The sequence below is a fragment of the Meles meles genome, chromosome 4, assembly GCF_922984935.1.
Source record: "Meles meles chromosome 4, mMelMel3.1 paternal haplotype, whole genome shotgun sequence".
In the NCBI taxonomy this organism is placed as follows: domain Eukaryota; kingdom Metazoa; phylum Chordata; class Mammalia; order Carnivora; family Mustelidae; genus Meles; species Meles meles.
In genome coordinates this window covers 2,382,683-2,526,861 of record NC_060069.1, presented here as the reverse complement: position 1 = coordinate 2,526,861, position 144,179 = coordinate 2,382,683, and the positions used below count along the sequence as shown (strand labels likewise).

Genomic DNA, 144,179 nt, shown 5'->3' with positions numbered 1-144,179 from the left:
TATATAGGGGAAGTAAGAGGAGATATGGGCATGGGGGAGGAAATAGGGCCTCACTGCTGTAAGAGTGCTGAAGGCCAGAAATGTCACCTAATCCAGGAGATTCAGGTCGCCTCATGCATGGAGCCAGTGGGTCACTGAGATGGCTCAGGGCATGGCTTCATCTTTAGGGTTGTTTCCTAGAGGACTTCAAGGCATGTTGCTTAGAGAGTCTCCCTCTCCTGTGAGCCCCTCTCCTTGCCCCTCCCAGACTGAGAAAGGCTCCCAGTCAATCCTGATCTGAAATGTTGCCATCTCACCTGCATGGCAGTGCTGACAGGGCTGCTTTGGGGTTTTGGGCGGGGGGTGAAGGACAGAGAAGGGGAGGGTGGTCAGTGCACAGATGGAAGGCTCTGAGACCACTGCCCTTGAGAGACCCCTCCTGATTTGATACTGAGTCTAATGATTTTGACCTCTGAATAGTCCTGCTATGATAGCCAGGGACAGCGACTTTGTGCCAAGGACCAGAACTGGATTTCCACTTGAGCCATAAGTAGAAGTGACTTTAGTGTTCCACTGAAAAATGGTTAACAACCAGATTTCTAGGGTTGGAAGAAGTCCCAACTTGTAGCATTTGACAATTTCTGTGGTGCAAATATTCCCACCATGACTGATGTTAAGCTACCAGCATGATATCACTGAACATTAAGTTGGGAAGAGGTGTTGATGATTGGTTCTCATGAGCCCATACACCCGGGCCCCAGCACACTCGTGCAGATTCACCGTGAGGCAGATGAGCCTCTAGCTCAGTTGTAGGGATCCTTCTAAGGCCTGTATAATGTGTTCACATGGGCATAATGTTTTCGCACAGTTTGGAAAAGTCAGATATAATAACTGCATTGGTTAAGATTCTTGCTTCTTTCCACTTGTATTGAAGGACTTGGAGTAGCTTTGGGCACATTGTAATTTGTTGTGATTTCTTTTTTATTCTACACATGTTTTATTTTTGTACTTAATTTTGATTTGTAATTTTATTTTCTTTTTCTTAAAGAGGACTTCAAAACCTATATATACTTCCAGCTGTAAACTGTGGATCTATCCTGGGAGTAAATGAAATTGTGACTCACCCTTCAGAAAATTTTGGTTATTGTTATTCTATACCTTAGAGACACATTGGTGTAACTGTATGTTTTGATCCAGATTAAGTTCCTAGAACGTGACTTTCATAATGCCAGAGCTCTGCTCAAAAGTCTCATGGCTGCCCCTTGATCCTTTAAAGTGGCATTCAAAGATCCCCATAGATTCAGATCTCCTTCTCAAAATATCTTCTTTATTCCCTCTCTATCCCCCAAATAAAATGTTTTCCCTTGTGAATTTAATTAGGTTTTTTTCTCTGCCTGGAACACCTTTTCTGTCTCCTCTCTTTTGGGTTTGCCAAATGCTTTTTCTGTGTCTCTTGACATGATCGTGTGTGTGTGTCCTTTTTTATAATACTATGGTGTATTACATTGATTTTCATGTGTTAAACCAACCTTACATTCCTGGGGTAAATTCCACTTGGTCATAGTGTATCATCCTTTTTATATTATATTTTTCTGAATTCAGTTTGCTAGTATTTTGTTGAGGATTTTTGCATATATTTTCATAAGAATCATTGATCTTTAGCTTTCTTATGATGCCTTTGTCTGGTTTCAGTATCAAGGTAATTCTAGTCTCATATAATGAGTTGAGAAGTGTTCCCTTCTGTTTTTTAGAAGAGTTTGGGATGGTTTGATATTTTTCTTTAAATGTTTTGGTATAATTCAATGAAATCCTCTGGCACTAGGCTTTTATTTGTGGTAAGTTTTTAAATTATTAATTCTCTTTTCTTGTTATAGGTCCATTCAGATTTTCTATTTCTTCTTCAGTCAGTTTGGATAGTTTGCAACTTTCTGGGAATTTGTCCATTTCAATTAAGTTATCTAATTTGTTGGCATATAGTTGTTCGAAGTATTCTCTTGTACAGGCTTACCTGGGAGATGTTGTGAGTTTTGTTCCAGACTGCTGCAGTAATGTGAATATCACAACAAGGCGAGTCAAATGAATTTTTTCCCCAAGGTATATAGAAGTTAGGTTTACACTGTATATTACGTGTGCAGTAACATGTCTAAAAAACCAATGCATAGATAATAATAAAAAAACAGTTAAAAATGAGTAAATAAATACTTTATTACTAAAAAATGCTAACCATTATGTGAACTTTCAGGCACTTGTAATCACTGCTCCCAGGTCACCATAACAAATATAATAATAATGAAAAAGTTTGAAATATTACAAGAACTACCAAAATGTGACCAGATACAAAGTGAGCAAATGCCGTTAGAAAAATGGTGTCTATAGATGTAGTGTTGTCAAACATTTAATTTGTTAAAAAATGCAGTATCTATGAAGCTCAAAAAAATAAAGCCCAGTAAAATGAGGGTATGCCTGTAAGCCTTTTTGTTTCTATAAGATTGGTAGTGATGTCTTCTCTCTCATTTCTGATTTTAGTTATTTGAGACTTCTCTCTCTTTGTTTTCACCAGTCTAGCTCAAATTTAGTCAGTTTTGTTGATCTTTTCAAAGAATGACTTTTGGTTTTGTTGATTTTCTCTATTATTTTTCTAGTCTTTATTTCATTTTTTTTTATACTCTAGTCTTTATTTTCTTTCTTCTGCTTGTTCTTGGTTTAGTTTGCTCTTCTTTTTCTGGGAGAAAATACTGGGAAAGACCCTAAAAACTGTGTAACCCAAAATCGATGTTTTGGGAGATTGGCTGAAGCCCCAAGATTAAAAAAAAATACATTATAAAGACGCCGGCCACATCTATGCGGATTACTAACGGGTAGCAGAAGTGGTCCAGTGACTACTCACCCCCATCACCTATCTCTGGCTTACATAGGAGAAAATAGAGATTTGAGAGGAATTCAGTTGTCTTTGTGTCCCCTCCTTCTTGAGTAAGAAAGAGATGCTTCCCCCAAACATATTAATAGGGCTTCAGGAGTACCTGCAGAGATTGGGAGTGGGCTGTCTGAAGAGGAGTTTGGTACTGTCACCTGGTAGGACATTTGTTGGGCTTCAGAAACCCATGGCTGCCTTGCTCCATGAAGGGAGGGAAGGGCAGTGAGAGTGGTTATAGCATACATCACCTGGAGTTTGGGGGTGGTTGTCAACATGGACACTGCTGTCCGCTTCTTTCCAGGGACTTGGCGTCCTGGCTGGAGTGACCTGTGGTGGCAGGGGGAGGGGCAAGGGCCGGGGCAGTAGAGCAGCCTCAGGTGAGCATTCTTTCTATATCATGTGGACAGACTAGGGCTCAAGCTGTCTTGACAAGACCTGCCTACTGGGAAGAGGGGCCCTGGGCAGTAAAAAGCTATGAGGAGGACCACTTAGGAGGGTGCCATGAAAGGGGTCAAAGAGCCAGACAGTGCACGACCAGCAATAGGAAGCTGTAGTGTGCAGTGTGTAGGTGTCTGTAAGAGCCTACAAATTTGTTGCCCGTGGATGGGGAGAGTGATCAACATTTTGGCAACTGATGCTATAATGAGGGCAAACAGCCAGCCAGTAATTTCTTAGGGAACTATGATCAGGAGTTTCCTTCTCCCTTATCCTATACACACTGCCTTCAGTGTCAGATCAGGTCACTTGACCTGATCAGCAAGTCCTCTTAGGAGCTCTATGTGACAAAAGGCATCATACATATGGGGCTCGATTCCTGCCTGGCCTCTTTTGCTGGGCCCCTATGCACTGACCGGGAGACATAAATAGGGCCCGCCTCCCCTTGCACAGACAGGGTAAATAGGGCATTGAGGGGGAGAGGCCTTGCCCGAAATAATTCTTGCAGGCTGTGTGAGAGGCTCCTGAGCCCTCCAGCTCCTGAAGCTAGGGCCCTTCCCTATCCATTCAACATAGATAGCACTCACTGTAAAAGGACATGAGGTGGGGTGGGAGAAGCAGGGAGGGAGAAGATAAAATGCAGATTCTCTGGATTTTATTTTCGTCCTCAGAGGTTTCTCAGGGAAAATGATAGTTCCATCCTAGACAGGGCAGTGGAAATGTCCTGTGCTAACGTGTGTAAGTTGTGGAAAATGCTTTATTTTAACCCTATTCCCCTAGAAGTCATATTCATCTATTTGAAACTGCCAATCAACCTTCCAGCAAAGGAAAACACACACACACCTCTGCACAAATGGCTTTGATTAGGCTTAGCTGTAGGTTTAAGAAAATTTAATCATCTTGACCTGTTTAGTCTTTCCGCTGATGAAAATCATCAGTCAGATTCCAGCGCGAACCCCTTACAACTAAGCTGCTGTCAGCACCGTTGTTTATGTTGATACCTTATAGGCATGGAATGGAGGAGAGCAGAGTTATGAGAAGAAGTCCTGAGTGAATTAGGAGAGTAGGGGTCTGTGGCAGGCCCCCGAGGCTGACAGGCAAGGGGGAAAGGACTCGGAAAGGACTGTTTATTTATGGATCTCAAGCGACAGTCTCCTCTACCTGTTGGAAGGGATGTAGAGCAACTCTAAAGTGTATTTCTCTCTGCGGTTGGAACGGATGTTTAGCATAACTGCAGGTCTGGAACCCTGTAGATGCCATTTGCTAGTTGCATGACCCCAGGGAGGTTACTTACTTCTCAATGTCAGTTTCCTCATCTGAGAAATGGGGGTAACAGGAGTAGCTAGCCCACTGGATGGCTTTATAGATTACTGACACATTAGGCAAAGGCCTGGTACTTGTCAGCAAAGGCTCAGTCACGTGCTCCATGGCGTCAGCATTATCGCTCTTTCCTGTGCCAGCCAGCTACTTTATGTGCTCTCTCCTAGCACCCTGGACTCTGGGGACATTGGCCAGTGGGTGATTGCCACTCAGTGTGAACTAGTGTGCTGGTCACAGATTGAAAAGACCCAAAATCTAGAGCCTTGACCCATATCTGTTATGAGGACCTAGGTGAATTTAGGGAAATCACTGCTTCTTTGGATTTTGGTTTCTCGGTCCACCACATGAGACCTCTCTCTGTGCCCATCATCCACTCTCCCCTTCCTCCTAGAGAAAAATCCCCACCGCCACCCAACTAAAGGTTGCATTTCCGAGTTCCTCATAGCTAGATGTGACCAGGGGACTATTTTTGGCCGTTGAAATCCAAGAAGAAATGTTATATGGAACTTCTAGAAAGTCTTCTGAAAGAGGGAGAAGAAATAGGTGAATGTCTGCCAATATGCGAATAAGCAATGGCCCATCCATACTATAGAATATTACTCAACAGTAAAATTCTGTGGGTTCACATCACACAGGAATATCTCAGAAGTGTTAAGCTGAGTGACAGAGTCCAGAAGAGTAAATGATATATTATTGCACTTTATGTGAAGTTCTAGAATAGGAAAAGTAACCTGTGGTAATGTCGAAGGGGGCACTGACGACAAAGGAACATGAGCACTTTCTAGGGAGATTGAAAGGTGCTGTATCTCAAATGTGAGTACTTAACTTGTCAAAAATTCATCGAACTCTATGCTTAAAATGTGTATATTTTATTGTAGGTAAATTGTACCTCAACAAAACTTTTTTTAACTAAAAAGAGAGACATTTTATCTTGTTACAGCCATTGTTAGCCATTGCTGCTGCTGTCAATTATGTGCAGTTAAACCAAGTCCTGACAGAAGGACGATGACGGGAGGGCAACAGGAGGGCCAAGAAAGAATGATTAGAATAGTCCTGAGACTGTTATTACTCTTATGATTCTTAATTGTCTCTTCTTTGTTTCCTTGGTATGCTGCTGAGGAGCACACCAGCAGCTGGGAGATGAGGTGGGGATGTGGCGCTGGGACAGCTTTCCCTTGCGGCCGTCTGACAGACCCTGGGGCCAGGGCAGGCCCAGCTTGATTCCTTACCTCCCCACATTTTCTGCCTACTCCTTCTCCCTTCATCCCCCCACCCAACCACCTCCCACCCTCCTCTACCCCCCCACCCCCTCCAACGTCACAGATAAATGGACCAGAAACTAGAGTGGCTCTTTTTTTTTTTTTTTTTTAAAGATTTTATTTATTTATTTGACAGAGAGAGAGATCACAAGTAGGCAGAGAGGCAGGCAGAGAGAGAGTGGGTAGCAGGCTCCCTGCTGAGCAGAGAGCCCCATGCGGGGCTCGATCCCAGGACCCCGGGATCATGACCTGAGCCAAAAGCAGAGGCTTAACCCACTGAGCCACCCAGGTGCCCCACTAGAGTGGCTCTTAGAGAGCTTTATGCACTTATTGTCGGAGTGGGGCTGCCTGACTCACAGGGGGAGGGGTTCTCTTTCTCATAGGGTGGCTCTCCTTCTCACAGTGGAAAATTCTGAAGCCCAGAGATGGGCAGGGGCTGGTCCAGGCTGCATTGGGCAGTTCAGTCCCACTGGTTGCAGGGCCCCCGCCAGTGCCCTTCCCTCGGTGTTACACTGACCTTGGGTTATATGCAGGTCCGACAGAGGAGGTGGGAGGTCCCAAGGATGCCCAACAGGCCTGAGGTGGAAGTGGACTGACTTCCTAGAAGCTGGGCCTGGAGCCTGCCTCCTCTTTTCAGTGCTACACCAGTTATGGGCCATGCCTGCATGGGGAGGAAGTGGTGTGTGTCTGCTTCAGGCCAGAGTGCAAAAAGGAATGGGTCATGGGGTGTCCTTGAGAAGTGAGGCAGCAGGATTGGGGGTGCTGTTCCTCCCATCTCTGGATTCCGGCATAGGGACACTCCATCAGCTTAGGCTGGTGAAGGAGAGGAGGTCCTGGTGTTTCTGTAAACACACACGTGGCATGTACACACTCACATGTGCACGCACACATACAGACTTGCACATACTTCCAACAGGAACACACATGGTTGTACACACGTAGACACGTGCACACATACATGCATGCGGGCACACGCCACACTGAAGATCTAGAAGCCCACTTGCTTCTTCCCTTACATCTGCACAAACTCTTACTACAGGTTTCTGCTTAAATACCTCTTTTCCAGGGAGACTTTGTCACATCTGTCTGCCAGAAACCCTCCCCGCCCCATGCAGCCCTGCTCTGAGCCCTCACCACACTCTTTGTAATAATAGCTTTGATGTCTTTTCTGACAAACTGTGAACTTCATAAAGGCCGGGCCTGTCCAGCTTGGCTACCCTGTGCCCCAGCACTGGACCTGGCACTTACTAGGTGCTTAAATAATGTGTGTTGAATGGATAAATAAATATACACATTCATCCCTCTGCATCTGTTTCTACCATGTGACTGGGAGCTCCTTGAGAATGGGGTCTTGCCTTGAATGACTCTGTGAAGATGTTCATAAATGCTTGTTGAATGACTGAAGGAGTGGATAAATGACTGCCCAACACACACACACACACACACACACACACACACTGAAATTCTGAAACCTTCCTGTTCACTCAGACTCCTGCATGGTAAATTAAAGACGGCCCTACCTTCTATTTTACTATTCCAGCTGAGAGGGTCATCTGAACACATTTTCCTTGCATCTGGTTTGGGATTAGTGACGTAGAATGCAGCAGAAATGGGGCACCCAGCTGGCTCAGTCAGAAAAGCATGCGACTCTTGATGTTGAGCCCCATGTTGGGTATAGAGATTCCTTAAAAAATAAATAAACAAACTTTAGAATGTAGCAGATATGATATCCTGGACTCCTGAAACGAGACCATAAGAAGACTTGAAGCCTCTGCTTGGACACGTTGGAACATTTACTCTCGGGACCCAAGTGCCATGCTATGAGGAAGCCCAAGGTGACAGATGACGCCAGCTTTCTGGCCATGTGGGTTATCTTGGGATATTGCCTCAGTTGATAAGCAAATATGAGCTTCCCAGCCCATTAAGCACTACCCACCCTGCATATTCATAAACAAAATGATGATCGTTTCAAGCCCCTAAGTTTTGGGGTGGCTCATTATACATCAGTATCTGACTAGAACACCATCTAGTCGCATGTATGTGGACGAGGTCCTTCAAAGGATTGCTGGCAGTCTGTCCAGGTTCTATACCTGGAGCCCTTCTCAGGGGAAGGAGCAGATAGGGCCGCTGTGCAGGACTCTGAGTTTGCTAGGGATAGGCAGGGTGGAAGAGAGGGCAGCTCCCCAAAGGACAGGCAGAAGGTGTTTGGGGCTCTCATCACTGTCTGGGCCAGAGGCTGTGTGAGGGTCTTGTTCACTCTCTAGGATCTCACATACACACATGAACTTAAAGCATTACTCAGAAGCTAGGGTTAAAAGTTCTCTGTGTGAAGAACTTAGAACCCACCTTTCTTCCTGCATTCATCAGTGACTCCTCTTGTTCAAAGCCCCTCCCTGCCTGGAGCAAGAAGATAGGAGATGCTGGTGAGAGCTGGAGGGGAACAGTAAGCCATGGGACTTGTAAAAAGCCACCTGATGTGAGCTCAACACCCACCATACTGCAGTTTGGGTCAGATCTAATGTACTAATGTACAAGTCCATGGTGGGTCTGGTGGTGAGGGGTCTGAATCCACACATGTGGTGTGGCTGGCCAGCTCACAACTGAACTTACTAACTGCTTGGCCTGCCTTCTACTGCATGGTCTCTAGAGTCCAGAGAGGCTCTCACAAATGCATCAGCCTTTGGGCAATGGGGAGGGTCTCTGACTGGCCGGGATTCCTTGACTTTAAAGTGAAAGAGTCATGCCTTCACTCAAACTGTCATCTCTAGGATCCTTTCAGAATGTGCATTTTAAAATTTTTTATTAATTATTTTTATTAATATATAATGTATTATTTGCCCCAGCGGTACAGGGTTGTGCAGAATGTGCATTTTTAAGGAAGAGAAAATCTAAGGAATTTTAAGGAAGAGAAAATCTAAGAAGTTTCCTGATATGTATTATACTAAGTATGATGTGTAACTAAGTATGATGACTAAGCTGTTTTCAGTCATTAATACTTTAACATGAATTAGTTTACTCATTTCTTTGTATCGAGGGGAGAGTGTAACAGTGAGAATTTAGTACATTCAAGGATGGGGGAGAATTACTGAAAAGAAGGCAGGGAGGAAGAGTGGTATTCTAGAAGAATACTTACCAGCGTGCACAAAAATAAACTCAAAATGAATTAAGGACCTAAATGTGATACCTGAAGCCATTAAAATCCTAGAAGAGAGCACAGGCTATAATTAATGGAATTATTACTCAGCCATGAAAAAGAGTGAAATCTTGCCATTTGTAGCAACATGGGTGGAGCTAGACAGTATTATGCTGAGCAAAATAAGTCAGTCAGACAATACCATATGGTATCACTCATAAGTGGAATTTAAAAAACAAAATAAAGGAATAAAGAATAAAACAGACAAACCAAAAAAACAGACTCTTAACTGTAGAGAACAAACTGAAGGTTACCAGAGAGGAGGTGGGTGGAGGGATGGTGAAATAGGCGAAGGGGATCAAGAGCGCACCTGTCATGAGCACGGAATCACATGTAGAGTTGCTGAATATTGTACACCTGAAATGAATATAACGCTGCACTGGAATTAATTTTTTAATTCTTAATTAATTAATTAATTAAAAAACTGTCCTTTACTGTGCTCATATTATCAAATCTTTGAGGGGAAAACCTCTTCATTTTTTAAAATATTTTATTTATTTATTTGACACAGAGAGAGACAGAGATCACAAGTAGGCAGAGAGGCAGGCAGAGAGAGAGGAGGAAGCAGGCTCCCTGCGGAGCAGAGAGCCCGATGCGGGGCTCGATCCCAGGACCCTGGGATCATGACCTGAGCCGAAGGCAGCGGCTTAACCCACTGAGCCACCCAGGCGCCCCAAACCTCTTCATTTTTTACTATTGAGTATGATGTTTGCTGTGGGATTTTCATATATGGTCTTCATTATGTTTAGATATGTTCCCTCAAAACCTACTTTGTTGAGGTTTTTTTTTTATCATGAATGGATGTTGTATTCTGTCATATGCTTTTTCTGCATGTCTTCTGAGATGGTCATGTGTTTTTTATCTTTTATTAATGTGATGCATCATTTTGATTGATTTATAAATATTGAACCACCCTTGCAACCCAGGAATAAATCTCTCTTGATCATTGTGAGTGACTTTTTTCTAATGTATGGTTAGATTCAGTTTGCTATTTTTTGACGGTTTTTGCACCTATGTTCAGCAGAGATATTGGCCTTCTAGTTGTTCTTCTTCTTTGTAGTGTCTTTATCTGGTTTTATGATCAGGGTAATGGTGGCCTTGGAATAAATTTGGAAGTTTTCCTTCCTTTTCTATCTTTGGAATAGTTTGAGAAGAATAGGTAAATGTTTGGTAGAAGTCACCTGGGAAGCTGTCTGGTTCTGGACTTTTATTTCTTGGGAGTTTTTTGGTTACTGAATCAATTTCAATGCTTATAATTGGTCTGTTCAGATTTTCTGTTTCTTCCTGATCCAGTTTTGGGAGGTCATATGTCTGTAGGAATTTATCCATTTCTTCTAGGTTGTCTAGTTTGTTGGCATATAATTTTTCACAATATTCTCTTTCTTTAAAAGAATTTTTAAAAAATTTTAATAAACATATAATGTATTATTAGCCCCAGGGGTACAGGTTTACACACTTCACAGCACTTACCATAGCACATACCCTCCCGTCCATAATCCCACTACCCTCTCCCTACCCCCATCCCCCAGCAACCCTCAGTTTGTTTTGTGAGATTAAGAGTCTCTTATGGCTTCACAATATTCTCTTAACAATTGTTTATATTTCTGTGGTGCTGATTATTTCTCCTCTTTCTCTTCTAATTTTGTTTATTTGATTTCTCTCTTCTTTAAAATTTTTGGATGAGTCTGGCTAGAGGTTTTTCAATTTTATTGATCTTTTCAAAGAACCAACTCCTAATTTCATTGATCTGCTCTAGTGTGATTTTTAGTTTCTGTTTTGTTTATTTCTTCTCATATCTTTATTATTTCCTTCCTTCTCCTATTTTTGGGTTTATTTGTTCTTCTTTTTCTGGTTCCTTTAAGATTAAGTTTGGGCTGTTTATTTGTTATTTTTCTTGCTTCTTAAGGTAGGCCTGTTTTGCTATAAACTTCCCTCTTAGAACTGCTTTTGCTGCATTCCAGAGATTTTGGACTGTTGTGTTCTCATTTTCACTTGTCTCCTTGTATTTTTTGGTTTCTTCTTTGATCTCTTGATTGACCCATTCACTGTTTAATAGCACGTTATTTAACCTCCATGTATTATTTTCTTTCCAGATTTTTTCTTGCGGTTGCTTTCTAGTTTCACAGCATTGTGGTTGGAAAAGATGCATGGTATGACTTCGACCTTTGAATTTGTGGGGCTTGTTTTGTGGCCTAATATTTGATTCATTCTGGGGAACGTTTCATGTGCACTTGAAAAGAATGTGTATTCCACTGTTTTAGGATGGAATGTTCTGAATATATCTGTTAAGCCCATCTGGCCCAATGTGTCATTCAAAGCCACTGTGTCTTTGTTGATTTTCTGTTTGGGTGATCTATCCGTTGATGTAAGTGGAGTCTTGAAACACTCTACTGTTATTATGTTACTATTGATTACCTTCTTTATGTTGTTATTAGCTGCTTTATATATTTGGGTGCTCACATGTTGCGTGTATAAATATTTACAATTGTTATATCTTCTTATTGAATTGTCCCTTTTATGATTCTATAGTGTCCTTCTTTATCTCTTGTTACAGTCTTAGTTTTAAAGTCTATTTTGTCTGATATAAGTATTGCTACCCTGACTTTGTTTTGACATTCCCTTGCATAATGTTTCTCCATCTCCTCGCTTTCAATCTACATGTGTCTTTAGGTCTAAAATGAGTCTCTTATAGGCAGCACATATAAATGGATCTTGGTTTTTGTTTTATTAAAAATAAAACTCCCCTAAAAGGGAGAGAGAGTGTGTGTGTGAGGGGGGCGAGGCAGAGGGAAAGGAAGAGAGAGAATTCCAAGCAAGGTCCATGCCTAGCCCGGACCCTGTCATGGGGCTTGATCCCATTACCTTGATATTAGGACCTGAACCAAAATCGAGAGTCAGGTGCTTAATCGACTGAGCCACTCAGATGCCCCATGTATTTTTCTGGGTCTTTTTTTTTTTGTGTGTGTGTGTGTGTATATATATATATATATAGTTGTTTTTAATCCACTCTGTCACCTTATGTCTTTTGATTGGGGTGTTTAGTCCATTTATATTCAAATAATTATTGATAAATATAAATTTATTATTTTAATATATATTATATATTTTATGTATTGATTATATATATATATAAGAAGAAATATATATATAGCTATTTTGGTGCTTGTTTTGTGGTTGTTTTTGTAGTTTTTCTCTGATCCTTTCTTCTTTTGCTCTCTTTCATGGTTTTCTGGCTTTTGTTAGTGATATACTTGGATTTCTTTCCTTTATTCTTTGCTTATCTATTACTGGTTTTTGATTTATGGTTACCATTAGGTTTGTAGATAATATCTTATGCATATAACAGTTTATATTAAGTTGATGGTTACATAAGTTTGAACTCATCCTTTATTCCTCTTCCCATCATGTTTTAGGTATAGGGTGTCATACTTTACGTCCTCTTATTTTGTGAATCCCTTGACCGATTTCTGCCAGGCTTCAGGTTGTTTCTGGGTTATTTACACTGTAGGTTTCATCTTTTTGTATCCACAGGATGAGGGGAGCTAAGGGTCTTCCTATTCTACCATCTTCCTGGAAAGTCAGGACACTATTTTTTTACTTTTGTAAAAGAACCAGAAAGAACTTCTAGGAAAAAATATGTACTCATCGAAATGGAAAATTTATTAGATGAATTTGCAGTAGGTTAGATAAAAAATTAATGAACTGATAATCCTTTTTTTGTTTGGTTTTGGGTTGTGGGTTTTTTGTTTGTTTGTTTGTTTGTTTTTTGGGAGAGAAGATAATTCTTAAAAAAAAACTATCTAGTATCCAAAGATATGGACAACAAAAAAGGAAGGTTAAAAGATATGAAGAATAGGGCATGAAGGTCTAATATATATTTACTTGGAGTTCCAGAAGGGGATGATTGTAGAAATAATGCAGTAGAGGCAGTCTTCAAAAAAATAATAATAATGGCCAAAAATAAAATCTTTAAAAAAAAATAATGGCTGGCACTTACTAAGAATTTTTTAAAGACACCAAAACTCATGTTTAAGAAGTACAACAAATTTCTACTAAGATAAATAGAAATTCACAGCCACATATATATTTTGGTCAAACTATAGAACATCAAAGATACTTTACTTTGGGGGCACCTGGGTGGCTCGGTGGGTTAGGCCTCTGCCTTCAGCTCAGGTCATGATCTCAGGGTCCTGGGATCAAGCCCCACATCAGGCTCTCTGCTCAGTGGGGAGCCTGTTCCCCCTCTCTATCTGGCTACCTTTCTGCTTACTTGTGATCTCTGTCAAATTAAATAAAATCTTTAAAATATATATATATATTCTTTACTTTTAAGTGTATAATTATATATCTTATATATAATATATATATTTATATTTTTCCTTTTTGGTATATACTTATGTTAACACTTCTGTATGTTGAGTTGACTCTTGAACAGCACAGGTTCGAACTGCACAGGTCCCTATATACACAGATTTTTTTTTTTATTAATACAGACAGTACTATAAATGTTTTTTCTCTTTTTATGATTTTCTTTTTTTTTAATATTTTATTTATTTATTTGACAGAGAGAGAGATCACAAGTAGGCAGAGAGACTGGCAGCGAGAGATAGGAGGAAGCAGGCTTCATGCTGAGCAGAGAGCCTAATGCGGGGCTGGATCCCAGGACCCTGAGATCATGACCTGAGCTGAAGGCAGAGGCTTAACCCACTGAGACACCCAGGCGCCCCCTTTTTATGATTTTCTTAATAATATTTTCTTTAGCTTACTTTATTGTAAGATACAACATATTATATATGTAATATATGAAATAGTTTTTTTTTTGACTGTTTATGTTATTGGTAAGGCTTCTGGTAGGCTATTAGTCAAGTTTTCAGAGAGTCAAAAGGTAAATGCAGAGTTTTGACTGTGTGTGGGGTTGGTACCCATAATCCCGTTTTCCTTGTGATGGGAACTTTTAAGATTTACTCTCTTAATTTTCAAATATGTAATACAGTATTGTTAACTATAGTCACCATGCTGTAGATTAGATCCCCAGAACTTGTTAATTTTGTAACTGGAAGTTTGTGCCTTTTGACCACTGTCACCCATTTCCCCCACCCCTGCCTCCTGCCTCTGGCAACAACCTACCTCTGTTCTCTGTATCTATGAGGTATTTGTTTTGTTTTGACTTTTAGGTTCCACATCTAAATGAGATAATACAGTATTTGTCTTCCTCTATCGGACTTATTTCACTTACCACAATGCCCACAAAGTCCATCTATATTGCCACAAGTGACAGGATTTCCTCCTTCTTTTATGACTGAATAATATTCCATTGTATGTGTATAATACCACATCATCTTTATCCATTTGTCTGTTGATGGACGCTTAGGTTATTTCATTGTCTTGGTTAATGCTATAATGAACATGGGGGTGTAGGTCTTTGAGGTGGTGATTTCATTTCCTTCATGTATATACTTGGAAGTGGAATTTCTGGATCATATATGGTGTTTCTATTTTTAATTTTTTGAGGAACTGCCATACAGTTTTCCACAGTGACTGTACCAATTTACATTCCCACCAACAGTGCACAAGGGTCCCCTTATCTCCACACCCTCACCAACACTCATCCATTTCTTGTCTTTTTGACGGTAGCCATTCTAACAGGTGTGAGATGATATCTCATGGTGGGTTTGACTTTTATTTCACTAATGATTAGTGATGTTGAGCACCCTTTCATGTACCTGTTTGGCTATTGGAAATGTCCAGTGTCTTCTCTGGAGAAATGTCTACTCCGTTACTTTGACCATTTTTTTACAATATTTTTTTTGCTCTTGAGTTGAATGAATTCTTTCTATATTTGGGATACTAACATCTATTGAGATATAGAATTTGTGAATATTTTCTCATTTGGTAGATTACCTTTTCATTTTGTTGATGGTTTCCTTTACTGATCAGAAGCTTTTTAGTTTGATGTAGTCCTCTTGTTTATTTTTGTTTCTTGTTGCCTTTATTTAGTGTAAAAAAATGATTGTAAAGACTGATGTCAGGGAGCTTACCACCTGTGTTTTTTTCTAGGAATTTTATGGCTTCAGGTCTTTCGTTCATCTTTTTTTTTTTTAAAGATTTTATTTGTTTATTTGACAGAGATCACAAGTAGGCAGAGAGGCAGGCAGAGAGAGAAGGGGAAGCAGACTCCCTGCTGAGCAGAGAGCCCGATGTGGGGCTCGATCCCAGGACCCTGAGATCATGACCTGAGCCGGAGGCAGAGGCTTAACCCACTGAGCCACCCAGGTGCCCCTCTTATGTTCATCCTTAATCCATTTTGAATTTTTTCTTCTACATGGTGCGGGATAGAAACTATCCTTTTTCTATTGTATATTCTTGGCACCTTTGTCATATGTTAATCAATCATATAAGTGTGGGTTTATTTGTTGACTTTCAGTTCTGTTCCATTGAACTATGTGTCTCTTTTTATGCTGATACTATACTGTTTTTTTTAATTAAATTTATTTATTTATTTTCAGTATAACAGTACTCATTGTTTTTGCACCACACCCAGTTTTGATTACTGTAGATTTGTAATTTGGTTTGAAATTAGGAAATGTGATGCCTCTTGCTTTGTTCTTTTGCAAGATTGTTTTGGCTATTTGGGGTCTTTTATGGCTCCATACAAATCTAGGGATTTTTTTGTTCTATTTCTGTAAAATACCATTGGAATTTGAATTTCAGTGCCATTGAATCTATAGACTGCTTTTGGTAGTGTGGACATTTTAACTTTATTAATTCTTCCAGTGTATGAGCATGTAATATCTTTCCATTTATTTTTGTCTTCATCAATTTTTTCATCACTATCTTATAATTTTTAGTGTACAGGTATTTCATACCTTGGTTATATTTATTCCTAGGTACTTTTTTAGTGTAACTGACACACAGTGTCGTGTTAGTTTGAGGTGTGCAACTCAGTGATTTGACAAGTTTATCCCTTCCTAGGTATTTTTTGATGAAGTTATAAATGGGATTGTTTTTATAATTTTTCTTTTTGAAGTTCATTGTTAGTGGATAGAAATTCAACTGATTTTTTGTATATTCATTTTGTGTCATGCAACTTTACTGAATTTATTAGTTCTAACAGTTTTTTCTGGGGTCTTTAGGGGTTTTTATATATCATATCTGTTATCTATAATCAGAGACAGTTTTATTTTCCTTTCCAGTTTGGATGCCTTTTTTTCTTCTTGACTAATTACTCTGGCTAGGACTTCCAGACTATGTTGAATAAAAGTGGTAAGAGCAGACATCCTTGTGTTATTTCTGTTCTTAAAGGAAAATCTTTTAGGTTTTCATCACTGAGTATGATGTTAGCTGGGGCCTTGTCATATATGGTTCTTATTATGTTGGGGTACATTCCCTCTATAGTCAATTTGTTGAGAGTCTATCATGAATGGATGTTGAATTTTGTCAAATGCTTTTTCTGCATCAATTTAGACGATCTTGTGATTTTCATCCTTCATTTTGTCAGTGTGGTGTATACCATTGACTGATTTATAGATAGTGAACCTTCCTTGCATCTTTGAAGTAAATCCCGCTTGATCATGGTATAAGATACTTTCAATGTATCATTGAATCTAGTTTGCTAATATTTTGTTGAGGATTTTGCATCGATGTTCATCAAGGATATTGGCCTGCAATTTTCCTTTCTTGTAATGTCCTTGTTTCATTTTGGTATTAGGGTAATATTGGCCTCATAAAATGAGTTTGGAAGTATTTCCTCCTCTTCTTTTTTTGGGAAGAGTTTGAGAAAGGTTGATATTCTTCTTCAAATGTTTGGTAAAATCCACCAGTGAAGCCATATGGTTCTGCACTTTTGTTTGTTGGGAGTTCATTGATTACTGATTTGATCTCATTGCTAGTAGTCAGACTGTTGAGATTTTCTATTTCTTGGTAGGTTGTATGTTTCTGGGAATGTGTCCATTTCTCCTAGATTGCCCAGTTTATTGGTGTATTGTTCATAGTAGTCTCATGATCTTCTGTATGTCTGTGGTATTGGTTGTAATGTCTCCTCTTTCATTTCTGGTTTTATTTGAGTCCTCTTTTTTTCTTGGTGAATGTAGCTAAGGCTTGTCTATTTTGTTTATCCTTTCAAACGATAAGCTCTTAGTTTCATTGATATTTTCTCTTATATTTTTAGTCTCTATGCCATTTATCTCTGCTCTAATCTTTGTTATTTCCTTCCTTCTACTAACTTTGGTAAAACCTCCCACTTTTTAACCACTCCTCAAGCCCTCCCTTCTAACCAGGAGGTAGGAGGGAAGCTATTTATCAAAGACTGATTTCATTATCTTTAAGAAAAATCAGAAAGACTTCTTTTTTAAATTTAGAGAGAGTTTTCTGTGTTGATTATATAAACTTCAGAGAACCCCAGAAAGCATGAAGAATGTCACAGGAATGACGCTTGCTTCACTACATGGGAGCACAGCCTGGCTTAGGGGAAGCCTGACTGGGGACCTAGCCCTGGCAGGTTATAAGTGAGCTTACCATTAGGATAATTACATATAAGTGTGATTATCATTAGGGAACTTCCCAGCAGAGACCAGGCTCCATCAGTGTGAGACATAAGACATTTTCAGATGACTAAAGTCCTGTGCTTGATGCATTGTCCATGGGGCCTGCTGCTGGGGATGCTATAGAGAATAGACTTTCATTGGAGTAAACTTGGAGAGAGAATCTGAGGGATGAGGGTTGGCAGGGTAGTGAAGACTAAAGGGAAGAAATATTGGGCACGGGACACCAAAAACTTCCTGGTGTGGTGCAGGGGAGTGACTGTGAATTTGCTGGTTCCCATGGGTGTGAGTGAGAGGCTGAGAGCAGGGCAAGCAGATCCAGAGATGTCTTGCAGAATAGGAAGAACACTGAGTGACCACATACACTTGGTGAGCAGAGAATGGGAAGCAACAGCAGTCAGTGTGGCCAGAGACCAATGGACAAAGGCTAGATAAGGGGCATCCAAGACCAGTACTGGCAGTGGGCAGAGGCCACTAGAGGGAGAGGTAGGGATCCTTTCCTCTAATGCCTGCTGCTTCCATCTCTCCTCTGGGGACAAAGAAGGTGGAGAAAGGGAAGGAGTGCTGGATTGACTGGCAGTTGACTGAGAAGGTCTGATAGAGACTGGGTCTTCTATGAAATTAATGTCAGCAGTGGACACAGGGTTTAAGAGCTAACCAATGTGGGGAAATGAAGACACAAGTTTGTCCACTGGGGTCTGGGTGTGTAAATTCATACCTTCTCTGCAGTGGGTTTAGCTTTACTGTTCTGAGGTAGATCTCCTCCCTACTCCAGACAGGGAGCTGAGGCACAGGGGAAGTTGCTTGGGAAAGTTGCTTACCCAAGGCCACAGCAAGTGGCTGGGCTTGGACTTGAACTTACATCTCTGTGACTTCAAATTCCCTGTCCATTCCCTTGATCTCATTGTCTTTAGTCTGCTCTTTGGGGATCCTGGGACAGCATATCCACTGTATCCCCAGAAAAAGACTCCCAAACCCAGAGAAGCACCCCTGGCCATGCCTGAGGCCTGGTTCCGCAGCTGCTCAGCACCATGGCCTGTGGACAGAGCTGGATAACATGGCTACAGGCAGCAAGAGGGCCTGCGCCCTTTCCTTCCCTTTCAGCACAACACTGAGCACTGATTGGAGGATATTTCTGGAGGCTGCTCAAGGGCCAGGCTCCGTGCACAAAACACCCAAATGATTTGTCATCTGAAGACCTGAAAACATGGTGGAGAAATCTTGATGAGCCGATCACGGAAGATGATGCAAATCCCCCAGCCTTTGGTGTAGACATCTTGAACTGAAAGATACCACCTCCAGATGTGGTGCCCTCTAAAAATAGCAGGTAGAGTCATCTCCCCTGGCTAATTGTTCTAAGTGGTCCCTCAGTGCCATCTGGAACTGGGTCTTGTCAATGTACCAGGACGTCACCCCAATTATGTGTGCGACGGCTCTTCAACGCCGGCCCCACAACAGAGGGGCGGCAGCTGTCTCCACTCAGCCCCCTCTCCCGCCGGCACCCTCTGTGCCTCCGATGTGCACTGCACACCCTCGCCCCACAGGTCCTGTCAGAAGAAGCCATTCCCCCCGGAGGAAGATCCTAAGAGCCTCCAGGAGGAAAGATTCTGGCAGAATAAGGCAATTTCTCTCTCCCAGGCTGCAGGAAGGCAATTAGAGTGGGTGAGGATGGAGTCTGCTTTCTCTTTTCTTGACTCCCGGGGAAATGTGGGCCAGGTCACGCCACTGGCAGACGCTGCTGCTCTGAGTGCAGCATCCGCTCTGGATGGCTTTCCTGCCAACACCTCTGGCAGCCAGGATAGGAGATGTGTGTGTGGGCCCAGCTCTCCCATGGGTTGTAGGCCTCTTAAGGGCAATGCCCACTGCAGGCAGGTCTGGAAGAGGCACTTGGCTGGGTACCTAGGCCTAGCTGGTTTAGGACTTTGGACGGGTTCTCTCCCCACCTCGGCCTCTGAGCCAACTAGCTGGTCTCCTTGCCCTGTCCCCTGGTCAGAGGAAGGAAAGATGACAAAGTCCTCAGACGTTACCTGGCTCATGAGGAAGTGCTGGAGGTATAAGTGCATTCTTGGAAGGGACATGGTCAGAAGAGGTTGGATCCAAGTGATGACTTTGCGCAGCTTGGAAGAGAAAAGGGGAGAGGGAGCCCAGGCCCTGGCTTGGGGCCCTTTAGCTCTCTGCCTACCTGCCCCAGCAGGTAGGGAACGTGCAGTCTGGTGGGGTGGGTAGGAGCCGGGCTGACAGGGCCCCCAGATAGTGGCTGGTGACCATCACAGATGGTTCTAAATGTCAGAGCAGCCCAAGTAGGGAGAGCTGGTGGTGGCTCTTGGGCTTGTATTCCAGAGGAAGGGGCAGTAGTAGAGTTTCAGCAGGCTGATGAAAGGCAAGGGTAATCCAAGTGGAGGGAACAGCAAGGACAGAGGCAGAGAAGCAGGAGCCTGCAGGGCACATTAAGGTCAGCGAAGTTGTGTTTAGGAAAGCCCAGCCATATGGTTCCAGAGCCAGCTGAGTGGAGAAAGAGAAAGAGGGAAGCCTTGTAAGCAGGGTCCCTTGCATCCAGACTGTCCTCTGTGGAGGGGAGCGTGGGCCAGAGAGGCTAGCATGCCTGCCAGGAGCCTGGGCCAGACTGGTGGTGCTTTGAGTATCCTCATCCAACAAGCTTAAGCCCAACCCATGGACAGTAGGCACCTTCCTACAGGGCAGGAGTCCAGGCTGGACAAGCAGGAAAGCAGGTCCCCAGTGCAATTCCACCTCAAGCTGACATCTGTGAGTGAACTTACCACAGAACCTGGATCCTAGATCGCCTCTCCAGCCTTGAAAAAGAATTTTCTGGGAGCCTTATGTTCTGACATGGAACTCTTTCTAAGAAATGTTAAGTGAAAAAGGCAAGTCATAGAAGAACAACACATACAGCGTGAAACATTTCTGTAAAAAGCAACACACACAGAAACCAAGTGTAGAGGTTCTTGTAGGCATCTGTAAGTGCACAGAAAAGCTCTGGAAGGAGCCACAAGCCACCCAAAGACAGTGGTTACCTCCAGGGAGGGAGTGGAGTTGTGGGGGCCGGGGCTGGGGGCAGGAACGTGCCGTCTTATGCCATATGGTGCGCAATGAGGTTTGCAATGCATTTGGAATAATTTTGGCTAACACCCTTGGGACAAAAGCTTGCTTCCCACCCTACCTTCTCACATCGCCGCACATGCCGACCCAGGGCACTGGGCCAGCCAGCCCACTTGCCCATGGGGCCGAGCTCGGGAGGGCAGCTCCCTGAACCACCTTCTCCGTCTGGAAATGGGAGCAGTGGTGACGACAAGCTCTCCTCACTGGTTCATCTTGGCCGTGAGGTCACGTGTGAGCTTTGTGGGTGCCCAGAGATCTAGTGTCCCGTGTGACATGCCAAGGACAAAGAGCAGGCATGCTGCCGCCTGCAGAGGCTCTTCTGTTGCTGTGGGACCACAACAGAGGCTGGTGGGGACACTGAGGCATTGGGGTCAGATCTGGCTTCCCTTCCTGACCCTGTTGCTTCCCAGGCACAGCTTGTCGGGTCCCACAGCCTCATGTTCCTCTTTATGAATGGGGAGGGCAACACCTATCTCAACAGAAGGCTTTGTAGGGTAAGTACGATAATAAATGTAGGTGTGCTCAGCACACAGTGGCGTCAATGCATGGTGGTTGAGGGCGGCCTGCATCTCCTAACAGCCTGACTCAGCAGGCCCCCAGTCATCGTCACACGTGCTGGTCTGGGGAAGCACGAACATGTTCTCCCCCATGCCACCCTCTGTGCTCTGCTCCCACATAGAACGGAGCTCACCGACCTCATCACCACGCATGTGCTCCTGAGGAGCGCCCTGTGGCATAAATGGGAGGGGGCCTGGAGACGAGGCATGCTGTGACCACACAGGGGACTCGTGGAATGCTCAGGGAATGCAAATGCTGACCTCTCCTGAAGCCCAGGAGGGCGAGCAGTGGCACAGGCAGCCCCACGCTCTATGACGGACACCTGGGGCCCAGCTGGACTCTGTTCTACTCCCATCTAGCTGTGTTACCTCCCCCGAGTTGCCCATAGGTCAAAGTTAAACACTGGCCCAGCTCTGACTGCAGGTGACTCTTGAGGGGAAATGCAAGGGTTCAGACAGAACAGATGTAGAGCAAACTCTGCAGGGGTGGGATGAGATCTGAGGCCATAGCTTCCTCAGGTTGCCTAACCGAAGTATGGGGCTGAGCCATGGGAAGGGTGTGTCCAGAAATGTCTGCAGAAACAAGCTGCTGCCCCCTCTCCTCCCCTTGTGCTCCAAGCAGCCCCCCACCCCACATACACACACATTTTCTGTCCACATTGTTCCTTGGTTTATCTCTGACCTCCACTGCAAACCAGGCTTACTCTGACAAGGTTTTGAAGTCGAGTGCCTGATCTCTCCCTCTGAGGCTGGGCCTAGCCCAGCTGGACACAGGCTGAGCACAGGGCAGAGGTTGGGGTATACGTGGCTGGAAGCAGGAGCAGGGAGGCCCCAGGATTGGGCTGTGGAAGTGGGTGGGCAAGGGACGTTCTAGGAGAGAGCGGAACAGGGCTGGGGTCCACAGGATGGGGAAGACGTGGTGATGGGGTGGGGAAGTCAGATGGCTGCAGGTTGTGCAGACTGCGAGCTGGTGCTCAGGGCCCACCCCCAGAGCTGAGTGGTGGGTATTCCTAGGCAGCCATGATAAAAGGCCACCACAAGGCAAGTATTGGATTTATCCTGCCTAAGTGGCCTGTGCTGACCTTCCTCAGGGTTCTCAAACTCTGAGCCTGTTTCAGAACCTGAAAGGCCTGATAAGCACATAATTCTGAAACCCCTCCCCACCAAGTATCTGATTCAGTGGGGCCCAGGATTGACATTTCTAACAGTTCCCAGGTGACGCTGCTAGTCTCGGGACCATGTTCTAGAACCACTGCCTGAAGTCCTTGGCCTCCCCACTCTCTGGGGAAGAGGAAGAGCCAGAGCCAGGCTGCATACATGAAAGGAAGCAAAGGGGGCCTCGAGATTCATTTTATCCAAGTTAACCATAGGAGTAGTAGCGTTTGTTGAGATTTTATTGGGTCTCGGTCTGCCTGTATTATCTTATCGAATACTTACTAGGACCTTGCCAAATGGGATCAGCGCTCCCATTTTCGAGAAGGACAAACTGAGACAAAGTTGAGTCATCGCTGACCAGCAGCAGAATTAGACGTTGAAGACAGGCAGTCTGTCCCCAGAGGCCATGTGCTGTGTTACGACACTGCAGCCCCTCAAGACTGGTCAACAGCCAAGACCGGAGGATCCGTTCAGAGCCTAGAGAAACCCCTGTTCATGCAAGTGTCAGGGTAAGCCTGGGTATGCCCCGGGGCAGTGCTGCCTCTGCCCACTGATGCAGCTGACCCAGGCCGGGGGCCCTCCCTGAGGCCAGACAAACTGGCCTGAACTGGGGGTTAGACTAGTGCAGGGAAGAGGAAGGGTGAGCAGTGAGGAGGCTTGGATCACCCTCAGAGCTGCTCCTGGCCCGCTGGGCTCCACTGACAGGCCCGGCCCCTCTCTGGACCAGCCTCTGCATCTGTCTAGTGAGGGAACTGGAGAGGGCCCCATCTTGCGCTAACACCCAGGGGCTTCACACAGAGGGTAGCCACCTTACACCTGGCCAGGTTCCTGGTCCCCTATGGGTCTCCTTCTGAAGTCAGGTCCACTCCACTCATGCTCAGGGGACCCATGCCTTAAAGGAAGTGGGGACAGAGACCAGGCAGGCTCCAACTTTCACGGCAGGCCCCCTGCACCCCACATGGCTGGGCCCTGCTAGAGAAGAGGGCCAGTGTACCTCTGGAGAGAACAGCTCTCTGAGGAACAGGGCTGAGCCCCTTGTGAGCTCAGTCCTATCTGATAGCATCAGGAGTGCTAAGATGTTGGCTTAGCTCCTTCCTTTTTTTTTTTTTTCTTTTAAAGCTGTTTCAGAACCTCCTTAGCCTATATTTTATTTTTCAGTTGAAAGCAGTCCTTCCGCCTCCTCCAGTCCACTTGGCTGTATAATGCCTGGACTAAACACGTTTTCAATGATGCGGGAATACGTGTGCATATCTGGGTGTGTGTAGGGACCTGTGGACGCATGTGGGGGACTGTCACCGAAGGGGGAGGGTGCTGTCGTGGTGTCTGGGTGCACACGAATGAGGGTCTGAGTGCATGCCGCCCCCTCCCCCCCCCCGCGCTTCCCGGATGGGCACTGGCTCCTAACTGTGAACACATGTGCCTCGCAGGGCCAGGCAGGGATAGCAGCTGTTTGGCTGCCAGAAGACAGCTAGTTCTGGGGGCCTAGGAAGGAGCCTGGAGCACCTTGACCCAGCAGAGGAACACCTTACCCTTGGTGCTGCTGATGGCCAGGAGGCTTCCTCTCTCAGCCTGGGCTGCAGAGCATCGTGTGGGGGAGACAAGGCCGCCAAGCTATTTATCAACCCCTTTGAAATGGTTGGGGGCTGCCGGCCAGGCCAGCAGCTGGGCCTGGGGTTAGTAAAGCCCTGCTTTCTGGGCCTGCCTGTATGGTGACCTGGCCCCTTGCTCCTCATACTCTTCTCTGGCCATTCAGCTTTCTATCCCCGTGATGCAGTTGCCTGAGAAAGGGGCTTCCCTCCTCCCCTCTCATTCCCCTACCTCTGGGGGAAGGACTAGCTGCTGGAGGGTGGAGAGGGGGTAGGGAGGGCCTCTGTATCCCAGGGCAGGCGTGACAGGGAGGAAAGGATGGTCTTTCAAAGGCCTGGCTTTGTCTGCTCCTCTCTGTGGTTATGAGGCAGCCCCGACCTCCCTCTAAGTCCAAGAAAGACCCCTAAAGGAAGACAGAAAGAGTGGGAGATTCTAGTGGATACTAGAACACCCCCGTGTCTGCCCACCGTTCCATGCCCAGTACCTGGCATAGCCCTTGATACATAGCAGGCACTTACAAAATGTTTATGGACGATTTCATAGGTATTGCAGAATGAAGAGCTAGAAGCTTGGGGGTCAGGGCTGGTAGAGAAAAAGAAGATGAAGAAGCCACCAGAGAAATGCCAAAGAGAGAAGCAGAGAGCCCAGCTGGCTGTGAGGCGCCACCTAGGGAGGTCAGCAATGAGAAGAGAGAGAGGGAGAGGAGGGGAGAGGGGTGGAGGAAGCAGCCAGCAGTGAGGGCAGGGAGGGAAGATCGGCCCCCACGTTCCCCAGCTGCAAAGCCTGGGAAGCCGTGGCCCACCCCCACGCATGCCCAGGGGCCAGCGCCAGCAGGATCACCCCCGGCCAGCAGGCTTTATTTCTGCTTTCTCTCGGCACTGGGCAGCTTGAGAATGGGTGATGGGAACTTCAAGGCTGGTCTGGATTCTTTTTGGCACGGAGGAGGTGCAGCTTCCTCCTCTGTAGCTTCAGAGAACGGCATCAGAATCTGACCTGGCGGGGTGAGGTTGAGGTGGGACGTGGGGCAGAGCGACCTTCTGGACGTGAAGGCTGTGCCTGCTTTTAGAAGGGAAATGCTTTCTTTTTTTTTTTTTTTTTAAAGATTTTATTTATTTATTTGACAGACAGAGATCACAAGTAGGCAGACAGGCAGGCAGAGAGAGAGGAGGAAGCAGGCTCACCTGTGGAGCAGAGAACCTGATGCGGGGCTCGATCCCAGGACCCTGAGATCATGACCTGAGCCGAAGGCAGCGGCTTAATCCACTGAGCCACCCAGGCGGGTGCCTGTCACTCTGTCACCTCACCATTGTCACCACACGTCTGCTCGGGAGGATGCGTCCCTCCGTTCTGCAGCTGAAGAAACTAAGTCTCAGAGAGACTAAGAGGTCTGTGGTAGGGAAGAGCAAGCAGAGGTTGGGAAGGCGGGTACCCAGACGTGCCTGATGCCAGAGCCCAGGGGTCAGGACAGGGCAGGAAAGCTGCTCGGAAGAGGTGGAATTTGATCAGCTGAGACTTCAGCGACAGTAAATGGCATTATCTGTAAGAACCAGTTGGAGAGAAGAACCCCCTGTGTTTCCTCAGTCAGGAGAGATGTCCTGTCCTGGGCGGCCACGGCTGCCACCCTGCATTAGGCTGCCCCCGGGGGCCCCCCTGCTTGGAGTAGGGGAAATTAGAGCCAATCAAGGCGATTTCAAGGCAGCAGCTTCCTTCTCAGCGGCCCGTGGCCATGCCTGTTAACCAGCCTGCAGCCCCACTAGCCTGATACCACAAGCAAATGGCCCCTAATAGGGACCAGACCTCCTTGCCCTCCCACCTGCCTGCCAGTGTGCAGAGCTGAGAAAGTTGCCCTGGGGGAGGAATGGGAGAACCGTCCTGGCTGCAGGCCCTACTGGGCTAGCCTGGCAGGGCAAGGGGGGGCCAGGAGCCCTGCACGTGGCCCCTCCTCTGCAAGGTCAGGGCCACTCCAGCCTGTGGGGAGGGCGTGGCCTGGCTCAGCTCCCCCTCAGGCAGTTGTAATGGGGTCATCTGGCAAGCCAACCCCCAGGCCTTCCTCTGCCCAGCAGACAGTCCAGGAATACTATTCCCACTCTTTATTAAGGGGAACCCGGAGAGGCTGGTGCCAGAGCTGCTGGAGAGATTCTGTAGTATATGTTGCTTCCATCCATGTCCTCCTTGCAGACCCTGTCTCCCTAGACTTGGTTTGAGTCCTTATAAGCCCTGACCTGGGCTTCCTGGACTCACTCTTTATAGGTCTTCCTGCTTCTGATCCCTCTGCCTCCTGGCTCCCTTCCACCCCACTCTTGTTGGGAGATTTTATAAAATCTATTCAGTGGCATTACTTCCCTGCTTTACCATCCTCCATGGCTCCCTACTGCCTTCAGGGGGAGAGACAAAATTCTGAGCTGAGAGACCCACTCCTGGGGCCCCTGTCTTGCCGACTCCACAAGCCTCCCCTCTTGAATGAGTTGGGACTACGGTGAGGAGAGTGAGAAGCTCATCTTCAGTGCAAAATATGAGGGGCTGCCCCAAAGCTCAGTAATCGAGATAAATATGTTGTTTAAGTAAGTGTGGAGCCCTATGCAGGGCTTGAACTCACAACCCTGAGATTAAGACTTGAGCTGAGATCAAGAGTCGGATGTTTAACCGACTGAGCCACCCAGGCACCCCAAGATAAGTAATATTTTAATGCAGTCTGTTTTGGAATCAAAATTAATGCAAAAAAAATCCGTGATAAAATATCAAAATTTTGAACGAAGACCTGGACCAACGGGGCCAGGGTTAGTGAGGGAAGCAGGGAGTTGCACAAGACAGGGTCAGATGCTGCCTTTATGGGGGACTTGCGCTGGCCGTGCCTGGATGCACCCGCCTCATTCTCCACCATCCAGCTGGCCCGCGTAACGGCTCACCATCCCCCAAGAATCACTTTGCAGTGCTGTCCCCTCCTGGAATTCTCTCCCAGCTTCCTTCTCCATTCTTCTCCTGGATCCTTTAGAATGCCTCTGAAACTCAGCTCAGGCAGTTCCTCCCCTATCCCCCAGGCCAGGTGAGGAGAACTTCTGTGTCTCCCCAACCCGCCCTGCCTGTCCTTTGGCCTCTGCTCCTTCAGAGTGGAATGTTGACTTGTTCCTCTCTGCATTCTTAAAGCCCATGGTGGGGGCTGACGCAGATGAGGCTTTGATCGGCTCTGGCTGACCGATGAATGAATGGACAAATGAAAGAATAACAGGGCTATGGGTCATATGCCATTTCAACTAAAACTTTAATGACCAAAACCAACAAGAGCCCTGAAGTCCCTCTGACCCAGATGGGGCCACATCTATGCTGCCAGCACCATAGACCGCTGCAGTGCTTTGGCCCCATAAAGAGATTCTAGCAGTTTCTGAAACGTTTGCTCAGCGATGGAATATGACCTATACTTCTTAAAAACACTTTTTTTTTTTTTTTTGTGAATAAAGCTCTTCAGCTAAAAGATAACATAAGAAGAGGGAGACTGTGCTGGCCAATCCTCTCCAAATAAGGCAAAACCCAACTTTCCTTTATTTTTAGCAGTGATTTTCTCAGCTGCATGAAGGCACGGTTCCATGAACCAGCCTTGCATTTTGGTCCAACAAACCCACCGACTTCCAGAAAAGTTTCAACAACTCATAAAGATTTGAATGTCCACGATAACCTAATCACCTCTTTGAGAGATGGGACCCCCAGACAGAGCCTGAAAGATGAGCAGGGGCCCAGTCGCCCTGTCCGCAGGACAAGTCCCCGACCAGACTGGTTGGTGATGCCCCCTGAGCAAGCCTGCTCACACTCCTGCAGAAATTCCGTTGAAATGGCACGTGACCCATAGTTTTGCATTTCCCTGAAGTTTGGTGGAACTGACGGCAGAACACCCCTGGTGAGCCCTGGAGAGCCCAGCCCCCCGCAGAGGAGCTGGAGGTAGTTGAAACACCTCACGATTACTACCTATACCCTCATTGTCCTCATCTCCACAGACTGGTCTTGTCCCCTGTAACCCGAGCAGGGGACACCTAGCACCAGGATGGCCAGAGGGAGATGACTGGATCCTCCTCCGATCAAGCCAGGGGCACCCAGTCAGGGCCTGTGGACTCATCTGGAAAATGGGGATAACGTCAGGATGAGGTAATCGATGTGAAAGCCAGAAAGCCTGCTGTCTTGCCATTTCTGTTTCCAATATGATTTTTATGGCCTCCAAGATGGTGCCTCCTTGTATTCTTCCTCTGCCACGGGCTCCTTTTTCTCCTCAAATTCCTCCTCGTTTGGCTAAGAACAATGTGTTTTTCCTACATTTATCAAGTGGCTCGAAATTCCTAATTCTCATTCATGTTCTTCCCAAGGATTAGCAGAACACCCCTTGCTCATCTTTCACCACACTCCCGCCGCACGTGGGCTAGAAACTCTCCTTGAGTAGAAGCCTGGCTATCGATGCCCATAAAATGGAGGCTTTGGCGCGACTCACTTGCATGGGGCAAAGTGGAAATGAGGCTGAAAAGCAGGCCTGAGCATCTTTAATGATGTGCAGAAAGAGAGGGGCCCCTGCCTGCCCGGGCAGATGTGCACAGCTGTTAATGGAGAAGCCCTAATACTACGACCAGCGCAGAGTAACGGATACCCTCAAATGCTTCCTAGCGGAGTTAAGAATTTTTTGTTGATCGTGCCTTTGAACTAAGGTCATTTAAGTATACAACAGATGTTCCTCTGAGGGAAACAGACTTATAAAGTCAGGAACACAGAAGGGACCTAATGGTTTACTGGGGGTGGCGCATTAAGTTCATAGCAGTTTAACTCCTTTCAATGTTAAACAAAACAATGACGCAATTTTATGCACAATAAAAACCTGTCAAAACAATCATCCTGGGCAGTGGAGGTCCTTTCAGTCATTCTTCTTCTAAAGATGAACTGAGGGCACCAGTGATGGACGTTTCTGGCTTCTCTGTGTGGTGAAGGCGATCCATGTGGCAGCCTCAGCAATTCAAGGCTGAATCGTCGGGGATGGTCAGAGTCTGAAGCTTGGGGTGGAGGGAGGGAGGGGCCGGCATAGCATTCAAAGGCAGAAAATTCGTGGTCTGTGTGGTTTACTGGCCTTGCTAGCCTTCCACAGGTAGAATCCACAGTCGCCTGGGAGGCGAAGTTGGCGGGGAGCTGAGCAAATCCTGTTCCCGTAGCTGCCTCCATATGTCACTCTCCATCATTAGAGCTTTATCAGTCTGGCCCCAAATAGTTTTTTTTTTTTTTAAAGATTTTATTTATTTATTTGACAGAGAGAGATCACAAGTAGGCAGAGAGGTAAGCAGAGAGAGTGAGAGGGAAGCAGGCTCCCTGCCGAGCAGAGAGCCCGATGCGGGACTCGATCCCAGGACCCTGAGATCATGACCTGAGCCAAAGGCAGTGGCCTAAACCATTTTTTTTTTTTCCCAAATAGTTTTTGAGTGCTTGCTAAACATTAGGCACCAACACAGGGGTTCGGCATTGACCCTTCAGGGTCCTCAGTGGAAATGTGCTTTTCTCTGGGAGAGGTCCTAGAGCAGAGAAAGACGACTGGATTTGAATTCAGATCAGAGGCTAAAACCTAGTCCTGGCCTTTATTAGCTGTGTGACTTTGGGCAAGTTGGTTAACCTCTCTGAGCCTTTATATCCCATTTATGTAACGGAAGTGGTCATATGTCACAAGATTATTATCAGGCTTGAGTAAAAGAAATGGATGAAAATTCTCAGTATGGTTCCTGGAACAGAGTGGAGGTTTCACTTCCCTTCTCAAGGAAGAGCCAGGCAGCATCCTGTCTTTGGGGAGCTTAGAGTTTCGATGGGCAGACAAACTCCATGTGCAGAAGGCACTGATTCTGCTGGGCCTTAAGAAGCCTGGTGCTTTCAAAGCTGAGCAGAAGGCAGGGGGACCGGGGATGGGTCCCTGCAGGCATAGGCCTTGAGCTGGGGCTAGAAGACTGTGGAAAGGAGAAGAGTGGGCTTTTCAGTCAAGCAGAGCCCAGCGAGTACAGGTGCACTGGGAACCCCGAAGGCATGTTGGAGGCCCACGGTGAGGCGGCCGGTCTGGTGGGAGCATATGGTTCAGTGAATAACTGGTGGGAATTAGGGACGTGAGGTACAGATTGAGAAGGGCTTTGAATGCCAAGCTTGGCATTTTCTGAAGCAGCCCAGACCACTGTGGCTCTTTGAACTAATGGACACTAATAACATTTATATTCCAAGATGTGTCTAGTTCATGAATAGGTGAAACCTGGCACACTCTCCTCTCTCCTGTGTCCATAGCAGACATTGCTAATCAATCTCAGCCCAGAGGCCAGGAGACAATTTGGGAGCTGCTGTAATTGTCCGTGGCTGTGGGGATGGAGGTGTATGCTGGGTAGACTTGTTCAGTTCCTTGAGAACATGGGGAGAAAGGGCTCACTGTGAGTGGACCAGGATCTTCATCTCTGCTGCTCCTGGGACCGACTCCGCTCTGGAACTTTCTCCGCAGTTAACCGTGGCTGCACCTCGTTCACCGTGCTGAGCAGTCTCTGGTGCCCCCTGTTGGATCCCCAGCTCGGAGTCGGACAGCTGCCGCTGCCGCTGGCACCCCGCCGCAGCGCCGGCCACAGGGAGAGGGGCTGGGGCTGGCAGCCTGGCCCAGGCACCCCTGGGTCCGAGGTTCAGCAGTAAGCGGTGAGTTGTGGTTTCCCATCTGCGCCCTCTTTGGCAAAGACCCACATCTGAAATGTCTGACTGTTTGGGCACGAGCTTGGCAGGCTTGGCCCCACTTCGGAAGGGGGGTGGAATTTTCCCAATGACAAATAATTTAAATCTTTCAGGACTTTCTACAGTTACTGAGGTGCCAGAAATAGAAGGCAAGTCTGCTTCACATTGTTGTAATTTCCTTCTTGATTTGCATTTCAAGCCAATTTTGATCTACAGAGATGGCAGCTCCCAGAGCTGAGTCCTGTCTCGGCAGGAACGGGAGAAGTGTGGAGGCCGCTGGAGAGGAGAGGCCTCCCTTCAGCCAGCCAGCACGCCCCCGCCAACCGCCCCCAGCATCTGTGTGGGCCTGCTGCATTCCACCCGGCCCCTTCAGAAGGCAAGGGCAGCTGCCTTCCGCTACCTGGAGAAGCCTGAGCAGCCTGGGGAGTGGGAATGGCTGGGTTCACTCCTCCCTGAGCGGGGCAGCTCTGGCCACACTGCAGCCACTCTCTTCACCTCTGTGGGCACTGTCATGACTCCTGGAAGACGAGAATGGCCTCCTCCATGGTCTCTCTGCCTCCTCTCTCGGTCTCCTGTCTCCCTGTGCTGCCATTTCAGACAGCGGCCATGGTGATCTATCTAAGAGCAGTGCTAGTAAGATCAGTGCTAGTAAGAGCAGAGACTGATTGGATGGTCCTCTAGGTGCTTTGCACGCAGCAACCCGGGGGGGGGCGGGGGGTGTGGGCGGGTGGCATTATCACTTTCCTCATGCCCATTTCATAGAGAAGGAAACTGAGGCGTGGGTGTTTAATAGCTCCCTCGAGACTACACAGCAGTGGAAGAGCCAGGACTGAAACCCAGCGTCTCTGGTTCCGGAGTCCACGCACCGTGTCCTCCTGGCTCTGCTGATGCCTCAGCTCTGCTAAAAGCTGATCTCGGGCTTCCTGTTGCACGTAGAACAACAGCTGTCCCTTGCCAGGCCCTGCAGGGTCTGACCGGGGCCACCTTTGATCTCTCTCAGGCCATTTCATCTCGCTCCGTCCGCTCTAGTGAGCCTGGAAGAAGGTTCCTAGATAAACTAGAGAATGCCCAGCTAACTCTGGACTTCGGAGAAGCCATGAATACTTTTCCAGTAGCTGTATGTCTCGTGCTAGGTTTGGGATATGCTTACACTAAAGAAGTGTTTGTTGCTCTCTGAAATTCAGATTTTTTCGCGGGTGTGCGTGTGTGTGCGTGCATGCGCACATGCCTTAAATCGTGCGGCTCCGGCTTACTTTCCGTTTCTCCAGCTGCTGAGTGTGTGTCCCCTTAAGGCCTTGCTGCACTTTCCCTCCTGCCTGTAGGGCTCTGCCCTCTCTCTGCCCAGCTGGCTCCTCTGTGTCCTTCACGTGTCAGATGGGGTGTCACCTCCTCTAGGACGCCTTCCCTGACCACAGTCTAAAGCAGGACTCCCTCATCTTCCACAGCAGAGTATCTTCTCTCCCCACGATGCAGAGTTACATGGATAACCTGCATTAAGCCTGCCTTCCCACCTGAGCTGTGAGCTCCCCAGGGAAGGGCTGATGCCCCGTGCCACAGCAGTCAGGGCCACGACCCTTGCTATGCTAATAAATAGCTCTGCTTGTACCCATGCCAGTCCCTCCTCTGGAAACCCTCTCCCCTCTCCTCATCCCACTTTCTATGTATTCGTACTGTCCTTTTAACTTGGTTGATTCAGTGTTACTGATGCGCCTAGGTGTGTCTGGAGCCAAACTTGATAGGTCCTCGGGAGCTCAGTTCTTATCCACAGGGAGCTCTTTGAGTAAAGGGGACACGTGGGGACAGTGAGCCTGGTGCATTGTGCTAAGTGCAGAGCTGAAGGCCTGGGTGATGTGTCGTCAGGGGCGTGCCCTCCTGGCAGGCTCCTGTGCCGCCTGCCTTCACGCTCATGCTGGGAAGTGCCAGTCCTCCTGGCCCTGTCTCAGGAGAGCTTTGTATAGACCTCGGGGGGGGGGGGGGGGTGGAGGGCGTCCTGCTGACTCCCCTGGTGGAGTTCCTGCTCTCTCTGCTTCCTCCCTCCAACTCCTGGTAGTAGTCCAAACCACCACAAGTTGGTCTACAGGTTAGAATGCTTTGGGCTGCAAGTGACAGATGTATGACTCAGACTACTCAGGTCAACAGGAAAATGCCGTGTTTTACACTATGCGGAAGCCCAGAGGCAGGGCACACACACCCAATAGCTCGATGATGGCTGCAGGCACCCGGGTCTCCCTGTCCCTCGGCTCTGTTGTCCTCAGCATGGGTGCCACACTGGGGGCAGTTCCCTGAGATCAAGGTGGCTCTCGGGTCTGCGTGCCGCTCTGTGGTCAGCCAGCAGGAGAGTGAGACCGTCAACCAACCATGGCATGTCTGTGCCTAACCTCAGTTTCAGAGGGACAGTGCCACACTCGGGACCACGGACAGATATCAGGGAAGTTCCTTGTTCTTATTTGTTTAGGGTGGCGGTTTCCAAACTGCTTCAGTGAAGGCACCCTTAGTGCCTCAGGAATTTTCATGGCATCCTAGGCCAGAAGAAATATCGTAACAGTTCTCTTTATTAAGTACTTAGGTACAAACCAATTAGGGGCAAAATTCATAGTAGTTAAAAATAATGCACATAAATTGAAAAAAATCAGCTTTTTATAGCATTCTTAATTAACCGTCGTTCTTTACTAAAGGGATTCTCTGTCTTTGGGCCCTACACAACTTCTCCAACCTGGTAAACTGGACCCCATCCTTCTTTGTTCCTATTTCCATTGGTTTTTGGGCACTGCTTGATTTTCATGACGGCAACCCTGAAACCCGACTTTACTAAGATATGGGTCATTAATGTTAAAATCACGTAGTACCTTGAGCACGTGGTTTTTGTGATTCTGATAGATGCCACTGTGCTTCTCTCGAAAAACCCAAATATCACTTAGTGCTACAGTGAACTCAGGGATGCACCTTGGACACCTCACTGTGTGGTTTGGGAACCACAGGCTTAGGGTAATTATTGTGCCTCCCTGAAGCCGGCCTGAGGGAGATGAGTATCTGAACAAAATCAGGGTTGTGTTTTGAGAGAGACAGACAGGGAGTGGTGCCGGATGGGTAACAGAATCTGCTGAGGTGGACATTACGACTGTTCCCTGAATGTTGAATTTCAAGCCGTCGAGGAAAGGGAACTTCCTTCTGGCAGCTATGTCCTGCCACGTCCACGGCTGTTCCTTTATTCCTGTGACATGGCATCATTTCACCTGGTTTCGGTGGGTGACTGTGTTCAACACATCAGTAATGGGCTTGGGGATTCTTCATCTCTTTTGTGAGGGGCTGGGGAAGCCTCTGAGCCCTTCCCAGAAAAATGAGAAGGAGTAGACTTATGTTCACATGCTGCTTAACCCCTAACTCGCGTCGTCATTTTAGGCACATTTTCTGACCACTCTCAACCTCGATTTCTGGTTGACATCTATGAAATGCCGATGGGCTATCGCACGTGGTCTCCTCCAGGACACTATCCTTCCCTGGCATCAGGGGCTAGCCGGGGTGCTGAGGACACCTGTTCACTAGAGCTATGACCCCACCCTCCCGAGAGCTGAAGTGTCCCCTGTGCCAGCCACCCATTCATCCCGGGTGGTTCTGGCTTGGCCCAGTGGCTGGCGTCTGGTCACAGGGCCACATTTCTGATCATGGCCTCTTCTCTCCAACCTCGGCCCCGAGAGAGGATTCTGTCCTGATTTCACTGCCAGGCTCCACCACCTGGAGCCAGAGATTGGGCTCCGGGCTCACCAGCGCCCCGGAGGAAATGTCTGCACGCTGAGTCAGCGAGGCCCGCAGGTACAGTTTCTCTTGGCTGCTACACAGGCTTATCAGAGTGCAGTGTCCTTGTTCCCCAGCGAGTGAGTTCAGACAATCTCTTTCCGGAGATTATGTTCCCAAGCCTCCGTGCCGCCTGGGGCTTTGATAGCCACCTGGTGAAGTGGCCTTCAACTCCCCTCCTGGGGAAGCTTCGTGTCATGTTTCGGAGCTGCCTGCCTGAGGGGCGCTGCGGGGCCAGAGCTGGGGGTCAGATGTCAGATGAGCGAGGGATGGTTACCGCCTGGGCCAGACAGAGACAGGGTAAGGCTGTGGCCGGATGACTGGTACCCCCGCAGGCCGAGAGCATCTGCTCTCTCCTTGCGGTTGTGTCTGCCTTCTAGGCCGTCCTCTGCTTGTGATGGGGTTCATGCTCTACAGCAAGCAAAGCTGATCTTGTGTCAGGCAACCTTTTTCAAATGTTTCAATGTGTAACTCTATTTAATCCTCATCGTAACTTGATAGAGGTAACCTAATTTCCTTCTTTCCCAATTTGTAGATTACAGGATCGAGACGGGCCAGTTAGATAACTTCCCAGGAGCATATTGTTGGCAAGTGGGAAGGCTGGGATAGGTGCTGAGGTGATTGGACACCCTGGTCCCGATCCCTGCCTCCTGTACTGCCAGCCTCTGCCCCGGGCTGGGGGCCTTTGTATCCAGGCCCAGTGCCCTGCCTGACCAGTGGAGACCTGAGTTCACCCCGCTCGCTGACGGCAGAGATTCTGAGACCTGCACTTCTAATCTCCTGGGCCCAGAGCTCTTTCCAAAGATGTTTAAAGTTTTTTTTTTGTTGTTTTTTTCAATTTTGTGGGGAAGATGGCCTTTGAGGGGTGGGGGAGACAGGGGAATGTTTGGTGCTTGGAAACCCCAGAACTGATAGTGGTGGTGAGATAACTGCATTCAGAGCAGCGAGGTCTGTGGTCCAGGGCTCCTCTCTCACTCTCCCCGAGCACAGTGTGGTGAATTCTCTGTTTATCAAGTGCAAACTGGTTCAGTCCTCCCAGAGCAGATTGGGTAACAGAGACTAAGAACCCTAAAAATGTTCCTACACTTTACTCAACAGGGCCATTTCTAGGAATCTGTCCCAGGGAAGTCTTTTGAAATACAGGCAAAGCTTTTCAGGTCATTACTTTTGCAATACCACAAGACAAACAAACTCAGGGGAATGCTCACATAAACCCTGGTTCAGTAGAGGGAAGGAAGACCATGCAGCCTTAAAAAATGGTGTTTAGGAAGGATGGAAGGAGAGAAATCCTGCTGATCTGAGGTTAAGCGAAAGGTGGGGGCAGGGGAAGGTAGGCACAAAATGACAGTGTTAAATACTTTAGCATCTCAGTTATTTGGAAATAAAAAAAATGAACAAAGGGAAGCAAAACTGGAAGGACTTTGCCTGTTGCTTGGGGAGGGCCCAGGAAGGAGGAGGCCCACTGAGGGGAGCCCCAGATGGTTGGCCAAGAGTTGACCTGTAGTTCGGCTTCCTTTCATCCCTTCTGCAAAGCCGAACAAAATCTGTGTTGCCATGGAAAGTGCTGCACATTGAGTGGGTGGGAAGAAGCAGGGCCTCCAGGCCAGAAGCGGTCTGAATTCAGGTCTGGTTAAAAGTCCAGAGAGATGGCTAGAGAGTCAGGGGAAACCTCCTGCATGGTCCAGGATGCCCAGCAGAGTCCAAAGCTCTGGGCTGGGATGGGTCCACCCAAACCAAACCACAGCGCCCCCTGCACACCCACCTCCTGTGGAACTGAGGATCCAAATGGCTTGCCCCCCAGACAGGCCACTGGCTTGGGGAGTGAGTGCATAGAGCCTACACATAGGAGACTGTGGCCCTCAGCAGAATGTATTCCGAAAGATCCCGCTGCCTCAGTCATAACCCTGTCATCCATCTTTCGAGCACTTGTCTTGCCGCGGTGTGCCCTGCCCCGGCTACTCAGATGCGTGCCCAGGCGTCAGTTGGATGAAAGCTGGAGCAGCCTGGGACCTGCCCCAACCCTTGGTCTGCTGCCTTGGGGCATCAACCGTGAAGAGCGGGCCAGGGTAGGGAGGAGGAGGTGGTCTCCAGAAGAGCCACAGGGTGCTGAGGAAGGGCCCTACGAGGCCAGTGGAGCGACGCTCCGCGTGGCGGCGTTGACAGTGAGGCTCCCCGGGGGGAAGCCTGAGCTCTCCGTGGCTCTCCCCTGTTCATGTGATTCCCGGTTCTGCTCATTCCTGAGCCTCCTCTCCCCCCACCCACAGACTCGCCGCGGAGCGGTCAGATGCGCACACGGGCCCCACGCTGCCCCCTGCTGGCCCTGGCTGCCTCGGCCTCCACTCTGGAGTGTGACTGACCCCCACGCCCCACACCGCAGAAGTCGTCTCAGGTATCCTTTGCTGGATCTCGTCGGGACTTCTCTCTTCATGGTGGCTGGACTGGCCGCTCAGCTATGCCCCGCATGTGTGTGGTCACGGGACAGTCACGGAGAAACTTGGTGCTGGTTATTTTGGTTTTGTGTTTTGTTTGTTACTGTTTCTTAATACTGCTTAGAGGAGACAGAGATGTAGTTTTGTAAGAAGAGTGGGGACTTCTGGCTGTTGGTGGCAAGGAAACGCACAGTGCAGGGCTTCAGTCCTCCCACCTGCTTTGTCCTAGTGCTGCTGTTTATTGCTTACTGCGTACTCCGTACACCCGCATCGGCTTTCCCCTAATTCTCGAAACAGTCCTACAGAATGGATGTTTTGGGATCACTCATTCGCACCGCACACCTTGGACGAGTCTTCCCTAGGCGTTCTTACCACCCCTGCTGTAAGAGGCAGGGACTTAGGCTGAGCCTCTGGTTCAGTGACGCCCCGAAGCACTCAGGGCAGGGAATGAAGGGAGGTGAGGGAGGCCTGGTGGGAGTGGACCCAGATCTAGGGAGGCCTGTATGTGCATCCGACTGGTGAGTTTGGGGATTGCTGCTGAGAATGGGACCCTCAGGAGCATGACGTAAAACCAGCAGGGGTGTGTGTGTGTGTGTGTGTGTGTGTGTGTGTGTGACGAGAAGGGGTGTGGCTCCGGAAGACGACGCAAGCACTGATCGATGAGCCTGGGGTCTGCTGGAGATGAGCCCACTTTATCTTATAGGGTCCCCAGACTTTCACTGAACAGAACGAACACAAAAGGAAAAGCGGAGAACGCGGGAACAACTGAGACTGAATCTGAAGTCATGAAATTTGTTTTTATTAGATTTGACTTTCCTAAAAGCTCCCTGTAAGGCTCAGATGACTCCCAGCCCCCACTTCCATTCAAAGGCCGTAGTGGACACTTACCAGGTGCTTGGGCTTCCGCCTGCTGCTTTGGGGAGGGAGGGAGAGATCGAGCGAGCAAGTGTGGAGCCTGCACACCCCGGGTTACAGCTTAGGTGGAGGTGACAAAACCAGCGTGTGTTTCCATGCACACCCTGGGGCCACACACGGAGGGGCCGTGGGCTGGAGGGGCCATGGAGGAGGTGGCCCCTGAGTTGAGTCTTGAAAGTGGTGTAGGAGTGGGCACCTGGGTGGCTTAGTTGCTTGAGCGACTGCCTTCAGCTCAGGTCATGATCCTGGAGTCCCTGGATTGAGTCCCTCATCGGGCTCCCTGCTCAACAGGGGATCTGCTTCTCCCTCTGACCCTCCCCCTCTCATGCTTGCTCTCTCTCATTCTCTCTGTCTTTGAAATAAATAAACAAAATCTTAAAAAAAAAAAAAGGTAGGGCAGAAGGTAGATTGTTGAGACAGAGGTAATGGCACATGGGGAGAAACCACACCATGAGAAAGGAGGGGACCATTTTAAGCATGATTGCTGGGGGCCAGGGTCTAGCTTGAACAGAGTGGAGGAGGGTGTGTGCACTTTTTATCTTTCCAGTAATTCAGATGTAGTTGACATATAGCCCTGTGTAAGTTTAAGGTGTACAGTGTGATGACTTGACTTACAGATGTTGTGAAATTATTGCAGTAAATTTAATGTTCATTGTCTCATACAGATGCAAAAAAAAAAAGTAGAAGAAAAAAATTATTTTCTTTGTGACGAGAACTCTTAACAACTTTCCAGCACACCACACAGCATGTAGTCATCTGTAGTCATCTTGTGCGTTACCACCCTGGGACTTACTTATCTTCCAACTGGGAGTTTCTCCATTTTGCCCACCTTCCCGCAATGCCCCGCCCAGGGCTCCTGCCTCCTTCCAAGTCTGATCTCCTTTTCTATGACTTTGATTTTTCCTTTTTTGAGATCGCACATGTGAGATTGTCTAGTGTTTGTCTTTTTCTGTCTGTCTTATTTCAGTGAGCATAATGCCCTCAGAGCCCCTTCATGTCCTCATTTATGGCTGGATAATATTCCGTTGTATGTATCTACCTCAGCTTCGTCATCCATTTGTCATGGGCATCTAGTGGTTTCCACAGCTTAGCTGTTGTAAATAACCCTGCTGTGAGCATGGGGATGCAGATATCTCCTTGACAGAGTGATTTCCTTTCCTTCGGGTCTATTTCCAGAAGTGGAACTGCTCGATCCTGCGGTGGTTCTCTGTAAGTTTTTGAGGAGCCGCCATCCCGTTTCCCGTAGCGGCCGCACCAGTCTGCGCGCCATCGGCAGTGCCCAAGGGTTCCCTTTCCCCACATCCTCACCAGCACTTTTATCTCTTCTGTTTTTCGTGGAGCCGTTCTCACAGGCATGACGTTTTGATTTACATTTTCCTGATAATTAGTGGTGTTGAGCACCTTTTCATGTACCAGTTGACCATTCATATATCCTTTTGGGGGGGGGAATATCTACTTAGTTCTTTCTCCTTTAAAAAATTTGATTATTTGGGGGCGCCTGGGTGGCTCAGTGGGTTAAAGCCTCTGCCTTCGGCTCAGGTCATGATCCCAGGGTCCTGGGATCGAGCCCCGCATCGGGCTCTCTGTTCCGCAGGGAGCCTGCTTCCTCCTCTCTCTCTGCCTGCTTCTCTGCCTCGTTGTGATTTCTCTCTGTCAAATAAATAAAATCTTTTTAAAAAATTTGATTATTTGGGTTCTGTGTTCTTTGAAAGCTTTATTCTAAGATGTTCCCGCTGAGAAGGAAAAGTAGAGTCCTAGGTCTAATCCAAAGAGTAGAAAAAAAAAAACCTGTCTTGAATTTCCTGCCTCCCATCCCCACCTGGAAAATCAGAGCTGAAATCCTTTCTGGTGAACTGCCCCTGCTCTTCCAATTACCTACAAAGTTTAAGAGGCATTATGACAGGGGCGCCTGGGTGGCTCAGTGGTTTAACCGTCTGCCTTCAGCTCAGGTCATGATCTCAGGGTCTCCTGGGATCGAGCACCACATCGGGCTCCCTGCCCAGTGGGGCATTTGCTTCTCCCTCCGCCTCTGCCTGCTGCTCCCCCTGCTTGTGTTCTCTCTCTCAAATAAATTAATAAAATCTTTAAAACAAACAAGAAAGAGGTAGTATGACATAGTGGCTGTGAGGTCCGCCTGCAGAGCAGAGACACTTGGGCTCTAGTCCTGGCTGAGCTACTTCTCAGTGCTGTGCCTTAGGCATAAGATACTACATTGTTTAGCCTCTCTCCATCTTATTTTACTCAGCTGTTTAAAGGAGATGATGAGATTGTCTATTTCACCCAGGTGTGAGAATCAAATGAGATATCATGCTAGAAGTTTCAGTGTCTGTGGCTCAGACTGTGCAGAATCACATTAGAGGAAGCCCAGTCCGAGAGCCCAAAGTAACTTAAAAAGTGTTTCAGTGTTCATGCATGTCTTGAAGAACCTCATAGGGGAGCCATTCTGCAACTCTCCAGAGCAATTCCCAAAGTCACTCTCCTTTTCCCTCAATTTTCCCGCACCTGCCACAAAAATCCTCACTCACCAAAAGGGCTTTTCTGTTCTTTTCCTAGTGATTAGCTGAATTGCATCATGACATGGCAAGTGGAGGGAGCTTGTGAGTGCTCGTACATTGTTTTGGTTTTTGCATCATTACAGAAACAGTGCTTACAAAGCACTTAGCACAGAGCCTGGCTCTTTAAGACCTCAGTGCATTCTGTTATTAACGGGAAACACTGTGAGGGTGTGTGGGGGGTTCAGGTGGTTAAACTTCTGCCTCTGCTCAGATCATGATCCCAGAGTCCAGGGTTGGAGCCCCGGGTGGGGCTCACTGCTCAGCGGGGAGTCTGTTTCTCCCTCCCCCTCTGCCTGCTGCTCCCCCTGCTTGTGCGCTCCTTCTCTGCCCAATAAATAAATAAACAAATAAATAAATAAATTCTTTTTTAAAAAAAGGAAACAGTGTGAAAGCACATACTGGTGGTTCAAAATTTGGAGCTCAAAAATATAATCAGCTAATACAGATAGTACTTTTTCTCCTAAAAATATTAAATAACTGAAAACTGTTATGTAGACTTTGAAAAGTTCTTGAAAGTAATGCCCCTAATGCTTTAGTTCCATTGATGTGCTTCCTGAAATGGGGTCTGGATCAGTAAGGGAAATTCTCTCCCCCGGCCAGCTCCGGCAGCCTTTCCAGTTCCCTTTGCCACTCCTTGTCCCTGAAACCACAGTGGCACCACTGAAGCTCCAGGGCGAGTTCAGGGAGCTCTGAAGCTGGAAAGGATTTGGGGGCCTCTTGGCCCTCAGAACAGGAGGGACCACCAGAAAGGAACTCCAGGTGGGAGTGGGCAGGCAAGGAGGCCAAGTGATTTGCCGTTGTATTTTTGGAGTTGGTTGGAGTCTTACTGAGAAGAACTGTGTGAGGATGGGGAGAGATGGACAATACAGAACAAGAGCCATTCGCTCCTCTGTTCATTCACCAGCCCTTCTCTGAGTAGCTGCTCGTAACGGGTTGCGGCAGACCATCTTTTCCAAAGATAGTGACGCATCTATCTCTATCCCACCCTGCATGTTTTCCTTACAGTGTGACTGTCTCTCCTTCCACTGAGAAGTGGCCACCTGTTTATTCCCCTTCAGTTTGGGAGAGTGTGTTGGCTACCTTGATCAACAGAGTACAGCGGAGGTAATGTTTAATGTATGACTTACAATTTTAGGTCATAAAAATGATACATATTCCTCTTGTGTTTGTCTGTCTGACTCTCTGTCTCTTCTTGGATGCTTGCCCTTGGCACCCAACCACCCAGAGGAAGGCATGTGGAGGGGCCCAGCCAGTGCTTGGTCAGTAGGCAGCATCAACCCCCAGCCATGGCTGGTTCTATACGCCAGCAAAGGCACCAGATGCTATGGGTGCAATGTCCCTGTGTTGGTAAATTAGTGATGTCTGGATCTAGACATCCAATGGTTCGAGACTCCAGCGAAGGCACTAGATGCTATGGGTGCAATTATGTGCCTGCGTTGGTAAATTAGTGATGTCTGGAAATGTTGGACTCAAGAAACAACTGTTGCTGTTTTGAGTCCCTGATTTTCGGGACAGTTTGTTATGCGGCAATAGATTGCTAATACATAGGCTATGTAGGGAGGCTGGGCTCACAGAGTGGGAGCGCTGTCAGGGTCTCTGGGGAGATTGCTAAGTTAACAGACAGCGGTCCTCTTGCTTGATAAGGTAGGATAGAGAGACACGCTGGGGGTGTTTGTCAAACCCCACTGGGGCTGGGGGTCAGGGCTCAGAAAGGCTTTAAGGAAGAGGGGACACTTAGCTTCATCTGGAAAGGCAGGTAAGAGTTAGCCAGGGGGAGGATGAAAATGGGGGAAGAGTGTGGGGAGAAATTCCTGGGAAATGGCTGTCAGGGGGTTATCTGGCTTTTCTCAGTACATGCTTGACTGCTCTCTTGAAGAACTGACCATAGTGTGGGTCCTCGCACCGGGCACAGGGCCTGGCATCTGCCAGGGCCCATCAGGGCGGCGGCTCCAAAACCCTGTCCCCAGACAGGCTCTGCACCCTGGCAAGGTGCCATGCAGTGGTCCTGCTAACAACAGTGGGGACGCCTCCTGGATTCTGAAGGGCCAGCTTCTGAAGGGACTGGAAAGCAGCATCACGGGGGAGGGTCAACCACCACAGCCAATGCGGTGGGCTAGCATTGGGAAATTTCGAAATGGTGCCCTGCTCCTAGGTTGGGGAGGGGAATGTTTTTAATACGAATCACAGCAGGATGAATGACGGACATCCTTCAGATGTTCCGAGCCGTTCCTCGTGGTCCAGCCACACTGCATGAACTACCCTTCTCAGAACATCGCTTCTCCCCAATTTTCTTGGGTTTTGTCCCTCCTGCCATTTTCACCTCATGCTCACCTCAGGTGTCCCCTCCTCTGGGAGGACCTCGGAGATGCCCGCAGGCTCCTTAGGACTGCATGGCCCCCTCTGTTGCAGCCCTGAGATGTGATGCCCTGGCCTGCTTACTCGCGGGCCTCCCTGACCAGGCTTAGGATAGTGGGGTATTAGAGTAGGTGGGCCTGGTGTGTCTGTTAGTGTTCTGTGGTTTGGGTCCGTGTGTCCTGTCTAGGTATGGGTGCTGGGATATGTCTCTGAGTGTCCATGTGTGTCTGATCCTGGCCGCGTCTGTATGTATCTTCTGGGACTGCGTGCCTGTGTGTGTTGCGTGCCTGTGTGGGGATGCTCCCTCTGGGCTGAGCGCGGGGGGTAGAGACAGTCACCAGTCAGGAGCCAGCCAGCTATGTCTTCACGGAGTCTTTTGCCTGCCAGCCTCCCAGGACAGCCAGCCCAGCCCAGCGAGACACTGTGCCCTCTCTTCCAAGTTAGGAGGACATGTGACACAGACACAGCCTTGGCCCTGCCCACCCTCCAACCCCCCCTCACCCCCGCTGGGTGGTGTGCGTGTAGACAAGGCCAGCCAGCATCCCCCTGGTCTCCGTGCTGTTCAGTAAGGAACAGATTATAATTCCCGGGCAGGCTGCATCTGCAACCAACTTGAGGGAAATAATTGTTGAGCGAGTTGAAAGAAAAAAATCGTAGCGAGGAACTTCAATCCAGCCAGCCATCCGTGTCATTAAATTAGGCTAATCTAAATCCTCAGAGCCTAATTTAACAGCCTCCAAGGACAACTGAAGCCTTACCCTACATGGCTCTCTGGAGTTCCCACTGTAGTGTCCCCAGCAGAGGGGAGCTCCAGGGGATGGGTGGGAAGTGACCTCACGGCCCCAGGACATGCAAAGCCATGATGGACACCAGCTGCTCCTCGGGGACCTGCGGTGCAGGAGGAGGCCTGGGCTGGGGGGGTGGGGCGGGGTGCCTGTGCTGGCCCTGCCTCTGCACCAGTGTCCAGGCGCCCCAGGACTCATCTGCGCTTGCCCAGTTCACAGGGCCACTAGCAATATGAACAGGGAGGGGTTGGCGTGGGGCTGAGGCCAAATTCCCTCAAAGTTACCTTAGTGTTGCTTCTCTGAACTGAGAGCCGGGTCTTGTCAACACCACCCAGTGGCTGAATGGAAGAGAGAATACAAGATGAATCTGTGCTATCAGACACAGCTTTTGTAATAACTGCTGTAAATCATTAATTCCTTCGCCCATTCAGATAAGTGGGGACTCATTAATTCAACCATTGCTCCCCTCCATTATTCATTTTTTCCTAGACCCTCTCCCCTCCTCATTCTCTCTGGTGTACTCATTCATTCACTGACTCTTCCTGTCCTCCCCCACTCCCTCCGTCCTTCTCTCCCTGCCTCCTTCCCTTCTTTCTTCCCTCACTCCCTCCTTTTATTCCTACCTTTGAGGAATTGCCTGAGAGATGCTCATCCCAGTGGCTGGCCAGAAATGAAAAGCACTTGAGGCCTCTTGCCTCAAGGATCCATGTCTAGGCCAGGGTCCTGAACTTGCTCCTTTTCCTGGATCCTTGCCCATGGCTCCCCACTGCCCCCTTACTGGCATTTTGGGGGAGGGGAGTGGTGGGAGCTGATGGTGGGCTGTTGGGTGCGCCTTTGCCAGGGGCACTCAGGAGGAAAGGTGCCGAACTGACCTGATAAATGAACCAACAGGGATGTGTGGCCTGGCCCCCCTCACCCTTTGATCAAAAGCCTCTGAACCCCTGATGACATCCCATGGCGTATTCCTCTATTAATCAGAAAAGCCTTGACAGATGTAAGCAATTTGTCTTTGGAGAGGACTGGGGGGGGGGGGGGTGTGGGGAGGGAGCCCGCTCCAGCCCCGTAAGCGTGGAGAAGATGCTGAGGGTAAGTCTTGAAATGGGGGCTGAATTCATGCATACTAAGAAGGCAGGAGAAGCAAGAGCCAGGCAGATCAGAAAGAGAAGAGTTTTCATTTCAAAGCATATTTCTTCCTTGATTGAATAGGGCCCCCCCACTACTACCACCAAACCAGGATGCTGGAATGAGGCTGGGATCCAGGGGTTAATCCCACCCAGACCCCTTCAGGACTCAGATGCTTCCAGTGACAGGGACTGGCAGGTGGGGTTCAGGTGTGGATCTCCTGACAGAGCAGCAGTCAGCGTTTTCTTGGTGTCCCATGGTTGCTCCGGTTCCTGCCTGCCACTGCTGGTGAAGCGCGGCCCCAATCACCAGCAAACACCCACTGAAACCGCTGCGCGGCAGGTCCAGCGTTGGCGCTGGAGATGCAGAGAGAAGTAATGTCCACGCTCCAAAACACCCAGCCTAGACCACCAGACAGACACACAACCCAGGAAACGAGTCTTGAGATGCGGGTGGAGAAAGGAAGGAGTGAGTGCGCCTGGTACAGTGTGGACAGGGGGTCACCAGCTCGACAAGGTGGGGACACTTCCCAGGGGAGGAAACATAAGCTGGTCTTCAAGGATGAGGAGATGCGCTCACATAAGGGCTTTCCCTCCTTTGTCAGGTTGGAGAACTTCTCCTCACCCTTCAAGACCCAGCTGGGCCTCCAATTATCTTCTCCTCTTTTCCTAATTCTTGAGGTCGGAAACTATGTCTGACTTATCTCTGTGTCCTAGTGCCCAGCCCAGGGCCTGGCATAGAGTAACAACAAATGCTCTCTGAAGTGAGTGGAACAGAGTTGCAGACGGTGGGAACAGCATGTACCAAGGCTCAGAAGGCAGGCAGGAATCACCGTGGGGGTATAAGAGAACAACAGCCTGTGTTTAATTGGTGGGGCTGTGTCCACACAAGGTTCTGTATCAGTAGGAAACTAAACACTGATTTGCATTTCTCAGTTTTTATTTGGATGTCTGGCACCCTACAAAGGCAGCCCAGATATTCGGCTGCAACTGAGGAGTATATACAATCTTATTTTCATTGTGGTTTAAAAAAAAGAGTGTTCCATGAATCTGTTTAGATGCTTCAAACGTGGATTTTAAAACTCGCTCTTGCAAATTTCAGAGACCAGAGCCACAGCCAGTGCTCTGATCATTTGCCTCCTTCCCTTTCCAATAAACACCTAACATACTTTGCCAAGCTTTCTGTGGTCGGGATTTACAGATCTGTGACTCACCCAAGTGAGCCAGGGAACATGAAAAGATGTCGCTGGGGAGAAATATGCAGGAAGGATGGGAGAGGTCAGCGCCTCCACCAAGCAGGACAGACTCCCACAGCTTTTCCTAATAAACAAGTTTCCAGGGCCCTTTGAATTCTTCCGGAGAGGAGAGGAACGTTAGCATTCACAAAGAGGGGAGGAACATCACGGAGAGTGACCACGTGGGCCTGGATCCCAAGACAGGAGGTATAAGCTCGGGTCAGGCCAGAAACAGAATTGGGAGGTGGGCCGGTACCGGAGTCGTGGTTGCTGACAACCGTCATTGAGCACCTGCTGTTTGCCCATCCCACAGAGAAGGTGGATTGTCTTGTCTGAGATCTTGTGGCCTGTAAGCAGGGAGCTGGGATCAAACTTGGGTTTGTTGGTTCCAAAGACGCTGTTGTTCCATATTCCACTGTGATCTGGGCAGTGTCAGGCCTCTCAATAGGGCTGGGACCTGGAGTCTGGGCCTGAACTGCCTCACCAGCAGATTGCTGCTCATTGAAACAAGCCTGAAGACGCTCAGTGATACTGAGGCTCTCAAGTGAGTTCCAAGGGAGCTTGGGGTAAGAGGATTTTAGTTAGGATTCACCCCAGGCTTAGGGTGTCCTCTGAATGCCCTCCAACCTGCAGGACAGGCCCTCTGCCAACTGGAACTGCGCATGTGTACATTCTGTTCCCTGTGCCCACACTGTTCCCTCCAACAGCCTGACCCTCTCCGAGGCCAGGGCAGCATCCACCCCCTCCACGCACACAGCCCGCTTTGCCTCCTCTGGCCTCCATTTATGTCCTGGTCTCCAAGTACCTGACCGTGATTATAAAAAGCTGTCCTGCCCCTCTGGGTTAACTCCCCAACCCTGCCAAGAGGTAGGTCCCGCTGACTTCCTTTTTCTGATGAGATAGCAGAAACTCTGGGAGGTTAAGGAACTGGCCAGAGGCCATCCAGCTAGGTAGTGATAATAGCCATCGGAACGTCTCATCTGTGTGACTGGGGAGCCAGTCTCTTCTGTCTGTAGGTCGCCTCACACACAGTCACTGCCCTCGTCTGGGCTGTCCCCGGCTCAGGCCCATCTCATCAACCCTGGCTTCCCAGGTGAGGGGACTGGCCTCTTCCTCTCCTAGTGCCATTCAAACCCAGCTTTTCATTGTGTGTGTAAGGTGTCTTAGCATGGTCAGATGTTAGCACGTGGCTTCTGGAGGGTCATTCTTGGCATGGGTAGTTGTGCTCATGTGCATCTGTGCACGTGTATGAGACCACGTGCATGTGTGATTCTGTGTGTGAGCATATGTGTGCGTGTGAGTGTGTTGGTGGGTAGAGATGGGAGGTAAGAACAGAGAGGAGTGGGAAAGAACTTAGGACAGAACAGGTATCCAGGAGATGAGAGGGGCCTCGTCTTCCCAGGGCTCTCCGCTGCACGCTGCAGGGGACAAGAGCAGATTGAGTCTGGGGAGCCTAGCAGGGGTGCAGAGCCTGGAGCCCTGGGATGCACAGGGCCTCTGTGAGGCAGACACACTCCTCTATGATCCATGGCTTCCGGGCAGCCTGGCACAGACTTGTTTAGACCCATGGGGGAAATGACAAGCTTCCTACAAAAGAGGACCTGCCTTAATGATGAGGTGTGAAGAAACAGAGCAGTAACTGTCGCTAGCCGAGCGCGTCTTGTGTGCGAAGCGTGTTATGTGCATGAATGTATGTACCTCATATCCTTGCAAGGGTTTCATTATGAAAGAGGAAACTGGCCCGGAGAGGTAACGAGGCTTGCCAAGTCCACACAGCGGACTGATGAATATGGAAGCATGAATCAGGACAAGGATGGGTCTGACTTCTAGTGACTGAAGCTGAGAGCCCTCCTGCGGGGCTGCCAGGTCTAAGCTGGTGGGGGTGCCCGGTGATGGAGGAGGACCCATGAGTTTCCCACCGTTGGTGCAGAGCGCGTGTCAGCAGTATGGACAGAACTTCGGAGAGCTTTGTTAACTGCGTCTCAAAGGTCAAGTAAGGCTCACCAGGGGGACCCCAGGGCAAGCGCATGTTCTCACCAAGCTCATCCTGCCTCTGAGCCACTGAGCTGGCCTTCCCCTTCCTTTTCTCAGTCTGATTCTTATGTACTTACTGGGGCTGAGTTCCAGGCCCACCTCCTCCAGGAAGCCTGGCTTATCCCCAGGGCGGCCCCACCCTGGCCTGCGTGCAGGATGGCTATGAGCCAGGCTGGGTGCTCCAATGTGGTGGAAACACCACAGCCTGGAGACCCAGCAGAAGGCTGGCTGGCCGAAATGGAGAGGGAAGGGAGGCAATGAGCCATTGTCATCTGCTGAACAAACGCAGCGTTGGGGAGCTATCAATGGCCTCTTGTGTGGAAATAAATTCTAGTCAAAGAGCTGCGACTAAGAAGGTCCTTAAAGAGTATGCAGATGTGAATATAACCAGCATACTATTTTTAAAATGCCTCTGAACATACATTCTAAAATGAGTAAGCTGGCTTTTTTTCTCTGAAATCCCACCTACCCACTGAGGCAAAGTCATGGGGTTTCAGGGGAGGAGCCTAGAAGATGGTGCTCCCTAGGGCAGGGAAGGAGGAAATGCTGAGAGGAATCTTTCAAACTTCAAGGTGGGGGGGCTGGTGGAGGAAAACCTCTCATAGTCCTGGAAGGGAGAAGTAAAGAGAAAGAAGGCAAGGGATGTGGTCCCATGTCCTCCAGCTTTCCCTACAAGCCCTCCCCACCATGAAACCCGAGAAATGTGTTATAAGAAGATGCATAGAAGTCTGGGGGTATTTCTGATTTCAGGGCTTATTTTATGGTTCTCATGGAGGTAGACAGAACATTTTGGTTCCTGCATCTAACACGGTGCCGCTGCCCAGAGGACAGAGTCAGCAATGGCTGGACAGGGAACTATGCGAATAGTGGACGGTCTTCTTTGGTCTTCTAGAGGAATCTGGAGTTGTTCATACTCCCAGTTCCCACTGGGAGATATAGGAAGAAGGGAGCAGAACAGCTGGGTGACCGCCATGGTGAGGGTCAAGGGGTCCCAGAATAGAGACCAGGAGGGGGAGTCTGAGATACAGGACATGCAAGTGTCACTGAGGATGGGGTTGGGTGCTGAGGTGGGGAGCCCAGTGGGCACAGGCCGTGCTGAAGGAAAGACCATGCGTTCCCAGCCCAGAGCTCTGTCAGAGGACATCAGGAGTGGGTTGAGGGAATGATTCCAAGCCTCATCTCACTTTCCCGAGACCCCTCTCCCACCACAAAGGGCTGCATAATCTTCCCCTACTCTTAGAAGCTGTTTGGTAAGAAAAAGAGGAAAGCGGGAGAAAGAATATTTACCTGAAAGGGACTGGGATTCTTTCGTTGTTAAATTCAGTGACCGCTGGCTTGCCTCTGCTATTCTGATAGAGGAGATAATTTATAGAAAATAAAAGGAAGTCTCAGTTTGGGGCTTAGTCCAGTGTGTGAAATTTTTTTATGTTGAAAAAAGATGAATCTCAGGTTTGGCCATAACTTTATGCTGAGGGCACAGTATTTCACATGTGAGAAATCTTTTCTCTCTCTTAGATAATTTACCATTTATCATCTTGAGTACTCTTATCATTTATTATTTGAAATACATAGAACCAGAGGCCTTGGAAGACCATTATACCCCATTTCTTCCTCCTTTCAAATGGGAAAGTTCTTGCTGTACTCCCTTCCTCTTCCATCCCAGTTCCTGTGTACCCTCCAGGGTGCATCCCTTCTGTGGGGGAGATGAACAAGGATGGGTATGTGTTCTCCAGCTCCCTAGCTTCGCTGGTATCCCACAGGGAGGGGGCCTGGCCAGCTGGAGTGCATATTGCCAGAAGGAGTGACAGATCTAAACTTTGTAGCCTGAAACCGCCTTTACTATCAGCTTTTAGCTGCTAGTAGCAACTCAACTAAGAAAATACTTAGAAAATACAGACACTTAACAGAAAGACTGAAGAGAGGTGGCTCCAGAGTTAGTTCAGTGGCTTGAAGATGTCACCAAGTACCAAGGCTCTTTCCAGCTATTTTCCTATCCTTAGCACATCAGCATTTTGGCCCCCATGCATGTTGCCTCACAGTCACAATGTAGCTGCCATAACTCCAGACATCACATTCTCATTCAAGTATACTCAAGTTGAGCTTATATACCTGTATTTCTGGTCAGAGAACTTCCTGACCAGGGAAGGGAGCTCATGTGCCTACTCCTCAGACTAGGCTCTGTACCCATCTGCCCTAGATCAAGACGTCTATTATCAGACAGTCAAGGGTTTCTTAGCAGAAGAAAGGTTGGGATGTGTTTAGGTCGGAAAGCCAACCGTGTTTGCTGGTGGTTCAAGTAAGGCCAGGCAAGGGGCAGAGCCAGGGCAGGAAGCCTCATGAGGCAAAAGCTAAGAGGAGACAAAAAAGAGGATTTAGAGTGGGTCACGGCTGAGCTGCCGTGTAGATGATGCTGACTTGGTAGGGATGGAGCTACAAGTTCTAGAGCCCTTACCTTACCATGTATCACACTCGCTCTGCACTGTGCAGTCCATGCTTAATCCTCACAGCAATGCTGTTGTTCTACTCAGAAGGGAACTGGGGTCCCCTCTGCGTGCTAGTGGTTGGGGGGAGAAGTCATCACTGCACGCCACCATGGCTGCTGGTGTGGGATGCTGGGAGCATTTCAAAGCAGCAGCTGTGTGTACATTCCTTCTTCCCTCTCCTATCACGTATTTAAAAATGCCTCAAGAGCCTCCTCCATTGGGCTCTTCGAAGGTCCTCACATTCTGGGATACACTGGAGAACAAGACTGACAAGGTCCCTGCTGTCACGGAGCCACATTCCTGTGGGAAGCACGGGAGAGTGTCAATCAATCAGTCAACAAAAAAGATGCTGTGGTAAGGAAATTGCGACAAGTGGGTGCCTGAAGAGAGAGCCCTGTGTATACTGGTAGTTTAGGAAGGGCTTTCTGAGAGAGAGGAGGGGGTGGTTGGGTTGAAACTTCAGTGTGAGATAGTGCAGCCACCTGACAAGTCTGACAGTCTGGGGGAAGGGAATTCTAGGCAAAGGAACAGCAAGGGACCGGGCTTGGGCATTGTTGGTAGCATTTGAGGAACAAAAGCAAATCACCCTGGCTGGAGCCTGGCTGGGCAGGGACGGGAGTGGAGGGGAGTCTGGATTTTTTCCCCAGGTGATAGGGGACACAGTAGAGCATCATCAGCGGGGGAGTGCCTAATCTGAGTTACGCTTCTGGACATGTACTCCTGCGCACAGAGCTCTCCCTTTCCTGTGGGGCACACTGACCCTCCTTGTCCCGTGGGCATTGGCCATGTCTCCCTCAGGGGGCTGCAAGCTCTTGGAGATGAGGACAGACCGGTGCCACCTCCTGCACTCGCATGAAGCCATCAGCAGGGAACTAGTGACAGAGAAGCCGATGTTCCTGTCTTCATCTGAGGGGACCTGACGGCAGCTGTCCTGGGTGGAGAGTGAGCAAGAAGGTCTCTGCTTCTCCGAAGTGTTGGGGTCCCCCCATTTCACCCAGCACAACAGGCTTGGTTGGGAATCCCTTTCCTCCCTGGGGGATGTTTCTTTAGGGTGCTGGGGGTTCTCCTTGATCTGGCTTTCCAACACAAGCTTGGAAGCAGCCCTGGGTCTCATTAGGAGGAGGCTGTCAAATGATCTCAGCGTCCGGCAGATCATTCCCACAATGAGATCTGATAGGTAGCAGACATGTGTGCTGGGGGTGACCTGGTGAGCAGCTACCCCTCCGCCCCCACCCGCCAGCCGGGGGCCTCCCCGGCCCTCGCAAGGTGCTCTCAGAACTCGACTCTGAATACACGAAACATGAGGCCGTCCCCCTTAATCAGAGCTGACTTAGGGGAAAATTAAACACAGAAGGACACGCCAGCTCCAGGGAAGGTTTCTTCCCTCCCTTCCTGGAGGCTCAGCCTGACTCTGAGCACCTTCAGGGGGAAAGGCTGACCCTGCTGTCAGCCAGAGAGCTGTGACCCCATGGTGGCAGTTGCATTGAGATGATGTGTTCCTATCATGGGAACAGGGAAGCTAGTAACAAAAGATGAGTAAAAGGCAGAAATCTTTTGTTCGGAATGTTCTGTCTACTCTCTAAGTCCTCGTGGCTGGATATCATCGATCTGAACTGAAGTCTCATAAAGGCTTTCCAGGAGCGTCAGGTACAAATTATCTAACTCCTTCTGCAGCCATTAGAAGGAATGCAGGTTCTGTGTGAGGCAGTTCACAATAGAGGGACCAAGGGACCAGGGCAGAGGGACCGTCGGTGAGCCAGAACTGGGAAACCTGGAGAAATGGTTCAGGATGCTGAGCTCTGTGGAGGGGAGACGGACCTAGGCCATGACTAGACTTTACCATCACTGTTTGGATGGAAGGACAGGCTAAGAGTCCTCTCCTTGGAGCCATATTGAACTTGCACACGGGGCAGCAGGCGATCCAGAGCCAGGGGTCTTGTTCATGCACCCTAATTTGTCCAGAGCCCTTGGAAGGCTGCTGTGGGCTCCCTCCCCACTTAAAAAGACCCTTTCTCATGAGGATTTAAAGCATATGCTTGCTTGGCCAAGGCTGTCAAAATGCATCACAGAGATGGTCCCGAACCAACCGCTGAGCACCCCCCTGTCCTGATCAAAGCAGAAAAGGCAGACGTCCCGCTGCCCATGGATGCTGGAGCAGAGTGCGGGGAGAGCCAGCTGGGACTGCAGGCTGACAGCCCTGCTAATCATGGGTTTGGGAGTGGGGGGGTTGCTGTCCATGTGCTGCTGGCCGGTTAGGAAGCCGGACGGCCCCGGACCCAAGTATCTGAGATGGATCAGTGGCTACTCATGTCCAAAGCCAGATCAGGGCAGCTTGGGCTAGACCAGGGAATCAGAGTCTGGCAGGGCTGGATGGGGAGGGGCCAGCCCTACAGGAGCTGGTAGGAAAAAAAAAAAAATACAGATGGTGGTTGTTCCCTGGAGGTGGGCGGAGGACCAGAGGAGATGCCCCAAATCTGAAGCTAACTCTACAACAGACACTTTGCATGAGCACCCGCTGTGCGCCTGGCACCATGCCCGAGCTATCACACTAATCCTCGTGCAGTCCTCCTACCAGGCCTTGGGGGTGGGCATACTAGTGCCTCCCAGTTTGATAGATAACACAATGAAGGGCACAGAGACTCAGCGCTGCGACCAACTTCACCCAGCTAGCTTGTGGCAGTTAGGATTTGAACCAATGGCTGTGTGAGCCCAAAGTTGGAGCTCCTAATCCCCAGCTGTATCACTGCCCAGAGATCAGACAGGACATAGCCTCATCACAGAGGAAAGGTGATGGTCAGGGGCTGAGAGCTTGGGGGTACAAGGGCTTCTCAGTGGGAGGCTGGCACAGAGGAATTCCATGGGTGGAGAATCCCAACTCAGCAGTTGTACACCGGGGAAGATAGAGGAAGATAAGAGAAATTTTGGGGGGACCTAGATCTTTGGGGGTCCCAGCCTAGATCTGCCTGGGGATGGCCGGGATGCGGGGGTGGGGGTGGAAGGTTGCAGTGCCAGGTAAAAGCAGCCCATATTCTCCATCTCATCACTGTTCCTGACATCCTTGAGTCTGAGGTGTGGCCCCATTCTCTGCAAACTTCTGAGAAAAGGGAACTCAGAGGTGAAGTAAGCGGTGGCTGGTTTATGGTCATTACAACAAAGAGGCTAGTTCAGAAGAAAGCTGCAAATCACCTTGGGAATGAAACTTCTGGGATCCTAATGGCCTTGCCTTGGCAAGACTTTAGGTGAAGAATAGGAGATGTGTGTAGGAGAAAGACAAGACTACATGGCTTCCCAGACTCTGCTTTTCTGGTTCCCCAGCTCAGACAGCCCGGATGTCTCAGGACATCAGGCCACTCTGGTCCTGTATTTTCTCAAATGGTCTATTGAAACCATTTGCCTATTTGAAAGAACTGAATTGCTTTCTTACTGTTGAGTTGTAAGAGTTCTCTGCATATTCCTGCTGTGACTACCTCTGTGGTATCTCAGGGCTCCCTTTTGCCTTTCCAGTTCTATAATTCCTGGTTAACAGTGCTTCTGTGAAACAGGCTCTTCCAAAAAGAATCTTTCCCCCTCCTGATGGAGACACCTGTTAATACCTGCCGCCTCACCTGTCCGATGCGGAGAATGACTCCATGTCCAGGTCACTGCAAGCACTCGGTGAGGAGATGCCCGTGAAGAACGTTGTGGTCGGAGACCTGGCACCCAGGGAGGACTCGGGCAGGGGGGCCCCAGCCAGGGGCCCCCAGTGCAGTGCCTTGTGTCTGTTTTAAGCTGAGGGAGAAGCAGAGTGGTTGAGTTTCAGAGGACCTTAATGAGAAATCAAAAACTTCTGACCTCCCAAATGCGTTGTTAAGAAGCAGAAAGGTCGGGGCGCCTGGGTGGCTCAGTGGGTTAAGCCTCTGCCTTCAGCTCAGGTCATGATCCCAGGGTCCTGAGATGGAGCCCCACATCGGGCTCTCTGCTCAGCAGGGAGCCTGCTTCCCTCTCTCTCTCTCTCTGCCTCTCTGCCTGCTTGTGATCTCTCTCTCTCTCTGTCAAATAAATAAATAAAATCTTAATAAAAAAAAAAGAAGCAGAAAGGTGAACTGGGTGTTAGGGGCAACTAATGAATCATTGAAGACTACCTCAAAAACCAATGATGTGGGGCGCCTGGGTGGCTCAGTGGATTAAGCCTCTGCCTTCAGCTCAGGTCATGATCTCAGGGTCCTGGGATCGAGCCCCGCATCAGGCTCTCTGCTCCGCAGGTGAGCCTGCTTCCTCCTCTCTTTCTGCCTGCCTCTCTGCCTGCTTGTGATCTCTCTCTCTCTGCCAAATAAATAAATAAAATCTTTTAAAAAAACAAACAAACAAACACAAAAAAAACCAATGATGTGCTGTATGTTGGCTAATTGAACATATTAATAATGATAATATTAATTATCATTAATTAATTATTAACATATTAATAATGATAAAAAGAAGCAGAAAGGCGAGGCCTAGTCTGGCAGATACTATATTCAATAATAAGGATACTAACAACTAAAAAAGGGCAAAATATTTGAATAGCTACTTCACAAAAGAAGACATCCGAATGACCAGCAGGCACATGAAAAAATGCTGAGTGTCATTTGTCATAGAGGAATTCAAATTAAACCACAGAGAGTTATCACTACACCCCGCACTGGGATGGCTGAAGTTAAAAAGACTGACAATACCCAGTGTTGGTGAGGATATGGAGTAAGCAGAGCGCAGTGGCTTGGCTGGTGGGCTGCAAAAACACAGAGGCACTTTAGAAAACAGTTTGTCGGGTCCTTCTAAAGGGAAACAACACCTGCACAATGATCCAGCCATGCCACCCACCGCTGTTTACCCGAAACAAAGGAAGACAGGCATCTCCACAAAGACTTGTTTGCAAATCCTCATAGAAGCTTTATTCATCAGAGCACAGGCCTAAAAACAACCTCAATGCCCATCCGCAAGTGAAGGAAGGAATGCATTGTGACATTAGCACAGAGGGATACTAACCCAGCAGCGAAATCAGCAAACACCTGGTGTGCACAGTAGCACGGATAAAGGTCAAAATCGTGCAGAGGGAGAGAAATCAGGCACAAAAGAGTACCTACTGTATTTTTCCATGTATATGAATCTCTGGAAAAGCCAAGTGGAATATGTAATGATGGAGAACAGACTGGTGGTTGCTTAGAGCCAGAGGTGGGAGGGAGTCTCGACTAGGAAGGGGCCGGGAGTCCTTCAGAGAGATGAGAATCTTCTCTATGTTGATTGTGGCAGTGGTTACATGGGTATATACATTGTCAAGACTCATCAAAACACAGACTTAACACAGGTGTATTTTGCTGAGTGGTGTTATGCCTCAATAAAGTTGGCTTCAGGGATATCAGACATGAGGCAGAGAGTCTTGACAAGACCGACCCTCAGATATGAGGCAGGGACGCATCACCAGAGAGAACCCCCACGTGGAGCCCCCTTCAGATCATACCCCTTTCACAGCCCCCTGTGCTCTGTATCTGTGTTTGCTCCCCCACCCTCCATCCTGCTCTGTGTCCAAGGGCTGACTGGAGTGGACTGCGTGGAGGGCGCCCTGCCAGTGGTCTTCCTGCTAGATCCACCCGGAGCAGGCATCAGCAGCAGATCCAAGGGCAGAGGACCGGGAGTTGCTGCAGGCCGCCTGTGCCCCCGACTGAGGACATAGCCCCTCATCCATGTCTGGATGGCTCTCCCTTCTGGGTTCTGGTAACTTTCCCATGCTCCTACCCTTTCTGAGCCATCCATTGGTCAGACTGACTTCAAGTTCTCCTAATTCGAATGTGCCATCTCTTGCTTGAGGATGGACAATCCAACGGACAGAGCACATAATCTTTTTGGTAAAACAAAACGGAGGCTCCGACCCTGGCAGGAGAATTTGGGGTGCAGGTGGAGCCAAGGGGCCCCACATTTCCCATGAATGTGCAAGCTTTCGCGCCCTTGCCTATGGGAGCTGGCTGCGGGGACACTGTCCTCTTCCAAAGCCTTGGCCCAGGCCTGGACAGATTTTTTCCCTTGGTTCCCTACAGGGGTTAAGACTTTTTCAAATTAGCCCATTCCAAGGGACTGTAGCAGGCACAGAGACAGAGGGGAAGGTACAAGAGACCTGCAGCACGCAAGTGGCACAGAGGTCCCCACAGCCCCCTGCGTGTGGTGCCTTGCACAGCTGCGTGTGGCCCGGTGGGCGGGGCTGCCGTGCGGACCACCACTCAGTCGGTGCTACTGCACGCTCTGAGCGCGGCCGCCGTCCCCCCTAACTGCATGTTCTCATGCCAGCACCGTGCTGGAGACACGACCGCTTCCATTTTTGCACAAGATCAAACAGAGCTTCAACAAAACCAGTAATCCATCCAGGGTCTTACCAATTACAGCTGGGAAGTCCGGCTTCGAACTCAGGGCTCCCTCCTTGGTCTGACTCCTAGGCCACCTTGCTGCTGCCCTTCCTTACTCATTTTGGGGTGTAAAATCTCACAGCTTCTGTGGTGCTTCTCTCACCTGTAAACTCCAAGGACCAAAAGGATCAATATCCTGGCACCCTCCAACATGCCACAGCGAAGCCCAGGGCCCCAGGCCTTGCTGAGCAGAGAGGAGGGGAGACCCCCGCCCCATGCCAGGGCCCTGTCAGAACCCACAGTGGAACAGAGCCCAGGACTCACCTCACTGCACAGGGCCCTTGTCCTTGGCAGCGGGAGCTCCTGCATGTCCTGATGTCATGGAGGAGTGTTGATGGCATGTCTCTGAAATGCCTTGTGAGCCTGCCCCAGCCACTGCACTGGTCCCTGGGCTTTCTTTGTGGCTGGAGGCCAAGGCTGCCTCGTCTGGTGGGTCCCCCCCACTGAACCCCCAAACACCCAGCTGCACACTCTATGCTTATTTTTGGAGTGTATAACACATGTATTTAGAGTTTACAAGATAGATAGATAGCTAGAACACCCCTGTACATTCCCAAGATCTGAGAAGCCCTATGTGAGCAGCCACCCCTCCTCCCTGGGACGAGGGTGTCTTAAGAGCAGCACTAGGACCCTTGGGAAAGATAATTCCCAGGGAACGTGTTGGGGGCTGTCTTGTGCATTGTGGGATACTCAGCAGCATCGCTGGCCAGTAGCACATTCCTACCCCCCACATTTGTGACAATCAAATAGTTCTCCAGACATGTCAAATATCTTGGTGGGGGGCAAAATCACCCCAGTGGTGAAGCTCTCCCGTGGAGAAAACCATTGTGACTTGGTGACAGTTGGGACTTTGATTTTTAGAGTTGTAACACCCATGCACACATCCCTAAAGCAACATGGTTTTGTTTTGCTCGTTCTAAACTTTGTTGGAAATGGAGTCACACGTAGGTGCTCTGAGTCTGGCTGGGCCACTTTCTGCCACTTCGCGTAGGCGCCTGCCGTGCGTTTTCATCGCTGCGCAGTTTTGTCGTGTGAACATGCCACACTGCTCTTCTGCGTTCTAACTCTGCCAGCCCTGGGCCGCTCCGGTCTGGGGCTGTGCTGAGCGGGGCCCTGAGTGCGTGCACCTGCCGCTTTCCTGGTGCACACGTGTGTGCTTCTCCAGAGCACGCACCTGGGAGTGGAATTCCTCTGAGGGGTCACAGTGGGTGTTGTGTTTTGCGTAGTTGTAGTCAATCAGCCTCCCACTGGCAGGCTTTGAACATTCCTATTGTTTCACATCGCTGACAACAGTTGGGATGACCATTTTTTAAACATCCATTAACTGATGCACGCGTACATGTTATGTTCTTCTTTGCACCCCAATGGTCTGCACACCATTGGGAGCCTGCCCCTGCCCCTGCGTGCTGTCCCAAGTGATCAGAGCCTTCCTCTGACTTAGCTCTCCCTGCCTGCATTGTCACTGCCTCATTTCAATCCCGTTTCTCTTGCCTGGGAGCCCCACAAAAGCAGAGACGTGTTTCCCACACACACACCCCCCCAGCAGACTGTGTGTTGGATGAATGAATGAATAATTCTGTTGCAGGGGGACCCACATATGTGTTAGCCTCTCCTTCTGACAAGAGGGGAAACTGTAGCCCAGCCCCGTGGGGAGAGGCAGGGGCCCAGAGCTCCACGAGGAGGCAGGCAGAGGCTTTGGACTCTTAACCCCGTGTTTCCCAGTGGGACCCATGTCCCAACCCTCCACCATCCCCAACTGCTACTTGGGCTGAAGGAACAAAAAGACCCTAGAGTTGCCCTTCTTCTTATTGTTCTCTACCCACCCCCATTCCCAAATACACTTTGTCCTGAAAGCCTCTTGGGGTCCCAACAGGGAGGCAGCAGGCAGGTTGTGGCGAACTGCCCTGCTTCCCTGAGGTGGCTGGATTTCTGGAAGGTGTTGGTTGGGGGGGGAGGGCATATGCCCATGGTGTGACTGAGGCACAGCTGTAGGGCAGCCTGTGTTTGTTTCTCTACTGCATTTGGGGAACAGTGACATTGACTGTCATTTTCCATCCAGGAAGGCTCGGGAGAGGCAGACGGATGGACACTAGGGAGACAGAAGCTATTGAGGCCAGCAGCCTAAAATCCTGAGAGTGTGGGAACAAGGAGAGAGGCAGTGAGGAAGAGGCTTCCCGAAGACAGAATGCGGGAGTGATGGCCGGGGCGGGGGTGGGGGGGGCTGCCAGACCTGGTGGAGGGTGTGGCCGGCAGATGGTAGCAGTAACTAGCAGGTGCACTTACTCAGTACCTACTGTATGCCTGGCTCCCTATTAGGTACTTTACTGGCATCATCCTGTTTTCCTGTCTTAACGCTAGGGTTGGCATCGTATCCGTCACACGGATGAGGACCCTGAGGCTTGGAGACTAGGAGCAGCTTGTCTGCGGGCTCTGCTTCTGCGGCAGTTACACACTCCAGCCGGGGCTGTTGAGTGGACTTAAGACCCTCCCACTACAGCGTGTTCCTTGGAGGCAAAGCCACAGCAAACCTAAGCCACGTGAACCACAGAGGGCAGGACCCAGAGCAGAGAATGACTTCAGCGGCTTCCAAGAACCAAGCGAACCTCTCTAGAGTCTGGAGGTAGGTGGGTGGGGGGAGAAGGGCAGGTGTGACAGAAGGCAGAGGTGGGGGGTGGTTGGAAGAGCAGAGGAGCCCTTGAGAGATGAAGAGATCCCACTGGTGGGGGGGCATTCGGGAGTTCAAAGTGAAAGACCATTTTGGTTACTAAGGTTACTGTCTACCATCTTTCTAGAGTACCTCCCAGGGTGCATTTTCAAAGTGCGGACAGTTTTGAAGCCCTTTCACCCAGATGACCCCTCATAAAGTCTGAGGGAGTAGAGTTGCCAGATAAAACACAAGATGCCCAGTTAAATTTGAATTTCAGATAAACATCAAATAATGTTTTAGTAGAAGTAGGAAAAGATTATTTGTTGATTATCTGAAATTCAAATCAATCTGGACATCGTATATTTTCATTTTGCCAAATTCGGCAACCCTAAGAAGGAGGCCTGGACTGGTGTCCCCATTTTACCTGGAAAGGAATGGAGGCACAGATAAGTTGTGTGGGGCCTGGCTGGCACTGGCACCGTGCACCCCGATCCCAAGCCTGGGCCCTTTTCACTCCACACAGCTGCCACCTCTGAGAGCTAATTGATGCACAGAGTTGCAACCTGACATCTGGGGCTTGTGTCAGACCACAACAGAGCCTGTCTTCCCTTTCATCAGGCCCGGCCGGGGGAGCTGCCGGAGCCCTTGGAGGGAGGGAGAGCTGTAACTTCAAAGGCCGTGTCGCTGAGAATTCCAGCTACAGCCTTCCAGGTTTACTTTTGGCTTCATTTCTTGGACTCACTTGGCTCTGGGGACTGAGGTTTTACTTGTATGTACTGAGAAGATATTGTTCCCTTTTTTTCCACTGGGGGGAAAATACCACCTTCACTAAATGATGCATGGCCATTTTCCAAATTCTTTTACAGGGATCCATTCACTCTCACATCAACCCCATGAAATGCCTTCATGTACTGTTGTCCCCATATTGCAGATGGAATCATGGAACCTGAAGCACTCAGGGGGCTGTCCAGGGCACACAGAACAGGGCTGGCTCTGGTCTAAAGGTTTCCCCAGGCTGCCACAGTGAGGGAAAAATTATGTGATATGGGGAGATCTCAGAACATAAATCTCACCAAGCCAGAACCCCAACAAACCAAGTCATCCCAGATTCTGCCTTCTTCCTCTGCCTTTTCTGCGAAGGAGGCAGTTTCAGGAGGCATGGAAATAAACTAAGATTTGAACTTCTCTTCCAAAGAAGTGGTCCCCACATACGTCTTCAGGACAGGTCAACCCCTCCTGATGTCTTGCTCTTCTCCTCCTTCTGTGGCCTTTCTGTGGGGTTCGGAGTTAACATCCAAGCCACCAGCATTGATGCGAACTGTGTACACTGATACTTCAGAGAGATTATCAGTCATCTTTCAAAACTGAAAGCGATTTTGGGTGTGACTTTACTCCCTAACAGAAGAGCCCCTGCCCCAGCCCTCTGGCCAGCCCGTGTCCCAGCTGACAGTCTCAAGGCTTGGTGATAAGGTTGCCGTTGGGGTGGATGCCATGCTGCGTCGGACAGGCCTCCCAGCGGCAGCACCTTCTCTTCTGGTGGGCAGCAGAGGGGATCAACCCCACCAGCACACCACATGACCGGTTTGTACCACTTTCCTGCAGAGCAGAGGTGGTCCTGGCCTCCCCACATTTCATTTCTTAAGTGTATCTGCGTGTGTGTGTATGTGTTGGGAGATGGTGCTGCCATGGATGCCCTAACCAGCTTCTCTCCTGTAGGCAGCTCAGATGGGCCTCGGCCGGGCTCCCTGCCTTGCTGGGAAGCAGGAGGTGAAGCCTCAGAAACACAATTTGTGGTATCGGTGCAGATGGGAACACATCTGTGTGTGTGCGTGTGCGTGTACGCACCCACATGTGCTGTGACCAGGACAGTCCTGTCCTCCGGAGACAGAAAGGACAAGCGAATCTCCATTCTCAAGCCCATTTCAACAGGCAGGACAAGTCAGAGAAAGAGCAGCCTTCCACAGTCACGGTCAAGAACGGGGTGAACCGCCACAATGACAAGGCTACATGTAGGTGTGTTGATGGAAGGCTATGCCCAGCTGCCTGGCCATCACCTCCAAGGTTCCATCATGTAAGTAAAGTCATCTTGTGTCCATCAGACCCAACTTAAGCACCAGCTGAATACCACAAGGAATCTCAACTAATGCCATGCAGAATAGAAGGATCACCCAGCTGAACCCTACTTGAATTCCTAACTTACAAAATTGTGAGAAGCAATAAAATAGTTGCTGTTTAAACATCTTAAAAAGAAAAAAAAAAAAAACAGGCTAAAATGCACACTGATTATAGTAGCCTGCCGCTGGCTTCTCACTATTCCATTTTCACTGCTCTCAGAGGGATCTCTCCAAGGGCTGCCCCTTGTGAGTGGAAGTTCCCTAATGGCTGGGTCTGGATGCAGCAACCAGGCACTTGCGCGCTACCACTACCCTCCCTCCCCCCACCCAACCCCACCTTCCAGCCTGTGCCCCAGGCTCCACTCACCTCACACTTTCCAGTCCCTGTGCTCCTGTGAACCCACTCCCCCTCCACCCTTAACCCTGTTGGCCTGGCTCAAGGCCTGTCTCTCCCTTCCACGCTCCTCTGGGCTCCCTGGCCCTGCCCACACCCGCCATCTTGTAGATGTCCCAAGGCTGCCCAAGTTTGTTATCTTTTTGTGATAATCACATCTCACAGGTGCCTAAAACTTTCCAACAGACAAAGCACATTCACAAGATACACTCATGTATTCCTCATGGCATGTATTCCTGCAAAGAGGGGTCCCTCGGCCCCTTTCGCGATAAGCCTGGGAGAAGTTACCTGTGGATTCTGATTGTAAAGCCCCCTGTTCGTGAAAGCTGGGCTTGCTTTCCAGGTCCGACGTTGCCTGAGTCAGGCTCTCTTCTCTACCCACACTGGCAATTCCACAGCAAAGGCTTGCAAGCCAGGGTGGGTGTCCTAAGCAGCAGATGGGAGGGGGACTTGGCTTTCTGGCTCCGCTAAGCCCTTTTAGAAAAGCAAGTCTCCCCAAAGACAGGGTTGCAGAGCTTTATCATCAGTTCCAGAATTAGAAAGAGGGGTTTGCATGCCTGGATCTGCGCTGTTGGCTTTTAGGAGGCAGATGGGGTCTTTGCAGCAAGGTCACTCTCCCCCTGTTGTCTGCCGTCTGCTCCCATGCGTCCTGGGAGATCCCCTGCCTCTTTAGCTTTCTGTCCAAGGGGCGGGTGGGGGAGGAATCAAAGGCTGCATGAGAGGGACACGCTGTGCCTTTCCAGAGACGCTGACCACGGAAAGGTCGACGAGGGAGGGGAAAGGCACCCCCTGGGCTGAGTCGCCGGGCCGGACCGGACCTGCCGCGCTCTGCGTCCTGACGGCGGCCCCACAGCGCCATCGTGTGGCAGCAGGAAGAACACGCGTGCCTCCGCGCGGAGCGCGTCTGCGCTGGAACCCCGAGCGCCTCCTAAGGTGGTCCTTAGGGCCGGGAACTCTGCACCTTGAGTGGCTCACCTCGTCAGTCCTCCCACCAGCTCTGCCTGGCAGGACAAAGGGATCAGGCTCAGAGAGACTAGGTGGCCCTAGAAGAACTTGGTTCCCCGCTGGGACAAGTCAGAGCTGCTTCCAGCAGTGGCTCCTCATGTCCCTCTCCGGTGCCTTTAGCCCACAACCATCTGCCTGTGCCACTTGCCTCCTGGAAGATCTGCGCTCGTCTCCTGTCAAGTCATTTCAGGGACAAATATAAAATCCCTTATAAAAGCAATAAGTGTCACTCACTGGGTACCTGCTCTGTGCCTGAGGCTGCTCAGAACTCTTTGTGTATTCTCACTAAAACCACAGTAACACTGAAAGGCAGGGGTTATCAAGCCCATTTTATAGAAGAGAGACTGAGTCTCAAAGAGGTGGAGTAATGCATACAAATTCACCCTGGTGTACGAGACAGAACTGGGATTCACACCCTAAAGCCTCTAGGTCCCTGGTTTCCTGGGAGGACCTCTTGCTTTTAACGTCGTTGTCTTCGAGCAGCCTCTGCTGTGGTGGAAGAAAAAAAATATGCAACAAGAAAAAAGAAAACCAGTAAGTTTTCTACCAAATTCATAACCATTTTCTCTTCATGGCTTAAATGAAAATGGGCATCATTATTGTCACCATCATCAACATCACATATTCCACAAACATATCACGAACCCTGTCACTGTCACTACAGGAGTCGAGCATGAATCACGGCCCCATCTGCCCTCAAGGTCACCATCACGGCCATTCTCTGGCTCTGATTAGGGTGGACTCTTCTCATCTCTGCCTGGACATCTGGAGTCTTCTAATTCTGCTTATTATATGTACTCTTGCGTTTTTTCAATCACATGTTCATGGGTGTTTATTGAGCTCCTATTATGTGTCAGGCACTGTGGTGAATACTAAAGATACAGAGCCAAAAGGCCCTGCCCTCACAGAGCCTATGGTCTGGAAGAGAAATAGGTAATAACAAGTAAACTAACAACTACGTGATGACAGTCTTCATAAGCAACTCTGAAGGCAGGACTGAGATGCTACAGCAGCAAGTCATGGGATCCTGCCTTAGCCTGGCAGCTCCCCACCCTGCCTCACATCCTGCAGCCCACACTAATTGTGCCCTAGAGGAAATTATGCAGCCGCAGCGCCCTCCATCTTGGATACTCAGTGACAATTCCGGTTGCCTGGGATTTCACTTGTTTTTTTGTTTTGTTTTTTTTTTTAGGTTGCCTCATACTTTGTATTAATTTGTGAGTCTTCATGAACTATAGTTTTTAAATCAGAAGAAAAACAACCCTTGACAGTCTAGGTTCAGAAAACTCGTGTTCTACAATCTTGAATCACTCTCTCATGGTATCCTATAGGTGTTTGTGTCCTTCAGACTCCATTGAGAAGGACTCCTCTTCCACTCAAGATAGAGGAACAGGGACTAGATTTACCTGAAAGAAAGAAACAAAAAAAAAAATACAAGAATATACAAAAAATACACAAAATAAAAAAATATAATTTGTTTATATAAATAAAAATATATAAAGAATACAAAAAATATACAATATATACACAAAATATATAAAATGATGGTTTTCAAAATCCTAAACACAAGAAAAGGTGAGTCCTACAATTTTCACATCTTACTGACTTGAAAAGTTCTCCAGGCTATGATGTAGAGAAGGGGAACCCAGCAGGAGCCCACAAAACTCCCTGAGTTCAGGAGATGGACCTGAGAGGCTAGAGAGACCAAAGTGGCCAAAGTTTGCCAAATTTAGAACCAAAGATGCAGAGAACAGATAGAACTTTGAAGATCCACAAGCAGTTCCCTTCAAGTGTTCAGCAGAGTACTGGTATATGAAGTACATGTGTATGAAAATATTACCTGAAGTGGGGGCAGGCAGGGAGAGACATCAGAAAGGAGTAGAGAACAGTGGGTGTTGCACTCAAAGGGCTGGAAATAGTAACTGTTCTGACCAGCAAGAAAAAGTCACACATTTGGGGGCATTGGGTAGAATATTTGCAAAGGTCTTGTCTGAGTAATGTGAAATAATTAGCCCTATGTGGAGCACTGTTCTAGACCCACCTAACAAATCATAAAAGGATATTCAGGAATATCAGACGTTTTCAATTCATTTAATTGAATCCCAAACCAAGGTACAAGAATATGTATAGGAATACTGAAATATTCGGCTCCCAGCAAGATGAAGTTCACAAAGTGGGGCAATCAAGCGAATTACTGGGCATACAAAGAAGCATGAAAACATTATTAATAACAAGAATAATCAATCTGAACTGACCCAAATATTAGAACTGACACAAATATTAGAATTAGTAGAAAAAGACATTAACAGTGATTACATCTGTATTTCATCTATTCACAAAGTTAAGACATTGAAGATACCAAAAAAGGCCTAAATCAAACTTTTGGAGATGAAGACAATGTCTGAGATTAAAAGTACACTGGGTTAGTTTAAAAGCAGATTAGACTCAGCAGAAGAAAAAAAATTAGTGAACTTGAAGTCGTAGCAATAGGAATTATAATGAAACACACACATAGAAAAAAAAATTTTTTAAAGAATAGAGGATCAGTAAACTAAGGGACAACGTTAAGTGACCTTATATATATCTAATTGGAATCCCCGAAGGAGAATGAGGGGGGTGGTTAGGCAGTGGACAGAAAAACATTTGTAAAAGTAATGAACAAATATTTCCACGTTCACTGAAAACTATACACCTTCTGATCCAAGAAGCTCAGCAGATCTAAAGCACAAGACACATGAATAAAGCTATACCAAGGTACGTGATAATCAAAGTATTCAGAACCTAAGATAATGAGAAAAATCTTAGCTGCCAGAGAAAAAAGACACATTATGTTCAGAGGAACAACAACAAAAAAAAATGAGTACAACAGATTTCTTGTCATTAAAATGTAATCAAGAATACATATCTTTAAAGTACTAAAAGAAAAAATTGACAATTTAAGATTTTACACCTAGAAAAAAATTATGTTCCAAAAAATGAAGGTAAAATAAAGATTTGTTTTTCAGACAAACAAAAGATGTAAAAATTTGGTATCAGGGGAAATGAAGAATACCTTTGATGGGCTCCTTAGTAGTCTAGACATGACTGAGGAAAGATTTTTTGAGCATAGGAAGACACACATATATTAAAAGTAAATGGATGGAGGAAAACGCATCATGCTATCACTAATCAAAAGAAAGAGAGTCAGTATATTCTCCAGAAAGACATAACAATCCTTATGTGTATGTACATAACAAGCACATCAAACATGTGACGCAAAACCTCTTGGAACTACAGGAAGACTAGATGAATCCACAATTGCAGTTGGAGAATTCAGCAACCTTCTATCAGAAATGGACAGATATATGAGGCAAAAAATCAGTAAAGAGACAGTTGAACTCATTAGCACCACCATCAATCAACTGGATATCATTGACATCTGTCAACTACTTCATTCCACAACCTCAGGATTATGTTCTTCTGAAGCTCACATGGAACATTCACCAAGATAGACCACGCTCTGGGTCATAAAACACACCTTAGCAAATTTAAAAGAACAGAAATCATACAGTATCTGCACTCAGATCACAGTGGAATTAAGCTAGAAATCAATAACAGGAAGATGGCCAGGTACACACTGAACATTTACTAAGGTAGACTATATTTGGGGCCATAATACAGGTCGCAGTCAATTTTAAAAGCTTCAAGTCATACAAAATATATTCTCTGACTGCAATGGAATTAAATTAGAGATTTATAACAAAGATATCTGGGAAATCCTCAAATATGGAGAAACTAAATAAGCCATGGGTTAAAAAAGGAATAACAAAGAAAATGTAAAAGTATTTGATCTGAATGAAAATAAAAACAAAAACACAACATATAAAATATGTGGGATGCTGCTAAAACAATTTTAAGGGGAAATTTATAGCCTTAAACACCTATGTTGGAGGAAAAAAAGATCCCCAAACAATAACCTCCACTTCCACCTTAAGAAACTAGAAAAATAAACAGAATAAAGGGAATAAATAATAAAGATCAAACAGAAATCAATAGAAAACACAAAAAGCAAAATATGAAAACAAAAACTGGTCTTTGAGATGATCAATAGAATTGATAAGCCTCTATCTAGACTCATCAGAAAGAAAAAAGAATATACAAATTATTAATATCAGGAATAGGAGAAGTGCTATCTTTATAAAATCTACAGATTTAAAAGACTAATTAGTTAATACTATAAAAAGTACTCTGCCAATAAATTTGACAACTTAAATGAAATGGACAAATTCCTTCACAGATACAAACTACCAGAGCTCATTTTAAAAATAAAAGTGAAAAGGTAATAGAAAATTGAACTTTAATTTAAAACCTCCCCACAGGGATGCCTGGGTGGCTCAGTCGGTTAAGCATCTGCCTTTGGTTCAGGTCATGATCCCAGGGTCCTGGGATCAGTCCCACATCAGACTTCCTGCTCAGCAGGGAGCCTGCTTCTCTCTCTGCCTGCTCTGCTTGCTGCTCCCTCTCCTTGTCCTCTCTCTCTGACAAATAAATAAATAAAATCTTAAAAAATAAAAACCTTCCCACAGTGAAAACTCAAGGCTCAGATGGCTTGATGGGTGAATTCTTCCAAACATTTATGGGAGAAGCAATAGCAGTTCTACACAAACTCTTTCAGAAAATCGCAGAGGATGAAGATTTCCCAACGGACTCTATGTAGCCAGCAACACCTGATGCTAAAACCAGACAAAGATTTCAAGAAAAAGTAACTACCAGTCCTTCATGAAAATAGAGTAAAACTTCTAAAAGTGTTGTCAAATAAATCCAACAATATGTATTAAAAAGAGAGAGCTCCTTATCAAATGTGGTTTATTCCGGGACTGTGGGGTTGGTTTAACATATGAAAAGCAATCAGTGTAATCCCCCATATTAACGCGCTATTAAAAAAAATGCTATCATCATCTCAACAGATTCTAAAAAAAATTTGATGAGAATTAAACATCCATCCCTGAGAGAAACTCTCAGCAAACTAGGAATAAAATGAATTTCTGCAACCTGACAAAGGACAGCTATGAAAAACAGCATTACACGTAATGTGCACGACTGAATGCCTCTCCTCTAAGATCAGGAATAGACTAGGGTGTCTGTTCTCACCACTGCTCTCCAACATTGTCCTGGAGGTTCTAGCAAGTATAATTCAGCAAAAAAAAAGTTGGCGGGGGGTGGGGGGAAGTTATCCAGATTGAGGAAGTAAAAGCTATCTTTATTTATAATAGTATTTTATATATATATAGTAAAAGCTATATTTATTCATAAACAATATGATTGTTTATGTAAAACATCTGAGGGAATTTACAAAGAAGCTATTAGAACTAAAAAGTGAGTTTAGCAAGTTTTCAGGATAAAAGAGCAATAAAAAAAAAATCAGTTGTATCTCTAGACTAGCAATAATCACACATTGAAACTAAAATAACATTTACAATAGCATCGAACATATGAAACAGGGATAAATCGGACCAAAGGTATGATCTGTACATGGAAAACAACCAAACACTGTTTAGAGAGACTAAAGAGGACCTAAATAAATGGACAGATAAGCATCGGTAATGGGTCAGAAGACTCAGGATTGTTAAGATCTCAATTCTTTCCAAATGGATTTATTTGGAGAGAATACATTTGATTTTGCTGGAGATCTTAGATTTGATCTAAGATTTGCTATAATTTTAATCAAAACTGCAGCAGGATTTTTTTTTAAAGATTCATTTATTTGAGAGAGAGAGAGAGCGAGAGCATGCACACACCAGTGCAGGGAGGGGCAGAGGGAGAGAATCCCTGCTGAGTGGGGAGCCCAACACCAGGCGGGTGGGGCCTCCACGGGCTGATCCCACAACTCATGATATCATGACCTGAACCAAAAATCAAGAGTTTGATGATTGACTGAGCCACCCAGGCGCCCCTCCAGTAGGATTTTTGTAGAAACTGTAAACCGATTCTAAAATTTGTGTGGAAATATGAAGGACATAAAATAGCAAAAACAACTTGGGGGGGGAAGGAAAGGAGAACAAAATTGGAGAACTAACACTACCCAATTTCAAGATTTATTTTAAAACCACAGTATAGTAGAACCGTACAGTATTCACATGAATATATAAAAATAGGCCACTGGATGGGGCGTCTGGGTGGCTCAGTCAGTCAAGCATCTGCCTTTGGCTCAGATCATGATCCCAGGGTCCTGGGATTGAGTCCCACATTGGGGACTGGGATCAAGCCCAGAATTGGGCTCCCTGTTCCCTGGGAAGCCTGCTTTTCCCTCTCCCTCTGCCCCTCCCACCCACCTGTGTTCTCTCTCTCTCAAATAAATAAATAAAATCTTTAAAATAAATAAAATCCAGTGACCCAGTACCTGGGTGGCTCCCTGGGTTAAGCCTCTGCTTTCAGCTCAGGTCATGGTCAGGGTCCTGGGATTGAGCCCCGCATCAGGCTCTCTGCTTGGTGGGGAGCCTGCTTCCCCTTCTCTCTCTGCCCGCCTCTCTGCCTACTTGTGATCGCTCTCTCTCTCTCTCTCTCTCTCTCTGTCAAATAAATAAAATCTTAAAAAAAAAAACAGGTCACTGGAATAGAATAGAGACTTCAAAAGTATACCCACACAACACAGATAAAGATGGCTAATTTTTTTAAAAAGGTCCAAAGGCAATTCTGTGCAGAAAGGGTAGTCTTTTCAGGAAATGATTCGGAACAATTGGCATACATATGCAAAAATATACTTCAACCCATTCCTCACACTATATTTAACTATATATTATATCACACTATATATTATATCACACTTAAATGTGCAATGTAAAACCTTTGAACCTTCTAAAAGAGAACATAGGCAAAAGCTTTGTTATTTTGGATTAGGCAAAGCAAGCCCTATGAAAAAACACATCGATAATTTGAACTTCATCAAAATTAAAAACTTCTTTCTTAAAGATGTTGTTAGAAGAATACAAAGGCAAGCCAATTTTACAGAATAACAAGGAAACAACCTAACTCCAAAAATAAGCAAAAGTCAACTATCATATGGTTTTACTTACTTGTGGAGCATAAGGAATAACATGGAGGACATGGGGAGATGGAGAGGAGAAGGGAGTTGGGGGAAATCGGAGGGGGAGACGAACCATGAGAGACTGTGGACTCTGAGCAACAAACTGAGGGTTTTGGAGGGGAGGGGCGTGAGGGGTAGGGTAAGCCTGGTGGTGGGTATTGTGGAGGCACGTGTTGCATGGAGCACTGGGTGTGGTGCATAAACAATGAATGCTGGAACACTGAAAAAATTAAATAAATAAACAAAAAATATAGGCGAAAGATTTGAATAGACACATCACCAGAGAAGATCCAGGAATGGCAAGCAAGCACATGAAAAGATGTTCAATATCATGAGTCATTAAGCTAAGGAAATGAAGAACCACAATGAGATACACGACACATACTGGAATGACAAAAATTAAAAACACTGACCAGCATTAAGAAGATACTGAGGAAATAAGTCTCATATGCTGCTATGGGAGATTTAAAATGGCACCATGACTTTGGAAAACACTCTGGAAGTTTCTTGAAAAGTTCAATGGACCTGTCATGTGATTCAGCCATTCCACTCCTATTTTCCTGAGAGAAATGGAAACATAAGTTCAAAAACTTGTACGTAAATGCTAACTGGAGTTTTAATTTTAAGAACCAAGGACTGGAAACAACCCCAAAGTCCCTCAGCAGGTGAATGGGTAACAAATTTTGGTACATCCATATAATGGAATATTAGTCAGCAATAAAAAGGTGCAGGCTATTGATGCACATGACAATATGGGTGAACCTTAAAATAATTACGCTGAGTGGAAGAAGCCAGACAGGAAAAGAATATGTACTTAGGATGTTTTTTTGTCAGACTCTAGGATATGCAAGGTCATGTGTAGGGGAGGAGAACAGTGGTCTCACAGACTGAGTGGGAGGAAGGGAATCCCAAGGGGCATGAGGAAACTTTGGGGGTGATGGGCACATTTGTAATCTTTTTTTATAAAGTTTTTTAAAAATTTTATTTATTTATTTGACAGACAGAGATCACAGGTAGGCAGAGAGGCAGCCAGAGAGAGAGGAAGGGAAGCAGGGTCCCTGCTGAGCAGAGAGCCCAATGCGGGGCTCGATCCCAGGACCCTGAGATCATGACCTGAGCTGAAGGCAGAGGCTTTAACCCACTGAGCCACCCAGGCGCCCCACATTTGTAATCTTGATATGGTGATGGTTACATGGTGTGTACACACGTTAAAACTTATCATATTATATGCTTTCAATATGTGCCATTTATTGTGTGCCAATTATACCTGAATAAGCCTGTTTACTTGTTTATTTATTTAAAAAAATCAACTGGGGATGCAGAAGTTGTCCAGCCACCTTTGGATTACTTTCATTTCCACAAGACATACCAGCATAGAAAGAAAACTCATTGAGCAAAGCTGCTTACTGGCGTGATGTACCTGATGGGGAAATTGTGATTTACTGATGTAACAGAAGTCTGGGGTCAGGAGAGGATTCGGTCTGGTCAGTCATATCTCTGAACTGCTAGTTCAGGTTAGTTCATGTCCATCTGAAATGTTTGCCACCCTGGATGGGTTTTAAAGGAGACAGAAGGGGGTGCCTGAATGGCTCAGTGGGTTAAGCCTCTGCCTTCAGCTCAGGTCATGATCTCAGGGTCCTGGGATGGAAACCCCCTCCACCCTGCATTGGGGGGGGGGTGTCTCTGCTCAGCAGGGAGCCTGCTTCCCCCCCCCACACCCTGCCTGCCTCTCTGCCTACTTGTGATCTCTCTCTCTGTATCAAATAAATAAATAAAATCTTATAAAAAACTAAAGGAGACAGAAGGAATCCTGCACAGCCATGGAACGAGATGAGATGAGACCAGAATGATGCTGATCATTATCAGTAATGGTAATAATCCTCTCTGTCACTGGGTGGACACTGACTGTGAGCCAGAGCTCCAATTGCTTCATGTCTGTTAACCCTCACTCTCAACCTATGTTGAGCTGCTATCATGTCACCTTAGAGAGGAGGAACTGAAGGTGGGGAGTAGCAAGGGCTCAGACAGCTAATGAGTTGTGGAGCTAGAATTTTAACCCATATCTTTTCTGATCCCCAAACTCTTACCTTGAAAGTGCCCCCATTCCCAGGCCAATATACACATGTGAACACATGCGTGTTCAGCAGCACACAGATGAGACCACGTGCACACACGCATTCTCACTTTATATATACATGTGTGTACGTGCATACGTGGACTTACATGGCCGTACACATTTGAAACGGATGCACATTCACATGCATACGACATGACCACCTATGCATAAACATGCACGCATATATGTCCCCTGAAGCCACACACATATACACACACATTTGCACGACACATACATATAGGCACACACGCTTAGAATGCCCTAAATGTTTATATTCTGCCTTTTGGATCTAGCTTCCCGTCAGCAGCAACCACTACATCCTACTGCCAGCCTCTCCCAGTCCAGGCCCCAGGAATCTTCAGGATGACGCAGTCCTGAGTCTAAAGTGAAATTATGCTCAGGCCCCTCATCTGGGGACTGCAGGCAAGTCAGTCAATCAGACGTCTCTCATTTTCTCATGAATCAGATGCATCCCATTTTCTCATGAAAGAAATTTCTGACAGGCTTATTAACCTTTGAAAATACCAGCTCTTTGTCCAAAGGATTCCAGAGTCCAGATCGAACTGAAAAATAATCTTGTGACAGACCGGTTCTGAGCTGAACGGAATTACTTTCAACCCAGGCCAGCATGTCCCTCCGACAAAATGTTCCACATACCAAACCAGACAGCAGCCAGCTCTCGGAGAGCAAGGGAGCCAAGTGTCAGCTATTATAGCTCATATCCACGAAGCCTGTGGCATGGGGTGATCACTCTGGGCCTCCATCATTGTGGGGGCATCTGGGATAGCAGGAAGGAGCTGGTCTAAGTGCCTTTGACATTTATGTTCCTGTGCTATAGGACACAGTGTCTGCCTGTCATCACAGACAGATATAGCCTTGGTCTCTGGCAATCATTTTCTCTTTTGAGTGTTCAGTTTGGGGTAGAATTATAGTTCGGTGGGTGCTGTCAGAAGCATAGAGAAGTAAAGAGACAGAGTGTCATGTGGAAAATTGGAGATAAACGGATTAAAGTCAGGGTTGGAGGAAGTGACTCATCCATCCCCATTTTCTCATGGTGGAGGACAGTCTTCTGGCCTGCTCTTTTTGGGCCACCTTCTGGGCTCAGAAGACAGTCTGTCATTTTTGGAAACCTCAGTGTTTTTCCTTACCCATGAAGCACATATGAAACAGCTTTTGCACCATAATAGCTGCTAGGGACCCCAAAGTGTAGCTTTGTCTTTGCCTTAAATAAATTGGATGGCCTTGGGCAACACCCATAACTTTTGAGCTTCAGCTTACATGTATAGAAGATGCTCATATTGATGCCTGTCCTGTCTGCTTCACCAATTTGTCATGAAAACCAGCAGGACTGATGAAAAGAGTGCACTCCAGTGACAGGGACAGTGGCTGTGCTTTGTCACATTTTCAGCATCCTCATCATTGTTCAGGGTGTTTCTGCTCCAATGTAGACTTGCACAGGCTTCCAGGAAAAATGTTTTCCATCCTCCTCTAGAAGAATCTGGGGACCCTGGAGCTACCAACTTTTAAGACATTCCTGTGGCTTCCTGTGGCTTGGCTGTTCAGTTTTCCCTTGAACTTTGTGAGATATTCAACATCTTTTCCATCACTTCCATCTCTGTGTTAGACAAGAAAGATTTCTATCACTCATAACCAGATAATCTTAACTGATGAACATGTAACTCTCTAAAACTTTCCCTCTGAAGATCTTCAGAAAGACACTGACTTGCTGCAACCCAACTGTCTTGATCCCACCCCACTTATGAAATACCAGGCATCAAGTCCTGAAAGTCCTTTATCTTCAAGGTCTGAAAGATACCCATTTTGCAGGTGAGGAACTGAGACTCTGAAAGATGTGGACATCTGTCCAAGGTTACAGCTAGAACCAGGAATCTTGGTTGATACATGTCAGTAAAACTTAGTGTAGTCCCAAGTAAAGGTGATCAATGAAAAGAACAGGGGAGGAAATCTGGCCAAGAGAAAGGCCAACATTTCCCCATCTCTCTCTTTCTCAAAGCACATAGTAGGCCATCTCTGCTTCTGCTCCCTCTTCCTGTCTTTTTCTGTGGACTGGGGTTTCTCTGCTCAATCATCAGGGAGTATATGGCTGAGAAAGGGAGCTCCAAAACTAACTCTAAATAGTCATTAATTTCAAGGTTCTGCCTTCAACTATGGTTTTTGTGTTTCTTGGTTTGAATATTAAGAGAAAACCTGTTCGGTGCTTGAACAGCTGGGGTGGGCTGAAAAATAGCCTTCTTCCCCCAAAGATATCTACCTATTTCTTAGAACTTGTGCCTTACCTTATATAGAAACAGTCTTTACAGAAGTGATTAAAATATGGATTTTAAGATGGGGAGATTATCCTGGATTATCAGGGTAGGTTCTAAAGGGAATCATACGTATCTTTATCAGGGTGAGGCAAAGGGAGATTAAGCACAGACAGAAGAGGTTGTGTAATGACAGAGGCAGAGCTTGGAGTGATGCAGCCATAAACCAAGCACTGCTTGCAGTTACCAGAAGCTGGAAGCGACAAGTAACAGATTCTCCCCTAGAGCCTCTGAAGGGAGTACAGCTCCGCTGATACTCTGCTTTCGGCACAGTTATACTGATTTCAAATTCCTGGTACCCATGACTGTGAGAGAATAAATTCCTGTTGTTTTAAGACACAGATTATTGTGATTTGTTACAGTGGCTATGGGGGCGAATACAGCAGCCAGTGGATTCATTCTTCTGCATTAGGTGTCCACTCATTGTCCAAACAGTATGATCCAGGGGAATGTTAATATGAAAAACATAACCAGTGAAGCCTATCCTCTCAGCAGTGCCTATGGGAAAGAAGTAGGTGGCGATCCTTAGAGAAAGGACATGGGCTGGGAGACACTTGCATGCATCTCACTACCACTCCCTGACACCTGCTATCATGCTGAGGTGAGAAGTAGCAGCCATGCCTGAATGCAGCACCAAGACAAGGGCTCTCTCCTTCCCCACCCAAACAGGGTGTGTGTTCAGAGTCAACTCTTAATGGGCAGCGGTGGCAAGAGGAAAGGTTAGTGAGTCTACCTTCCAATTAATTCAAACGAGTGTTAACATCCTCCTTTAGCTAGGCCTTGCGATGAGTTCTTAGCATAGGCACCAAACTATAGGGAAGAGAAAGACCTACACATCCTGGACAGCTGGTACGAAAATAACAGGATCACTATATCATTCTTTTAGTCATTTATTCAACCAATGTTTCCGTGCATAGAGGTGTACCAGGTTAGGTGACACTACAGTAAAATATGTAGAGCGATCGTCTTCATGGGATAAGAAAAATAAGCAAAATAATCATAAATTGAGAAAAGGGCTATGAAGTAAAGGAGTAAGGTCCTGAGACAGAATGGGGTGTATGAGTGGGTGGGGATGAAGGTGGTTTTGATAATCAGGCTTTGGAATCAGGAGTTACGTCTGTAGTGCGGGAGGGTCTGCGGCAAGTTTCAATGGATAAGCCGAATAGGCCTTTGGATTTAAGCCTGGGGCTGGGAGAAAAGGTGTGGGCAGGAAATGGAAATTTGTTAGAGCCACGGAAACGAAGGAAAGGTCCAGGAAAAAGAGCATTTAAGGCAGATGATGTAAGTTTTACCCTTGTCTCTATGCATATAGAGGACACGAGCATCCTCCACGTGTAAAGAAGAGGTTTACCAAAAAAAAATTGTGACGTTTAGGAGCCCTGCCTCCTCCTCCCTCAACCAGACTACATTTCCCAGAATGCTGCGCGAACCTCGCGAGATCCGAAACACCTCAAGGCCGCTTCCGGCGCCGAAGGTCCCCGGGAAATCATGGCGACCGTCAGAGGGTGTGTGTCGCTGTGGAGCCTCCTGACAGGTTCCCGGAGCGCGGACCAGGTCTGTTTCCGGGCCCGAAATCGGCCCCAGTTCCGCGCCTTGCTCCAGCCACTGCCCGGGCCCTGCGGCGCGGGACTGCCATGCCGTCGACTTGCCTCTGAGGCGGGTAAGTGACCTGTCTGACGTCCACTGGTACGTTCTCCTAGGAGACCTAGAGCCTGCTTCTGGCTGGCGAGAACCACGAGGACCCCGTCCTGCACCACCGTCCCGCCGGCTCCCTTCTGTACCTTGTACCTGCGGGGTCAGTCATCGCCTGCCCTTGGCATTCCTTAGCTCAACGAACCAGCAGTGCCTGAGCTCGGTTCCTTGCAAAGGACAGTGCTACGTTTAGGGTAGGGGATACGGCCGGAACTCTCGGGGAGCTCAGGTCGCGATAGGGGAACACACAGAAGAGTGGCACTCAGACTTGGTGGGAAGGGCAGGGAAGGGCTCCTGGAAATTAGGACCAGATCTGAGACCTGGCTAACCATGCTAGAGGGAAAAACATTTAAAGCAAGGAGAAACATTTACGACAGAGGAAACAACATAAACAAAAGTTCAGCAATGAGACTGGACACATGTAGTTTGAAAACACATGTTTGAGATAGGATTGATAGGCTTGGTTATGCCTTTGGCTTTAAGTTTAAAAGCAGAAATCAGTGTTGCTTCTCAGGTTTCTGGCTTGAGCAGTTGAATGGAGGAGAGTAGTCCCATTTGTACCAAGACAGAGAAGATCAGTTGTAGGAACAGTTTGTTTTTGTTTGTTTGTTTGTTTGTTTGGGCGGGCGTGGAGGAGGGGAGGTGAGGGAAGAAAAGGCAGGAGTAGATGAGATTGGAAGGGAGGCAGAAGTAAACGCCTATTTGCACACATTAAATTTGAGTCCTTTTGAAATTTGAGTGTAGGTACCCAGTTCGCAGTCGTATCTGAGGTGAGAAACAGCTGGTAAAAGTGGTAACTCAACCTGGGTGCCTGGGATGAGTATAAGAAGTAGAAGACGAGTTCTGGCCTTTGGAGTAGCACAGTGTTTAGTGGGAGGCACGGTGAAGTAAGCAGACTGCCTTAGTTCCTTTTCTAAATGAAGTTGGAAGTCACTGGTGAATTTTAAGCATGACTCGATTACATTTAAACTTTTTTCAGTTTTATTGAGATATAATTAATACATGGTATTGAATAAGTTTAAGGTGTGCAGCACAACGATTTGACTTCATACGTCATGAGATTATTACTACAGTAAATTTAGTTTACATCTCTCCTCTCATGCAGGTACAAAGAAAGGAAAAGAAATTATTCCCTGTGATGAGAACTCTTAGGATTTACTTTCTTGACAACCTTCATATATGCTATTCATCAGTGTTATATTATCCTGTAGTATATTATATCCCTAGTTCTTTTAACTGGAAGTTTGTACCTTTTGACCACCTTCATCCAGTGCCCCTTCCTCTGGTAACCATAAGACCACAAGCCTGATCTCTTTTTCTGTGAGTTCTTGTTTGTTTTAAGGTTCCACATATAGTTGAGATCATACAGTATTTATCTTTCTCTGCTTGACTTATTTCACTTGACATAATGCCCTCATAGTCCATCCATGTTGTCCCAATGGCACAATTTCCTCCTTTTTTATTCCATTACACACATACACACACCCCACAACTGTATTATCCACTGATGGACACTTAGTTGTCTCCGTGTCTTGGCTGTTATAAATAATGCTGCTGAGTTCCTTTTCCTCTGCATCCCTGACAACACTTGTTTCTTGTCGTTTTGAGTCTTGCCATTCTGACAGGTGTAAGGTGTTATCTCTGTGTGGTTTTGATTTGCATTTCCCTGATGATTAGTGATTTGAGCACCTTATGTGTCTGTTTGCCATCTTTGGAAGAATGTCTGTTTAGGTCTTTGACCCATTTTTAATCAGACTGGCTTTTTGGCATTGATTTCTATTAAGTTCTTTATGTATTTGGATATTATCTGATACATCTGATACATCATATGATGTACCTTACTCGATACATCCTATGCAACATTTAGTAGGTTGCCTTTTTGTTTGTTGTTTGTTTGTTGATGGTTTTCTTTGCTGTGCAAAAGCTTTTTATTTTGATGTAGTTCCAATGGTTTATGTTTGCTTTTGTTTTTCTTTCTTGAGGAGATACATCTAGACAAATATTGCCATGACTGATGTCAGAGAAATTACTGCCTATTTTTTCCCCCTAGGAGTTTTATGGCTTCAGATCTCACATTTAGGTCTTCAGTCCATTTTGAGTTTATTTTTGTGTATTGTGTAAGAGTGGTCCACTTTCATTCTCTTGCCTGTAGGTGTCCAGTTTTCCCAGCACTATTTATTAAAGAGACTTTTTTTCTCTGTGGTATATTCCTGCCTCCTTTGTCTTAGATTAAGTGACCATGTGAATGTGGGTTCATCAGGGATACTGGCCTGTGGTTGGTTTGTTTTCTTTCTTCCTTTCTCTCTCTCTGTCTCTCTGTCTTTCTGGTTTTGGTATCAGGGTAATGCTGGCCTTACAGAATGTATTTGGAAGCTCTCCTACCTCTTCTATTTTTTTGGAATAGTTTGAGGAGAACAGGTATTAGCTCTTCTTTACATGTTTGGTGGAATTTATCTGTGAATTCATCTAGTCTTTTGTTTGTTGGAAGGTTTTTTGGTTTTCGTTTGGGGAGGGCAAGAAAAATGGCGCCACTATCACTTTTGTTCCCGAGGAGTTTCCTGCATATTCCTGTTCTCTGGCAAATGTCCTCAGGTTAATTATTAATCTCTTTAACATATGCCCAGGCACTTTTCCAACTGCTGTTTCTGTGCTGTGTCTGGGGTGAGTTATTTAGCATGCTGGGTCTTTATGGACAGTGTCTCAAGTTTTTCACCTCTGGCTCTCCCAGAGTCTAAAATCAGCTCTGTCCATTTTCAGAGCCAGACCTTATGGGAACTCCTTTTCCCAGTGTCGGTCCCAGGGCTGGAGGAATCTAGTCTCGGGGTCTGATTTTCTTGCTTCTTTCCGCTTGTGATGTCCTTCTTGTTTATGGTTAGTTGAGTCAAGGGTTTGGTTCCTGAATATGTTTCCGCCCAGCCAACTCTTTTTAATATGGCTTCCATTCTATGGCTAGCTGCGGAAGATCTGTTCAGCTACTTCATTTCATTTTCAGAGTTAGTAGCCATATTTGTAATTGTTGTCTCAGTGTGCCATGGGATGAGGTGAACTCAGAATCCTCCCACTCCACCATCCTCCCTTCATTCCTCTTCTTTGATTTCTTTCATCAGTGTGTTTTAGTTTTCAGTATAGGGATCTTTCACCTCTTTGACTAAATTTATTCCTAAGCATTTTACTGTTTTTGATGCTGTTTTCAGTGGGATTGCTTTCTTTCTTTTTCACATAATTTGCTAGTATAGAAATGCTACCAGTTTTTATTTTATTTATTTATTTTTAAAAAGATTTTATTTATTTATTTGACAGACAGAGATCACAAGTAAGCAGAGAAGCAGGCAGAGAGAAAGGAGGAAACAGGCTCCCCACTGAGCAGAGAGCCTGATGCAAGGCTCGATTCCAGGACCCCGGGATCATGACCTGAGCCGAAGGCAGAGGCTTTAACCCACTGAGCCACCCAGGAGCCCCAAAATGCTACCAGTTTTTAAAAGTTAATTTTGTATCCTGCAACTTTACTAAATTTGTTCATTAGATCTAATAGTTTTTTGATGGAGTTTTTAGGATTTTCTACATACAAAATCCTATGGTCTGCAACTAATCAGAAACAAGTTTACTTATTCCTTTCCAATTCTGGTACCTTCTTTTTCTTGCCTAATTGATTGGCTAGGACTTGCAGCATTATGTTGAATAGGAGACAACCTTGTCTTATTCCTGAACTTAGAGGGAAGTCTTTTAGTCTTTTATGGTAGCGTGGGTTTGGCATATATTATGTTGAAGTATGTTCCTTCCATACCTCATTTCTTAATAACTTTTATCATAATGTTGAACTTTGTTAAATGTTTCTTCTGCATCTATTGAAATGATTATATGATTTTTTTCTGTTAGTCTATTAATTGTGATGTATCACATTGATTTGTGTATGTCAAACAATCCTTGCATCCTAGGGATAAATTCCACTTGATCGTGGTGAATGATCTTTTAATGTGCGGCTGAATTTACTTGCAAGTGTTTTATTGAAATTTTTACATCTATAATTTTCAGGTATATTGGCCTGTAGTTTCCTGGCAGTGTCCTTTTCTAGCTTTGGTAAGGGACTAGATTGGGTGCATTCAGAATGGTATGGTTGTAGAGTCTGGCTTTGGTATTAGGAAATGCTGGTCTAGTAAAATGAGTTTGGGAGTGTTCTCTTCTGTTTCTTGGAGGAGTTTGAGAAGGATTGTTTGGTAAAATTCACCTGTGAAGCCATCTACTGCTGGGCTTTTCTTTGTTGGGAGATTTATTATTGCAGATTGACTCTCCTTCATAGTAATTGGTGTGTTCAGATTTTCTGTTTCTTCCTCAGTCTTGGTAGGTTGCATGTTTTTAAGAATTTTCCCATTTCTTAAACTGGAAGGGGAGATGAACCATGAGAGACTATGGACTCTGAAAAACAACCAGAGGATTTTGAAGGGGCGGGGGGTGGGGAGGGGTGGGGTGGGAGGTTGAGGAACCAGGTGGTGGGTAATAGGGAAGGCACGTACTGCATGGAGCACTGGGTGTGATGCCAAAACAATGAACACTGATATGCTGTAAATAAACAAATAAACAAATAAAAAAAAAAAAAGAATTTTCCCATTTCTTACAGGCTGTCCAGCTTGTTGCCACATAGTTATTCACATTAGCCTCCTAGAATCCTTTGTATTTCTGTAGTGTGAATTGCAATGTCTCTTTATTTATAATTTGGTCATTTATATCTTCTCTTTTCCTTGCTTAGTATATCTAGCCAAAGGTTTATCAATTTTATTATCTTTTCAAAGAACCATCTCTTAGTTTTGTTAATCTTTTCTGTGGTTTTGACTACATTTTAAAGAGATTTACTCTGGTTGTTCTATGGAGAATGGTCTATAGTGGTGTCAGAATAGAGCCAGGGAGACTGGTTAGGAGGTTAAGGCAAGAGATGAGGATGGCCTTGATCAGGGTAGTGGCAGTGGGAAATGGAGAATTAAAGAGAGATTTGTGAGGTATAATAGACATATGTAGTGTTTTAGTGTCATTTCTGTAAAATGGGGATAATTGTATTTCTGGGTGGTTGTAAGGATTAAGTGTGCTAAATATGTAAGGTACTTGGCTCAGTAAGTACTGGCATATAGTAAATATTTAACAAATGTTAGTTGTTATTGTTGCTGTTACTGTTATAACTGCTGTTGGCTAGATGTGGAAGGTAAAGGAGAAGTCAGGAATGACTAAGAAGTTTCTGGCCCACATGGCCTGTTGGATGCTACTAAGATAAGGAACCATAGGAAAAGCAGGTTTGAGACAGGAGAAAGTTGATGTGTTCTGGTTTGGCAATACTGAAGTGCATGTGAGATGTACATGGGATAGGTGGATGGAAGAGGATGTTGACTGAAGATTCAGATTTTAGAGTCTCCAGCATATAGAAATAATTAAAGTCACAGGTTGGTAGGACATCATCCCAGAATGTAAGAAGGGAGAAAAGAAGGCTATAGTTCAGAATTTTTAGGGCCACCAGCATTTATAGGACTAGGAGAAGAAGAGGTGGCAGGGAAGGAATGGTACTTTTTTCTCCTCCCTTTCCTAATGGAAGTGTAAATAGAGGAATTTAGGCAAAGGGATGGGCAAACTGTGTTAGGCAAAGGTGATATTTGGGTGTCCTCACCTGTCCAAAGCTCTTCTTTGACACCGCATGGCCTTTTCAGTCTCATATTATGATCCAAGCCTGTGTTTCCTAGTTGCAGCCCCGTAGCCTGGAATTTTCTTCCTTTTTTCCTCTGTCGTGTTCAGGCCCCATGGGAAGCCTTCCAGACCCTGCTGTTTTGGCTTTCTCTGCTCCAAGAGTAGTGTAGCACTTACACTGTGGAGGACCAGGAGGGATTAGAGTTGATCTAGTATCTAGAAACAAACTTCGGTTTGTTTGTTTATTTTTAAGATTTTGTTTATTTATTTGACAGAGAGAGAGAGAGATCACAAGTAGGCAGAGAGGCAGGCAGAGAGAGAGGGGGAAGCAGGCTCCCTGCTGAGCAAAGAGCCCGAAGCGGGGCTCGATCCCAGGACCCTGAAACCATGACCTGAGCTGAAGGCAGAGGCTTCTGCCTTCACCTGCCACCCCCGGTGCCCCTAGAAACAAACTTTGGTTTAAATCTTGACTCTGTCACTTAACAGCTAGTTGGTCTTTAGGCAGGCTCCAGTGTCCTCATTTATAAAATTGAGATACCAATATCTATTTTGTGGATTGTTATAAACATTCCTAAAAATGTATGTAATGTCTGGCATCTAAGAGACAACTCTGTAAATTATTATTATTATTAATACTATTACATTAGTTGTTTATTTTAAAGATATACTTATTTGTGAGAGAGAGTACACGAGCATGCATGTGTGCATGTGTGAGTAGGGTGAGGGGCAGAGGGAGATAATCCTCAACAGACTCCCTGCCAAGATCAGAGCCCTGTGGGGGGGCTTGAGTCCATGACCCAGAGGATCATGACCTGAGCTGAAATGAAGAGTCAGACACTTGACCGACTGAACCACCCAGGCACCCCTTATTTTTTTTTTTTTAAGATTTTATTTTTAAGTAAACTCCGTACCCAACATGGGGCTCAAACTTACAACCTCGAGATCAAGAGTCACTGCTCGGGGCGCCTGGGTGGCTCAGTGGGTTAAGCCGCTGCCTTCGGCTCAGGTCATGATCTCAGGGTCCTGGGATCGAGCCCCACATCAGGCTCTCTGCTCAGCAGGGAGCCTGCTTCCCTCTCTCTCTCTCTGCCTGCCTCTCTGCCTACTTGTGATCTCTCTCTGCCGAATAAATGAATAAAATCTTTAAAAAAAAAAAAAAAAGAGTCACATGCTCTACTGACTGAGCCAGCCAGGCACTCCACATTAATTACTTTAAAAAAAAAATTATTTTAGAGAGGGAGAGAACAAGAGCAGAGGGGCAGAGGGAGAGAGAGTCTCAAGCTGAATCTGTATGGAGCCAGATGCAGGGCTTGATCTCACGACCCTGAGATTGCCTCCTGAGCCAAAACCAAGAGTTGGGACAGTTAACAGCCACCCAGGTGCCTCTTAATCACCTTTTTATTTTTATTTATTTATTTGAAAAAGAGAACGAGCAGGGAGAGGGACAGAGAGGGAGAAGCAGGCTCCCTACTGAGCATGGAGCTGGGCGTGGGGCTTGATCCTAGCACCCTGAGATCATGACCTGAACTGAAGGCAGACACTTAACCAACTGAGCCACCCAAACACTACTTAATTACTTTTTTAGAATTTAATTTTATTTTTTTAGTGTTCCAAGATTCATTGTTTATGCACCACACCCAGTGTGGTGCAGTACGTGCCCTCCTTAATACCCATCACCAGGCACACCCTTCCGTCCACTCCCCACCCCTCCAAAACCCTCAGTTTGTTTCTTAGAGTCCACAGTCTCTCATGGTTCGTCTCCCCCTCTGACTTCCCCCAATTCACTTTTCCTTTGCTTTTCCTAATGTCTTCCATGTTATTCCTTATGCTCCAAAAGTGAGTGAAGCCATATGATAATTGACTTTCTCTGCTTGACTTATTTTACTCAGCATAATCTCTTCCAGTCCTGTCCATGCTGATAAAAAGTTGGGTATTCATTCTTTCTGATGGCTGCGTAATACCCCATTGCGTATATGGACTGTATCTTCTTTATCCATTCATCTGTTGAAGGACATCTTGGCTCTTTCCACAGTTTGGTGATTGTGGCCATTGCTGCTATAAACATTGGGGTACATATGGCCCTTCTTTTCACTTATCTATATCTTTGGGGTAAATACCCAGTAGTGCAATTGCAGGGTCATAGGGCAGCTCTATTTTTAATTTCCTAAGGAATCTCCACGCTGTTTTCCAAAGTGGCTGCACCAACTTGCATTCCCACCAACAGTGTGAGAGGGTTCCCCTTTCTCCACATCCTCTCCAACATTTGTTGTTTACTGTCTTGTTAATTTTGGCCATTGTAACTGGTGTAAGGTGGTATCTCAATGTGGTTTTGATTTGAATCTCCCTGATGGCTAGTGATGATGAACATTTTTTCATGTGTCTGTTAGCCATTTGTATGTCTTCATTAGAGAAGTGTCTGTTCATGTCTTCTGCCCATTTTTTGACGTGATTATCTGCTTTGTGTGTATTGAGTTTGAGGAGTTCTTTATAGATCCTGGATATCAGCCTTTTGTCTGTACTGTCATTTGTGAATATCTTCGTCCATTCCGTGGGTTGCCTCTTTGTTTTGTTGACTGTTTCCTTTGCTGTGCAGAATCTTGTTATCTTGATGAAGTCCCTAAATTTTGCTTTTGTTTCCTTTGCCTTTGGAGACATGTCTTGAAAGAAGTTGCTGAGGCTCATGTTGAAGAGGTTACTGCCTATGTTCTCCTCTAGGATTTTGATAGATTCCTGTCTCACACTGAGGTCTTTTATCCATTTTGAGTGTATCTTTGTGTATGGTGTAAGAGAATGGTCGAGGTTCATTCTTCTATACATAGCTGTCCAGTTTTCCCAGCACCATTTATTGGAGAGACTGTCTTTTTTCCCACTGAATATTTTTCCTGCTTTGTCAAAGATTATTTGACCACAGAGTTGATGGTCCATATCTGGGCCCTCTACTCTGTTCCATTGGTCTGTGTGTCTGTTTTTGTGCCAGTACCATGTTGTTTTGGTGATCACAGCTTTGTAGTAAAGCTTGAAATCAAGCAACGTGATGCCCCCAGCTTTGTTTTTCTTTTTCAACATTTCCTTAGCAATTTGGGGTCTCTTCTGATTCCATACAAATTTTAGGATTATTTGCTCCAGCTCTTTGAAAAATGCCAGTGGAATTTTGATCAGAACGACATTAAAAGTATAGATTGCTCTAGGCAGTATAGACATTTTAACAATGTTTATTATTGCGATCCACGAGCATGGAATGGTCTTCCATCTTTTTGTGTCTTCAGTTTCCTGCATGAGTGTTCGGTAGTTCCTTGAGTACAGATCCTTTACCTCTTTGGTTAGGTTTATTCCAAGGTATCTTATGGTTCTTGGTGCTATAGTAAATGGAATTGATTCTCTAATTGCCCTTTCTATAGTTTCATTCTTAGTGTATAAGAAAGCAACTAATTTCTATGCATTGATTTTGTATCCTGCCACATTACTGAATTGCTGTATGAATGGAGTCTTTTGGGTTTTCCACATAAACTATCATGTCATCTGTGAAGAGAGAGAGTTTGACTTCTTTGCCAATTCGAATACCTTTTATTTCTTTTCGTTGTCTGATTGCTGTTGGCTAGAACTTCTAGTAGTATGTTGAACAACTGTGGCGAGAGTGGGCATCCTTGTCATGTTCCTGATCTCAAAGGGAAGGCTGTCAGCTTTTCCCCATTGAGAATGATATTCGTTGTGGGTTTTCCACAGATACATTTTATGAAGTTGAAGAATGTTCCCTCTATCCCCGTACTTTGAAGAGTTTCAATCTGGAAAGGATGCTGTATTTTGACAAATGCTTTCTGCATCAATTGAGAGGACCATATGGTTCTTCTCTCTCCTCTTATTAATGTGTTCTGTCACGTTGATTGATTTGCAAATGTTGAACCTCCCTTGCATCCCAGGGTTAAATTTATCTGATATGAGAATCGCTACCTCAGCTTTCTTTTGAGGCCCATTGGCATGAAAGATGGTTCTCCATCCCTTCACTTTCAGTCTGGATGTATCTTTAAGTTCAAAATGCATCTCTTGTAGACAGCATATGGACAGGTCCTGTTGTTTTATCTAGTCTGCAACTCTGTGCCATTTTATGGGAGCATTTAGCCGTTCATGTTGAGAGTGGTTATTGAATGATGTTTTTCTTGATAATCATGTTTCCTGTGAAGTCCTTGTTTCTATAGATTGTCTCTGTAAATTTCTGTTCTGTGTCACTCTTGGGTTCTTTCTTCTTTTATAGAACCTCCCCCCCTTAATATTTCTTATAGTGTCAGCTTGGTGGTCACATAATCTTTTAAACCTTGCCAGTCTTGGAAGCTCTTTATCTCTCCATCCATTCTGAATGTCATCCTTGCTGGATAAAGTATTCTTGGCTGCATGTTCTTTGATTTAGTGCCCTGAACATGTCTTGTCAGCCCTTTCTGGCTTGCCAGATTTCTGTGGACAGGTCTGATGTTATTCTGATGGTCCTCCCTCTGTGTGTAAGGAATCTCTTCCCCCTAGCTGCCCTTAAGACTTCTTCTCTGAATTTATGAGTAGTGAATTTCACAGTTATGTGTCTAGAGGTCTTTCTACCCTTGTTGATCCCTTGTTGATCTTGGGGGATGTTCTTTCTGCCTCTAGAACACAAACACTTGTTCTGTTCCCCAGATTAGGGAAATTTTCATCCAGGATTTGTTCAACCCTATCTTCTAGTCTTCTCTCTCTCCACCCCCTCAGGGATCCCAGTAACTGACATTGGAATGTTTCATGGCATCATTTGTTTCTCTAATTCTGTTTTCATGGCTTCTGAGCTGTTTGTTCCAGGCCCCCTCCTGATCCTCCTTTTCTATCAGTTTGTCTTCTAGATCACTAATTCGATCTTCTGCCCCATTTACTCTAGCTTTAGAGTATTTAGATTAGATTGGATCTTATTGATAGCATTTTAAAATTCTGCCCAGATCAGCTCTCACTTCCGCCCATAGAGATTCTATGTTGCCACTAATGGTCTTCTCCCACCTGGCTATTGCCTGGATGATTGTTACCCTGACTTCTATTTCTGACATATTGTTTATGTCCATATCCAGTAGTTCTGTGGCAGAGGTCACAGTCTCTGAATTTTTCTTCTGTTGGGTGTTCTTCCTCCGTCATTTTGGTGAGAAGTGGTTGAGGGGATGTATAACTGAGTATATCAACCATGATCCAGGCAAGGTGCATCTCTTCACTGATGATTTTCTGCCCGCTCCCCCCCCCCCCCCCGCCCCCGCTGATCCACAAGTGTATAGTCTTACATCTTAGGCTGATTTCGTGGGTGTTCAGAGTGTTCTGGTAGATATTTAGCTCAGTTCAGGGGACTGGTTGAAACAAAGTCTCCTGCTTCTCCACCATCTTGCCCCCCCCCCCTTAATTACTTTTTTATGTTTCTTTCTCTACTAGATTTTGAGTGCCCTTTTGGCAATAGTCTCATCATTGTAAATGCTCAGTAAATTTTATCAAGGAATCAATGAATGGATTTCATAGGTATTAACATTATACATTTTGAGGTAGAGACTTTGTTAATTTCTATTGTTAATTTTTCTGTTTAGAGATCTTGTTGGCTTGTCATTTTTACCATCTTATTTACTGAAACCCATTTTAGCAGAATCTGGTAACTCACAGAACAAGAAGCCTACGTTTATGGATGAGGAGGTCCAAAACATACTCATCAAGATGACGGGCTTGGATTTGCAGAAGGTGTTTAAGCCACCTCTACAAGAACTGAAGCCACCAGCCTATAAGCTGATGACTCAGGCACAGCTGGAGGAGGTGCGTGAATACAGAATACTGGTAGAATACCTTTCTGAAGGGTTACACAAGATTTCCAAAGGTCCCTCCAGATACTGGTAGCTGCTTTACCGTTGGCACTCATGGTGGAGAGTTCCAGGCACAGACTAAGAAAGGGGAACAGGCAGGCAGAGTGAAACAGGGAGCGTGGCCAGAATTAGATGGACTGGGGCCAATGGGTCAGGCCTACGTGTCCAAGCAGAGCCTCCTCTGCTCCCAAACCTGCCCGAGTATCCATTCTTTGTCCTGCCTGGTTCAGGTTCCTTCCTTGAAAAAAGCTGCTTTGAGGAGGATGCTTTGGTGGGATCATGGATCCTGCTGAACCACAGACTACTCTAGGCATCAGTCCTCCTGGAGTCATGGGTATGAGCGCTTTGTGGAGAATGCTCTGCTGTATGAATAGGTAAAGCGTTATTGCTCCTTTGTCTAATTCAAAGTAAGTTACAGTCATAGCAAAACATTCAGATATCCAGTAGCATATCACGTGAGGAGTAAAAATACCATTTTTACTTCTCAGAGGTAATCACTGCTAACAGTATGGCTTGGAGCAGTGTGGTCAGTGGTTAAGAGCATGGGCTCTGGAGTTGAGTGGCCAGGGTTCAAATCCCAGTGCTACAACTTCTTAGCAATTTACTTCACATGTGTGTGCTCCTATTTTCTCTTCCATGAAATGAAATAACAGGGTCACCTAGCTTGTAAGGTAGTTTGTGGATATTAAATGAGCCAAATGCATTCCAAGTATTTGAACGATATATGGTGCATAGTACACACACAATAGATGAAATCCTTTATTCTATTTCAAGCAGCTTTTGTGGCCTGGCTCTGTCTCAAAGCAATTTCTTTGCCATGGTGAGAATGGTTGAGCCTGTAGGTGGTGCTCTAAGCCACACCAAGAGTTGGCAAAGGCCAGGGCCCAGGCGCCTTTTCACTCACTGATTTGGGGCTAGAGCTTCTTCTCTTTGTAGTTCTTGGCATTTTTTATCAGTATCTGCTTTTGTATCAGTATCCTTCTGGCTTGCAATCTTGTGGCTTTCCTTGAGAAATATTTTATTTCATTAGGCTACAAGAAAGGCAATTGAGGCAGCTAAAGTACGATTAAAAATGCCACCGGTTCTGGAAGAACGAGCACCAATAAATGACGTGTTAGCTGAAGATAAGATTTTGGAAGGAACAGAAACAGCCAAATACGTATTTACTGATATATCATATAGCATACCACATCGGGTGAGTATATGTCAAATTGCAAAATGAGCTTTATTTGAAATATGTGGAGACGGGTCTGAGGGACAAGAGTCAACATTACTGTGCCCCACCTGTCTCTGAATCTTTCAAACCAGAATTCTTGTGGCTGGGTGAGACCCTCTGGAAAATCCAGCCCAGCATAAGGAAGAAGAGAAATGCAGATCAGTCCATCATCATCGTGTTACCATTTCCCTACAGATTATGGACACACTTTATTCCAGATCAGGAAAGAGACAGGTGTGCTGAGACAGTAGTAGTTTACAGACAAATCCACCCCCAAACCACAAATAGGCAGAAATCTTCAAGGCAGTGAGAGAAGGGGATTCTTTCTGCCGGTTAGACTAACTCCCTTAGCTGAAACATTTTGAGAAAATGGTTTCTTTCTTGTAAATTCTTGAGGATGCCAAAAAACCCAGACTTCCCAAAGGATTTTTCACTTTTCAGAATTTGCAGAAAGAATGACAGGTTTCCGGAGGTACTTTTCAGACACCACTTGCTTCTTCTGTTCTGGTTTTTATCCTCTAGCTCCTCTTCCCTTGATGGCCAATTCCAAAAGAACACTCTGGTACTTGTAAAATATATCAGTTTTGTGTTTGAATCTTTTCAATTAAGAGTGAAACAAGCGATTTACAATTCAGCCCACAGAATGCAGTAGAATACTATGTAACACTGCAGTTGGGAGAAAGACCACCCACATTAATCTTTTTATCATCTATGATTATGGTCAGAAGACATGATTTGAGCCATGTCCATGTCTGCACATCAACTACCTCTACATCTGACATGATGGAACAGGGATCGCAGAGTTTCATTTTAATTGAAATTTTTGCTCTGGGGTGCTTTACTATATGTTTGGAGTGCTTTGAAGGGTGTTTATAGGAGCATTTTATAACCTGAAAGGGAGAAAGGAACTTAGAATTCAAATTGCCAGTCCTTTTGAGGAATAACTGTGGTATTTAGACATCTGTTTTTTCTATTTGCAGTACTTGATGAAAGTTTTAATTATATTGTCCTCGGAACACATTCAATGACTCTTACACCTCTGAAAAGTAGAAAATTAGTACCATCTGGTTAATTTATACAGTAATCAAATGTGTATCAATTACCTGCTATGTGCAAAATTCTATGTAAGTCACTGGGTATCTCAAAGAATTATAATCAACAGTTCCTGCCCTTTTTCAGTTCTCTGACAGTATCTGAGCAGTGTTAAGAATCTAGCTTATAATAAATTTCCAGTTGAATGAAACGTACAGTAGGTGGAATTCAGAGGAAAGGGATCTCACGACCTAGGATTTGGTAGTTGGAAGAGTGAGGAGACCAGAGGCAGGTGGACAGTCTCTTTGACACATTTATGTCTCATCCCAGTTTGGGGAATTATAGAGATGTGGAATTAAGACTTCACATTCCTGGGTTTGTTTCTTTGACCCCAGGGACTTTAGAAGTAGATCACAAAGTAGTAAAGTCTGTTTCTGTGAGACTTTGTGATGCCGAAGTGAAGCAGTTTGAAAGGTCTCATAGCACTTCTTTGCTCTGAAATGGATTTAGACGAATCTCTGACCGGCTTTTTTCAGTTGAACCATTTTATGTATTAAACCTGCTTTAGGACCGTAGTTGGCACTTAGCAAATACTTTCATTTTATGATTTGATTGTCAGAGGCACAGCAGTGATTAGTGAAGGAAGTATCAAATCTTGCAAAGTGTTTGAGCTTTAAAATTATCATTGAAATCATATACAATTGCATTTTGCATCTCCCAGTTGCATTTTGTATTTTGTTTGCAAATTATTCTTATAGTGGTGCTTAGTGGGACACGGGAACTAGAAATAAGTCTTCACACACCCACCCTTGATTTTGTTTTCTATTTCAGGAGCGTTTTATTGTTGTCAGGGAACCAAGTGGGAAGCTACGCAAAGCCTCTTGGGAAGAACGGGACAGGATGATACAAGTTTATTTCCCAAAAGAAGGCCGTAGAGTTTTAACACCAGTAATTTTCAAGGAAGAAAATCTGAAGGTAAGGCGACTTTGGTTTCCTAGAGTCAGTGGTGATGCTTTCTTTGTGGAATAAGTTGGCTCTGGTGCTGCAGGGCTTCTTTCATAAACACAGATACATGTTTCTGATGATGACTCCTCTACGGTTCTCTATCTTGCAATTGGCTTAGTTGGGTTTTAAATCTCGGTGTGACAGTTCTGAAGCCTGCGTTATTTCTGCCTCACACTTACTGGGCACAGAAGTGAATGAGCACATCTGTCACGGCAGCAGGACAGGTGTTGAACTTTGATGTTTTCCTCATCTAATTCCATCTGTGCCGTGTGGTTTTAGACCATGTTCAGCCAGGACCGGCACGTCGATGTCCTCAATCTCTGCATTGCCCAGTTTGAGCCAGATTCCACTGAATATATCAAAGTGAGTATGTTTTATAGTTTCTAAGTATGGACTTAAGTATGGTTATGAGTAAGATTTTTATAGGGGGAAAAGAGAAATACCTGAACATCTATTAAGCACCTGATGTACATCAGATGTTTTATCCTCACAGCAGCCCTTGAGTTAAGGATGGGAGAATTTAAGCTTGGAACATTCTGTAGCTTGCTGTAAGTTGCACAGCTAGTAAGTGGTAGTGTTAGGGACCCAAACTTGATGGCAGAGCTGCTCCTCTTTTATCATACAGGAACAGAGTCATTTACTAAAATTTGCCAAGATGTAATGCGTGTGTCTTACAGTTCAGTTTAGTAAGCAGTCATGTAGTGCTTTCTTCACACAGTACCGCAGATAATATAGTGACGACATGAACTAGGATAGGGTGTGCTGTGTCAAAGCCTGCAGTCCAGGAGTGAGCGTGGGGAAGGGTGCCAGTTAAGTATGCAGATCATTATCACCTTAGGTTTGAGATGTCAGGTGCTAAGAGATTACGGAGTGCTTTCAGGAAAGGTTTCATAGGGGTCTTGGACGGGGTTCTAGAAGGGCAGGGAACATTGTGAAGTTGGGTGAGAAGAGGTGTTCCAGGCAGCGAGAGGGAACAGTGTGAACAAGCAGGAAACAGTGTGCTTGCAAATGGTCCGTCATCTGGTTTGCTTATGTATGCAGTGTATACGTATGGGAGGTGTTCAGGGTTAAACTGGAAAAGTGAATAGAGGCAGGTCACCGGTGACCTCAGACGCTAGGCTCAAGAATCTGGACTTCATTCAGCAGGACTTTGAAAGTCTTTTGAACACAGGAATGCCCTTATTGTAGTCCTTAGTTGGCATGAGCAGTCTGGAAGAGCTGAAGGAGCATTAGTTAATAAGGTGGAAAGGGGTCAAATTGGAGAAAAACGGAGAAGTGAAAAAATATGATTTTATTTTATTTTTTAATCTTCTAGTGCCCTCTGGTGGTCCATTATTTTCTAGTGGTATGTATATATGTGTGTGTACATATACATATATATAATACATGCTTCCTAAGTCGTGGTTGGCTGCTGAAAAGCACTTGCGATACGGCTGCACTTCTACAGTGCAGGGTTGATCTAAACCGTACCTACTGGTTATTCAGGGTAGAGGCAGATGTAAATAGGCCTGGTTTACTGGTCCTTTCTTGGGCAACATTCATGCAAGTAAATGTGTATCCAGTAATGCTCACCTTTAATGTTTCTGAAAAACAAAACTGCATTTTATGTGAACAGACTCATCATCAGACCTATGAAGACATAGATAAACATGGAAAATATGACCTTTTACGTTCAACAAGACACTTCGGTGGAATGGCTTGGTATCTTGTAAATAAGAAAAAGATTGATGGTTTACTGATTGACCAGATTCAGAGAGATTTGTAAGTACGAGCTTAGTAAGTAACAGAAATTCTTACAGTAAATAAATACAGTAAATCTGTATTTGAGCTATTTTTTCCTCAGTGATGACAGTGTATTGTCCAGCGAAATACGTTTCACTTACCTCCTTTATGGGGTGGTTCTTCCATTACAACCCACTTTTCTGTCTTTGCTTTCGTGTTATTTAAATAGGGCTAGATTCTCTGAAAGAGTAAGTGGCTGTGGATCTGTATTACGGACCTTGGATACTGACTTACCCTGGGCCTTACCAGTGTTCCTGGGTATCAGTGAACTTTCCAGACACTCAAAGGGTATTAAATGGGAAATGTAAAGACATACTCCGGCAGGTGCTTGTTTTGTGGTGGAACTGGGGCTTTTCAGTAAAAGTAATCATTTAATTTATGAAAATATTATTGCTTTTGATATCCCTTGCTTTTGCAAGATTTTTAAGGCACTGAAAAAAATTTTATTTTTTCCCAAAGTTACATGAAACAAGGAATGTCTACTGTATTTTAACATGTAGGTATTTTAACTGGTGAGCTCCCAGGTTTCTAGCTGAAACAACAGTATATTTTACAACTTGTGATGGAACTAAAAAAATTGTTCTTGAGTATCTATCAGTTGGATTAGAACTACCAAAATGACAAGAAAAAGACCAGTGTGGCTCTAAGAAAGTCAACTTTCTACAAAAAGTCACTGACTGACTCAAAAGTCTGAACTGCAAGAGGGTTTAGTGATTCCTGCCACCTTCAGACTTTAAGGCGCTGTGACTCAGCATATCCTCCATGTCATCTGATCTAAGCCATTCACATAAAGGTCCTAAGGCTTTTGGAAATCAAAAGTTCCGCAGATACTATCTAAGAAATACATTCCATATTTGGAAAAAAGAGCACCATTTCTCACAGAAGCAGCATTCCTAATGGTAGATGTCTTCAGGCCAGCTCACTTCATCAGCAAGTGTAGCGTGATCCAGTTCAGAGGGCAGATATATATATGCCTTCCCCACGTAAGTAGGGGGCTGGCTGACGGTCATGAGGATACTCAAAAAGTGGGACCTGTTTTCAGGTGATTTAGCAAGGACATCTCCTGTGAATGAATTTTCTTATAAAGTTTTTTAGATGGATTCATTCTGAAATGATTTTATTATAAACACATCTAACATTTTCTAAACAATTAGAGTAGGAAATGTGTAACTGAACATTAAAGTTCTTTATCAAAGTGTACTAATTTATATTATAGTAATACTCACTACCACATGCAAGTTTTACATCCAAAGCAGTTTACTTGTATACTGGGCGGGGGGGGGGGGGTAGTTTTGAGTACTTAATTTTCCTGCTCTGCATTAAGTAAAACCATTCTTGTGGGATTTCTGACCGGGACAGCGTGCTGCAAATCCCAGACTAGACAGTAGAGGGTGCATGTCCTCACTGAATGGAACCCAAGGCAGAACTGAGATTCTACTTATTTCAGACTCAAATTTCACTGTTGGTTTTTGTAATTGAGATTCTTTTAAAATCTTTTTGAACGTGTAAATTTATTTGCTCTTATTTTCAAATATGGGCTGGGTGTCGAACTGACTTGTTGAGTAAGATGCAGGCATTATACTGTAGCATGAATGTAATGAAGCCCTCACCAGAAATCTAAATACAGAAGCCCAGTTAAGCTCTTTACAGGACCACATGCTTCTGAGCTCCAAAGGGGATTTTATTATTTGGGGAATTTTTGTTGCCACGTTTATTGGACTTTGTTAGATTATGTAACAAGCACATACATTTGTAATGAACATGTCTCAATATTTTTCCCTGAAAAATTGTAAGAACAGCCCTGGTTTCTCAGTTCTCCCAGAAGATGGCCTTGAGAGTGAATGAGCCTTGGGATAAGCCTAGAGCATTTCTCTGAGTTCACTATGGCTTGAGAAGTTCTTTACTCACACAGGCCAGGTTTAATAGGAAAATAGGAAAATTAGTGGGATAGCTGGGGAAACACTGAATTATGGTGTCTTTATCCCTCTACCCCCACAGCTGGAAAGCAGTAACTCACAAGCTCAAAAGCACAAGCATTTTAGAAAGGGTATTTACCCCCTCAGCTTTGAGGTGGCAAATGGTAGGCAGGTGTTGGCTATGTGAGACGATAGTGATTGGTTTGGGGAAGGCCAAGGTTGTTTTTATGCTGTTAAAAGTTGTTTAGAGGTCTCTAAAAACTAAGTACACACCAGAAGAACTGAATTCTAGATTGTTAAAGTAGAACCTGACATTCCTTTTGACTGAGGAGCATAATTTCAGATTTACTCCGCTAGGATGCTCATTTTTAACTAATGGGTTCTTGTGAATAGACTGGTGGCCTGGGAGTCTTTCCTTGGACTCCTAGGCGGCCTCTTGTGGAGGCATTTATTCACTGATTCAGTCTTAATGAAAATCTGTTAGCAGATGATGTCACTGCTAATGAACTTGAAGGCAAGTGGCTTTGAGCATCCCCTGACCACCAGCCTCCAGCTTATGTGGGATGAAGGTAATATTCCTGCCCTCTGAGTTGGATTACATTATTATCTGCCTGTGAAGTGAGCTGGCCTACCAGCCATCTACCATTAAGAATCCTATTTCTATGAGAAGTGATTCTGTTTCCAAAAAGAATAGTCGCATTTAGAATATATTCACTTTCATAAACTGGGTACTGTCTGTACTGATTGCTGTCCTGCCTACTGCACAATGGTTATGAAGCTTAAATTAGCTGATTTTCTAAAAATGCCTTTGAAAATACAAAACTAAAGGCTTAAAAAATGTCTGGCCCAAAGAAAGTTTAAAGTGTAATTTAGTTTTAAGTTGGGACACATTTTTATAAATGCAGAAAACCCACTGATGACAGTAAATCCTTTCCCTCTAGAGTTGATGACGCCACCAGCTTGATCCGGCTGTATCACCTCCTCCATCCAGACGGCCGGTCAGCTCAGGAGGCCAAGGAGCAGGCTGCTGAGGGAGTACATTTAATTAAGGTAAAGGGACTTTTCCCACACTGTCTGCTGTAACGTGATAAAACTGAGTTGGGAAGAATTCTGAAATGAGGCATATCTAATGGTAACTAAACAGATTCACATATACAGGAGATGCGTGATCTTGAAATAGTAACTAGAGCCCCCCTGTATTTCTTCATCTGATAGGGTTCGGGGGGAGCTACAGCTGGAGTCCAAGTAGTTCAGATAGTAGGGCAGCAGCCCCCTTGTTCTTTGAGGTGATCAAGTCACCAGGAAGATAGGGTGGAGGATGAGGCAGACACATGTTCCCAGTGCACCTTCCTGTCCTAGAGTGTGGTCACATTCCTCTCCAGAAGGGGAGAAGGTGTTGCTTGTATATTACTCAGCCTTAGTTGCATTATCATTTTGGAAGTGCATGCCTCTCAAAACCATGGACTTAAACAGATTTCTCTGTCACTGTATATTTTCATCTCTTCTAAGGTGCAGAACAGACATGGTTTTGTTGGTCTGGCTTCTCTCCCAATCTTATTTTACGCACACTACAAAGCAGTTCTAAGGATAAAAATGACCAGCGATGACCCCCTAGGAGGAGTATAGAGAAACTATGGTACCAATTTTGGTTTTCTATGATAGGCCAGATAAAGCAAACTGCTTTTGGGGGAAATATTTTTTAGCTTAAAACCTAAAATACATTTTGATCTAGCAGAAGGTGCAATGTCAGGTTTTATTTTTCTGGAAATAAGCTGAGAGAGCCGGCAGCCATATTAGGATTCTTCTGATGTTTAGAATAACTGCGGCTTGAACTGTGTCAGATACTGTTTTTTGGTCCATGTAAGTTTGCTTACTGTTTTAGAGTCAGAAAAAAAAATGTGAACCTTGGAAGACTTTTTAAACTGGGACTTTGCTAATGCAGAAATGGAAAACTTTATAAATAGTATATGTCTACTGCTTAAAAGAGTTTCTTTTTTTAAACAGATCTTTGCAAAAACAGAAGCACAGAAGGGAGCATATATAGAATTAACACTACAAGCTTACCAAGAAACATTCATTAGCCATTCTGCAGCTTCCTGAAAACATTTTTTAAATAAACTTCATTTTACTAAATTATAACTTGCTTTCTCTGTTAATGTTGAGCTGAATGTTTAAGAATGTCAAAAGTATGATGGGAGTTCCCTATATAAAATTGTTTTTTTAACAGTGCCTCTAACAGAAATACAAAGAAAACCTTGTTACTCCACTCATTTTCCTAGGCTTAAAGGGGATAACTGAGTAATATATTTGAGTGCCTGGTTATGAATTTCTCTAATCAGACAGGTACATTGTTGAAGACCAAAAAAGTACTTGTATTTTTCTGTATTACCAAACAGGTAGTTTAAACAGAGCCCAGCTTAATGAGGTCAAAAGAGCTTGGGTTTCAGATTCTGATTCAAGAAGCAAGTACACAAAATCGGGGTGAGGCATAAAAACCCAAGTATATAAACTTGGGGATGGGGGAACATCAAGAAAAAGGGTTAGAAGAATGTGAGCTGATCGCTAGATGAGGTGAAGTTTGGCTCAGCCTTCTAAAACTAGAAGTTTATTTTCCTAATTTAGAAAGGAAACTTTCAAATATTTTCATTAATTCAAAAGATTTTATGAGATATGGTCTAATGACAGTATGAAAAAAATCAAAGCCCACATTTGTTTTACTTAACAAGGAAACAGTGATTTGGATGCTGCACATAAACCACTCCTAAGATGAGAAGAGCACTGGGCTCCCAGTGAGCCACACACAGCCTTTTCATATAAAAATCGAGGGAATTTCTCAGAGTCCAAAGCACTGTGGTCAGGGTGGCAATCAATACCTGTCCATAATAATGATCTATGAGTTGGGTTCTCAAGAAACATTACACTCAATCATCCAAAATGTCTTCATCCAGGTTGATGTCTGTTGTGTCAATATCTTCTAATTCCAAATTATCCAGGTCTTCCAGTTCGAGTAAACTCTGCAAAGAAAAGAGTCATATAGCACTTGGTTATCTCTGATAACCTTTTGAAGTTACCTCTGATTCATGATCCAAAGAGAACTAAAGCAAGAGTCAAAAGGGGCATTTTCTCATTGCAAAGCCCCTGCTCTGAAAGTGATGACATCACTTGAAATGCAGAGGCCTGCCCATCCTGCAAGCATTCATGGGGAGGGAAGGAGGAGTAAGTGTGGGGTTCCCCTGGAATATCTGGGTATGATGTCTGTACCTTTTCTTCTTTGTTGGCTGTGTGGGAGGCCAGAATAACTGGAGTAGGAGAAGGAGGTTTCCCATCAAGTTCCTGAAAGCCCAAGCGGAGACACAAAGATGAAGGAATTTGTTCAGATAATTTTCCCCCAAGGGAAGCTGTTAGGATTAGGAAGTGGGAGAAGGTACTTAAAATGAGCAAATCTTAACCAGATTATCTCATGCAGTATTCTACTGACCTGGTGAGCTGCAGATCTTGAGGGCTGAAAGCCTTTTGCCTCTTCCATAACATTTCTTTCTTCATTTGGCTGTCAGAATAAAGCAATGATGAAATATTCTGAAGTCAGTTCCTCTCTGAACTTGACCCAAATCCCAGATGTTAGCTCTCAGTCCAGCAATAATGGATGTGAAGTGTGATGCACTTCTACACTTCAGTCACAATAAATGAGGTCTGGCTGCCTGGAGACTCACCGTGACAAGTGGGTATTGCTTGGCTGGCCACAGATCAGCATGTGTGTGTTTCACCCATTCTTCCACAACAAAGGCTTCTTTTAATCCAGGAAAAAGGTTTTCATACTCTGTTGGATCGGCAAGGGATTCCGCGGCTTTCTGATTGACTTTTGAGAGATTTTCTCTCCAGAGTTTCACCACCCTATTATAGAGATCATGGAACCAGAGGGAGACTGAGTAAGTGTGCTCCAGTTTTTATCTGAAACATTTGTTCCTAAAACTAAAAGTCTGTACCTTGAAACCTGACTGGGTAAGTAAGTCCGGGCCAGGAAGGCAGCTTCTGGCAGTCGGCCAGTTCTAATCAAGAGTTCCAGGCAAGCATCAAGCCTAAAGATTCAAAAGGAGGGGCACTATTACCAAGAATAGACAAAGAAATGCAGATTTAGCAATGCAAAGTCAGTATGCTTTCCCCAATTTCCACACATACACCTCGTTTCTGTCACTGAGCCATTTACTTGTCATCACCAGTGTGTTTACATCCTCAGTGGACTCCATAAGCATGAAGGACAGAGCAGGTTTGTGACCATTTTCAGTCTCCTGATAACTTAAACAACTCCTAAGAAGAAGTTACCGGGGCTTTTTAAGACCAGCTAAGGCAGCTTAGACAAGCACATTTTTTTTTTTAAATATAGGATCACTTTCTTTTTTTTTTTTTTAAGATTTTCTTTATTTGACAGACAGAAATCACAAGTAGGCGGAGAGGCAGGCAGAGAGAGTGGGGGAGGCAGGCTCCCCGCTGAGTAGAGAGCCCGATGCGGGGCTCGATCCCAGGACCCTGGAATCATGACCTGAGCCAAAGGCAGAGGCTTAACCCACTGAGCCACCCAGGCACCCCGAAAAGCACATTTTAAAGGCTTTCAGGAGCAGAAACTCAGTTTTAGTGGGGTCAACGAGGGCAATTCTCCAATGTGGGCTGTGCTGGACAATCCAGTGATGCCCAGCCAGAAAATGTCCTGGTGCCTGTTTTCTTAATTTTTTTTTTTTCTAAGTTTGATAAAGTGTATAATGTGCTTTAGAATTCACAGGGTTTTGGCGAAAAAACCAGGGTTTTGGGTTTTAGAAAGGTAATATAGTACATATACTACATACTACCTAACATCCTCAGCATCAATTTTAGTAAATGTGCTGGAGTGAGCACACATCCTCAGCATCAAATGAAAGTCATAAATGTTAATATTCTGCAATAACACATGCATACTGGATGTGCTAAAAAACGAGTGGCATAAAAACAACTAATAATAGTACTTCAGGGTTCAGGTTTTGCCATCAAATAAGTTTTAAGGAACGATTTTCAAGACACTTTTTGGTTTTTAAATTATGGGCCTATTCCTACAAGTATACAAATTTATAAATACATATATTATGATACACATTGGGGTGCACTAAGTTTTTATGATAAAGTGTGAGGTTGAGAAAAGTCACTAGAGCAAGGATGAAACACTTTTGTGTTTGATTTCAGAATATGGTCAACTAATGCTGAGATGATTTGACTTGCACTAACCGCTAGGCTTTCAGATGTATATGATCTTTTTATGCTTTACAATTAGACTCAATTCTAGAAGCACCTGACATCCTCAAGCCCCTTTATTCTTGCCATGCACAGGTCAGAACCATCCAATTAGGGTAAAACTACTGCCATCTAGGTACTATGGAAGCCGCAGAATAGCTTCCTGCTGTGGTGAAATAAAATGGCTCAGCTAGGGAGAGGCAGGGCTTTGAGAAAGTGGTTTAACATTTCTCTCAGTCCACGCCTCCCTAAACAGCTCATTTTGCTCAAATATTTAGATCAAATATGTGAAAAGCATCCCTTACTGAAGGCGAATGCCACCAAGGTAGCACTGTCCTCTGACTGCCCCCACTAGCCAGAAGCAAGGCCAGAGCTCTCTCCATTCTCTTTCCAGGTTCATTCTTCCTCTCTAAAGCACCCTCAAAGTCAGTGCAGAAATTAGTGTTTTAAATTACCGCCTCTCTTAGACCTTGGATAAAATACTTACTTGCCCTGTAAAAAGTAGCTCATGAATGCCACGTTATTCTTGCCGTCTCTCTCCGCACCCTCTGCTAGTTTGTTCACCATACTAGCATTTCCGGAGGCAGTGGCCAAGAGCAACAGACCCCCGTAATCCTGTGCATGGTGCAGGCACTCTTGGGCAAGGCCAAACTGACATTTACTGATGGCAAGTTCGGCAAGTTGTTTCCACTTTTGTTCTGACTGTAAGAAAGAGCTTACAAGTTAAAACATCTACGGAAATAAACATTTGAATTTTCAACATCAACACTCTTTTGTAACCTGAGTATTACTATGCTGACAATGGGAGGTATTTCATACATATACTGAGCTGTGCCTATTAAGTTAGGTCTATCAATCAAAATAAGAATGGAATGACAAAATGTGTAATGAGAAAATGGAAGTTATTCACGTATACAAAATTAATTCAAACACAATTTTAATGATGCATGAATAATCATCAACCCATTATATTTTTATTTTGTAATTATGCGGTAAAACTAAAAGTAATACTATCTAATTGGAGTTGTAAGGTAATCAGATTGCAGTTATTTTAATGAGTGATTTAATACCATTTTTTGAAAGAGCAGGAGATTGTTTTTTATATCCTTAAATATTCAACAGTATCATCTGTCATTTGTAGCTTCTCAAAAATCAAATGCTACAAATTTGGATGATCTTAACATAGCTGAAATTTATTTAGCACAAATGAATTTACCAATAAATGCTAGCCTTAAACCAGAGCTGGGGGGCCCTCAATAGATAATAGTTTATTAAAATGTCACTGAATTGTGTCAAAATATTAAAATCTTTATTTAAAACCAACAACTTTCTCAATAGTTTGGGATACTGGCAAATTACTGTTTTGTCTGTACTCTTTAAGAGTTCTCAGACTACTATATTTCTTGCATATATCTTGTATCTTTTATCTTACAAAATAGATCTCATATAAACTATTGAAAACACTTTTAAATAAGAATACTAAGAATATATCTCCAATATAAACCATTTAATTTATGTAAAGACTAACAAAATGCATTTTTAAATGATCAAAGAGTGGCAATAATCTCACCAAAGAGAGTTACTAATTTGCATTTCCGAGAACTTCAATGAGAACTTACACTAAACACAAAGAAGTGCCTCCTAATCTTTACATCAGTTATGAAAAATCCTGACTTAGTACATACCTCTGCTTCTACTGCTAACTGGTATGCAATGTTCAGTTCTCCGAGCTGAAGAGCAAGTTCAAAGCGATGCTCCGGATCTGTGGATACTGTGAGAGCTTGCTGCTTGAAGCCCTAAACAGAACAGATGTAAGTGTGTGTGCACTCTGCATGCGCACATATCCGGTGTGTGCTCACAGCAAATCATCCATTTATTGATCTCCTTCAAACTGAGAATACCCTGCTGACACACAGCCTCACTGCCTCAACGAAAGTAATAGATAACAAAATACTCCAATGAGAAGACAGAAAATTAAGGAGTCACTCTTTAAATTAATTGGTAAGAACCAACCAGCAGACAAAATTCACTCCCACAGTGCTGTTTTCTAAGCAGCAGGAGGTAACTGATGCTGAACAAACTCATGTAAAACTAGTAAAATTAAAAAAAAAAAGAAAATAAAAAAATAAAACTAGCAAAATCAATAATGCAAAAGCAAACCAATGTCAAAAAGAAAAGGATTTTGGAAAGTTGAGTGAACAAGAGCCATTTCAAAAAAAGAAAGGCACAGTGGTGTAGACCTAGCTGTTCGTAATCTATTCACTAAGCTGGGCTTAGAGATTATCTAGTCCAGTCCCTCAAAGAAAAGCAACTAAAATGTGAAAGCTTTCTTCCAACTTTCCCTGATCTGCAGGTCATTCAGCAAACATTTGTTTGCAGGTCTTGACATGGATAGGGTACCATTACCTAGACTTTACTGTTGGTCTTATGTCCAGTTTATTCATTAGCAAGCACTCCAGGGGGCAGAAAATCTAAAACGGGTCTTGCACATTCCACAGAGTCATCAAAACTGGCTTTTATTTAGAGAAGTAGAAATCAACACCAAGAGAATCAACCAAGGGGCACCTGGGTGGCTCAGTGGGTGAAAGCCTCTGCTTTCGGCTCAGGTCATGATCCCAGGGTCCCGGAATGGAGCCCTGCATGGGGCTCTCTGCTCAGCGGGAGGCCTGCTTCTCTTCCTCTCTCTCTGCCTGCCTCTCTGCCTACTTGTGATCTCTGTCTGTCAAATAAATAAATAAAATCTTAAAAAAAAAAGAGAGAATCAACCAAAAGAATAAAAGTGATTACCTCTAGGAAGTAGGTGTGAGAAAGGAAAAGAAGTGCAGTTGTTTTTCTTAAGCTCTGCAGAGCTTTACATTTTGTGCACATACAAATTTGATTTAAAAACACTCCATTCAGAAAGGGGCATATCACTGGTGGTAAATTTTATGCTATGTATATTGTACCATAGTTAAAAAAAAAAAAAAAAGAAAAAAGAAAAAAAGGCCTGCTAGCACAGAGAGGGAAAATACACGATGGAAATGAAAATACTGATAGAATGGAAAAGAAGTCTACAGAAAGAGAAGACTGATAATCACTTTAAACATTTTTTTTTTATTTTGCTTTAAACATTTAAAGAAGGCACTAAGAGTTGCCGCACTGGGTAGCTCAGTCAGTTGAGCATCTGGCTCTTGGTTTTGGCTCAGAACATGGTCTCAGGGATGTGGGATTGAGCCCTGCATCAGGCTCTGGCTAAGTGCAGAGTTTGCTTAGGATTCTCTCTCTCTCCTCCTCCCTCTCCCTCCCTCTGTGTGTGCATTCTCTCTGACTCCTCTCTCTCAGTAAGTAAATAATAAAATCTCAAAAAAAAAAAAAAAAAGAAGTTACTGGGGCATTAAGAAAGGACAAAGAAGAGGCTAGTAAGTAAGTTAAGTTTACAGGAGAAATTCCATTGCCATTAAGTGGCAATAAAGAAACAGTTTTCAAATCTATACTAACATTCTTTTTCGACTGGTTTAGAAAAAAAACAAAAAACACCCAAAAAGAAAACAAACCAAAAAACTCTTACCTGCTTTTCAAGAAAGTGTGCAACTCTGGTCCTCTGTTCTTTTGGAATGGTAGGCAGAACCTTATCAGCCATGCTAAAGTCCCTTCTCATGACAGCTGTCTGGTATTCCAGCACTGAAACCAGCAGAGAATAGCTAACAATGTTCAGTTCTTTATCCCCCAGATAAAGCCTGTTGTCTTTAGGAATATAGCCCAGGAGATACATTGTCCTATAACAGAAATAGAAATTAATTTAGGAGTAGGCCCACATCAGTAGGTAAACACACACACGCATACTCTCTCTCACCCACACACACAAAACCTGCCTCTTGCTCAAAATCTTCTCACTTTGATTGAAGCAGTTTTGATCAACAACAGCCAATGTACTAAAGCTATACACTGAAAAATCAAGGCTATTGCTGCTACAAGCCAGCAACAGATTTTGTTTAAAAAGCCTAATTCTAAATTTAGGATGCTTGAGACAAAAGCAAAACAATACTCAGTTACCTATCCAAGTGGGCAATGGTGACTATTTCTCCTCCAACATAATAATTTAATCTGTTCACAGAACTTGTGTAAATGAAGCAATCGCCTACCCACAGCCCTGTTTTCACAATTTCCTGAATCTCACCAAGAACCTGCAAGGAAAAAAATAGTCTATTATGAACTTACAAGTATTAGAAATCCTGTCAATAACAAAAACTGAGTATGACTGGGGGTGATAAGGTAGAATAAGGAATACAACGTAAAATCCTACTTCAAGAAAGAAAATATTTCCTTGGAATTTCTATCTTCTTTCTCCATGTAAAAACAGATTCCTGGCTGAGTATATTTGTAATGTAGAATCTCACTGCTGCATCAGAGCTGTGATCTAAAAAGTGGTGATCTAAACTCACACACATGAAATTGGAGAAGTATTTCATAAAATCTTCCAGGACCATCTCCACAACAGATGATTTAACTTAACCATTTGAGAGCTCATTTAAATCACTCTGGGTAAACTGTCTTAAGATCAAAACACCTTCTAATTTCCTTACTAAAAGATACCAAAGTGAATCTAAAAAGTTCCTAAAATCAAAGTACAAATTTCTTTTAAACATACATACTTTCAAACTCTGATCTTTCAGATAAGACTTTAATTTTTGCATTTCACTATAGTTAGTTAAGTGTTACTTCCCCCAAACCTAACTTAATAAAATATTAAAATCAGTGAAGTTCTATTATACGAATATAAATCATGTAAAAACAAAGCTAAAATTGTGTTGGTCAATTACCTCAAAGGCATCTTCAATGCCATCTTCAGTAACTCCCTCATGTGTTTCCTGTGCAGCCAAGACTTTTTCCGACAGATACTTCAGGATAAAAAATGACTCCTCAGTGGCAATACAAACCAGCTCTCCAGAGTCAGACCAGAAAATCTACAACATGGCAAACAAAACAGTTTGGGATTTCTAAGTGGTGTGACAAACTGCATACACTTTTGTCTTCTTGTATTAGGCTAGTAAGTATGCATTTAACAATTTTATGTAGTACATACAGTGTATATATAGATATATATTTACACACATATGTACGTATATGTATGTATTTATTTGGAGGGTGGACAGGGCAGTACCTCACTCTTTAGCCTAGAAATGGAAAGACTCAAGGGAGACAGGAAGGAAAGCTATCAGTAGACACTGAATGTGCTATAATTTAGCAGCAGTAGCCTAGTCCCTACTGCTCTAGAAAAGTTTTTCAGCCTTTTTTTTTATTATCACCCTTACCCACACACCCAGTGGCCTTTTTAGACATTTTTTTTCCCTCACCTCACCTATAAACTTTTAATACCATGGATACTACATATATGCTTATACATACTTAAAACATACACATAACATATATAAATACATATAAATATGCTTTATAGATAAAGAGTGAATTTTCTTCACTCTCAGTAACCAATTTTTGCCCTGTGGGGCCCTAATCCCCACTCAGACTGCATGCTGTAAAAGACACAACCAGGACACTAGGGAGGTAGATTTGTCTCCAAAGAATTTTGTGACAATGAAAAGTGGCCAAAGAAGCAGGCAGTTCCAAAGGTAGAAAGCTCTGTCACTAGAGGCATCTACCTGAAGTTTCAACAGCCATCATCAGGTACAGTATGAAAAGGCTTTCTGAATGGTATGGGGCTCCTAGGCCTTTCTAAGTCAAGAGCTCCCTGACTTCCTGTCTTCAAAGTATACTTTTTATATTCTGTCAAATGTCATTTAAAATATGAGTAACAGGGGCGCCTGGGTGGCTCAGCTGGTTGAACGACTGCCTTCGGCTCAGGTCATGATCCTGGACTTCCAGGATCGAGTCCTGCATCGGGCTCCCAGCTCCTTGGGGAGTCTGCTTCTCCCTCTAACTTTCTCCTCTCTCATGCTCTCTCTCACTCATTCTCTCTCAAATAAATAAATAAAATCTTTAAAAAAAAAAAATAAAATATGAGTAACACTTGGCATTTGTATAACCTTTGGTGCTTTTCAAAATACCCAATGTCTACTACCTCATTCATATACTACAATTCTGATTTTCTAAGCAATCTTGAAGTAAATGGTACTGTGTCCAACACAAATGGAACCAGGAGAGCTGGGTACAAAGACACTTCTTTGCCTCAGGGACCGACGGGTCCTCACAAAGGTGCACACTCCAGAAGTAACAATGGAGGGAAAACTCACGTGTTTGGGCTGAATTTCAATTCTGCGTATGAGCTCGGTATTGTCCCAGTCATAGAAAGCTAAGCCATTTACAGATCTGACTCCCAGTAAGAAGCCTCCATAGATACCTAAAAGGAAAAAGGATTTGGGTTTAGATGTTTCTGAGCCATTGCAAAGCTTCTAATATTGTGTCATAAATAAATAGCACTCACTTTCTGCTCCAAAATCTGGTTTAAATGATTTTTTTTCCTTAAAGTTCTTAAATATCTTTACAACACTGTTGCTCTCTCTTATTGCATATCTGGGGGGAAGGAAGGAAAACATGGCATATTATATACCAAACCATACTTCCATAAAATGTTAGAAATATTTTCAAATATATCTGAGTAATGAATTATGGGTTTTACACTATTATCATTAGGGTTTACAAACTATTTCAGAAACTGAAAGACCCACTATCCCTCAAAAAGTGAGTGATGAAACCAACTATGATATATTCATACAATGGAATATTACTCTGCAGAACAGGGGACCAATTAGTGATTTATGCAACAATATGGATGAATCTCAAAAATATTATGCTAAGCAAAAAAAGCCAGACGCAAGAGTGGATGCTGTAGGACTCCATTTATATTAAACTCTAAGGACAAATCTAATCCACATGGTGACAAAAAAGCAAATCATGTTTGGGGCCAGGGAAAAGACTGTTAAGGGAAAACAAAGGGATTTTCCAGGGATGACAGAAATGTTCTATGTCTTTATTGTGCTGGTGGTTACAGACTGTATCTATCTGCCAAAATTCACTGAAACGTACATTTAAAGTAGTGCATTTAATTTTGTATAAATTACAACTCAATAAAGATGACTTAAAAATAAAAACTTTCACAAGTGGCTCAGCCATTTCTGGCAACTATTTAGAACATTGTGTATATTCAGGTCTCTTGAAAAGAGGGGCTGTGGCTGTTGCTGGATAATCAAGAGTACTTAAGGAAGTGATCTGATGAGTGTTCCTATCAAGACAGGAAAGATGCTGACAGGGCCTTAACTAGATAAAGATTAAGAAAAAAAAAAAAAAAAAGCAAAACAGAGAGGTATGTTAAGAGTGGTAAGGCAATCCATGAACTGTAATTTTTTTTAAGATGATATCCAAGTACATTTTAGTATTTAAAACCGTGCATGTATGAATGTATTTAGGAAATTTATGAAAAGATCAAAACAAATTTTTATCTCAGTATATCTTACTGTTAAAAAACTTAAAAACATGCACCTTATATGCAAAACTGAGGCTCAGGTTACTCACTGTTGAGGGCAGGGGCAATACAAAATATGGAGGAAACAAAACTAAGAAAACAGAAGATGTAATTCAGTTGTGTGGTCAGAAAAAACCAAAGCCCTAATATTTATTACATGCACCAAAAAGGAATGAAAAGGAACCACTCGGTAACTAGTATCTAGTACAAATAATGATAATTAATTAGCACCTGGAATGATAATTTAGAGTTAAATGATTTTTCCAGTTTTTAATGAGAATATTTTGTGAATACTCAAAATTTAGACAGAATTTAAGAATGAGGGTTGGGTAACATCACAGAAAATTAGTTTTAAAAAAGATTCAATGAAGTTCTCATCAAGATGACACCAGACTGCACTCTCTCCCAACTAGCTCAGGACCGAGCAACACCTCAGGACACCAGGGCACGGGGAGAGCCTCCTTTGTCTTAAGCCCATCTATATGCACCAGGCCCTGTCAAGGGCTCCATCAAGGAAATGGGTGCTGGGCCCCCAATTTAATGGGATTATTAGATGAGCCTGAGTGAGTTTGCTGAATAATGAATACAGAAAGGGCAAAGGCAGGACTGGTGAGAACTGTCCTTGAACACGAAGAAGCACAGCCAACACTGAGCCTTTGGAACATGTTTCATACAAAAAGATCACGTATCTGCAGTCAGGGCCAGCTGGAGAGCACAAACCAAAACTTACTCTGAAGAATCATGGGCCCATGCAAACTCCTGGGCAGACCCAAAGCTTTTGTTTCTCAATGCCATTGCTGTGTAGATGATATATTCACCATCACCACACACCACAACAAACCTGGAAATTATGGAAGCCAGGGAGAGAAGCAGGATCAGTAACATGTGGAAGTTATTAAACAATGCTCATCTTCATAATAAAATACTTCTAATAACAAATGCTACTTTAGTTGACTGTTATAATTGAATCTAGTATCTTTTAAAGTTACACATTTCTTCAAATACAAAGTTAGACATAAATATTCTACACAATTCCAAAGACATAAAGACAGGGTTTTGCTGAAAATCTTATTGCAGTGGCCTTCTCTTTTAACAAAGGAGACTTGGGACAGGAAGATAAGAATGGCTGGAGATGCACAAGGGCCAAGATTCTAATAATTCAACTAATTTTCAAGGGGGGGAGGGGCAGTGAGAGACTCTTAAGCAGACTCTATACCCACCCTGGAGCCCAGGGTGGGCCCAGTCTCACAACCCTGAGATCATGTCCTAAGCCAAAAATCAAGAGTCGGACACTTAACTGACTGAGCCACCCAGGCGCCCCTCAACTGGTACCTATTGAGATCAAAATGCCTAGCATTTTGCTCATAACATTTATACCATAAGAAGGTATATTTATTATATTTATACAAATATATAAAAATTTGTTATATTATATATTATTTATAATATATATTATACACACAAATACATTATATTTATACACATAAATATAAGCATATTACATTTATACCATAAGAAGACATAAGAAGGTGCTACTCTGGGGTGCCTGGGTGGCTCAGTTGATTAAGCATCTGCCTTCGGCTCAGGTCATGGTCCCAAGGTTCTGGGATCCTGCACTGGGCTCCTTGCTCAGCAGGGAACCTGCTTCTTCCTCTCCCTTTGCCTGCCTCTCCCCCTGCTTGTGCTCTCTCCCTCTCTCTCTGTCAAATAAATAATTAAAACCTTTTTTAAAAAATTGTACTGGTTGCTGTTGGACTACCAATACTAAGATGCAAAAAAAAAAAAAAAAAAAAAGGTTTTATGATATTAAGGGAAAAAATATACAATGCATTCTTAATCTTCCTAAGGAAATTATAGTACAAGTAACTATGGATATCATTTACTAAACAAGTCATATACTTGGGTTTACAAAGCTTGTCTTTTTCAATACTCAGAACAGAATTATAAGACGGCCAGATCTACTGTAAAGTAACTTTTAAAGATGCACAGGTTTAAACTCATGCTTTCTAAATCTTAAGAAACAAAAATGGTGGTTCAAATTATAGATAAGCAGCAGAATTATTATCAATCCCCCAATGTTTTCAAAAGACACATACTTCAGAGTCACCTTTTCCTAAGTTAATTAGCAAGTGTTCAGAGCACCTACAGTCTCAAGACAAGACATGATACTTGCCCTCAAAGCAGCACAAGAACACAAACCCAGCACATTTAAAACGAATAAACAGAAAACTATTTAACTGTTCAAAGTTGTACAGTGGGACAAAGCCAGAAAGGCTAATATGCTTTCACCTTGCATGCCAACTCAACTGACTGGTATGTTGGCAGCTGTGTTCAGGGTTCCAGGGCAAAAGCTCACAAGGAACGCCCAGCACAGTGTGAGAGCGCTAGATGCTGTGGCTGTGCAAGCTCCGCGCTAACACACTCAGAAGCCCAGGAGAGAGTCTGATGATGGCTTACCGCCCGTTAGGATTGTGCTGAATAGTCTGAGGGTATATTTCACAACTGCCCATATCCTTGACGGCTAGTGGCAGTCTTTCTCCATCTTTAATTTCAGCATCTCCCATTGCTTTTAGGTTGGCCTGCTGTACTTCTGAATGCTTGGCCCAGATTATCTTTCCATTGGCATCCATGGACATGGCAGGTTCCTCCCGACCAAGCTGGAAGAATGACAAATGGCTTTAAGCAATAACAGAAACCAAATAAAGCCACAAGATAAACATTTTCTATTTTCATTTAACAGAGGCTCCTTTCTTCCAGTTTAATCCAGGGCTTAATCTCTTGTGCTTAACGAAAGAAGAGCCAGTTTAATAAAACTGGCAACTTAGAAGATGACTGTACTAAAAAATAAGGAAAACTGCTTCCACTGTGTTCATTTTATTCAGAAAGAGTATAATTAGAGATTACCTTAACAATAATGCTCCCTTCGTCATAGCCCAAAGCGACATTGTTGGACCCTCTCAGACTGGCCACACACCACACCCTCTCCATTCCATAATTCAATGTGCTCTCAAGGCGATACGTGCTTGAATGCCAAATACGCACAGTTCCTAAAAAGAACAATGTGAATATTCCCTTCTAATGAATATCTAACGATGAACTGTGTCAGGTGAACCGCCCAAAGGGAAGTCTTTTTTTATTAGTTCCCTGGCAGCTTAATTTTTTGATCTATAGTCTATATAAGTGATTTTATAAAGCAACATAAATTAAAAGAAAATTTTAAGAAACCAAGAAGTGTGATTTTCCATGTAAAATAATGAATTTTCTCAGCACGGTACCTACTATGAACCTGCAGGTGCTTTACACACATGGTCTTTTCTTTTCACTATAATCCTATGAGGTGGATATGTCTGTGCCCATTTCATAATCGGCCCAAACCACATATGCATGAAGTGGCAGTACCTGAATATGACCCCAGGTTTTTGGACTCCAAACCACCGACCAGTTTTTTCACAGTTTTTCTCTAGTATTTCTGGGTCCTCTTATTTAAATAATAGTCAAAACGCATTAGAATGATGATGAAGAAGATAACAATGCCCCTTCGCTCTGTTACAGCACAAGTATTCTACTCTAATAAAAGGAGCAAAATTCTCAGAAACCTCCAATTACAATGCAAGGCACTACCTGACTTAAATAACTACTTAGTAATTACAAGCACACTTGAATAAACGTACACTTCAAACTTACCGTCTTCTGAACCTGTGATGATGATTGGCAACTCAGGATGAAAACTGGCACAAGATACATTTTGGGCATGTCCCTCCAGTGTCTGTACACATGTCTTATTCTGTAATCAAGACACAGAAAATATTTTTAGTGAAAAACAAGTAACTCATCCTTAATTTTTCCAGTTTGCAGAGACATAAAAATGAGAGCTGTTATTTTAATCTAAATAATTTTTGATACAGAAATTCTGAAACACAATTATCTGCATATTTTCTCTAATTCTTTGACAACATAGGGAAATAGAATTTTAACTATCACATTTAAAGAAGAAAACAAACACACCTCAAAAGATCTGGTTTTCATATGAATGTTTTCTTTCCCAAACTTCTAAGATAATATCTTTAATAATTTTATCCTGTACTTAAACACAAATCTGAATAAGGTTCTAAGTAACAGTGATTTTCTAGGCCCCATTTTATTAACTGTTTACGGAAATTTTGATGTGAGAAACAAAACAGAAATTCAATCTGTCTCTGAGAGATAAAAAGCATAGTAACAACAAGTGATAACTAGGTTTACAAAGTCTATGTGGCAAAATGTCTGTAACATGGCTATGTCATGGTATTATTAATTTATCTGCTAGTTTTCAAATATGGACAGAAGTCTACAGTGAGGATACTAGAGGGTGTAATAACTTCATTTTAGTTGAAATATTTAAATTTCTAATTTCTACTATTAAGTAAAAAATAAACATAATGGTGTTTTATTTTAAAATCTCAATAGGCATTTCTTTCATTTTTATGGAGAACTCTAGGACTACTGCTTAGAGGCAAATACTGAAGACTTAAGTTATTATGCTCTGCACAGAGTTCAATAACCCAAGTCTTAACTGTCTGGTAACAAACAGTGAAATCCATGTCTAACACATGACAGAGTAAGATTATGAAAAAACTGTACCTGATAGTCCCATATTTTAACAAGACGGTCATCTGCACCTGAAATGAGGTATGGTTTGTCGCCACCGCTGTAGTAATCGATGCAATTCACACCTTTCTCATGTCCCTCCAGAGTGAAGTTTGGTGAGGAAGAACCCAACTGCCACACCTTTAAAGAGCAACAGCGTCTGCCAGTCAATAAGGGGCCTTGCTTTTCAGAAGGCAGCTCCATCACCCTTCTGACATATTATATAAAGTGCCAAAGCCCAGGACAGGAAAACTAAAGAATGTACATTTCTTTCACCCATTTATTTCTGTTCTTTCTCACTTTACTTGACTTTCCAGGGGGCAGAATAACTATAGTATTCTCCAAAAATGCCAATTTCCAGGCTTTATCTCTAGAGATTTCTCTTTATCCCTATAGTTCCCCAGGAATCCAGATTTTTAACAGACATCCCAGTGATCCACAGGTTATAGTCTAAAGAACAGTAAGAAATGATTTTATGAGAATTTTAATATAAAGATAATGAAAGTGGATTTAGTAAGGTATATTAAAAAGAGAAAATGACCACATAACAAAACATTTAAAACATTTAAAGTATGGAAAAGTAATCAAACGTTACCACAGCACTAGTATTGAGCTTTATCTTTACAAATAATTACTGAGTGCCTCCTAAAAAGGAGGCCCTCTGGGAAGAATAAAGATGCATAAACAAATGTTCACCACTGACTGTATACAACAAACTTTACTTGAGCGAAAGATAAGACAATTTATGTTCTCAAGATACACCTTTTAGTGAAGGAAGTTCGAAACTAATTTCAAAGTTTTCAACCTATGTCAAAAGCAAGGACAATCCAGCAAAAGGGGTAAAAAAAGTAAGGTCAAAACCCTAAGATATTTAGACAGATATCATTTAATACTCAATTATCAGACAAATAACATAACATTTATGTAAGTTAAAGGAATGTTATATAGATGTAAGCATACACACATAAGTAAAAGTTAGTGCAATACAGCATTTTAAACCTATGCATATAGAGACATTTTAAAAAGTGTAATGGAAAAGGGAGTATGACTACCACTCATGCAACAAGTATTAAGCTTTTAGTACAAGCAAGGCACTGTGTTGCTTGCTACTGAGTGTCTGTTTGAGGGAGTGGGGGTGACACCTAGTTCCTGCCCAAACATCAACATTTTGGGGGATAAAGATTTCTGGAGACACATTAGTTATCGCTCAAAATGAAGGGCAAAATAAAGACAAAAAGGAATGGAAGGAATGGGATGAGCATGATTGGCTCTGTCTAGAGGTGAAATAGATGTCTGAAGAGAGCCTCTCAGAGTAAGTAATTGTGCTGAGCCTTGAAAGATGAGTAGTTCTCCAGAGGGAAAAAAAAGTAAAAAAGGGAGAATAAAGAGCACTGCAAGCAGAGGTTAACAGTTGAATGAGGGTCTATGTACATTCACGGCATTTCTGGAGAATGGTGGATAAGACCGGGATTATAGGAGATATAATATTAGCTGTGGCTAGTCTTGGAAACCCTCATATTCAACAGTAACACTGGGAATGGAAAGGTGAAATCCATGTTTTAGAAAGATACCTCGCAGTAGTACAGAGAAATGCAGTAAGGAGAAGAGAATGGAGGCAGAGGAAATTTTAATGTAAAACACATTAACAATCGGCAGATGTCAACATTGAATACACTAAAAGGAAACGGGAAATAGAGGAAATACACAGAAAGGTGAGGAAACAGAAGTAAGAGGACATACTGGCATCTTTCTTATTCTGGGTTTGCAGTAGTTTCAAAGTCTTAGAATATATTGCTTTGACACAGAAAAACACTCCTCCTGTTAAGAGCATCAAGTTACCACAAGTCCTATTTTGATTTCAATATGAGCTTTTAAGAGAAACTTCTAAGCAGGAATAAATTTCATGGGCAGCCAGTAGTAAAATATCTCAAAGAACTACATTTCACCATCATAATGGATACAAAGAGCAGGCACCCTACCTTGATGGTCCTGTCCAAAGACGCACTGGCAAACTGATTGTTATCTTTAGGATTGATCACGATCTGCATAACATAATGGGTGTGTCCTTCAAACACTTGTGAGCAGGACCATTTTTTATCCCAGTCCCAGAGCTTAATAAGCATGTCATCTAGGCCAAAAGAAAGTCTCAAGTTAGTTGCCATTCATATTTCTTTCATTTAGAACTAAGATGCTGTCTTTGTGCCTTTCAAGGCAGCAAATCTAAGAGAAATCATACATTTCAAGGCTTAAAGAAATAGAATCAGAACTGAACAGATTTTTCAAAATCCTTATTTATCCTAAGAATAAACTTAACTCTCTATAGAAGAGGTGAGGTAAGATAGAGAAATTACTACGAGTAAATACAAAAATTTCATGAAAAATTTTAAGACTCAGTGGGCTTTACAGAATGAGAGAAGAGTAACACACGTTTGATTAGAATCTAAGTATGACTAAATAATAATGGCAGTGACTAGGGAATAAGCATTCCTCTTATAAGAATGGTGAAAAAAAAAGCTTTGAATTACTTCTCAATTTTAACTTAAAAATGTTTCAAAGAACTATTACCAAATCAGTACAACTTGTTTTAATTACCCTGCAAAAGTTCACTGTTCTAGATATAATGCCATGGAGCAAACTAGCCTGAATATAAAGAAAAAAGTGATGAGGGTATGTAGCAATCTGGCAAAAACTCACCCACCAGCATGTAAATTAGCTTTCTGTTCAGCAGATGTTTAATCATCTAGACCTTCAGGCCTTCCCTGACAGAAACCCGAGCAATTGCTACACAAATCCTAAGTAGAGTTGATATTTCATTAAATACGAAAGCAAGCAGCACTGATAGCACGGTAATGGATTTAAATAGTTTAAAGGCCGCTCGGAATTAGAACTCCACATGTAACAGCAGTGAAAGAATTGCAAGTCTCACTGAATGAAAATGCATTACTGAAAGAGATGCACATGACCAAAGGAGTCATCTCTTACCACTGCTAGTCAGAATGAAAGCCTGCGTTGGATGAACAGCAATACAGCGAATGTAGTCTGAGTGTGCTTCAAACATATGAACTCTCTCCAGAGTATTATAATTGAACACTCTTATCTGCATGTCATCCTAGAAATGGAAATTTAGAAATTATTACTGTTATAAAGTAAACTGTGCAAAATGGTGTAGGGGCGCATGGGTGGCTCAGTCGGTTAGGTGTCCTGACTTTTGATTTCAGCTCAGGTAGTAAGTAAACTCAGGGTTCTGGGATGGAGTCCCACATCAGCCTCTGCACTCAGCTGGGAATCTGCCTCTCCCTCTGAACCCCCTCCCTTGCTTTCTCTAAAAATAAATAAATAAATCTTGACAAAAAAGTGTACCATAGGCTCAAGTTATAAAGTCCATGCTTCAAAAAAAATCAGACTAATAATCAAGAATCAAAATCATTTGCATAATCACTGACCAATTAAGAAACTGAAGGAATTAGAAATTCATATAATTACTTACCGCTCCTGTCACAACCCAATTCTTTCTTGCAACAAACTTTGCAGCCCGAACAGGAAGATCACACACTTCAAATGTTTTCACCAATGTCTTTAAAATTTAATAAGAATATACACTTTGAGTTATGAGAAAATAACTGAAAAAACTACTGTGTTACATTTAAAATATCCAATTATTTGAATCATTCCTAATTTAAAAATATTCTCAGGTTAAAACACAAAAGTTCAACAAGAAATGAAAAAAACAGGCCAATCATCCTTTAACAGTTTCAAAATTAAAATACTTATAAAAGATAAAAGAAAACAAATCTCCACAAGATGGAATTCCAGATCCTCTGTGCTCCAGCCTGCCCTTCCCTATCTCCTTAGCCTTACCTTTGCTCCTCCTGTGCCCTCTGCCTGAAAACCCACAAACAGAACCTTACACTCCCTATTCATAACATAGCACCTTCATAATTATGTGTCTAATGTTAATCTTTTCTGCTAAGCTCCCCAAGGGCAAGAGTCTTATTCACCACTGTATTCCCAGAGCCTAGAACAGCTGCTGGCAAACAACCAGTGTGCAGTAACTATTTGTTGAATGAATTGGCTCTTAGTTTTTTCTTTTTAAAATTAAACCTATCAACTCATAAAATAAACTCATAAACAAGATCCAATTCTTTTTTTTTTTTTCTTCAGAGGTCTTATGTGGCATCTTTTTATTGACATTCTTGGGCTTTGGGTATTTTCTTTTTTTTTTTTTTTAAGCATATATCACTTTATTTTTTTTCTTTTCAGCATAAAAGTGTTCACTGTTTTTGCACAACACCCAGTGCTCCATGCAACATGTGCCCTCACTAACACCCACCACCTTATTCCCCCAACCTCCCACCCCCCTGCCCCTTCTAGACCCTCAGGTTGTTTTTCAGAGTCCATAGTCTCTCATGGTTCACCTCCCCTTCCAATTTCCCTCAACTCCCTTCTCCTCTCCATCTCCCCATGTCCTCCATGTTATTTGTTATGCTCCACAAATAAGTGAAACCATGTAAGATCCAATTCTTTTGAACACTTTAGCAATATGTTTCCATATAAATGCTATTTACCTCTTTTTAGTGAAGCATGAAAACACAGTGATTTAGATGTCTCTTCAAGCTGCTCAAAATGGAATAATATATACAGGATAAAAGCAGAAAACTGAAAGAGCCTCTTAGAAAGAACAGGGATAAACGCATGGCTTTGTCCTCCCACTATGATGCCTTATTTTTTAAGACTTTGAGATTCAAACTATCATTTTGCAATCTCTCTTTTTTGTACCAGAAAGTAATGAAAAACAGCACAATCTTACTGATTAACCATATACACTAAATAAAAAGAATCAAAACTAGTACACCTGAAACTAATGTTATATTGTATATCAACTATACTTTCAAAAAAAAAGTTGTAAGAAAAAAGAAACAACAGAGACTGGTTCCTAAGAACTGTTGAGCCTACTCTGGCCTTCTGAAGCCAGACTTCACAGATTCTTCACACAAACACAATAAATGGGGGTATCAGCTCTAACCTGTACAACTATCAGCTGACTACCATATAGAGAGCAGACACAACATACAATCTGTAAGATGACAGACAAATCCACAAAAGCTCATAAGGAGCCAACAAATCCAGGGATCTGCTGAGCAGTACAAATAAAGCAGCTGCAGAACAGTCACGGTCAAGGTCCATGTTAAGTGCTGTGGCTGATACAAATGACACGAGAGATGGTCTCCGCATTCTAGAAGCTAAACAATCTAAAGAGGAAGAAATGCTACACACTCAATATAACTTAATGTAAATTAGGGAAATAATGACTAACACTTGTATGGGACTTCACACAATATTATCTAGTTCGATTTAATCCTTTCGACAATCCTATTGATAGAGGGAAGGCAATAATATTATCTTCATTTTAGATAAGTAACTGAGCTTAACATGTTTAAGAGGTTTGCCCACATCATTTATTTAAGCAGGATGGCTTCAAACTGTAACATACTGATTTTTTTTTTTTAAGATTTTATTTATTTGTTTGAGAGAGAGAGATCACAAGTAGATAGAGAGGCAGGTAGAGAGAGAGAGGGAAGCAGGCTCCCTGCCGAGCAGAGAGCCCGATGCGGGACTCGATCCCAGGACCCCGAGATCATGACCTGAGCCGAAGGCAGCGGCTTAACCCACTGAGCCACCCAGGCGCCCCGTAACATACTGATTTTTAACCATTGCACTCACCACCTCAAAGACTTATTTGAAATTCAAGTACATTTGAATTTACTTCCAAAAACGTTTTGCCTCTTTGAAGAATTTTGCTCTTAATATACATGAGTGGCAAGTAACTTCTGTTGGTGATAGAGGGAAAAAAAGAGGTAGAACCAAAAATAGACCAACCATTGAACAAAGACTTACTCAGTATCTACTGTAAGTCTCACAGTCAAATAGGCACTTGTAGTAACAGTGGAAAGTAAGATTGGTATAATCCCTATCCATCCCAGGACTCTATTCTTGAAGGAAAGAAGGAAATCAGAAGTTACCAAGAAGATGAATTTTGAAAGTGGAAGCAGATGGCCCTACCAGAGGGCACAGAAGGGCACAAAAGAAAAAAAGAGGCAAACTGGATGAACCAGACAGAGTTACGTTACAGTAAAACCGAGAGAAAGTTAAGGGAAATACAGCTGGGATTTAGAACATACCACAGTGAAATCACAGATCTGAGAAATGGCTAAATGGAGTTGCCAGAAGAGATCCCTAGGAAGAATTAGGATGTGTGGTGGGGTTTGGGGGAGGCACCAACATATCTGTTAAGCATAAAATCACAAAGATATTAAATCTGTGAAAATAGAAGTGGATCAAAAAAAGCAGTTAGCATGCATACTATCTGCATTTAAGACAAATGGATTCACAAAATGAAGAACTGAAATTGTAGAGGTTAGAAATTCTGATATAACCAAGACAGCGTGGTACTGGCATAAAAACAGACACATAGACCAGTGGAACAGAGTGGAGAGCCCAGACATGGACCCTCAACTCTATGGTCAAATAATCTTCGACAAAACAGGAAAAAATATACAATGGAAAAAAGACAGTCTCTTCAATAAATGGTGCTGGGAAAACTGGACAGCTATATGTAGAAGAATGAAACTCGACCATTCTCTTACACCTTACACAAAGATAAACTCAGAATGGATAAAAGACCTCAACGTGAGACAGGAATCTATCAGAATCCTAGAGGAGAACATAGGCAGTAACCTCTTCGATATCAGCCACAGCAACTTCTTTCAAGGTATGTCTCCAAAGGCCAAGGAAACAAAAGCAAAAATGAACTTTTGGGACTTCATCAAGATCAAAAGCTTCTGCACAGCAAAGGAAACAGTCAACAAAACTAAAAGGCAACCCACGGAATGGGAGAAGATATTTGCAAATGACAGTACAGACAAAAGGTTGATATCCAGGATCTATAAAGAACTTCTCAAACCCCACACACAAAACAGATAATCATATCAAAAAATGGGCAGAAGATATGAAGAGACACTTCTCCAATGAAGACATACAAATGGCTATCAGACACATGAAAAAATGCTCATCATCACTAGCCATCAGGGAGATTCAAATTAAAACCACATTGAGATACCACCTGACACCAGTTAGAATGGCCAAAATTAGCAAGACAGGAAACAACGTGTGTTGGAGAGGATGTGGAGAAAGGGGAACCCTCTTACACTGTTGGTGGGAATGCAAGTTAGTGCAGCTACTTTGGAGAACAGTGTGGAGATTCTTGAAGAAATTAAGAATAGAGCTTCCCTATGACCCTGCAATTGCACTGCTGGGTATTTACCCCAAAGATACAGATGGAGTGAAAAGAAGGGCCATCTGTACCCCAATGTTTATTGCAGCAATGGCCACGGTCGCCAAACTGTGGAAAGAACCAAGATGCCCTTCAACGGATGAATGGATAAGGAAGATGTTGTCCATATACACAATGGAGTATTATGCCTCCATCAGAAAGGATGAATACCCAACTTTTGTAGCAACATGGACAGGACTGGAAGAAATTATGCTGAGCGAAATAAGTCAAGCAGAGAGAGTCAAGTATCATATGGTCTCACTTATTTGTGGAGCATAACAAATAACATGGAGGACATGGGGAGATGGAGAGGAGAGGGAGTTGAGGGAAACTGGAAGGGGAGATGAACCATGAGAGACTATGGACTCTGAAAAACAACCAGAGGGTTTTGAAGGGGCGGGGGGTGGGGTGGGAGGTTGAGAAACCAGGTGGTGGGTAATAGGGAGGGCACGTACTGCATGGAGCACTGGGTGTGATGCCAAAACAATGAACACTGTTATGCTGTAAATAAACAAATAAAAAAAAAAAAAGAAATTCTGATATAGTCAAATAGTGATAAATGGAATAGTGATTATTCATTAGCTCAAAAAACAATTATTGAGTACTTACTATGTGTCAGACAATGTTATCAGCACTGGCATAAAGCAGGAAACAATGTGTTAATGTTTATAAAGTGTCATTAATGGGGTCCTGCTTTAGTGTGCAGCCATTCTGTGCCATTATACGGACATAAGACTGTAAGGGTGTTTTTAGATTTATCACTGACCTTGGTTCCTAAGCCTATTTTTCCATTTTAAAATACTCAATGTGAATTCTGTCTGGCTATTAAGAACTTAACCTTACATGTTGAAAATAATGATTGTGTAAGGAGATACATAACTATATGGGATAGTGCTCATTATATGTTCTGTATTTTGAAGGGAAACAATTAAGAACCATCAACAAAGACTGGAAAATAAGAGATAAACCAATTTGACCGATAAATGATTTACTCAGATGATAAAGAGCAAAACAAGCATTTAAGGCAGATAATCTGTATAACGCATATTCTCATTTGTGTAATCAAAAGCTGACTACAAATACTTCTCTAACACTCTATAATTTGAATAGTTGATTGAAAGTTACCTGCATATCATTATATCAATTATTTGGGAAAAAATAAAATTAAAAATCCCATTCTTAAGACCATTAAAATATTGACTGAATAGAAAATTAAGTACTATTCAATCTTTATCTACAGCAAGTGACCTTATATTGGTGGCAGTTTCCTTCATTTCAAAAAGATAATACTGACTTACATCAGAATGTAACATTTAAGTATTGTATATAACAAGACTGAAATGGTTTCTTCCACAAGCTATAACCCCATAACTGTTAGTTCCTCTTTCCTGAAAATACTTTGTACTAATTTATTTGAGAAAGCAATCTGCACACCTACTGGACCCTCTGTCTTCTCTTCAATTATGAACACAGTCTAACACACCGTTTCTAAAAAGTCCTTAAAAATTCCTACCTGTGTTTCATGATTCCAAACGCACACACTGCCATTGTAAAGACTTGCCAACATCCATGGCTCTGTAGGATGCAAATCCACACTCTTAACTCGATCAGACCGAGCAGTTAGCTTTCTCTTTATATCAAGTCGCAGAGGCTAAGAAGAAACAACATAAAAAGCCCTCAAAACATTAAATTGCTATGCCAAATAAACCATGTTTGAGATCTTAACTAAAAACAGTGCATTAACAGGCCTTCAAAACAATTCAGTTTTTACTTTGCTGAACTGTTGACACAGTTTCAAGTCTACAGCACCCACTTCTTCACTCATACTAACACACGAGTATTTAAATTTTTAATTTATAGTAGTAGTTGTCAAACTTTTTGGTTTCAGGACCCCTTTCCACTCAAAAAAATTTCCTAAAAAGCTTTTGCTTACATAGGTTGTATCTATTGATATTTACCATGTGAAACATTAAAACCAAAACAAGTTAAAAATATTTATGCATTGGGGCACCTGGGTGGCTCAGTGGCTTAAGCCTCTGCTTTCGGCTCAGGTCATGATCCCAGGGTCCTGGGATCGAGCCCCACATCGGGCTCTCTGCTTGGCAGGGAGCCTGCTTCCTCCTCTCTCTCTCTGCCTGCCTCTCTGCCTACTTGTGATCTCTGTCTGTCAAATAAATAAAAATTTAAAAAATCTTTTAAAAATATATTTACGTATTAATTCATTTTCTTTTTTAAAGATTTTATTTATCTATTTACTATTATTTTATTGTTTAATTATTTAATTATTTAAATTACTTTATTATTTAAATTATTTATTTAAATTATTTAAATAAATAGTAGGCAAAGAGGCAGGCAGAGAGAGAGGGAGAGGCAGGCTCTCTGCTCAGTGGAGAACCTGATGTGGGGTTCGATTCCAGGACCCTGGGAACATGACCTGAGCTGAAGGCAGAGGCTTTAACCTACTGAGCCACCCAGGTGCTCCTATTAATTCATTTTCAAATAAAAATAAACTCATTATATGTTGACTTAACATATTTTTATGAAAATAACTATATTTTCAAAAGAAATTTAGTGAGAAGAGTGGCAATTTTTTTTTCACATTCTTGCAAAACTCTTTAACATTCTGTCTTTATAGGAGACAGCTGGTTTCTCATATCTGCTTTGGCCTTCAATATGTTGTGATATGCTGTTTTGGCTGATGTATATGAAAAAAAAAACTTGGCCTCACAAAGATACGTAGTTGGAAAGAGAGAACTATTTTATTTTTTTAAAGATTTTTAAAAATTTATTTGTGAGAGGGAGAGAGAGAATGCACAAAGAGTGGGAGCAACAGGCAGAAGGAGAAGCAGGCTCCCCACTGAGCAAGGAGCCTGATGAGGGACTCATCCCAGGACCCTGGGATCATGACCTGAGCTGAAAGCAGAAGCTTAACTGACTGAGCCACCCAGGTGACCTAAGATAAATATTTTTAAAACTTTTAAACATTTTTATAAAGATTTTATTTATTTATTTATTTATTAGAGAAAGAGAGAGAATATGAGTGAGCGTGGAGGGGCAGAGGGAGAAGTAGGCGCACTGCTGAGCAGGGAGCGGATTAGGGGCTTTGATCCCAGGACTCTGGTATCATGACCTAAGGTGAAAGCAGACGCTTAACCAACTGAGCCATCCAGGCACTCTAATAACTTTTTTTAAATAGTTGTGAATAGAATATTCTTCATTTTTCAAAACTTGAAAAGTGGTAGTTCCTTAAAGGTTAGTTGCAATGTGAAATCTGAAAGCACATAAATGAACATTTTATGAACTTTTTATACTTTGTTATGTGAAATTTCTTGGCCTATTATGTATTTTGAATGGATCTCTAAGCCATGCATCTTTTGTAACATCATGCATTGGTTATTCAGAAAACTCCGGTTCACTGAATTATGCAAATCTTCCAAATTTTGACACATTTCATTATATAGTAACAAAAAGTCACATTCATTAATATCGCCATCTACCACAACGGATAAATCTTCAAGTATTAGAAATCAAACAGTTTAATGATAGAATTTTTCTAAAATTCTAATTTTCACTTGAAAGCACCAATCTTATCACTGGGAACAAATAATGTCAAGGACCAGCAAATGTCTTTCAGTTTTTAGAAAATGTCTGCCAAATAATCAAGTCTGAACAAACATAATATGTCAGTCACTGCTTCAAGCAAGCTTGTAACTTAACGGTATGCAACAGAAGTATCTTGTGCATACTTCTCATGCCATTACACAGAATATTTAAAAGATTTAGGCTCGAATATCAAGATGTAATAAAACTAGCATTTTTCCTGCTTCATCAATGTCATTCTTAAGTGAAACTGGATTAAAAAAAATTGTGTGGTAATGAAGAATGTACTATTAGTTCAATTTGATGGCATTATACCAGCAGTTCAGTTTTATCTTCCATTTGTTTTACAGCAATAGTGCAAATTATCAACATAGGGAACCTCCTAGAAGACTATGGGGGACTATGGGGGACTCCTAGGAGACTACAGATCACACTTTGAGAATCCCTGGTTTACAGAGAATCTAGTAAGTAAATGTAAAATATCTACTAAACCACAAGGTTGTGCCCATGTCATTAGTGTCCTATCAGAAAATATTCTGGGGGCGCCTGGGTGGCTCAGCGGGTTAAAGCCTCTGCCTTCAGCTCGGGTCATGATCCCGGGGTGCTGGGATCGAGCCCCGCGTCGGGCTCTTTGCTTAGCTGGGAGCCTGCTTCCTCCTCTCTCTCTGCCTGCCTCTCTGCCTACTTGTAGTCTCTATCTGTCAAATAAATAAATCTTTAAAAAAAAAAAAAAAAAAAAAGAAAATATTCTGAAGAAGTGTTATTCATGAAGTCTTAGTAATCCTAAAACTATAATATCAATCAAAAGAGTATAGCATTGGCATAAAAACACAAAGATCAATGGAACAGAATAGAGTCCAGAAATAAACCCATGCATATATGGTCAATTACCCCACCAAAAAAGGAGCTCAGAATATACAATGGGCAAAGGATAGTCTCCTCAATAAATAGTGTTGGGCAAACCGGACAACAATGTGCAAATGAATGAAACAGAGGAGTGCCTGGGTGGCTCAATTGGTTAAGTGTTTTGACTCTTGATATCAGCTCAGGTCATTATCTCAGGGTTGTGAGATTAAGCCCCCTCCGGTGTCAGTCTCTGCACTGGGTGTGGAGCCTGCTTAGGATTCTCTCTTTCCCTCTGCCCCTCTCTGTGCTCCCTCTCTCTCTTTAAAAAAAAAAAAAGAAAGAAAGAGAGAGAGAAGAGAGAGAATGAAACTGGACCATTATCTTATACCAAAAATTAATTCAAAATGGATTATTAAAGACTTAAATGTAAAACCCGAAACCATAAAACTCCTAGAGGAAAACACAGGCAGTAAGCTCCTTGACATTGGTGATGATTTTTTTTGGTTCTGACACCAAAGCAAAGGCAATAAAAGCAAAAATCACCACGTGGGTCTACATCAAGTAAAAAGTTTCTGCAGAGCAAACTTATTAATAAAATGGAAAGGCAACATCGTGAATGGGAGAAAATAACTAGAAAACATATACCTGGATAAGTGATTAATATTCAAAATATACAAAGAACCCATACAACTTAATAGCAAAAAAAATTAACCAAGTAAAACATAGGAAGAGGTTCTGAATAGACATTTTCCCAAAGAAGATTACAAATGACCAACAGGTACACGAAAAATGTTCAATGTCACTAAACATCACAAATCAAAACCACAATAAGATATCACCTTACACCTGTTAGAATGGCTATTATCAAAAAGACAAGAAATAACAAATGTCAGTGTGGATATGGAGAAAAGGAAACCCCTATGCACTACTGTTTGGAATGTAAATTGGTGCAGCCACTGCAGAAAACAGTGTGGAGGGTCCCCTCAAAATTAAAAATAGAACTGGCTAGGGGCGCCTGGGTAGCTCAGTGGGTTGAGCCGCTGCCTTCGGCTCAGGTCATGATCTCGGGGTCCTGGGATCGAGTCCCGCATCGGGCTCTCTGCTCAGCGGGGAGCCTGCTTCCCTCTCTCTCTCTCTCTCTGCCTGCCTCTCTGCCTACTTGTGATCTCTCTCTGTCAAATAAATAAATAAAATCTTAAAAAAAAAAAATAGAACTGGCTATACGACCTAGCAATTTCACTTCTGGGTATTTGCCTGAAGAAAAATGAAAGCATCAAATTGAAAAGACATGTGCACCGGGGCGCCTGGGTGGCTCAGAGGGTTAAACCTCTGCCTTTGGCTCAGGTCATGATCTCAGGGTCCTGGGATCGAGCCCCAAATCGGCCTCTCTGCTCAGCAAGGAACCAGCTTCTTTCTCTCTCTGCCTGCCTCTCTGCCTACTTGTGACCCCTCTCTCTCTCTGTCAAGTAAGAAAAAAAAAAAAAAGACACCTGCACCCCCATGCTCACTGCTGCATTAGTTACAATAGCCAAGACATGAAAACAACCTAAGTGTCCACTGATAGATGAATGGTTAAAGAAAATGTATGTAATATATACATATTATACATAATATTTCACTGTAGACATGTATATATTTTATATATACATGTGTAATAGTACTTATTTTTTGCATATGTATTATTATATATACATTGAAATACTTGAATAAAAGCCTTGTGAGGTGTTTGCTTTGTCTCAGGAAATTATCTACACTGAAATTATCTAGTGATCTTCATTTTGTGTTGAAAAGTAACCTTACATTTCTATTTCATTCATGATCATTGTGGAAGATCACAAAAATAAAGATTCTCACACACACACACACACACACGAATATTATTCAGACATAAAAAAGAATGAAACCTTGCTATTTGTGACAACATGGATGGACCTTGAGGGTATTATGCTAAGTAAAATAAGTTGGAAAAAGACAAATACTGTATGATCTCACTTATATGTATAATCTTAACAAAAAATAAAACAGCTCAAGCTCATACACGCACAGAACAGACTGGTGGTTGCCAGAAGCAGGGGGTGGGTATAGGCAAAATGGATGAAAGAGGTCAAAGAGGACAAACTTCCAGTAATAAAATAATTAAGTCATGGGAATATAAGGTATAGTTAAAAATACTGTGTTGCATACTTGAAAGTTGCTAAGAGTAGATCTTAAAAGTTATCACAAGAAAAAAATTATTGTAACCACATATGGTGATAGATCTTGACTAGACTTACTCTGTGATCATTTCACAATATATACAAATAGTAAATCATTATGTTGTACACATGAAATTACTGTAACATTATGTCAATAATACCTCAATAAAAAATTGATTTCTTTGGAGAAAAGTATTCTAGCAATAATATTAATAAATGGTAGGTGAATGTGATGTGTGATCAATACAGGTTATACCCATATCCATGAGGGCCTTTGGAGACAAACGGGAATGTTTACGGCATTTTAATGGATTTTAGTCATAGGAACCTAATGTAACTTAATTGGGAACCTACCTAGTGAGTTACTTAGTAATCTAATAAAAGAACCTAATTCTAACTTAATTAGAACCATTTTAAACAAAAATTAAAACACTTTCCAGTCAGAAAATGCTACTAGTTTAAAACTGCTTTTTTCCAACCTGGACTCAACTAAACAGACAAGAAAATGATGTGAATAAGTATCTTCTCAATTCTCCCAAGGATACCATTCTACGAGAAAAGTTAATTCATTATAAACAATGACGCCGAGGTCAGTAATCTTAATTTTCTCTTGGACACAGATGAAGGAAGACTGATTTAAAATATGTTTCCCCTTCAAAAGGTTTTAAACACACCTAAAAGTTTACTCAGCAAGTTACCACTGAATCTTTTTGTAATCTTCCATGATGGGTCATGAATGGAATAGAAATTTAGGGTTACTTTTCAACACTAAACGATCACTAGATAATTTCAGCATAGAGCATTTCCTGAGGCAAAGCAAACACCTCGCAAGGCTTTTACTCACCTACTACTTCCAACCTTATTATTACTTCTATACATGCCTCCCCCGCTTTGAGCAATACCCTAGATTTCTTTATTTGAAAAGATCGTAGTTCTCTGGCTCTTCTCTACAATCACCAAAAATGCCTTCCACCAAAAAAACCCCTGCCATGCCTTCCTCTTCATCTCAAACTTTCTACCTTCAAACCACCATCCTCACATTTCTTGATCATTCAGGGAAGCAGGACCTTTTACTTCATCCTTTTCTTAATTTTGCCTCAAAATTAGCATGACAAATTTCAACTCCTTTTACTGGTCTCTTTACAGTGAACAAACATGAAATGTCTTCTGTGTGCCAGGGACAACAATGGGGCTTTCATGTAAGCCAGCACATCTCATACTTTTCCTGTAGCAAAAGAGGAAATCCATCACTGACAAACTGTGTATATTTTACCATACGGATGTTTAACGATTACTGAGTAAAAGTGATGCTCTGGAAAGGTGGGCTGAGGGACTAAGCAGCCCTAGTACACCTCCAAAGACCCTCCAAGTCACAAATCCCAGTTTAAAAAGCAGAGCCAAGATCTTTTGCTATAATTTTGCCTGACATTGAAGTGACTACTTTGATTCAAGACAATCTAGTAGATATTCCAAAATACAAAGATATTTATAGTGTACCCTTAATTCTAAATGTCTCCCTCCATTTCCCAAAAGCTGGATGCATTTAAGACTCAGGTTAAATTACTGCCACCAATATAATCTTTTGGATTACCCTTGCCAGAACTATCCTTTCCTAACGGATTTTAAGAAGCCAATTTAAGAAGCTAATGTAGCTTTAAGAAGCTAAATATACACGTCTCTTTTTGCTTTATAGAGCAGATGCTCTTCAGGCGGAGTCAGTGCTTATTCATGTCTTTACCTCCACAGCATCTTATATATTTGGGTAGGGGGTTTAAGGACAGATGGTCTAACTGAGGTCTAGAGGATTAGGCTGAATTCAAATTTCGGTCCCACCACTCACTCAAATATGCAATACTGACCAAGTTTACTTAACTTCTCTGAGGTCTGACATACGTAAAAGAGGATAAGCACGTTTATCTACAACGAGTTATGAGAATTAACTTCAGTGTTAGCAGTTAGAATAGTGCCCGGCAATTATTTCTAACTCACCCTCCCAGCTGCTGTAAGAATTAGGGGGCAAATGTTCAGCAAAGTGGATGGGCACATAGTAAACGCTCTATGGAAAACCAACGAATAAATAAATCCATGTTTTGTATCTCGTACCAAAAAGTTTCAATGCATTAAAGAAGGAAGGACATTTCACTATGAAATGTCCATTCCTGAAAGCACAGCACACTCCAGACCAGAAAGGTCCCTGGTTAACAGGAGCCAGAATCATTAAGAGACCCGAGATCTTGCTACAGGGCTCTGAACCTGGGGACCCACGACGTTCACGGGTAAGAATGGGGGAGACGGTGTCTGCGTGAACCGCTGAAGGTTTTGCAACACTGTGTGTTTCTCAACCCATTTTTCTAGGAGGATCCGTCACTTTCGCCAGTTTCCCTAAGGGTTGAGCGTCTGTCGTAATTCCAACTCTGCTTCAATTAGCCTTGCACCAACTTAAGTTTTACACTGCGAGATACGGAATTTAGACTGACTGATCTCCAACGTCTCCCAGCCCTAGTTAAAAGAAGAGTGGGCAGGAAAACGTTTAAATATAAAATACTGACTTTCTTATACTTTCTCAGAAAGGATATTCTTCCACTACTGTCGTTTCTTCCTTCGTATTACAACCCTCTCGGCCAAAGCACTGCAGGGTATTTGGGGGGTGAGGCTGACAGTACAGAAGGGCTGTCCGTCACCACCGCCATTCTTTCCAGCCACTGTATTCGCAAACGCAGAAAAGCACGTCAAACAGTTTTAGAAGCAACGTCCTAACCCTTCCGCGCCCCCTAGAAACTTACAGTGCGATCCCAAAGCATTCTAAATTCTCTGGACACGTACACTGTACCTAATTTCAGAAGGAGTGCTTTTCTGCTTAAGACCGGCGTTTGTGGTTAGCAGCCGCGACTACAGCACGAGCGTAAGACCAGCGACCGCCGTTTTAAGGGCCGAATGAGGAGGTTTGGCAAGGCCCGGCACTGCCTCTGCACACCAACTCCGATTTCTGGGCCTCACCGCCGCCTCCCTCACAGAACTCAGCCCAGACCACAACCCCACAAGGCCTGAGGCGGCGGCCGCAACCAGAGCCCAGGCCGCCGCTTACCGCAGCCCCCAGTCCAGAAGCCCAAGAACTGGCCTCAGACAAAGAGGCCCCGCTCCTTCCTGCAAGGTCTGGACCTACCATCGCTCCGTTGGTCCGAGCCCGGGAGCCCTCACTTGCCACCAGCAACACAGTCCCTGCGACTCACCGACCCGCTGACCAGCCGACTGACTGACGTGGAACTTCCGGGAGGCAATTCTCGCGATAGTGGAGGCCAAGCTCTTAGCACCTGCGCAGACGCGCCGCGGGGGCTGACGCTTTCCAACGCCCTCCCCGGTTTCCTAGGCAACGCGGCCCTCTAGTCTTCCCGAGCCGACTGGGAGCCGCTAGGGAGGGCGGGGGGTGGTCTTTACCGCCGGGTGAAATCATTTGAGGTTCCTGAAAGGACGAGAACTAGAAAACAAAGAAAAAAATATCTATGTATGAGAACAACGAGATGCTTAGTCCCTTTGGTTGCTAACGGCAGGGGGAGCTCCCCTCGGTGGAGCTGTGGCTTGAGAAGGGCCCTCGGCGTCCTTCCGACTCCGAGGGGAGGGTGGGGGGAGAGAAGGTGAAGCGAGGCTCCAAGGCCTCGAGGCTAGAGTACGAGGCCCAGCGAGTTCTCTGCAAGCCCCGGACCGAGCGCCGAGTGAGGCCGGGAAGCAGTAGCCGGACTCGGGCCGAGCTTGACTCGTGAGGTTGGGAGCAGGCCCGAGGAGATGGGGACTCCTGCACTGTGCATGATCGGCCTTTACTGAGCATACACTGTGTTACTCATTTATTTAGCAAACACTTACCGATCTCAGGCTGTGTGCCGGGAGTGCTTTCCTCTCAAATCCTCCCATCGCATCTGAAGTAGCTCCAGGACGTGCCTTGGCCGAGGCCGGCAGTAAGTGCTGGAGCCCGGGTTTCATCCCGGATTCCCACCCCACGAAGGCCCCTGCTCTTTGTACTCCGTCGGAGTACCTTCTGGAGCAGGTTGTGGACTCTGGAAGGAGGACCTGGGCCACCGGGATCGAAGAACCTGCAACATAGGAAAGAATACCTCTGACCCGAGAGAAGATCGCTGTATTTGCAGAAAGGCTAAAATTGGGTCTCTGTAGAAACCCAGAGTGTACACGCTGTAAAATCGGGTCTCTGTGAGGAATCTGGTATTCAGAGGGCGCCATGGACTCTGCATCAGGTAACTTGGCTTTTAGTGAGAGCTTTGCTGCTGATGTGATCTCTTTATGGGCCTCAGAGTTCCTCATATTAAAAAAAAATAGGTTGGGGTGCCTGGGTAGCTCAGTTAAGCGTCTGGATCCAGATTCCTGGGATCCAGCCCTGTCCCAGGCTCTCTTCTCAGCCGGAAGCCTGCTTCTCCCTCTCCGTCCCGCTCTGCCCTCTCTCTGTCAAATAAATTCTAAAAAATTTAGGTTGAATAATTTCTAAAGATTTTTCCATTTCTACTATTCTGTCTCTGTGATATTTAATAGTAGAAGAGCGGGTCTGGAACTGGATTTAAATGCCAGCAGTTTTATCTTATGAAATGTAAATTGAGACTAATAATTGAATGTTTACTCTGTGAAGTGATTGAGGATCAGAAGAGTGAGTTGAAAGTTTTAGAAATGCAAGCTATATCTAATTTACTTGAATAGTGGAGCTGCCAATATTTCTGTTTCCCGGATAGGTTTGCAGTTGAGAAAGTATCCTCAGACTTGGCACACTACCAAGTAATACAAAATAAAATGACATCATCTCTATTCTCAAGGCACCCAGTTGGAAATACTTAAATCTTTATGTACCATGGGGCACCCAAGGATTTATTTAGCTAGTATGGATGCGAGCTGAGCCCCCAATTGTCACACTCACTTTGACTATATCTTTTCTCATTCTGTCCCACTGCAGTTAACCAACATTAAGTCCTGCAGTTGTATCCTATAAATTCATTTTTCTTTCAACCATTACATATTGAATGTGTATTATATCTAAAGTCTAAAGCCCTATACGAGGTGCTGCCTGAAAAATAGACCTATAAAAATGTAGTCCTGGATTTGGCTGAGAGAAATTCCATTTTAAAGAAATAAGGTTCTCACATATGAACAAATACATAAAATAACATTAAATATATGTGTATATTCCTATATTTTCAACTGTAGGTTTGAATCTTTTGTTTACTCTGGTTTAGAAGAGATTGGAAGGTTAGGAAAATAGCTCTGGGGAAAAACAAATATGGATAAGCTTAGCAAATTAGTAAAGGGTTTCCCAAGAGGTTGATTGCAATTGATCAACAGATCTTAACGTCTTACCTGGTCAGTTTCTAGGATGACTGTTTCAACCCTGCCTTTTTTCTGCTGCTGGGGGAATTCCAAATGGAAGTTCAGCCAGCAATGCCTCTGTCAGTACTCTGTATACACACCGTGCTCTCCCATTCCATTCCCACCCCTTCATAAAAACTTGAAGTGAAAATAATTCCCTGAAGAAAAGTCTAGTTGGTATTTTGAAAAAATAAAACTTTCTCTTCCTCTCTCTTCCTCTTCTTCCCTCTACCTCTGTGCACACACGTGTATGTATGTGTGAGATCACTTAGCACAGTGCTGAGTAGGCACACGAATAATAACCTGGCTTCACTCTTCAAAAGGAGGTCAGTCATGTACAAATAAAGAAATAATATGCCAAACCTGAGTACCCCGAGAAGTAGCAGTAAAGTATTCTGGAAATAAAATATCTAGCCTGGGGTATCCGTTTCATAAAGGAGGCATAATTGGAGCAGGACTTTGAGGTAGAGAGTATGTGGTATGTTTGAGAACCACAAAAAGTCCAGTTTGCTTGGTATTTATTTAGAAAGGCATTGAGGGAGAAGACTGGAGAGGAAGGATGGAGCTAAAACCTGAAGATTCTTAAATAGGGAGGAATTGGGCTTTGATTCAATAAACAATTTGGAATCATTTGGCCAGAAAAGAAACCTGTTCATATCTGTACTCTGTAAGATTTACCTTTTGTTCATGCGTATGAAGAAAGGGATTGAGACAGTGAAATACTACACATGATTAAGAGAAGTGTGAAAATGACAGGAACTACGAATAAATTTTATTGAGTGCCCACTGTGTACCCAGCATTGGAATATGCACTTTGCTTACTATGATTCATACAGTAATACTAAAAGACATTATTTTGTCCCAACTTCTAGTTGAGAGACTGAGGTCCACTTGGTTAAGTAATATCCTCCATTCCACACTGTTCAAGAATGAGTGACAGACTTGAAATATGAATCCAAGTGTATCTCCAAAATGAGTGCTCTTTTTACTGGACTGGTATTTCTTCCCTTTTGACCAAGAAGCTAGAATCAAGGAGATACACAAATGATTTGCATTTGTTATGAGTTACTGTTGGGAGGCATCCTAATACTAATTTTTGAGTCTAATGAACCTAGAGAACACATTTAATTAGAGAAGTGGAGCCAGTAAATGACACAAAGAAGAAACAGAATAAGACATATAGGAAAACCGTATGCCACAAAAAGAAAAGAGAGGGAGAACATAATAGGTTGACCAGCAGTCTAGATGACTTTAGAAAACTTAAGGAGGTTTGGTTTGGGGTGGGGGGGGGATATTATTGCCAATAAATTAAATGATTATGAGGACACTAGTAGTCTTCAAAAAAGTGTTTTCAGTTAAGTAATGCTAAGGGAAGCAGGTTTGCGAGAGGTTAAGATATGCTTGGATGGTAAGGAAGTGGAAGTAGTGAATATAATGTATTTTACCAAAAGAGTAGTGTGAAAAGGGGCACCTGGGTGGCTCAGTTGGTTAAGCGTTTGTCTTCGGCTCAGGTCATGATCCTGGAGTCCTGGGATCGGGTCCCGCATCAGGCTCCCTGCTTGGCAGGGAGTCTGCTTCTCCCACTGACCTCTCTCCTCTCATGCACTCTCTCTCTCATTCTCTCTCTCTCTCTCAAATAAATAAATTTTTTAAAAAATCTTTAAAAAAAAAAGAGTAGTGCGAAAAGGCAAGTGTTGATGTCTCACTGATAGTGAATTGATTGTTTCTGTATTTAGGGTGTAGTTGACATTCCTTCATAGTAACACTCCATATGGATGTATGCAAGTAAACAGACCTTTGCAGCGTGAGTAGGAACTAGCCAGACAAATGTCAAGAGGGTATATACAGAGCATTTTAAGTGGAGGGAAGAGACAATTTAATTTTTCCAGAGAACTAAAAGTAGTTTAGCGTGTCTAAGCCAGATAGTAAGAAGGGGGAGGATTGAGAAATGGGACTAGAAAGATAGATGAAGCTCAGATCTTGAAGGTCCATGATTGCCAGTTTAAGGAGTCTGGACTTTATCGAGAAGGCTCTAGGGAACCATTGGAGAATGTTAAGTAGGGTAATCTTCATGCTCCATTACTGATTCATCATTGCATGTCAGTTACTTTCCCTATTAAAGGAAATGTTAAGGTTATCAGCTGGATTTCTGCATGAAGTGAATAAGAAGAGTTTTGACCACATAATCACATACCAACCATCGGCAGACTAAATTGAGTTGAAGAACCACTGAGCTGTATTCCAGGAATGAAGCTTGTGGATGCCCAACACTAGAGGCAAAAGCTTTGATTGCAAAAGCATCAATTAACTACAATGTGCTGTGCATTTCATATGATTACCTTCTAAGAATTTATAAGTTGTTAAAACAAATTTGCTCCATGTGATGTGGGCTTGGGGATAAAGGAATGTTCACTTTTGTCTACCTGAAAGCATAAAAATCTAAATTTTTAGTCCTGTTGTTGCTGTGGATATAAATGTTACCTTTTAAAAAAATATTTTATTTATTTATTTGACAGAGAGAGAGGTCACAAGTAGGCAGAGAGGCAGGCAGAGAGAGAGGGAGAAACAGGCTCCCCACTGAGCAGAGAGCCTGATGTGGGGCTCGATCCCAGGACCCCGAGATCATGACCTGAGCTGAAGGCAGAGTCTTAAACCACTGAGCCACCCAGGCGCCCCTAAATGTTACCTTTTAAAAGAATGCATTAACTTCATGTTTAATAAAAACTTTTAGAGGAGACAGGGTTTAAAATGAGCTTTGAATGAAATGAAGGAGGGGACTGCATAGATTGGAATTGCTAGACATTGTAAGTATAGTAGTAGAATTTTGGGAGTTTGTTGTTTAGTGACTTCCATAGTGTTCCACATGCCAAAACATTCTCTACTCCACTCTTCACACTCAGAACACTAAGACCACCAATGTTAAGTCTTGACCAACAGACTCTGGAGACCTCTGTCTCAAGGTTGTCTTGTGGGGAGATCTTTCCTGGTCTTGGTTACATTACCTGCAAATAGTGTTGGACAAAATGAACTCCAAAATTCCTTCCACTCCAAGGTTCTTCCAATTTTTTAGTGTGATTCTGTGTTCTCTCCAAATAAAGCGGGCAAGAGGATGTAGGATGCAGTAGAGACCTGTGTTTTTACTTCATGCATCAGTGCAGTATCCCACATATTTCACAGCACGTTTCACTCTTTTTCTCTGGAAGCCATATTTGATCAGCAAACTTTGGGTGAGGGCTCATTATCCTTTGAATAATACTGTATAAACCTGAGGGTCGTAGGGCTTAGGGCAAGAAGCCTGATGGATGTGATGGGACTTGGAGCAGAAACCCAATTATGCATGGTATGCCGAGGTCCTTGGTGAACGTTTTTGGAAAACCAATACTTAAACTTTCTTTCCAGAGAAAAGATTTTACAAAGTTTTACATAAGCAAGTTGATAGGTTTAGAGCAATTATGTTTCCTTAAGAATTATGTTCTTGTAAATGACAGTGCTGCATATAAATAAACGAGTAATAATGACAAATAGCCTGGATATCTGGCATGTAGCAGTTACCTTTAAATTAATTGAAAAAAAAATTTAATGTAAAAGTGAAATATCTGGAGTGACAAGGCACTGCACGGTATAATTTCCATCAAATTGCCTTATTCCACTTTCTTCTAAAGCATTTGTCAGCTCAAGTTGATCTAAGGGCATTACTGAATTTGAATTCAAATGTAGTTCAAGCCCAAGTTTTAAAAAGTGAAGTCCTTGGGCTCTGAGCTCCTGATATGCTTTTGTACCTTTAGATGATAATCCAAGTCATATTGAGCTGCACTACTACAGGACTTTCCATCTGATGTCAAAACAACTTCGCACTGATAGTGTTTGATCCGTCACTAAAATCCAAATAAAGGTACTATTGCTAGGAAGAAGAAATTGTTTCTTTTGTTAAATATGGCTATACTTTGGCATATTGTACATTGACAAAGAATGCAGATATAACTTTATCTTTAGAAAGTTTATATATAAAGCAGATGTTAGCTAAATGGATCATATATGCATTTTATTTACACACATATATTACGGGTGCTTTTATTTGTATTTTCTAACTTTTCTCATAAACTTACTGTGTAAAAATTTTTTATGCAAATATATAGCAAAGGAGCTTGTCATTAGAGGGAAGCCTATTCTGAATCTGACTATAAAACAAATAAATACCACTTATTTTCTGCATGAACCATGATGTCATGCTGTCGAGGATGTGGAGAAAGGGGAACCCTCCTCCACTGTTGGTGGGAATGCAGGCTGGTGCAACCACTCTGGAAAACAGCATGGAGGTTCCTCAAAATGTTGAAAATAGAACTACCCTATGACCCAGCAATTGCACTACTGGGTATTTACCCTAAAGATACAGACGTAGTGATCCGAAGGGGCACGTGTACCCGAATGTTTATAGCAGCAATGTCTACAATAGCCAAACTATGGAAAGAACCTAGATGTCCATCAACAGATGAATGGATAAAGAAGAAATGGTATATATACACAATGGAATACTATGCAGCCATCAAAAGAAATGAAATCTTGCCATTTGCGACGACGTGGATGGAACTAGAGGGTGTCATGCTTAGTGAAATAAGTCAATCGGAGAAAGACAACTATCATATGATCTCCCTGATATGAGGACATGGAGATGCAACATGGGGGGTTAGGGGGATAGGAGAAGAATAAATGAAACAAGATGGGATCGGGAGGGAGACAAACCATAAATGACTCTTAATCTCACAAAACAAACTGGGGGTTGCTGGGGGGAGGTGGGGTTGGGAGAGGGGGAGGGGGTTATGGACATTGGGGAGGGTATGTGCTATCGTGAGTGCTGTGACGTGTGTAAGCCTGGTGATTCACAGACCTATACCCCTGGGGATAAAAATACATTATACGTTTATTAAAAAAAAAAAAAGGATGAATACCCAACTTTTGTAGCAACATGGACAGGACTGGAAAGTGATTATGCTGAGTGAAATAAGTCAAGCAGAGAGAGTCAAGTATCATATAGTTTCACTTATTTGTGGAGCATAACAAATGACATGGAGGACACTGGGAGATGGAGAGGAGAAGGAAGTTGAGGGAAATTGGAAGGGGAGGCGAACCATAAGAGACTATGGACTCTGAAAAACAACCTAAGGGTTTTGAAGGGGCGGGGGTGGGAGGTTGGGGAACCAGGTGGTGGCTAATAGGGAGGGCACGTATTGCATGGAGCACTGGGTGTTGTGCAAAAACAATGAGTACTGTTACGCTGAAAAAATAAATTAATTAAAAAAAAAGACACCATTCTTATCCTAGAGGTGCTTGAGCTTCTTATGATGATATACTAAAAACATTGTCCTCACAAACATATCCAGGGTGATTACTCTTCAAAGGGATTTTATAAAATTATTTTGCCTGCTTAAGAAAAGCAGGAAGATTGGATGCACTGTAAATTCCATTTGCACAAAAGGAGGGGACGCCTAGCTACAGGTTTTAGTGGCCTAAAGCCTCATGGTCAAACAAGTGAAGAATGAATGACACAATATAATGATCACTCTGCAGGTGTCAGCAGCACTTACACAGAGCCCCTGTACCCTGGATTGGAAGGCCATGTTGCCATAAGAAGTTGGGACCAATGGCAGTGGTAAGAAAGCATCCATGGGACACCAAAGGGAAATGCAAACTGCACATTGCTACCAGGCACATTGTCCGCCTAAGACGGAATATAAAGTTTGCTTTTGGCATTAGGAGAGTAGGCATTACAAGTGTAGCCCCATCTTCCAACAGTCAAGGTTATTGTGAATAGGGCTCTTAATGTCTTATTGCAGCACTAGAGCATTTCCCACAGATTGGATATGTTCCCCTTCTCTCATTCCCTAATGATCTCATTTGCAATTCACTAAAATCCTAGGGTGTACAGTACCACCCTAAATGAGATTCACCAATGAGCTAAGATGGGGTAAGTTCCTCAGCCTGTGACTACGTAGTGGAATTGCATCATACACTTTAATTTATGCAAATTCAGCTATTTGAGCTCAGAAATAGAGATAGCTAAAATAATATTAGCAGCACCTCTCTCTTTCACCGGGAATGAACACAAACTAGAGGTGAATCTGCTAGTCCTTCAAAACACCTCAGTTTCTGTATCTCCCACAATGACAACTGTTCCCTCAGTGAATGAGCGTCTAGGTAATTTTCCTATCCTACCTCAAAAAATGCGATCCATCTGTTACCTAGAACTAACCCAGGAAGCAGTGATCAAGGGGGAAAAAGTGTTGTGTTTTTAGGTGCTGCTACAGATACAGTGAAGATCCCTGCTGTCCAATAAACTTCACTACCTATATTGAGCTCCATGAAAAAGGTGAAAACCAAAGACAAAAGGAACACCCAAGACAAAAGGAGGAGGGTGGCATACCATTAGCCTTAGAAGATGAAAAGACTTTCTTGAAGGAGGAGACACTTAAGAATGTGCCAGATTTTTTCACAGTTGACCGACCATCTGTCACAGAGTTTGGTGCTTTTCATCCAATAACTCTGAGAGCATCTCCATGTTATAGATGAAAAATCTGTTAGATACAAAGGTTAAATAACTTGCTTAAGATCACCCAATATGTGGTAGAGCTGGGCCTCAAACCAGGTGGGTACTGTAAGGTAATATTCCTACCTAGTATAAGGATAATGTTAAGTTAACTAGGTTATTAAAACTTAATAATAAATGAGCACTCAGTAAATATTAATTATCTTCCCTTCTGCTTATATTGTATCCCTCTATAGTTCCTAGCTTGCAAGCAAATGTTTAATAAAAGGGCCACAAAAAAGTGTGGTAGAGGATGGGTTGAGCTGTGTAGGGAATCAAAAATGGTACTATCACTGGGACTTGTCAGTGGACTCAAAGCAAATCCCATGTAAAGATCTCTAAGCATATAATAAAATCAATATACACAAATCTGTTGCATTTCTATACACTTATAACAAATTATCAAAAGAGAAATTAAGAAAATACTCTCATTTACAATTGCATCAACAAGAATAAAGTTCCTAGGGATGAATTTAATCAAGAAAATGGAAGACCTGCACACTGAAAACTATAAGACATTGGTGAAAGAAATTGAATAAACACAAGTAAATGGAAAGATATTCTGTGTTCATGATTTGGAATAATTGATATTGATAAAATGTCCATATTACCTGAAACAAACTACAGGTTCAATGCAATCCCTACCAAAATTCCAGTGGCATTTTTCACAGAAGAAGAACAAATAATCCTAAAATTTTCATGGAACTACAAAAGACCCATATTAAAAAAAAAAAAAAAGAACAAAGCTGAGGCATCACATTTCTTAATTTCAAGCTATATTACAAAGCTATAGTAATCAAAATAGTATGGTATTGGCATAACAACAGATCCATACTTCAATGGAACAAAATAGAAAGCCCAGAAATAAACCCACACATTAATCTATGAAAAAGGAGCCAGAAACATACAATGGAGAAAAGACAATCTCCTTAATAAATGCTGTTGAACAAACTTGACAACCACGTGCAAAAGAATGAAACTGGACTACTGTCTTGCACCACACACAAAATGTAACTCAAAATGAATTTAAGACTTGAATGTAGGACCTGAAACCATGAAACTTCTGGAAGAAAACATAGGCTATAACATATTTTAGATTGGTCTTGGTGATGATTTTTTGGATTTGATCCCCAAAGCAAAGGTAACAAAAGCAGAAAAGCAAACCAAAACAAACAAACAAAAACAAGTGGGACTATATCATACTAAAAAGCTTCTGCACAGCAAAGGAAACCATCAAAAAACTGAAGAGTTAACCTACCAAATGGGAGAAAATATTTGCAAATCATATTTATGATAAGAGGTTAATATCCAAAATATAGAAACAAGCCATGAAACTTAATAGCAAAATAAAAACGAAAAATAAACAAAAAAACCAATCCAATTAAAAATGGGCAGAGGATCTGAATAATCATTTTTCCAAAGATGACACGCAGATGACCACAGGTACATGAAAAGAGGCTCAGCATCACTAATTATCACAAAACTGTCATGAGATGCCATCTCACAGCTATTAGAACGGCTATTATTAAACTATCATCAAGTGTTGGCAAGGAGGTGGAGAAAAAGAAACCCTTGTGCACTATTGGTGGGAATATAGTTTGGTGCAGACATTATAGAAAACAGTATGAAGGTTCCTCAAAAAATTAAAAATATATCTACCATATGATCCAGCAATTCACTGGTGAGTATTTACCAAAGAAAATGGAAACACTAACTCAAAAAGATGTGTGCAGCCCCATGTTCATGGCAGCATTATTTACAACAGCCAAGATATGGAAACAACCCAGGTGTCCAATAGTAAATGAATGGATAAAGTGGTGGTGATGGTGGTGTGTGTGTGTGTGTGTGTGTGTGTGTGTGTGTGTGTAATGGAATATTATTCAGGCATAAAAAAGAAAATCTTGCCATTTACAATAACATGGATGCATGGATGCACCTTGAGAGCATTATCTAAGTGAAATTAGTCTAAGGAGAAAGACAAATACCATGTGATCTCACTTACAGGCTGAATCTTTAAAACAAACAAACAAACAAGTTCAACCTCATAGATACAGAAAAGAGACTGGTGGTTGCCAGAAGCAGGGAATGAGGTGGAGGGTAGAACTGATGAAGGGGATCAAAAGGTACAAACTTACAACTATAAAATAAGTAAGTCCTGGGAATGTAATGTGCATCATCATGGCTATAGTTAATAATACTGTCTTGTATATTTGAAAGTTGCTAAGAAAGTAGATCTTAAAAGTTCTTATCACAAGAAAAAGAACTCTGTAACTATGTATGGAAATGGATGTTAACTAGACTTACTGTGGTGATCATTTCACAGTATATACAAATATCAAGTCATTATGTTGTACACCTGAGCTAATATAATGTTGTATGATGATTATACCTCAATAAAAAGGAGTGAAAACTTGAAAAAAAAAGATTTCCTGCTGGTCTTCTATTACTGAAGAGTTGAATATAAGATCTTCACTGGGACATCCAAACCTACTATATATAAATGTTTGTTGATTGATTTCCAAAAAATACTTATACATGCATGTGGTATTATATTATATATATATATAAATATATGTGTATATATAAATATATATTTTTTAATTTGGCTATCACATGGGAGGAGTTACTTTTTTTTTTCTAACTCATGTACAGTGGGTATTGTTGTTTTGGCTATCTGTATACCCTTCCTATTTGAGGGAATTCCCCATCCTCTGGCAGCTTGAGTTCAAGCACAGCCATGTGACCTCAGTACAACTCACAATGTGCTCCTGTCTATGCTGAATCTTGAGAGGCTGGTCAGCTGGTGATAATTCATGGGTAAGTCCAGTAACATAGAGGGCATGCACCTGTGCAGCAGAGTCTACTAACAAGATGCAGAAGCCTGATACTCATGGCTTTTGTGTTGAGCAAAAAGATTCTGTGGTAGGTTAGGCCTTCTTCCCCAGCCTTTGTGCTTCTGATACATGCTAGAATTGGTGTCTGTTATTTTGAACCAAGAACCCTGCTTAGTGTGGTGTCCAATAGCCACCCACAAACATAATAATAATAATTATGAATAGAACAAAAATAGATATGAATAGAACAAAAACATGGAGGAAAAGATGGTATGATGGGATCAACAGTAATTTTGAAACCTGAAGGAAAGATCCAAATATCACACTGATTTTAACAATAGCTAAAGCAAGTTTGGGGAGCAAGTAACTGCTCCAAATTGGCCTTGGATTAGGTCACCATTTATGGAAATAACACTTCTTCTCTTAGATGTATGGGCAGCAAGAAAACAACCAGAGTCAATCATAAAACCAGGCCTGACCCTTGGCTCTGTGTGGTTCAGTTGGTTTCTTATTTCATTTCTTATTTTATCCAAAGCCAGGTCAGACTGTCCGGGTGGAACGTTCATAAAAACCAAAACCTTAGTGTGAACATTTTCTTTAAGGTCAGTGTAATTTACAATCTGTCCAGAGAAGCTTTTAGAGATGTAGAATGTGATGTGGAATGTGACTGTAATCCACAATGCACTCTCATTACCCTTCCCTGCTATTAGAAATTGATTCTGGCACAGCTCCTTCAGGTGGAAAGTGACTCTGTCAGCAACTGCTGTTTCGTTTTTCACACATTTGTGTTCCCCCTGCCAGAGTATTAAAGCCTCCTTAATGTTCCTTTAGGAAAGGTTAAAAACAGTTATCACCAACATTTGGAGTTTCATATCTCTCTGTTATTTCTACTGTGCTTTGCTCCTTGGGCAATTAGCAATCATGTGGAGTGGAAGATCTTTTCCTCAAATTACCTGAGCTTGACTACTCTGTATGCCAAGTGACCCTGAAGGAAAACATGCCCAAACAAGTCAGCTCGCTCTGCTGTGGTTGGCATTTGTCTCCCTTTTCCCTACCCTTATGGATCTCCCTTGTACTTTAGGGAAAGATAACACTGTCACCAAATTATTGACACCTTGCAACTTGACTCTCGGCAGATCCAGAGAACAAACTGGACTTTTTCCCTAGATGAGTTGAAGCTGACAAAGAGGATGGTCAGCTCATCTCTGTATGTGGTCATTAACATTCTGATAACTTTCAGGATATTGAATAGTGTGATGATTAATTTTATTTGTCAATTTGATGCGATCACAGATGCCCAGCTATTTGGCTAAACATTATATCTGGGGTGTCTCCTGACAAGGATGTTTCCGTATAAGATTAGCATTTGAATTGCACTGAGTAAAATAGATTTCCCTCCCTAACATGGGCGGGCATCATCCAGTCTGTTGAGGCTATGAATAGAACAAAAACGTGGAGGAAAAGAAAATTTGCTCTCTGCCTGACTGCTTGAGTAGAGACATTTATCTTCTCCTCCCTCAGGCTGAGACTTACACCATGGTCTTAGGCCTTTGGACACAGATTAAATTACACCACTGGCTTTCTTGGGTCTCTGGCTTGCAGATGGCAGATCATGGGACTTTTCAGCCTCCATAATTAAATAAACCAATTCTGAGATATATATATATATATATAGATAGATAGATAGATAACATATAACATATATATATATATCTATATATATAACAATCTATATCTATATATATATATCTCCTGTTGGTTCTATCTCTTGAAAGAACCTCAGTGGATACAGATAGCATCTCCTAATAGTACCCATGGTGCTTACTTCCTGATGCCATGCTTTTCAAGCTGTTTAAATTCATGTATACCCCCTTTGTTTAAATATAAAATATTCTTTAACCCCCTATATTGAACATTCCATCTTTCAGAAGTAGATGTTAAGTTTAATTTTCTTTAAACTTACTCATTTTTAAAGTTTCCCAATATGGAAACATATTGAACATGACTTTTAAAAATGAAGTAGAATCCTTGGAACTTTGTGTCAGCCTCTATGGGGAGAAAGTACCTGGTTAACAGTCATGGATTGTGACAAACATAATGGGTAGACCCAACAACCATCTCAACCTTCTTAATGCCCTCCACTTTGAACACCCAGAAACTTTTCCAGCTTTTCCTGCAGTGAAGAATTGCCCTGTGACATGCTATCAGAGCAGCGAAATGTAAGTAGATGTCTGCTGCTTTGCTTTCCCAATAAAGGGACAGACATAGCAACCTCAGTCTTTTTAATGTAAAATGATAATAGCATCTAGTTCAGAGATTGCTACAAGAGTTATAAACATATCATAAGTAAAGATAACTTTCAAAAAATATTAACCCATTTTTTGTACTTCATATTTCCTTTAACACTCATGCTACAATTTTCCCACCCCCTAATACCTTTATTCATGGTCAACTCTTTCATAGTTACTACCCTAGGGATGAGATGTACTGGTGAAAACAGATATACAAGGAGTCCCTTCTAGACACTGAATTGGTAGGGGTGAGAAAAGGAAGGACTCAGGACATAGACTAGAGAATTCAACAATTCCAGATGTTTTAAAATGTATAAACATTAGCACTTGACTTCTACTTCCAGAAAATTGAAGTAGATGTACTTTTCTTTATTCCTCTCCCGAAGTATAACAGACCAGCTAGGGACCTCAGGACCCATATAATGACACAATGGCGAGTTCCTTGGGTTGTCTTTTTATACTATATATCCCAGATTTGGAGCTGAAGAGACAGCAACCTGGAAACATTAATGGGCACAAAGAAACAATCTATCAATACACCAGGAAAGAGGCAGCATAGAAAGGCAGAAAACTTTTAGATGATAACCTCTTCAGTCCAGCCAAACACTAGAGAAAAAAACTGCTCCTCCACCCCAACTCATGTTAATAAACGCTAAGTAGTGAGCCTAGACATCCACCTTCATCAAGCTGCAATGAGATGTCCCAACCCTCTTGCTGCAGTGGCGTCAGAGGTCAGTAGAGAGCTGGAATATTTATCCTCACTGGATGATCAAGAGGCCCACTCCTCCACAGTGTCAGCAAAGACCATATGGAAGCCTAGTCTTCCCCTTTGATCTGTCAGTAATGAGGTACCCCTCCTTCCCATGGGTGGTCGCAGAGGAGGCCTAGTAGAAAGGCAGCCAGAAAGAAAGCCACCCTCTCCTCCACCGTCATATTATTGGAGGCCACGTGGGGTACACCAATGAGACACTCCTACCCTTCCCAGCTAGAGAGGCATCAGTAGAGGCCTAGTGGCAACCTAGAACTCCTATCTCCACCTAAGAGTAACAAGGAGTTTCTCCCACCTCCTCTCAGATATCAGTGGAAGTTAAGTGGGGAGTCTGGTCTTCCACCTATATCTGG

General features: G+C 43.7%; 3 protein-coding genes across 4 annotated transcripts; 1 reads left to right on the top strand and 2 right to left on the bottom strand.

Annotated features, from left to right (window-relative positions):
* The first annotated feature begins 76,023 nt into the window (after positions 1 to 76,023).
* On the top strand, positions 76,024 to 96,821 carry MRPS22 (mitochondrial ribosomal protein S22). Of its 2 annotated transcripts, none has more exons than XM_046001970.1 (8): positions 76,024 to 76,198; positions 87,524 to 87,687; positions 88,765 to 88,929; positions 90,814 to 90,957; positions 91,267 to 91,350; positions 92,603 to 92,748; positions 95,627 to 95,735; positions 96,690 to 96,821. In XM_046001970.1, exons 1-8 carry the CDS (start codon positions 76,027 to 76,029, stop codon positions 96,783 to 96,785), a joined length of 1,080 nt encoding a protein of 359 aa, XP_045857926.1. In that variant the 5' UTR covers positions 76,024 to 76,026; the 3' UTR covers positions 96,786 to 96,821. The 2 variants fall into 2 exon arrangements, with proteins under 2 accessions (XP_045857926.1, XP_045857925.1); XM_046001969.1 differs by having other exon boundaries at positions 87,521 to 87,687.
* A 504-nt stretch (positions 96,822 to 97,325) lies between these two features.
* COPB2 (COPI coat complex subunit beta 2) lies at positions 97,326 to 129,275 on the bottom strand. The gene is made up of 22 exons (XM_046001968.1): positions 129,158 to 129,275; positions 120,867 to 121,004; positions 115,511 to 115,597; positions 115,006 to 115,132; positions 114,003 to 114,151; positions 112,018 to 112,164; positions 111,082 to 111,181; positions 110,302 to 110,444; positions 109,855 to 110,054; positions 108,128 to 108,238; positions 106,360 to 106,448; positions 106,169 to 106,275; positions 104,741 to 104,884; positions 103,974 to 104,104; positions 103,489 to 103,696; positions 101,627 to 101,737; positions 100,429 to 100,643; positions 98,669 to 98,761; positions 98,396 to 98,576; positions 98,164 to 98,232; positions 97,947 to 98,018; positions 97,326 to 97,699 (listed from the first exon to the last, which is right to left on the bottom strand). The coding sequence occupies exons 1-22, from the start codon at positions 129,158 to 129,160 to the stop codon at positions 97,607 to 97,609; spliced, it is 2,718 nt and encodes a 905-aa protein (XP_045857924.1). The 5' UTR covers positions 129,161 to 129,275; the 3' UTR covers positions 97,326 to 97,606.
* Positions 129,276 to 129,298: 23 nt separating this feature from the next.
* Positions 129,299 to 130,404, bottom strand: LOC123939906. The gene is made up of 2 exons (XM_046001971.1): positions 129,853 to 130,404; positions 129,299 to 129,469 (listed from the first exon to the last, which is right to left on the bottom strand). Exons 1-2 carry the CDS (start codon positions 130,303 to 130,305, stop codon positions 129,299 to 129,301), a joined length of 624 nt encoding a protein of 207 aa, XP_045857927.1. The 5' UTR covers positions 130,306 to 130,404.
* Between the last annotated feature and the right edge of the window lie 13,775 nt (positions 130,405 to 144,179).

Bases quoted from the DNA above. Each gene is read 5' to 3' on its own strand.
- COPB2 (XM_046001968.1), bottom strand. The intron at 106,449-108,127 runs GTAAGTTTTGGT...CCTTCCCCCCAG, and splicing joins TGGGCCCATGATTCTTCAGA to ATATGCAATAAGAGAGAGCA. The intron at 98,019-98,163 runs GTCAGTAGAATA...TTGGGCTTTCAG, and splicing joins CAAGATCTGCAGCTCACCAG to GAACTTGATGGGAAACCTCC.
- LOC123939906 (XM_046001971.1), bottom strand. From the start codon at position 130,305: ATGAGGAACTCTGAGGCCCATAAAGAGATCACATCAGCAGCAAAGCTC. The intron at 129,470-129,852 runs GTAAGTGTTTGC...TTTGTTTTCTAG, and splicing joins CGGCACACAGCCTGAGATCG to TTCTCGTCCTTTCAGGAACC.
- MRPS22 (XM_046001969.1), top strand. From the start codon at position 76,027: ATGGCGACCGTCAGAGGGTGTGTGTCGCTGTGGAGCCTCCTGACAGGT. The intron at 90,958-91,266 runs GTAAGGCGACTT...GTGTGGTTTTAG, and splicing joins TCAAGGAAGAAAATCTGAAG to ACCATGTTCAGCCAGGACCG. The intron at 95,736-96,689 runs GTAAAGGGACTT...TTTTTTAAACAG, and splicing joins AGGGAGTACATTTAATTAAG to ATCTTTGCAAAAACAGAAGC.